Source organism: Numida meleagris, chromosome 17 (assembly GCF_002078875.1).
Source record: "Numida meleagris isolate 19003 breed g44 Domestic line chromosome 17, NumMel1.0, whole genome shotgun sequence".
Taxonomy (NCBI): domain Eukaryota; kingdom Metazoa; phylum Chordata; class Aves; order Galliformes; family Numididae; genus Numida; species Numida meleagris.
In genome coordinates, this window is record NC_034425.1 from 2,315,398 (window position 1) to 2,459,576 (window position 144,179).

Consider the following 144,179-nt stretch of genomic DNA (forward strand, 5'->3'; position numbering starts at 1 on the left):
CCGAAACGCATTGCTGGGGTGAGAAGGTTGCCCAAACCAACTCAACAAGGGTTAACATCAGAGTACTGCAAAAAATACACTGTCAATTTAACCTGTTTTTCACAAAGCCGATTTGTCTGCCTTTTCAAGATATTCACCACCGGGGTCTTGAGCATGAGTTGAAGGAGAGGGTGGAGAGAGGCAGAGTGTGCGAGCAGGGTTTAACAGGGCATAGTGAAGGGCCATGAACAGGCAGCTCTCCCCTGTTAACCCTGGAGACAAATTCTGGGTTCAAATGCCTAAAGCAGGCTTCAGTGGGATGGAAATGTTTCTGCTCTGGTTATTGTCATCCTGGGTTTGGGTCCCAAACGCTTACCTCTCTGTTCGGAGCTCGAGGTTCAGACTCCCTGACAGTGCAGGTGCTGATGGACACATGGAGAATTTCCATATGGTGCTGGAATCCCAAGATAGCACAGCCCTCCCTGACCTGCTGAGCTGGGCAGCGGGCACAGACAGCCCAGTCCTCTCTCCACTGCCCCTCCCTGCCCTCCATCACACCTCCTTGGCTTCCAGCACTGCTGGGTCTCGCACAGAGGCACTGCCTCCAAACGCAGGGAGGAAACCCAAACCAGCAGCACTGCCCTCAAGGTATCCAGCTGCAATATCCAGTTGCAGCTCCCTGCCTCCTCACGCTCTCCATTCACCGCTGCAGGGTGAGGTCTGTCAGTGGTATCTCCCATTGCCACACAAGGTATCCCTTGGTGGACATTTGCAGACACTCTCATGTCCTTCAAGCTCTTCTGAAGCTCTCTCCCATCACCCCTGCTCTCAGGCAAGCTTGTGCTCCGGGTCACAGTGGTTTGTACCCAGAAGCAACACTATAACCAAGATTTTGGGGCTGCCCCATCACGTGGGCTAGAACCAGGCAAGCCACCAGTGCAGGAACTTGCACATGAGCTGCGCAGTGGAAAATGAGTAACCAGAGCTAACACCGTGATAGTATCTCTGAGAATAATCATGCACTGAGCTCCTACCATGCTGTTTATATAGGCAGAGCAGGCAGCAATCCAGACAGAGCCACGTGGGAACAGCGCAGGAATGAGCGCACGAGGCCCCTCACTAGCACAGACAAGACATAAAACAGAGACAGGGAATTTATTCCACCCTATACTGGGCTGGACTGGGGCTTCTCCACTCCCTGCTCAGTGGATTAGCAGCCACTAACAATGCCTGTCACGACAACTCTCCGTTTCATTTCCAAAACCTTGATTCTGTTTGTAATTTCTCATACCTGCTAATCTCTCCTGGATGTCCTCTGGAGCACGGGCCGTGCTGAGCCACGCGCCGCAGGCTCACGCAGCCGGCTCCCTGGCTACCTGCCACGGCCAGACCAAGGCACCGAGCGGGCTTCGGGTGTCTCAGCTGCAGGGCTTCTGCCTGTGGGAACAAAAAGCAGCATTTTGGCATTTTGGGGGCATGCTGAACGCAAGCTGAGCTGGTAAGTCAGCGTGGCACTTCCAAGGGCACCGACTGCTTGTCTGTGCTGCTATGAAAACCTTTCAAGGTCACTTCTGCCGTCTTACACCAGAGTCCCTATGCCCTCCTCCCTCTCAACACAAAACTCCAATGATCCTTTTAAGCAGCAAGGTAGTGCACAGAAGCAACCCTACAGAAATAAACCCTTGCACTCCAGCAACCATGGGCCGCTTTGAGTGAACAACGCAGGCTGCCAACACAAGGGAAGGGATTACAAAGCAGCTGCTGCAAAGAAAGAGACTTCTGTTTCCAGCAGCAAAAGGTTTCCTTGGCACAAAAATCATCCCTGAGGCCATGTCTGATAAGAATTTCCTTCGCTCCAGAGCCCTCCCTCTGTTGATGCATCACCATTTTCATACTCTATCCATTAGAAGCTGTTCCTCGGCCACTGACACCAGGTGATAGGAAGGCGACAGCAGCGATGACACCGTTTGGCTGTGTGCTTTCCAACAGCACAAACCCACGCTGTGATGCAGGGCATGGACCTCAACTTCTTATGCCAGCCTAGAGCGTCGCAGCCTCCACGTGCTACTCATAAAAGGAATGTGAAGAACTGCTTTTCAACACATTTGTCCTATTTTTCCCCTCTTTCTCTTCTCATGCTCCAAATGAATGTATTTGGCTGGGGTGAAAAAAGGGGGAGAAGGACACCCAGAGTTACTCACTTATTGCTGCCCTTTTTACATCACATTTTCCTCCCCTTAAAACCCAGCCCTGGCTGGTTTCCCAAGCAAGAACGGAGAGCCAGAGGTCCATCCATCTCTATTTAAATGCCTTTTGTACTGAATTGAATAATTGTACCTCTATTTTATTCCGGGGCTAAAGGTGACTAACTTAAAGGTGATTATCTTTTGTTAATAGCCTGCATTAGTGAGAGAGATCTCGGAATTACCTTTGTAATCCTTCCCCACACTTTAATGTTGCTATTATTATTAATATTGCTCTTTAAAACATACTTCTCTCCTGCCACGTAGAGGCAGTGGTTGCTGGTTCTCACAGAGATGGTGGAAATGTTCCTTCCGTGACCACTGGGGAAGAACCTGGAGCATCGTGCACAGCTCTCCGTGCGGGCACTGCCGTGAAGGAGGCATTTGTTTAACTCAATTCAGGATGGCTGGAGACTCAACAGGGACAGCACAGATTTGGCAATGACCTTCACCACTTTTCACAATTTAAATTAAGTGTTCTACCTTTGAAACAAACCCATCCTCAGCCCCCTGTCCCACTTTGGGCCCTGAGGCTCGGTGGCAGGGCTCCTGAAATATCCCATCAGGAAATCCCTGCAAACCATAAATAATTGGCATTAGGCTTATATTTTTCATGGCCTCGATTCTCTGCTGTTCCTGCTCTAACAAATGACGTCTGTCAAGCTTTCCTTGCATTGTCTGCTCAGCACCGCCCTATCGAGGTCTCTATGCCAGGGAGACCACCCCTACCCACAGAGCTCCTCTTCCCCACAAGGACACCTTCTCGTACTCACATTTCCATAAGCAAAACAAGACTGATTTGATTAATGCTAACAAGTTACTGCGATAACGCAGCAACTGAATTGACACGCATTCATCTGCTCTAGCTGAAATATACAGCGCTTCACACAAACTTACATACCGCACGTTGCTTCCAGCGTCTCTATCTGTTCTTTCTTCTCTTTCTCCTGTGTTTATATTACTTTTTGCCATCTCTGATGCAGAGGAAACCAACTGAAGGTTTGGATAGAAGTGTATAATTTCGTTCAAGACAGGCTAGCATTTTCTAACATCATCAGCATTGCATTCGGATATGAAATGTGCAATTTTGCAAGCATATTCAACGTAAAAGGTAAAAGTCTTGCTATTAAAGATGAAAATGTTACGAACTTTTAATGCTAACTATTATTACTGAGCAGCTAAATGTCCAGAGGTAGAGAGAAGAAACACATTTCCCATATTGAATTTTAAGCTGTGAGGTGGATACGCAAATGACATATTTTTTCCACATAAAACGTACATTAGAATACTATTATTAAGCTTAAAACCTCAGGCATTGAGATGTAAGGAACCAGCTGTGCCACCTCATCACCTATCACGCACTACTTTCCTGCTGTGTTTGGCACCTTTTGTGACCCCAGAAGTTAACAGAAGGGCAATGGAGCCGTGCAGGGTCTGGAGTCTAATGGGCAAGCTTATGGTCAGCATAAAAGTCTTATGGGCAGCAGCTGAGGGAATGGGATGGCTACTCAGAAGAGGAGGCTCAGGGCAGAACTCATCGTTCTCTACATCTCCTTGACAGGAGGCTGTGGCGAGGTGGGGGTCAGCCTCTGCTCCCAGGTTAACAGCAATAGATGAGAGGTGATGGCCTCAAGTTGCATCAGGGAAGGGTCAGGCTGGAGATTAGGAACAATTTCTTCTCAGAAAGAGTGGTGATGCACTAGCACAGCCCGCCCAGGGAATGGTGGAGTCACTGAGCCTGGAGGTGTTCAAGAAAAGGGTAAATGTTGCATTGAGTGATATGGTTTAGTGGCATGGTGGTGATGGGTTGACTGTTGGACCAGATGAACTTAGAGGTCTTTCCAACCTTAACAACTGTATGATTCTATGATTCCAGAGCCCATTCTCCACTTGCAGGCAGCCAGCTTGCACCAGCCACCTCTTCTTCACTGGAATTAGTCTAAATTGCTGTGGTGTGCAAGGTGAGCAATATCTGTTGTGTCAAAGACATCAAAATAACATGTTTGAAGCCACGGCTTCATACGTGCATCAGACTGAGCGCAATACCACTACAGTTAAGAAACGTGAGCCAGGAAGCATCACCAACCAAACCCAATGGCAAACCCCTCCGACCAATCCCTTCCCCACACAGAGCAGTTTAATTAAACTCATTAAACCACAGTGAGAGCTGGCCCTGCTCCCACCAGGCCTAGCAGCGCAGCGCAGGCCCAGAACCGGAAACGTGGAGATGTGGTACCAAGGGACATGGTTACTGTGCGGTACTGGTGGTACTTATAGACAGGTGAGTGGTTGGACTAGATGATCCTAGAGGTCTTTTCCAACCTTAATAATTCTATGATTCTAAATAGCTTTCACAGTGGTACATGCGTTTTTGAGGCTGCCATCAGCCCCGAGTGCCAGCCTGGCTGATTGCTTAGCAGGCCCAACACGGCGAGCCAGGTGACAAGCTTGCAGCACAACATTCATATCTCACATTTGGTTTTCAAGCAGAGTTCAGCAAGTTGAGGGAAATGCTCGGAGCAGCAAAAGGAAGGAAAAAATATATGAAAAACGTGGAAATGTCTGTTTCAGAAAATAGTACTTGGCTTCTGAGAATAAAAAGCTTACCAGTCAGAAATTTTCCAGTGTTCCCATAAAAATGAAAGCCATAAAAAAGGATTTTCAATTCCAAAACATACATCTTTTCAACCGAAAAGCTTTCAAATGTAAATAGTTTTGTTCAGCCATGATGTTCTGGCTTTCAGTTACTGATAGAGCATGGATGGTTTTAGAAAATAGCAGAAACATTCCAGAGAAATTTGTATCTCATTAATTTTTTTATTATTATTATTATTACTTTTGTTTTAAATGAAAGAAAAGTTTTGGAAGAAAAGTTTCAACAGGTTTAGCTGTGGTTAGGAGTTTTGAACGTGCCCAGGACTGACTTAACCTCACCTCAGAATGACATCTGGCCTCTGCCTTCAATGGGACTCAGCTTTCCCCTGGGGATGAGACAAAAGGCTCCACATGCTTGCTAATACCATGCTCACACCGTGTGGTTTTAAAAACACCTGAAACAGAAAAATAACCATTAAAAAGAGGAAGAGCAATCCCAAGCTTGATGCCCAAATGTATTATTTGTGAAAGGAAACTTCCAGAAGTTGGCTAATTTCAGCATCTACATTTTGATAATTTGGCTAAAGCTGCAAGATCTGGAGAACAAGACTGAAAATCCCCCCAGAAGCCAGGTCCTCAAGAAATATTCCATACTTCTTTCTCTCAGGCATGTAGAAAAACCACAAGACAAGACTTTCCTCAAGGTCTTATGAAATTCCAGCTCCTGGCTGGATTGGAGAAGAGCAGAGGCAAGTGGAAATGAAAATGTTCTGGAAGAACGTTCACAAGGCTGCTTAAGATCTTGAAGAAGTTTTTGTCCGGATTTGGATGAAAGATGGAGATTAAGGCAAATTCATGTGGTGAAGGAGATCAGAGGGAAAGGGGCAGTTTGCATTTTAGCAGGAAGCTTCAGCAACCTTGAATTTTGTAAGGGCTGAAAAGGGTAGAATTAGATCAGACATTGTCCCACCAGCAGCAGTGACAGTTTGAACTGGAAAAAGCTCAAACTACCTACACTTAGAGATAGATGAAGAATGAGACCCAGCTGAGCAATCAAACCCACACCCAGCACCAAACATTGTCCACCTACCTTCAAACTGAACAGTATTCACTCTAAATGGGGTAAAAATCCCTTTGAACCATTAGAGGCACGTATATGGCACATAAAGGGAGCCTGACTCATCTAACCTGCCTTCCTGGGCAGGAGGAAGCTGGGTGCCCAACATCCACGTGGAGTTTCTCCTCTCCCTGCTGCAGATGGGTACCACACTGCTCCCCACTCTCACAGGGACTCCAATCTCAGCTCTTTTCATTTCCCCAACCAAAATGGCCCCATCAAGACCAAGAGGATGGTGAGCCCTTGTGCATGGTTCACCAGCAGGACATTGGAGTTTGGCTGAGCAAGAAGGTAAAGTGAACCACGGGCCAAACTTGCAGTAAGTGTTTTGATTTTAAAGAGCTGTGCTGTGGTGAGAATGCATGTGCAGGCTGGAAGGAAGCAGCCTGAAAGGGGGGGGGGGGGTTCCTTCCTCAGCTCCTGCCATCTGGCAAAAGGCTGTGGAAGTCATTTGATGCCACACGGAGCAGTTGGGGAGGACCCCATGGCACAGGGAACAGCCAGGGCTTTGTGAGGCTCCACGTGTTTTCCTCCTGAGCCAAAGTGTCAACTCACCAGAGGAACCTCACTGACTTCAGTCCCTTGTTCATGGGCAGCCAACAGTGAGAGGAGCGGAGAGGGAGAGGACAGCAGGAATAGTTCAGTTGTAAGAGTCCTACAAAGCTCATCTAGTCCAACTGCCTGACCACTTCAACATGAATCAAAATGTAAAGTACATTACCAAGGGTATTATCCAAATGCCTCCTGAACACGGACAGGATTAGGGAATCAATCACCTCCCTAGGAAGCCTGTTTCAGTGACTGACCATCCAAAAGGTAAAGAACTTTTTCCCAGTGTCCAGCCTAAACCTCTCCTGGTGCAGCATTGCACACAGCTCCTTTTCCTGCAGTCCAGCACGGAGATAAAATGCACTGAACTACATCCGAAGTTCTCGTAAAGCAATCACCAGGAGACTGGAAAACAGATGCAATTGCATCCCAGTAAGTCTGAGAGCACCTGGACCAGTTTAAGTCCAGGTGTGCACAACAAAGATTCCTGACAGAAACTATGGGGTGGATTTAAATTGATGTGGTTAACTCAGCACTACCCTTCTTTGTAAGCGAATGTGACATTTTCCAACGTGTCCAACCCTTAGCCAGTATCACGCTGCAATAAGACATACACAGAGAATATCCTCACGCCCCAGCACTGTGGGTGTGATTCCCTGGTATCACCTGTTTGGAGCAGCTATCCAGTGAGGATCTTTTTATTCCCCTATTTCTATGCTCCATTTTGAAAGGCCATGGGATGGAACCACACAAGAGCATTCAAAATAAGGCATGCACACACCAAATTTGTTGGCTGCCGCAGCTCCTCCCTGCAGATCCTTAAGATATATTCCTCACGAATTACCAGCAAACAAAGAACTCTTGGGAGCAACTTGCTGTGCACAAAGGCACCCGGAGCTGGATGAAGACACCCGCGGGGGTCTTGTCCCGACTCCATGTCCCATAGCTGGTGCCAGCAGATCAGGTGCTGTCTTCCCACACCCCATGCTAGCTTAACAAAAGCAGCAGCTCCTATCTGGAAGATCTGCATGGGGTGGCAGGGCACCAGAGCCTGGAGCCCATGTGTAACGGTGGCTGCAATGGATCTAAATGCTCACTGAGTGAGCACTGAGGAGCGTACACTTCATTCAGATTCTGAACTTTTCAGGACAGATGTCTCTTGTTACCTGAACATACATTAAACACAACGGGTCCCACGTCCTGCTTGGAAACATTACACATGTGATGCCATAGCAGAATTCATTACCAGCATCGCTCAAACTTTCCCATTCTCAGATGTCATTGCCTTTTCTACAATTTCAGCCTTTCCTGAGACAGGAGGTGGCAGCAGGTCAGCGCCATTCAGCACTCTCCTTCACTGTCGACCTCTCCATCCACTGTGAACACAAAACCTCACTTCCTCCCACCTCCAATCTCACGCTCTGCAACCCGAGCCCTTTCTGCAGCCCAGCAGCTCAGCCTTTGCAGCTCTCAGTAGGAACCACACTGGCTCCATTAATCATCTTTTCCCCTGCCCAGGCATCCCACCCCGCACGCTGCTGCTGGCATCCCCACTTCTGCACCGCGCGCATCTGACGCCGTTTGTTCAGCCTCACCATTTATAAGCCGTAACACGCTGGGCTGCACAGTATCTCTTTTCCTATTCAGATATAGTTCTAGCAACAATCTGGATGAGATCATAGAGAGAGGAAATGACACTTTCTGCCGGTTGTGAGGACCACATGGCAGCATTATGCTGTGAAGTGCCACAGACATTTGATAAAGCTGTATTTGTAGCCATTCCCTCCCTTCCCAAAGCAAAACAAGAGGAGGGGGTTTTCTCCCTGATGTCTGCAATACAACGAGGAGGAAGCTGTGGCAGGGCAGGAGTCAGTCACTTCTCCCAAGGTAACAGCGACAGGACGAGAGGAAATGGCCTCGAGATGCACCAGGGGAGGTTCAGGTTGGGTATTAGGGAAAACTTCTCCCAAAGAGTGGTGATGCATTGGCACAGGCTGCCCAGGGAGGTGGTAGAGTCACTGTCCCTGGAGTTGTCCAAGAACCATGGAGATGTGGTACTCAGGGACATGTTTTATAGGCCAATACTGGTGGCAGGCGTATGGCCGGACTAGATGACCTTAGAGGTCTTTTCCAACCTTAATGATCCTATGAATCTATGAATGTCCAGACGTAGAAGCATCTTCTCATGAAATAAACAGCTGGGAAAGCTCAGGTACAGACCAACTGATTGGTTCCTATCAGCCACACATTGCTCACTTCCCTCCTAGCAAGCAGAGCAGACACAAATGACTTCCCTACACCTGGAAACATAAATCCAGTTTCTGTAATGCCCAGCATTTGAGAACGGCGCTTCTCAGCTCCCCTGCCTCTTTCACAGCCATGTACAACTGGGGCAGATAGAAGACCAAGCCCAAAGCCCAACAGAAAATGTGATCCTCTCCAGGGGGAAATTTCAACTTTTCAGCCAAAAAGTGCAAACGGTGTCCCAGAGTGCTTTGAACTTAATGAGGCATGTTATTTTTAACTTTTATAGATGAAAATGTCATTAAAAGCAAACATATTTCTAGAAGGGGGGGGGGGGAAGCTGAATTCCCTGCAGTTTGGGCTCTTTTGAGACCACCTCTACTTTCAACAGAAGACGATGGGTTATAAAAAGAAGACAAACACACCAGGCATCTTTTTCCTTTCCACATAGGGCACCACAGCGTTGCTTCCAAATAGATTACAGTACTGTTTCCTCTCATTTAAAAAATCATTTGGTACTCCTGTGTAACCGAGAGCCAGGTCTCCCCCTGCCAGCACGGCCATCTGAAGGCTGTCAGAGGAGGCAGCGAGTGGGAACCCAGCCCAGGGCAGATGGCTCCGTACCCAGTCAGGCACAATAACAATCACTCAAAATCCGTAATCATAAATTGAACTGAATTGAAAGCTCTGTGCAGGCAAGGAATTTACTTCATTTTGGGGTTTGTTTTATTTGTCCTAAGGGCTACTGGCACAGATGAGAAGTAGGAGGGGAGCTTGAAATCAATCTTGCTAGAACGGCTTCATCCCAGCAAAAACATCCACGCACAAAGTAGCTTGCAGCAAACGATCATCTGGTGGCTGCTTCTGAGTTATAGCAGCACAAAGTTGGGCTCTGACTCCATCTCTGGGCATTCAAGCACTCTGCACCAGCAGCACTTGCAATTCAAAGATGCAGTTTTCAGTGCCAATAGAAATCAGGTTTCTTTCAAACAGGATCTAAAGGTGGATTTAGGAACCATTGCGGAACCACACTGAGAGCAGTTTTGCTCAAATCCTCCGTCCATCTGCTAATCTTCCACCTCTCTCCAGGAAGCACGTGTCAATGGAACGATGCAATGACTTTATCCACACAGATCTCACTGCTCCTCGCTCTCCCCAGGCTCTCACACTGGTAAGTGTGGCTCCTCAGAACTCACAACGTGAGGAATGCTGAATTTTCTCCAGGAAAAACAAACTCATCTCCCAGGTCAGGGAAATGTGACTCAGTTGTAACATTAGCAAAGCCTCTTTTGGACAGAGGTGAAGAAGGCGGACATAATCACCATGCTTCCCCTGGTCTAATCTGCTGAGGCTCTGGTGCAGATCCCAGAATCCATCCCAGCAGCACCATTACAGCATCTCCAAAGAGGCGTAGGAAGGATGGAGGCTCCAGCTCTGCTTTACTTAGAGGCAAACGCCCATTCCTAAGCTCTACAGCTCCCAAAGTTGCCAGATATTGCTTCCCCGCAACAGCACTGGGGACGCAGGGGTATCCTTCATGATTTGATTTACTGAAGGATTACAAACACCACTGGGAAGCTTTCAAGCCAAGCACACATTGCATTCCCAGTTGTTCTGCAGGGAACAGCACGATCTGCTCTGTTTGCACCCTTTCCCTAAGAGCAATCTGCAGCCACATCAGTGCCATCACCCTGGCAACAGGAGGAAACAGCAGGAGCCAGAGCACAGCTGAGAAAAGAGCAAAGGACTCAACCAAAAGAGTAGCTGGTGTTGGCAGCATCCCTCGCCTGCACGTTGGGCAGTGAGGACCATCCTGCAGCAAGGAGCTCTCTGCAGGACACTTGGCCATCGGGCAACCAATAACGAGAACGAGATCTCCAGTTCCTGGTCAGCCCAGAATCCAGGATGGGAAAAATGGGAGGGATCTGCAGTCCCAAAACTGACTGTGACAGAGAGCAGTTCTGCTTGTGCATGGACGAAGGCCTCAGATGACTTTGCCTTTCTTCTGAAAAAGACACACAATGAAGGCTTACTCCATGGCAGCACAATGTTTAGCTTCAGCGGGGACATACACAATTTCTGACAGGGGTGAGCTCCAAACCAGCTCTTTAATGCTGCTGGCTCTAAATCTCTACCTCTCTGGAGTAAGTCCTTATGGATTTATTCCAAGCACCAGGTTGGGTTCCCAAACGGTGCCAACCAGATTGGAGGCCAGTGGAGCTTTGCCAATCTATACTAACTTTGTATTTACAAGTATTTACATCTACTTTCAATGGGCAGAATTTAGAGATTTGGAGAGGTCAAAGTGTTTAATGCGCACTAAATCTCTCCAGATTATAAAAAGCAGCACTAAATCAGCAGAGTGAATAAAGGGGGTAACGGGCTGACATTTCACAGGCCTCGGCTTTTGGACATGGGCCACAGCCAGGACAAAACCCCCAGGCACGGCCCTGCAGCCTAATTCCAGGAAACCATACAGTGAGGTGATATCTGCTTCAGAACTTAGAGTCCTGGGGTGAGTAAGGAGCATGGTGGCTGTCAGCTCGGGCAGCTTCGTGTCTCTGGGTTGGTGGGCAGCCATGAGAACCCCTTCCTTCCACGTTGTGCCCCTCTGCTTAACTCACAAACCACGTCTGTTAGCATCCCCATGCGCACCAAGCTTTACCCCAGGCAGAAGGGAGATCAGTGCGCTTTTCCAGAAGCAGACAAAAAAAATCATTGGAAGGGTGGCATTCCTTTTCAAAAGGGGTCAACAGCAGGCCATCGATACAAGAAAATAGGTCATGGCATCTTAATTGGGAAATCGTGAATTTGGGGCTGTCCTCGTGCTGGTAACACAGCGAAGACCTTTGTTCCAAGCACTAGGCAAAAGCCAGCCCTGTTAGCCAAAATAATTTTTCAAGCAAATTCTCATTGAATAAATCTTTTACGCTGAAGGGAACATTTTTCGGTACTCTGTTTTTTAACACCATTAACTTTAACTGTCAAGCCTGACAAGTATGGAAAAGTGTTTTCTTACAAAAGTTAATAGAAAAAAACTAAAAGGAGTTTTTTCTCACTACAAATTAACTCCCCGTTTTGCCATTTAGCTCTAATTGCTATTTTTCTCCGTCCCAAATCGTTTTTCCTCTCCAAGATCTGGACTTTAAAGAGTCTGAGTAGACAGGCTTTAATACTTGTTTATAGAAGTCCTGCACCATGGATGTATTGTAATGAACTAATTATATTTAAGAGAAGGATCTGTGAACAACCATGACCTGTTAATCCCATTCACTCACACACTCCTGGTTTTCTCCCTACTGTTTCCAAGTGTCTCCATGAATCCTTCAACATATTCAGGAGTCTGAAAACACAGTGGGACTTGCAGATCCAAATCAAGACCTAAATTAACAGCCATGTAGGGGTGGCACACAGCACACATCTCAGCAGGGCTTCATCCCTCCTGGCTTTACCTTCTGAGCAGTGTGCCTGGGTTCAGGTGTCCCCTTGGCTGGTGGGGAGCATCCCTATCACCAGATAGCATTGTGAGTGGACAGGGGACAAATCTATTTACACAATAAAGGAAAAATCTCCATGTATAATAAACATATAAACTCCACGTATAATAAATATATAATCCAGCTTAGCTGTGCAGCCGGATGTGCTGCAGGAGTCCTGCTGCCCCAGCACGCTGCTGCAACCAGCTGGACCGCGAAAGGTTAAAGCCCCAAGTGATTTAAAACATGTAACTTGATTTGGAAACGTCTACACTGGTGGGATTTGTGTCAATTTACCTCCGTAACTCTCCAAACTGAGTTAAGCGGCTTCCCAAACCATTGGGGATCACTTCTCCAGGGCTCCCAGGAGAGGCAGCCACCAGCGCGCAGCTGTGTTTGCACTTCTCATTTCCAAGCAGGTGAAGGCATCAATACGAAGCTAAGTGAATTAATCTGGATCTAGAACGCTTTAAGAAATAACAAGGCTTGCAGAAAACTCAGTCCTCGGTTCATCGTTTCTTTCAGAAACCTTCACCCAAGCTGGTAAGAAATGATTCAATCTCCTAACGCGCTTCTGGATCAGCCTGGATTTGTGGAACAGCCTCTGGTGCTGGGGCTCCTTGGACGAATCCATTACAAACCCAGAAGAGACCGCTATGATTTCCACTTCAGATCTCCAGGATAAGCCAAACCTTAAAGACTTCCCAGAAACGATTCCTCCTAAAATGAGAGCGGATATTTTTAGGAAAAGAAACCATGTACAAATTTTCCAGCGAAACGGGAAGCTTCACATTTCTTGGTGTGCTGTTGTGAGTGGCCTGCTGCTCCCACTGTTGAAAACATGTTTTATTTCTAGTCTGAACTCACCTACCTTCAGCACCTCTCTGCTGGATCCTGTTACGTTTGTCTGCTGGACTGAAGTCAGCCTTCGGTCGTTTTCATGCCTCCCTCCAGCCGTGTTCAAGTCTCGCCACCACTTTCCCTCATTAGGCAATGCAATCCTTCAGCCTCCAGGGGAAGATGTGCTTTCTGTAACTTAATAATTCCTAAAACCTTTCTCTCGGTTCTCTCCAATTTATCAACATCTTCCTCAAACCACCAAAGTCCCAACTGGAAACTGCAGGAGAAGCACCTTCCTTCCTTGTCTCAAATATTCCTCCCTTTTATGCAGCCAAAGAAAACATTTCTCTTTTTTGCCACTCTCCCATGCAGGGTTGGTCCTCGGCTGAGGCTTCTCACAAATCTCGAGTCATTGATCCCCTTGATACAGCCCAGCTCTACGTGGGCTCTATTAGAACACACTGCTTGTTTCCATCCAGGTTACTAATGGAATGTAAATCATCCTGCACTGGTGATCCGTCCTTTAATTTATTTATCTCTTCTTCATATGTTGACCTCACCTCAAAGACAGACCAGCAATAACTCTTGGGCTCAATTAGAAACACGTCTACCCACTGATGAATTCCCATTTAAAATTGGAGATGACAGCAGTTTTTTTACCCATTCCACAAGTGCCTAATTGGTTTTCTATCATTTGGGTTTTACATAAAAAGTTACTCGGAGCCAAGACAACACTTTCACAGGAGCTCAGAGTAATTTGGGCTGCGAGGAGGTCACCCAGCCCGCCCTGCTGCTCAGAGCAGGCTCAGCCCCAGGCTGCTCCACGATACCCAGGGCTCCACGGAAGCCTATGACCTCACTACTCATTTATCAACGCAACTTGTAATCTTCCTGGAAAAAAAAAAAAATCTAATTAGACAAGCACCATATTCTGTAAGCCCATGTTGACTGACACTACTTACATTAATCCCTCTAATTCTTCACTAATTACATGTACTATCAGCAATTCCATTATTTTGTCTAGGATTAATGTCAGACAGAAGAATCTGTAGTTATGTGAGCCACCTTGTTTATCCCTTAAAAAATAATAGCACAAAAGTAAACTTCTTCCACACAGGCATAACCTGCTGGTATTCATTATCTCTAATTAAGAGCTACTATATAATATTCTTTCGGTATAAAAGGTCCTTTCTTGTTATAAGACATGATCACACAACCTTGCCTCTCCCCCTAAGAAACAGAAATATTTGTTGAACTCTTCAGAATTCTGTACAATATTACTAGCACTATCGTTTTCATGTAGCACTGATCTATTGTAAACTTAATTATATCATTCAAGAAAGAGAACTGCATTTCTATGGGGATTTCACTTTGAAAGCCATATGTTGAAGCCTTGTACTGCAAATACTAAAAATGTGCTCGGAATTCCTAAAATTACACTTGAAAATATCCAGACACAGAAACAATCGCATCTAACATAGAAGAAACTCTATACTGGGCCTCATTTTTACAGATCAAGGGGAACTGATGACAGGATGTAAAAATATAGTAGCAGCTTAGGTACAAGAGACTGATTTGATTACATTTGTTATGTGCAAATAGAATAAAATCCAAGCGAGTAATGTATCTACTTGATGATTTAAAGCGCCAGCTTAACAAAGCTGAAAATAATTACAAAGCAAAACAATTGGGGGAAAGAATTTGAGCAGGAATTCGTGAATGATAATTGGGAACTGCTCAAGACCATTTTTACTGGCTCGCGGAAGAACCACAATCCCGCAGGCTGTGCCGGCTGAAGGCTGCCACGTGTGCAAGGCAGAGAGATGGGAAGCTCTTCCCCATGGAAGACACGAAACGTGAATGGAAGTGAGTATAAAAGAGCAGCGAGGAATCGTACTGGAGCGGTAAGGGATGGCATGCATGGATTGATGGAGAATAAATACACTGGGGACTAATGATGGATGGACTGGTGGTTGGGCTAGATGATCTCGGTGGTCTTTCCAACCTTAATGATTTTATGATTCTATGAAAATAGAAACGGAAGGCTCTTCATCTCCGTGCAGGTCAAAGACTGAGATCCGTAAGCAGAAAACACCCTGCAATGGACAATGCCAGCAGGACCTGTGCTGGAGCCATCCCTGGGTCTGCACTCAAACCAGAACACCCAGAGGTCAAACGCCAAGCACCACCACGTCTGCATTCAGTGCATCCCCAGCACTGCACCCATGGGGTCTGGAGGAGAGATTTTGGGGTGGCTGCTCCACAGCCCCATCTGCCCGGCTCACAGCAGCGCAGACAGTGCCTCAACCAAACCTAAAGGCTTGTCCAACAGGGTTAGCATCCAAAAAAATGAGGACCTGCGGGCCGAGGGAAGCAGCCCAAATGCAAAGTGAAGCTTCTGCCAGATGCACCCCAAAGGTAAGGGGACCTCTGCGTGCTGCAGTAGGCAGATGGCACACAGTAAGCTGTCAGGCTGCACCGTATGGCTGAACCAGAGAGGTCATGCCAAGACCTCCTTGTATGTACTCCCTCCAACCCACAATACACAGGATGCTCTGCTCTAATGGGGTGAAACAGAAAGACAAACAGCCCTCTGCAAAGGCACAGATGCAGCACTTGAAGAGCAGCTCCTCTGGTCAGGACTGCTCTGCAAAGCGGAGCGTTCGAGGGAAGGTCCTTAAGGGTTAATGCCCTCCCCATCTCCTCCTCTTCTCCTCCCTCCTCCCCACTCCAGCGAAGGATCCTTGTGAAAGAATCTGCACTCAATATGCACCAAGAGAGGCTCTGGTCCGGGCTTTTTAATAAAGAGCAATTCCTTTGCATTCTCAGGTGTCCCTTAAAATCAAGCCCTGATATTTCTACTGCGTTATTACCACGGTCTGTAGATGTCTTCAGACTCAGAAAAGCCATTTGCTCTGCAGGTATGCTTTGCCCCTGCAGTGCTGAACAGTTCCTCTCTGTTAAGAAAAGCCCCTCTAGAGGAACTGGTACTTGGAGCCAATTAATGGACCTCTCCCACCTCCTCTCTTGCCAGTTTTTCTTGGCAACAGCATCCAGTCCCCACAGCTGAGACACCGGTCCCTACAGCGTGCCAATAAGCAGTGAAACGGGGAAATAGCACGTGTGACCTCAGCAAGGAGGAGATGCCGTACTTTTTTCTAACCTTCTTAATGATGCACTTCATGTTTCAGCCCTTGTGACGCCGCTAATTAACTCCGGGGAGCGTAGGGGCTGCATGGCACAGATAAATTTACCTCTAAGGATAAGGAAAGCCTCATAATTGCAAACAGGGGAGAACAGTGTTCCTGGAGCCAGGAGGACATGGAGTGGACCATGGAAGGGAGCACCTCCAGCACTGGGGCAGCTGCAGAGAGCTCCATACATGGGGCCCAGCTCCTGAGGTCTGGGCTGAGGAAGAGTCACTCTGTGCAGCCTGATGTTGTTCAGGCTCTGACCTGTCTCCATTACCATGCCCATAGACAGCCCTGGGCTGAGAAGAAAGGATTGCATTCAACTCTCCAAATTGCTACTTAGAAAAAACAACTCACTCCATTCTGGGAGCAGATGGAATGAAGAGGGGGGAATTTAGGTCCAGATTAAGTTTAAAGGCAAGATTTGGAATCGAGGGATCGTGTTTGGCTTCAGATTCACAGATTCTTATCTCTTCAGATGTGATACTCTGACCTCCTGCATAGCACAGGTCACACAACTGCAATCAGAAAAGTCTGTTTCGAGGCCCTTAACTTCTGTTTGAGCTACAGAGTATTCCAAGGAGGACACGCATTCTTGATTTGGAGAGATCAAACCATGGAGAATCCATCACATAGCCCAGTAAACTGTTCCAGAGGTTAATTACTCTCCCTGTTAAAAATTTGTACCTTATTTCCAATTTGAATTTTTCTGGCTTCAGTTTCCAGCCATTGGACCTTGTCATGCCTTTGAGTGCTCAATTAAAGAACGCTAAAGCATCAGATCCCATTTCCATCTGTCAGTGCTTAAACACAGAAAGCTCAGTAGCTGGTTCTCATGAGGTTTTCAGCAGGATCTGAGCGACCAACAGTAACGGCTCTGTCTGCTTTCAGGTCTGACTTAGGAACCAAGCCAAAGGGGTGAATTAGTTTTTAGTAATTAGTGATTCTCTTGAAAGAGCTGGGCAAGAAAGGGATCTGGATGGAAACATTCTGACAAGTCTGTTTCCTTATCTGAACGCACCACTTTCTCCACGGTGAAACATTTCATTGGGAACCTTCAGCACCAAAGCACAGCAGTGAGTTCCTTGCATCCCGCTGTGCAGGCTGGGTCACAACACACACAAGCACCCAACTGGGATGGATGTACTGCTCCCTAAACCACTATGAAAACGAAACTCTCCTCTCAGTTTGGGCTGGGAGAGCCTCTCTCCTACCATCTCCTTTCTTCTTCTTCCATCAAGAAGAAATCAATTTGCTGACAAGCAAAACAAAAGTCTCCACGTTCAACTAAGTAGCAAGAGATGCCACACACAATGCTATGGGACAAGCTCCCTGCCCAGTCACTGTCCCACCTGCTCAGTATCTGCTCAAGTGCAGACACCTCCACTAACAGGACTTTTTCTCTCTCTAAAGAACAACAGACAGCTTCTAGAAAACAAAACTGAAGTCTGACTTGGACAAGACTCATGAATCCAAACTGCCTGAGTGAATGGTGGGGCAGCCACCGACCGCTTTCAAGTGAACCTCAGAGGGATGCGCAGGGAAATGGAGACTTTGGATGGGAGCAGACTTGGGATCTCCCACATGCAGGATGTCACTGCGCTGCTGCAAGCTCCAAGGACAGCCAACGCTTCCCTCCTTGAGGCACCGGTGCCACATTCTGCCATTTAATTCGTTTGCCGTATGACAGGCAGAAGAGCTACCTGAATATGCCTGGAGCCCAGCAGTTTTGTCTTGCTTTCACTGTTTCCTCTATGCATGCAACCTCCATTATGCTTATGGAAGAAGGGAATCGAGTTTACCTCCCAGACAAATACTTATTTGCAGGCCTATCAGCAAAGAGTCACTTTGGGTTTTCATTACTTCAACTCCAACTGCTACTTCTCCCATTGCTTTCCTATAGAGCCCAAAAGACACAACCACAACGATCTGGAGTCACAGATGACACCACATGCAAAGCCCTGATGCCAAGAGCCATGCAAATTTGGGAAAATAATGCAGCAAATCCTGAAGGTCTGTCCAATTCATCAACAAACACTTTTTGTCACCAGAAGTGAAAAGAAGCACCAAAGGTCTGTTCTGTCCTAGAGAGCACTCAAATCTGAGGGAGTCCGATTCACCCTCATGATGTCTGCTTCCAAAAAGCCAGGTCCAAAAGGCCACAGGGAATAGGCTTGGCCAGGAGCTGACAGCTTTTCCATGGATGATCCATCTTCACTAAGATGATACAAACTCAGAGATACCTGTCAATGGCAAAGACCTCCCAGGTCCCCTCACCTTTCCTCTGGCCATCACAGGATTGTTCCCAAACCTGTGGCTGCCCACAGCTGCTTAAAATGCCATTGAGTAGGAAAACCCTTTGAAAGGCAGCCCTGTGACCCAAGGGATCCTGGCTGATTTGTGCCCAATGCAAAGCCCTCCTCCAACACAAAAGCAGCCCTAGGCAAGAAACGAGGCTCCAGCAGGTCAGCTTCATTCCTCGTGTTCCTCAGGTCATCCTTCCCCGAGAGTTCTGTTACTGAGCCTATTTCTGACCCCATAACCTTGGCCGACTTAGTCTTCCTATATCAGAAGGAAATGGAGATCGCTTTTATTGTATCTACTTGTCTCAGATTTATTGTACCCAGATGGATGATTCTGGGCTGCGCTTTCTATTAAAAGGTATCTTTATTTTATCACATCAATAAGAGAAAGGTATGCGGGTCCTGAAGTCTGTTCAGCCCAACCATCAGACACACAGTATTTTGCTTTCCAGAAGAGAACTGCTGGAGTTACTAAGGCCCTAAATTAGCAAAACTCACAAGTGTAAATGAAGCTTGAGAGTACATGCTTAAGTCCCATGAAGACTATGGTAAATTACAGTCCAATTCCAGCAGGCACTTACAGTCTTTTATACCTACATTTGTAACTATATGATTACAGGTTATCTGAACACGCACACCTCAAAGCACGTGCTTGAATATATTGCTGAATCAAAACTCCAACACCTTCCGTGCCTGCCCTGCAGCAAAACACAGCAGAGTTATCAGCATTCCTATTAGCCGTGACCACATCTTAATAAAATGCAGTTTTAATGCTGGGCAAAGCCCCGTGCTATCCGACCTGATCAAAGCACCAGAGGCTGCTAAATGACAGCACCTGCATCTGATCTTGCCTTTACACAGTAAGTGCAGGGACACGAGCTCATAAACAAGTGAGGAAACACATTTAACCAGCAACCCACAACTTACTCTCAACAAGCTTACCGATGTCAGCACATGTGATAAAATTAGCCTGTTGGAGTCTGTGATTTTGGTATGATTATCTGCTAATTGCATGCTGTAAGCTGAGAGGGGTGGGCTTAGCAGCTCGCCGGGGGCTGCTGGCTGCTTGTCTTCCCACAGAACTTGCTCACAAGGCATCTAAAAATAACTTTATAGGCAATTCTCCCTCTGAAGGGAGAGGCAGGGCAGAACAAGAGCAGGCAGGTTAACCTCTTCATGCCTGAACATCCACGTTTGTGCACAGGTATCCGATCTCCACGTCAGCAGAATCCAGCCCTTGGGCTCCTTTTCACCAAACACAGCCTATGGGCAAGGCCTTAACACTTGTTTTTCTCATTTCCTCCAAATTCAGCTTGCTACATCATCACATCTACCCTTCTCCTCCAGCACCTACGCAAACGACTTTACCTGCTCCACAAGCTGGATGCTCTCAGTGCTCTGCAGGGCACTTGGGCTCTGCTGTAAAGTACCCACTAATGGAGAACAGCCTGGTGTCATGCAGGGCTGCCCTGCCCATCACACACCACAGCAGCACAGTTTGGGTCTCATGCAGACACCGTGAGCAGAGGTTACCCAGCAGCTGCCCTGCACCCCTGCTCCTCTGCCTGCCCCCACGGCCCCAGCAGCAGCTGCTGGCTTCCACCCGACTCTGCCTTTATGCACAGGGCATGTTTATCCCGTATTTCTCCCAGTTCAGGTCATAATAAAGGACAGAAACACCCTAAAATGTCAGGGAAAATACGACGATGTGCATTGTCAGAGGTAGATGACAAGTGCATGAAAGTAGTTATTTCAACGGAGGAAATCTATCACAAGAGCAGGAAAAAAAAAACCAAATTGGATGAAACACAAACAAAATTTCATCCATTAAGCAATTCTATTAGGCTGCAGACCAAAGGAGGGTATTGATTCAAGGAACACAGTGTGAGTGACTAAATGCTTACGAGCATCAGAGACCCACTGCAATCAATTACTGCTCACAGCCAGTTACTGGAGCTGCTCTTAGGATGTGTTTTCCAACATCAGTGATTTGCTGAAAAACTCTACTGCTGGTGCTAAATACAACAGAATGCATATAAGGACTATGGGCAGGGATCACACAGGGAAAATTTAAGCCTCTGAGCAAGCTAATTATATTGTTAATGACAGGCAAAGCAGGAGAGAGCACACAGACCTTATGGGAAGTTTGAACTCGTACATTTTAATACAACATTCAGAAGAGACCAAGCTTTTCTATTTCTTGGACAATCGGTCACTTTTTTCATTACAAATTCATCCCTATATTCAACATGATGAACTTTTATGTTAGACGAAAAGCAATCAATGTTGGTAGCTGTGAAGGCTGACGTCTCCCTTAGCACTGGTACAGGCTGCCCAGGGAGGTGGGGGAGCCCCATCCCTGGAGGTGCTCCAGGACCGTGGGGCTGTGGCACAGAGGGACATGGTCAGTGGACATGGTGGGGGTGGGTTGGGGTTGGACTTGGGGATCTGAGAGGTCTTTCCCAACCTCAGTGATCTGTTGACTCTTAGACAGCACACGGGCAGGTGGGTTGGCACCTCCAGTAAAGACAGAGGTAAAAGCCTAACTAAAACCAGTAACAAAATGACAGCTTGAAAAAATAAGGGCAAACTCATAGGAGCAGCAGCAGAGAAGCAGTGCCGGAAAACTCACTGACGAATCTAAAGTTTCCAAATAACTTCATACTGCCATGCAGACAAGATGCATTTGTTAAAGGCTTGGCTTTTACAGATTGCTGAAAAGTAGGTGAAGTCACCTGCATGTCTTGTAGAGCTCTTCTGCCTTTCATCCCAAATGAAGACATGAGCCAGCCCTGGTACATATTGAACAGGAACACCACCACATTTTCAAGTCTCCTGGTGCTGGCCCATCTCTATGCTTCCACTTGAGAAGAGGCTAAGCCTTTTTCCCCAGACAAAACTCAGCAAGTGCTGAGGGAATGCAGAATCCTGCTGGGCAGAAGAGAGGCGTTTTGCATGACCATTTCCCTTCTTCTGCATTAATCCCCCTTCTGCATTTCTCCTATGTGGGTAACATAACATTACTTTCACAACCCCCCCCTTCCCTGATCCCATTGCTCCTTGGGGCTGGCTTCTGTCAGCCCTTCCCCAGGCACAGTAAGGTGCTCCCCCCACGGGGTGGGATTCACTGAGAGCTCTGCCTTCCAAGAGTGCCTTTTGCATTTTGCTAATTCTCAGCGTAAATAAAATAAAATAAAATTAAGGAACGAGGACAGCTGCTGGAGGCTGTTGTGAAGCTGTAATTTAGCAGGGTTTATGAAGCCAGACACCCTGCCTCTTACAGAAAGCACTGTATTCCCAAGAGATGCTTTAGAAGAATGGGATAGGATATAGTTCCAGTATTTGCTCATGTAAATTGTTTTTCTTCCCCCTTTTTTTATTCTGTTAGCTGACGCAAAGGATTAAAAATATCAACGTGTGGAACTCATGCAGACAGTCCCTCAATAATCCATTTTTACCCACCAGCCCTCCAGTCTGAGAGCTCAGAGACCAAAACCAATAGGTGTTATGAGACCTGAACTGATTGCAATGTAAAATGCCAAGAAAGAAAGGAGGCAGTTTCTTAACTTTGGACTGAAACCAAACATGTCAAGAAACTCCATCAACACTCCTCCCACAGAAGCTGGCTGTACAAGAAAGGCATGGAGCTGCTGGAGGGGATCCAGAGGAGGACACGAGGAGCTGGAGCACCTCTGCTATGAAAAATGGTTGAGGAATCGGGGTGTTCAGCCTGATTCTGTGGCCATCCAGGAGACACGTGCTGCAGTGCCTCATTAACCTCCTAACATAGGTTTGATATCCCCTCTTTTCCCTGAAGGCACATCCTTACCTGCCACAGCCTGACCACATAGAACGTCCACGATGCAGCATTCCTCATCTCCGTGGTGTTTCAGAGGTCCAAAACATGCCAAACCAACTGTCCATCTGTTGACAATTTCACAACACGTGAACACACTTGATTTTGCTCAGTACCTCACTCACCTATCAATACCCACAGGCCCTCTTCCCTCAAACAAGTGTTTTATTTTGCTGAAGAAGGCCAAGCCAACCTGCTGACGGTTTGGTACCAATTCAACAGAACAATTCAATACACGTACAAATTTCTACTTCCATTCATCAATACTTATTCATAGATGAAATGAAGGAGCTGCCTTCCAGGCACATATGTTTAGCGTCAGCTCATGACTGGAAGCTAAATGCACCTCCCTGGTTCCAAAAACCTCAAACAAAGGGCTCCTGTTCACTCGAGATGCACAGCCAGGGTCGGGCAGAGGTGAGGAGTTATCCCTATCTCAAGGTTACTCACACAGCGCGTGAACTCCGGGATCGAGTTGCAGGCTGTGCAGCAATTGCTCACTCAAAGTCAATCACTTCCAGTGGAGGCCAAGAAAAAGCAGAGGCCTCTGGGTCCCGCTCAACCTCCAGGAGGGAATGGGGCTGTCTGAGCAGCATTCTGTCTCCAAAGAGCCTCCTGGATGGCAGGGCTTCTCCTGCCAGCCCCCTCACCAGACTGCAGCAACATGACTTACAACTTCTTGAAGTATTTTGGAATTAATTCCAATTCAACAGGGCAGGAGAAGCACGATCAGGTCAGGAAGAGGCATGAGAGGTCCTGGGAAGGTCTGCTTGCCCAGGCACACCACGCACTGAAACATCCCTGCCCAAAGGACCTCTGCCATGGGCTATGGTCTCCTTCCACCATTAGCAAGCCAAAGATCTGCTCCACTTGCCCCTCACCCAAAAGGCTCAGTGGGTGAAAAGTGTCTTACAGAAGAGCAGTCAGGAAAACCATGAAGAAGTCAAATTCACTGTAATTTTCACCTATATTAAAGAAAGTATTTTCCCTAAACAATGCATAGTCAAGAAGGATGAAAGGATGAGAGACAGGAACCGCTATTATGCCTAAAATCTCTGCACTCAGTGAGCCAATTACCGTCACCAAGTTACAAGTACATTCTGCAAACACAAGGTTTCAGTCTTGGGACCATCCACCAATATCTCATTTGCTTTAAAGCAATGCCTTTAATTGCACTGCCCAGATGTGTGATCTGAGCATCTGACAGGGCAATTAATACTTAGTGGTGAAGATCAGCCTCTATATTCAGAAGCGTAACTGCTCTCTGCCTCACTGGAGAGCAGAGCCTGCATTGGGAAAAGGGGAACACGGCTCCATCCCCATCCTGCTGCAGGCTGCTCGCAGCAGCACTAAGTCCTGATGAATTTCTGTCTCATCCCACAAGGAATTGCAAGGCTCAGGGCAGTACTGTTTGCAAAGTGCTTTGAAACCATCCTATGGAGACTATAGAAATGCAAAGTAGTGTTATTTTATTACCTTTCCTAAGCTTTCAGCATTTCCAGCCAAACTTGGGCTGCCGACTCCTCACACGCACGCGTCAGAGGGGGAATTCTTGTCTCCCTAACCAAACTGCTGTAAGTTTTTTTGCTGAAACAGCTTTCCTGTGGATGCAGGCAATGCCCAGCAACGCAACCTAGGCAACTGGTACACACTTCCTGCAGCCCCTGGCCATCCCTAGCTCCTGATGCTGGGGCGCAGACAATTCCCACTAATTCAGCGTTGCATTGCACAGTAGCAAACAAAGCACCAAACCCAAAGCGCTGCACCACTGAACCCCAAGTGCTGCACCTGCTGAACACGGTGTCCCACTGGGAGCAGCATGTCCCCAAAGGAACCAGCACAGAGCGGGATCAGCTGGTGCTTTCGCCCACCCCGCACAATGTATTTCCCTTCTATTCTTTCCCTCCTCTTTTACACCGGTAGATAGGAACACAGAAGAGCAATCTTTCATCGACATCAGAAGCCATCAATCATCCTCTAAAAACAGCTGAATAATAGAACAAAAAGAGAAAGAGAGAGAGAGAAAAGGGTCGGGGCGGGTCCTTGGGTATGGAAATGCCTGGCCTGGTGAAATATACTGTAAATTAGTCTGAGGCAGGGGAATTCGGAGCCAGCAGGGGCCCCAAAGCTCACTTAATATCAACTCCAGAAATATTACACTAATGTATTTTTAAATATGATTTACAGGATGCTCTACCTAAGAGCATCAAGTGGATGGAGGAAAATGAAGAGCGGGGCTGGCACTAATGATGCGGCTGGGGAGGAAGCCACTGCCTCCCTGCTGCAGGACCCAAGGCTGAAAGGGAGAGGAAGAGCACGTGAAGGGCAGCAGGGCTGCCTCGCCAGGTCCGCAGATTCTCTCAGAAATAAGAGCAGTGGGGATTTAGGCACGTGGTTCCCATCATCAATAAGGCACTTGAGCAGCTGGAAACCTTCACCCTACAGAGTTTGGATGGGGTGTATCCCCACACAGCCCAACCCCAAGGGACAACGTCCCAGGCTACTTTTAGGGTACACAAGGCCAAGCCAAAGCCACCTGCAGGTAGGGATGCAGGTACAGCTTCTCCGCAGAATAAGCCCTCCTATACACGTAGGTTGCTCTGAATATAATGCCTCTTATTTATTTCCATGGAAAATAAGACAGATACAAAGAGCACGATAACACTACTGAATAGAGCAAATTCTCAGCTACAAAACAGTCTTTTTCAACAGTCACCACCATTAGCTATGCCTTTTTGTCAGTGATGAACAAGAGCCTGCATGCCATGCTTGTAAATGTCTGCACCAGCGGAGGTGACCACTGCTTCACAGCTGCTACGATGGTGTCATCACTAGGAACATGTTACCCACACAGTCCAACTTTCACTGTGCTCACATCCAATGTTTGGTCTCCACAAACATTCACAAGTGTTGATGAACGTCAGTGGGTGCCCTTTTTTCCACCTGGAGGAATTCAATTCCACCCCTTTGCTTCATCTGCATTTCCATGCCAGACGCCATTTGTCAGATTGCCCCGCTGCTGCCCTCTGTCACATGGCAACAACACATATTAGGATATTGCTGGGAAGGTTCAACCTCTAACTGCCACCCCACCAACATCCGCCTCTGGCATTGAGGGCCAACAGAATTAAAAGAGGAGGCATTACTTTGGGAGCAGCTCCAGGAGGATGAGCTCCAAGTGGAACAAAGCAGAGATGAAGCTGCTCCACAGCTTGTTGCACTGATTCCCTTGCAAACGCCCCTGCGATGGGCTCAGCTCCACTCATCCCACTGCAGAATTCCCCTCCAGCAGCAGCAGATGCCCCTTCCAGCAGTATTAGCTCCCTGCCACAGGAGTGCAGCCAGCAGTGATACAGGAGCACAGGTCCCAGCCTGCTGTCCCCACACTAAGGACAACCAGATGGCCCTGGCTGCACAGGGACAGCTTCAGCAAAGCACTTCAGCATACGTTAAGTTTCAGCATGCTCAGAACTGTCCCCAGCCAGCACAGCACTTCAGCATGGGAAGAGGAGTCTCTGGTAAGGGACTGAAATTAAGCACAGTTTGGTGAACTTAGCCACAATGCTGTCATCCCAGTAATTTTCACCTGCCTGGGCTTCTTTCGTAATAGCTTATTTTTAATTAAAATGTCCTTCAAGAAAGAAAATAAAGACTCGCTCAGTTTAATGCTCTGTTTCCAATCTCGGCCGATTAGAGGGTAACTGAATAAAACAAAAAACAAATAACTCCACTGTAACAAGCTCCCACCGCATCACCGTGTGATTCCGACAACGTATTTCAAGTTATTAACACTCTTTGTAGTTCTATTCATCATCATCTCCAGAGTCACGATACTTCAAGAGGCAAGTGAGCTTTTAATGAGCTCTCAGACCAAAACAGGAAAGAAAAAATACACCCCGTGCACAGCACTCTAATGATCACCTAATTCATTTCATCGTATCCGCTGTTGTGATTTATGAATTAGGCAGAAAGATCGGAGATGTGAAGTAAACCTCATGTAAGCAATGCTCAAAATAAGATGCCTGTTGCAGGCTGTAAGAAGTGATGGGTGGTTCCCCAGTGTCCTTCTGGAAGCCTTGCACAGAGCCCCGGGCTGCAGCACAGCACATCGGGCCGGGTTCTTTGGCACTTTCTTCCATAAATGACTTTCTGTGACTTTACCTCAGATCCGTAAGACTCCTGAAGCCTAAAGGCAGATGGATCAGACCCCACAAAGTCATGGAATCACTCAGGTTGGAAAAGACCTCTCAGATCATCTAGTCCAACTGCCCACCTACCACCAATACTGCCCACTGACCATGTCCCTAGAAACCCAGGCTCCCTGCCCCTGCCCCATACCCATGGGGCATCATAGGAGTAACAAGCAGCTCCCCCCAAAGCTCTTCCATCTGCATGCAGGGCTCAGAGCTCCCACCACAATGGGAAGCGATGGCACAGGGAGCAGCATCGCCTTCCTCTTCACTGCCCCAGTGCCAGCTCCTACACCTCCTCACAAAGCTTCGCATCCTATTTGCCTTTCCCACCACACACTGTAATCCCTCCAAAATTCAATGCAGCACCACTAAAACACGGCTGTGCTCTTCTTACCAGGCATCACCTGCCCACCGCTGCACTTTGTTGCCCAAAAGCCCACTGCAAAGTGCTTCACGTGGGTTGTTTCCACCTGTGCTCTGCTGTGGTCCTCCTCAATGGGGGGAACGTTGGGGGTTTCCCACTGCTGCCCCTCTGCTCGGTTTTAGCAGAGGTTTTCACACCTACCACACTTCTGACTGTGAATATTCTCCTCCAGCTGAACATGGTGAAAGATCCTAAAAACAGGAACCTCACCAAGGATGCAGGAATCCACCACCATCCGAAATGCCCTGAATTCATTAGCAGGTACACCCAAATAGCAGCCACCACCCGAACTGCAGAGCTCAGAGCTCCAGCTGTGCAGAGGAATGGGTACATCCTGATATAGGATGCCCTGGGAAAGCACCACGCACACAGAACTGTCTGAAGAGATCCATGATCACGGTATTTTCTCAATGAAACATCTGTGAAGATGTATAGGGACACCTGGACACCGGGCAGGCAATCCCACAAAGCAATCTGTCCGAGCAGGGCACGGGAAGCAGCGCAGCCTCAAAGGTCAAGCGAGAAAATGAGAGGAGCAGAACTAATGCCACCATCAGCCGGTCTCTGAGATGGGAACGGCACCTATGGGGAAATGAAACACATCCTTCACTGGATGTGTTTCACGTCACTGGAAAGATCTCAGCAGCCACTGGTTGTGCGTTTCGGAGGCTGCTGAAAATACCTGGCATGGCACATCCCTGTCTGCCGGCAGATAAAGGGATTCCAGTGCCTCTCGCCAAACTCACTGGGATTTTTATTCGCAGCAGCGGGGTTGAACGAGTGGCTGTGCAGTGGGGAGAAGTGACACGTGCCCGGCCACCAGGCAGCACTGTCCTCCAAAACCCAGCTGGAGGGGAAGCAGCTGGCAACCGCACTGATGGACCCTCAGAACCTCCATCAGACCTGGCTGGGAGACACACAGCTCAGCGCTACAACCTCCAGAAAGGTCACTATTAAAAAATAAACACAAGGCTTTCGGTGAGTCCGGGCTGCCTTTAAGCATGGTGAAAACAAACTGCGGATGCGAGCTGTCAAGAGATTGAAGGATCCGATGATGGGAAGACAGAATGCAGACAAAGAGGCGCTGCCCAGGACACCCAGGGATCACCGGGAATGGGCTCCGTGGCTGCATCCCTCCTCCTGGAAGAGCAGAAGAACTGCAGCGTCTCCGAATGTTTAAGGGTTTGATGAAAAGCTTAATTTTTCCCCATAGCAACTTATGGATATGAATCACGGGGAAAGAATGCTGCTGACAGGGAGAAAAAACTGAAGCCTCAGTGATGTGGTACTGACATATCTTTTAGATGGAAAGGAAGATGAATGCTGATGCTGGAAATATTAGTGGAGAACAAGCAGACTCTGCTGTCAGAAATCAATAGCTACAGACTTATGTACGTTGGTCACATCCCGCACCGAGATGAAAATAAAGCTCAGGAAAGTAATTTGCAGGAGGGAAGCAGAGGGGCTGTGCATAAGCAGGAGGGCAGCACCGCAGCTCACAGCCACTGCTTGTCACCAGTACTGCACAACAGGAGGGACTGGGCTTCGTACCACAGTGCTTTTGAGAGATGCCACAAGCATGGAGTGAAGGACAGATGGACTGCAGGACGCACAGACCAGGGCTGGCCTTGCACCCTGCTGGGTAGGGCAGCAACAACACCCTCACCCGTCCCACCCGAGGTTTGAACTCCAAAGGCTGAAAAGCAAACGCTGACACAAGTCTCCCTGGGAAACAGCACTGCTGGAGGCAACAAGTTTTATATACATGCTTGTGTTTACGTGCACATGTCCATGCTTACATAGGCAGACACCCAAGCAGCACGCATGCCGTGACACTGGCACCCAAAGGTGTCATCACCCCAAGGTAATGCCACCTGTGTCCCTCCGCTGCCTGTAGCCCCCAGCATAAGCACAGCTCACAGAATCATAGGATATCCCGAGTTGGAAGGGACTCGTAAGGATCCTGCTGAAGCTGTCCCCACCACCAGGCCGAGCTCCACCCTAGGGACCCGAGAGCCCCTCACAGCTGTTTGGGGATGACATCTCCAACACAAGCTCCCGAGCTGTGATTAAAAAGCACAGATGGGGCTTGATTCATCCCAGCAGAACACTGCGAGGGGTGGGAGCTGCTGCTGGGAAAGGAACAAGAGTCCACGAACCTGCGCCTCTCTGAGTGTCACATCCAAGAAGCAACATGAACCTGCTTTCCTGAAATCCACCCTCCCTGAGAGCTCTGAAGCACCAAAAATCACCACTTTCCCGTTGAAACTGCAGGGCAGCAGCCCGTGGCTGCCCACCAGGCACAGGACTGCCCATGGGGACGCGGGCACCGCTTTCCCTTGGCAATCCAACAGAGCTGCTGCAGGAAGAATCACAGAATCACAAAAGGGCTGAGGTTGGAAGGGACCTTGAAGTCCATCTGATTCCAACACAACGCAGCGCTGAACACTTTCCATCCACCTTAGCCAGAGCCTTGCTAATAAACTCCTGAACAGCCCGTGCGTCTGAGCATCGACGAACTGCAAAGAGAGTTTGACAAGAATCCCAACTCACTTCATGACAAAGAAAATTAAGGAGCAATTGAAGGCCGAGAGTGCCTCGTTAGGTGCACAGTGTAGCCCGCTAGAGCCCAGAGCCAGCACTGAGCCCGCACAGCCCCGCTCATCGCTGGGGCTCTCGCAATCCGTTGCTGGGAAGCAGAAGATGGCAGATAACAGCTGTCTGACAGCACGATTCTTACATCAGCTCCTCGCACCAGGCAGGTCTGGCGAAGCTGACAGTTAAATTCATGTAGTCGAGGTCTGTTTTGCTCTCTCCAAACACCTAAGGATTAGCTTTCCGCACACCAACAGAAGAGCTTTAAGCACTGCTGCCTTCTCAGACCTCCGAGGCTGAGCTGTAACGTTCCCATCCCGCACCGAAATCCAAACAATGCTGTGCCTCCCAGGCTGACACTCGCCTCTGTGCTGCTTTTCCCCATGCACATCGCCCCAAAACACAACGCAAAACCCAAACAGCTGGGACACAATGCATCAGATTTCACTGGGATTAATCCTGATTTCCTCTGCCTGAAGTGTGTGCAAATAACACCAGCTTCCTAAATGAAGACAATAATTTGGGGTAAGGCTGATCCCTCTCCCCAGCCAGCAGGTCAAGGAGGGGATGCTCCCTCCATGGGGCCTTTGATCCTTGCTGCTTGACCTTGCTTTTGGGAACTCAGGAGGGTCAGGGAAATTGTTTTCGGAGCCCCGCAGCCTATTGATCCCCCATTGTCATGGTAATGGCAGACCCAAGAGCCCACAGCTTGTGGCCATGCCACCCCTTGGCACCACGCGTCCCGCAGAGACCAACAAGTGCCCATCAGTTCCACCCCATGAAAGCGAAGGTGAACGCAGGGAGACCTTGCCACCTGTATTATAACACGCAGCTGTATTGAAATTTTCCTGGCAGAGCTGAAATTTGGATGTTTAATTTACTTGAACTAATGGGTCACAGAATTCCCATCTACGCTGAAACTACTAATGAACCTTTGGATGGACAGAGAGACCTCCAAGCTTTGATCCCTTTCATTGCTGTATTTTAAAGCAAGCAGTTCCTTAAGAAGGTTAAGGAAGCAATAATAAAGAATTTTTAGTGTGTGTACATGATCATTCCATACTGATGCACTTCAGCTTTAATAATATTGTATTAAATTTTATTGTAACCTTGCTGACATTTACTGCAAGGGAAAGTGTGTAAGCTTAACAGCCTTATAAAATACAGCCCAGTAATGTACCTATAAAGCATAATATTTCTATACCAATGATGAGCTATTGCAATTGCATCCAATTTAGTGGCTCATTATTAACGAGCGCAATCACCTTCTCAGTCACATGCTCCGAAACGCAGCGTACTATATTGATGCCATTTCACATTTTACAAGGCAGCTGCTCCAATTTTGCTCAGCGGTACAATGATGTGACAGTGGAAATTCTCTTCTCATTATGAATTAGCTGTAAAACGCACCTGATGATAAAGAGGTAAGTCCTCGTGCACATCACTGGGGCTCTAGTATATTCAAAGGAGGGAAATTAGTTTACACTAGCTGAGATCAGGTCCATTAAAGCTGACTTGCCTCCTTCAACTCCTATAGACAGTCTTTTGCAGAGAAATTATACTATTTAATAAAACTTTGATATAAGAGACTATTACTGAAGTCCTTTTACAGGCTCAAAGTTAGGTCTCCAAGCGCCCACAGGCTGCTCCAAGATCCCCTGGCCACCTTTGGAGTTCAGCTACCCGAGATGCTCTCAGGAACCCCTCCTTGTGCCCATCGAGGCCCTTTAGAGCCTAAATGTCTTGGTAAATCTGAGCCCAGTGCTGTATGCTGGAAAAACTCATCTAGCATCAAAAAATTAGACTTTGGTGGAATGTAAGCACCTGCTTTCATGAAAGCACGCCTGAAAGTCCCTGCATTCACAAGCACTTATTCCTAGAATCCCTTAAGGCTCCCAAGTGAGCCCTCTTTGGCCTGCTCATTTCCAGGCTCTCCCAGACCTACCCCATCCTGGAAAGCCAAAGACCTGCTGAGTCCGAGACCTGGCTAAGAAAGAGCTGTACTGCCCTTATAATCCCAAAAGTGGCCTCACAAGCAAGTCCTCTAAGTCCTTCCCAAAGGCACCAAGGTGCTTGACTAAAGAACAGTCTTTTTGCCCTTTTTTGTTGTAGAGGAAAGGACAAGGATACAAACTCCAGCACAGCAACAGGAGCAACAGGCTCCACTGCCCCCTCCAATCAACACAACTTGTCTTCTCCCCAACCCTTTCCCAACGCTGCTTTCAATGCTCAGCTCAACAGAATGCTTCCACCGTCACTCCAAGATCAAATCCTGGGGTTTTTTGAAGGGTGAAACTTCCCAGTGGGCAAAAGGGGAGCAGAGCTACGCTTCAAATACCTAAAAGCTTTATGAGCGTGGTTCCACATCTCCTCCAGCTGCACTGGGGTGCGGCAGGAGGAGGTGATGGGGCAAGACCTACAAGATGTGACGGGTACCCCTAGCGTGAACCCAAGTTCAGGATGTCTAAGAACCTCCATCGCATGACAGAAACACGGCGCGATGAAGTCCTCAAGAGCAGCTGGGGATTTTCTGAGCTGTCAAGGTGACACAGCCTCAAAGCAGTCGGTGTTGCTCAGCAGGACGAGACAAACACAGCTGGTACCTGGAGGAGATTAATTCCGAGAGTCATCTTGGCTGGGAGACAGGGAGAGATTTCGAGACACCGTGTATGTGGGGTAAAGAAAATAAGTAGTTCATTTTCTTAGAGCATTAAGCTGTAATGGCTGTCAAGGGGGATTACTGATATTGTTATGCCAGTGTCAGCACATGCTGTAGAACAGCTAAATTTTGAATTTCCATACTTGCTTAATTTAATGTTCGGATAATCTGACAAATGAAATAGGAGCCTCAAAGACATTTCTTTTCCCCTCTTCCTTTAAAAAAAATCATTCTATTAAGAATGTTAAATTCTTGGGAGCAAGAGCTGGCGTACACGGAGGGCACATACTAATCTCATTTATGCTGAGATTTGCTTTCTGTTAAGCAACAGAAAAACAGCTAATCAAGCATAATTCAATAATACATCATCTGCAGATGCGAAGACTCAGAAGATTGGTATGGAGCTTTGCCTACTAAACACGAACTGATGATCTAGGCCAGGTGCATTTAATTGCACATGGGGTGTGGGAGCACACCTAAATAACTCTGGGGGCTCCTCCCCAGCTCTGGGCCAGCTGCAGCATGGGGGGGCTTCCAGCACATGGCGAGCAGGCTCCATGCTCCAGCACCATCCATTGCCACTGGGCAGCCAAGGCAGGAGCCAGCCCTGCTCCAGATGCCAGCACATCCAGCTCCTCCAACCCCTCTGCCGGAGGCACAGCCAATTGCTTGAGGGTGAAGTCAGCTGGTGGTGCTGCCTTGCCCTCTGCATCACACCATGGGATGCACTGAAGATCTGTACCACTGGGCAGAGCTTTTCCAGACAGCCCCAAAATGACCTTGCAGAAAGCTACAAATGGAAACATATGGCTTGCTCCAGTATTTCCGTGGCTGGATCTTCGCTATTCTGTGCTCAACACCGCCATGCGTCATGAAGAACCCATGAAAGGGTCAAGAGCTGACCCATTTGTTCTAGAGCTATCTGGAAGAAAGCATCTCTGTTTTGGGGGGTGGGTTCTGTGTGATACTTTTCCTTGTTTCAGTCAGATTCAAGGCAAAACGTCAGGTGCTTGAAATCCGCTGCCTAAGAGGACAGGGATGCAGCCAGGGAGAGCTGCCATGGGCTGTAGCCACAGTCCTCATGGCCCCAACTCCTCAGCAGAGACACTGTGCCAAGGACCTACAGGAGGGTCCTCCAGACCTTTAAAATCAGAAACATCCTCACTGCACAGACTCTTTGGCAAACCTGCAAATTCCATCCCCTAAACGTTTTTTAAGCGCTGCTACTAAGCAGCTTCATAGATCAACGTCAACAGCAGGGTAAAAAACCTCATGTTTCGGACTAACTAAAAAGAAACCAGGTACAACCTCTTTGCCAATGCTGCTTCTGGCCAATATCTGATACATAAGAAAAAGCCATCTGGGGAGGCTGGGATGGAAAAACCACTGATAACGGATGGACTCGCAGAAGGATTGTGCTGCGCACGAGGACACGATGGCACACGGACCCACACGCACACAAACAGAAGACAGAGAGGTTTCCCTTTGTTCTCCATCCCGTTTTGTTTTTAACGCTCTATGCTAATTTCTACGGAATTACTACGGCGCATTTGTAAACACACATGAAATGCAGACAGCTCTGCAATCACGGCTGTCTTGGGCTATTAAGTATAATATTTAGCTCAGCCAGATGCCGCCAGAAGTTCGCCAAGCCCATAAAACAAGCTCAAATCACATATTTCTGAAAACAAGAACATGAAGCCATTTTGGAGGAGTTTACATCTATGTTCGAGCATTTGTTTCCTCCCATCTGGCAAACTCCCTCCCAGGGCAGAGAGTTGAAGCCCAAGGGAAGAAGTTTGCGCATTCAGTCGCCTCTCAGCAACACCCTCTCAGAACAGGGCTGCTGGCAGTCCCCTTGGAGCTCGTTCATGCACCACTTTTAACTGCAGAGGCAATTAGAGGAGATGTTATTGCTTTTGATGGCACTGGGAGGAAAGCAGGACCCCGAGCTCCCTGCTGAGTGCAAGCCAGCTTTGGAGGTTTTCATGGTGCTAAAACCCAGCACCCAACCCCCCCTTAAGGCTGCGAGAAAGAACTCTGCAGAGGGAAGGTAACCCCACAGGCTCCAGCCCCACGGATACAGCTGCACATAGGAACCCTTCCACACCGAGCACCTCAGTCAGGTGCCCCATGGGTTTTGGGTTCTGTAGAAAAGCCTGAGGCCAGCTGTGCCAGGGAGGCACCCAGGGGGTGCTCCTACCTGCAGGTGTTCTGAGCTCAGGACATTCCCAGCACTGAGCTTCATGTGTCAAACTGCACCATGAGCTTCAGTTATCCCACAGCAAAACATAGTAGGAACAGGAAAGCAAAGGCCTCCAGATGATGACATCTCTCAAACCAAAATCCTAAAGAGTCTTAAATTATGTCCTGACACAAAGACCAGAAACCTGGAAAGCCACAGGAGGCACCCAGGGACGGCTGCAGCAGGAGCTGCCAGACAGACAGCCGGGGCTCCATCCAGCCCACGTGCCAGTTCCAGTGACAGGCACCAACAGCAAGGAGCCCCAAGAGAAGGTGGGAAGAGCTCATCCTTGCTGGGAACGATGCTCCCTGCCCAAGCCCGTCACTTGCTCTGACATCTCCCACTCCGCCGCACTGAGCACAGCGATGCTCACCCCTACACAATCCCAGACGAGGATGTTCACTTTTATATCATCCATAGGAAGCTCTGGCTGGTTTGACAAACATTTTCATGCATATTATTATTTTATTTTTGAACAATTCCACCAAAGTTGAACAGCACAAGCCATGCTGCAGTTCTGCCTTCGGTGTGCACAGAAGCACACACACCCTGTCCAGCTTTGCACCCCATAGGAGACACCACCTCTCAGCATCTGGATCACACTGTGGTACAATGAGAAGCACCCAAGCTAAACCAGCAGCTCAAAGCACAAAACCAACCGAGGAGGAATCACTCCAAGCTCCTGGCAGAGGGGCTGGCACCACAGACAGCAGCAGGGACAGCAGCTCCTTGTCCCTTCCCTAGGAAACATGCAGGATAGGACACTGGGTTCCAAGGTCTTGAGTTTATCCATGAGGCCGAGCTGCTTGGCCCTGCCCGGAGCCAGAGCACATGTTTGTGGGATACACAGACTGCTTGAAATAGAGGCCACAGAGGACCCATTAGAAATTCAATATTAGCTTTGTAAAATTGCTAATAATTAGCTACAGCTCTTTTCTCCATCACAGCAGCTGGTGACATGAAAGTGATTAAGTTTCTAATGAATAGATTAGGGTTACTGAATATATTAAATAACAAGGTTTTTAATCAACTGTTTATTGATTCCAGCAAGACAGTTCTGACGGCAAAAAAACCACTGGGTAGCAGTGGAATTTATTTATGGGCTAGTGTTCTACATCAGAAATAATTAAAAATAGATTATTTTTCACCAAATCTAGAGCTTTTTTCTCTTTGAGGCAGCTCAATATGGATTAAATTAACCACAAATAATAAATTAAAGGCGAACAGAAAGCTAAATTCAGAACGGAGAGGTGCTCAGAGCCGGGCCGTCAATCTTGGCTTTCACTTCTTGGGACAAAAGCAGCCCCGTGTTTGCTGTCAGGATTCAGCCAGCAGAGACAAAAGCTTGGAGGAGTCGGGCAGACCTCTGCCACCCCCACAGACCCTAAAGGGCCCCATCCCCAACACCATCTGAGGACAGGATGGCGTCACTTAACCACATGGCAAAGCTCGATCCTTGCAGGTCCATTCACATGGGTAGGACTAAACCCTCCTCCCAGTGCGGTGTGACACTGAGCCACGAGCGCTGCTCCGGGGGTCGATCTCACCGCTGGAACGACATCTCCAACCACAACAACAGCTTAACGCTGCAAAGTGTGAAACCACCGGGGACACCCCGCGTCCCAGCCCCGGCACGCCAAGCTAAGAACCAACTCCTCTCCGCTCATCGGTCTCCAGGTCCAGCCAGGAGACGAGCAAGCCCATTTCATCCTCTTTAAGCAGTTGCCATTTCTGCCACAAAGTGCTTCCATCAGGTTCAGGACCACGATGCATCACTGCTTGCAACGAGATCCAGGATGTCCCGAGGTTTTAATTACCCGCGCTGGAAACCCGCCGGAGGAAAAGAAGAAATGTTGAGGAGCACTAACATTTTCCACGGCTCCAAAGGGCCCAACAACTTTCTGCCAGTATATACAGCTACCTAGGGGTCTATTATTTTATTAAGGGATATTTGAAGTGCTCCATGACATAAGCAGATCCATAATATATATACAGTGTGTACGCATACGGAGCCATTTATAGAGCAAATCTTTCTAGCCCTGATAGTTTATAACGTAGAGGACCTTTAGTCTGCCATTGAACCAAAGCCAAATATTGCATGTGCTGTTTAAATCAATGTAATGCAGAGAAGACATTTTTCTTTGGAGCCACGGTGGAAGCAGGATTCCCCAGGCAGTTCGGCTCTCGAAATGGCAGCTGGCTGAAGCTGTGGGCAGGCCTGGGTCAGCGCAAGCAGTGCCTGTAGGAAGGTCTTGGCGAGCACAGGGCCGGGGAGGGGATCAAAGGGATGTGATAAATCAGCTTACAGACTGCTGGGTTGTCTGTGGGGTGCTGCGCGGTGACTGCTCCTGCATACACAGCATGGGGTGGCAGATGGAAATACAGCAGCAATGTCACTGTTTTAAGATCAGACGCCTGAGATGTGTCTTCTAGACCTATAGCCCCGGGTCTGCAACATCGATACCGACATATAATACCAACACAGCAGTTACACACCATGCCACACAACATGTACTTAATACCAGGCAGGTACATGCAAGATTATCTACATTTCAAAGCCCAAACGCAATTTGATCTATTTTTCCTTTTTTTCATTCTGCTGAATCTCTGCATCTTGGCTCTTAAATACAGGAGTGACACCACCCAACAATCACCATTTCACAGCTTGAGCCCCCTGGATTTCAGCACGGGAGTTGCTGATTGTTGGGAAACAACCTCCCAGATATGTCCACTGGACATCCGCTCTCCCTATAAGCATAACCCCACAGGTTATGTTGTGTATATGAGGCTTCAGTGGGAATTATACATGCCTAAGCTCTCGTAATAGGACGTTAAATTTCAGCTTCAAGATCTGTCTGAACGCACTCACCATGCCTGCACACTTGGGACAGCACAGCACCTTCAGCTTTCCTTGCTCAGCTCTTCATTTCACTCCTTCCAGGGCTGCTCCGTGCACATGTAAAGATTCTCATGTCCCTTGGAGCTGCCCTAAGGTTCTGCTGATTGCCCTCTTCTGAGCAGGGAAAGGAACAGCTCCATCCTCTGCCACAACCCCAGCCAACTGCCGCTGTAAGAATCATAGAATACCCTGAGTTGGAAGGGACCTACAAGGATCATCAAGTCATCAAAGGCAGCTTTTAGTTGGATTTTCCAGACAATTCACACTGGGACTTCTGACCCCTGGGATGGAGGAGATGCCCCACAGAGATGTGATGGGGTCTGGCACATCCACAGCCACGTGTAAAACCAGAATCAGATCTGTAGAGCTTTCTGCACTTACCTCTGCCAAATGGTAAACACTTCTCATTTAAAGGGATGGACGCTCAGTTGTATGGTCCCATTTTCCTTAATTTACTTCTTTATTTCTTTAACTTGTGTTAACTGTGGTTCAGCACTCAGAGACAGGATCCCTGTTACCTCTCACAGGTAGAGAGACATCTCATCCTGGTCAATCTTCAAATATATTTTTAATTTGCCCTCATAATGTATTGGCCAGAGGAAAGCTGGGCTCACAGGCATTACTCAACGTGCTGGAGAAACTCCGCAAGCATGGAAAACACAGAACATTTTATGGGAAGGGGAACACGGTCAAAGGGAGTGGAAAAAGAGCCTGGGCTCTTCTACAATCGCATCCCTGCTCTGAGCCTCACAAGACTGGTTAGTACAACCTACGATGCCCTGAAGAGTTGTCTAATACAAACAGTGCATAATTAATGCCCAGGCTTCGCGAGTAAAGCACCCTGGGTGGGGCAGGTCTTCGCCCTCGAATCGTATCGATCATCTTGAAAACACCCACACACCCTGCCCACTCCCCACTGCTGTTTTTTAGGGCTGAGGAAAGCTGCAAGCCCCGGGGCAGCCTGCTTACCAGCCGTTCCTGCAGAAATCCTCCGTGCCCGTTCTTATCTACAAACCCCCACCCCGAGCTTGCTTCAACTCCTGCTCGAGGCACTGGTATCTAGAGTGCACTGACTGGAGCTCAGCAGCCATCTGGAAGAGCCTTGCTTCCAAGAGGCAGCTGGAAAACCAGTGCTGAGCACCCAAAGAGCTACGCAGAGTGTGCCCGGCTTGTTCCTGCAGGACCCAAACACACCAGTGGGCAACACACCTCCCTGTAGTGTTCTTGTATTGCTAGGTTACAGGGGCCATACTGCAGGAGATGGTGTGCATCCTGACACCAGGGCATGCAAGCTATGAAATCAGCCTCTGAGGTTGTGGGGTCATTCCAGGAAGACACCGAGCATCCTGTTGAGCTCAGCAGGACAAGGCTAGATGGCAAAAGAGCACCACAGGAGTCATCACAAAAGCTTTCTCCAGCTCATTAGCCCCCCTTCCTTTCTTTCACCATTCCAATTTGATGAGTCCCTCGAAAGGGCAAGGTCAAAGATGAAGAAAGCAGTAAATATTTGCATTGAGGGAGACACTGTGAAAGGTCTGCATGGCAGAAAGACCACTAAAAATCAAATCCATCCTGGGCGTTTTCACCATCTGGAGCAGCATTTACTCAAACAAGGTCCATGCAGGGATTACCCAGTTACCTGCAAGCTCAAGTTACAATATATAATGCTGAAACTACAGGAAAACATGGTGCCAAGGCTCTTCAGGGATGGCAAGCATCGCTGGATTGCCCTAAGATAACCTCCTGATCCGCCCTGTCCTCCTGTTCCACATCAGCTGCAGGATACCAGGTTTACCTCAACAGCCATGGCACAGCCACAGGCACAGCTTGCCACTCCTGGCTCCAAAGAGATGCAACTGCACAGAGCCAGGGTGAGATGCTTGGGGCTGCCCTTACTGCACTTCATCTGCATGAATTCCAGAGAGCCTCTGGGAATTGGAGATTTGTCAGCATTTCCCATCTCACATTTCCTACTGGAAATCCCTGCAGCTGGTGAGATTCTGTAATAGGTACCATTTAGCTAGCTAATGAAATCCACATGTAATCGTCAGAAAGATAATTGACACATCAGGACTCCGAGATTTGCACTCGGCCTTTTGCAGTCTCCATCTCGCAGCATGGCGGCTGCGGGGATGGCCAATGGGCAGCACTTAGCAGCGCTCCACCTCGTGATCCTTCCTCCCCAAGATTCAAAGTCCTACCCGCACAAAGGGCACTTTAATGGTTTATGGTTTAATGCAACACGGAGAAGGCTTCTCACCTCTCCTGATGATAGCACGCCGCTGTGTGTCTCATCTTTTAGGGTGGAGGCAGGCACTCTTCTTCCTTATCATCGTATCCTCCTACAACTTGTTCCAAGGGACATAAATGCTGACTGCCCTCACAGTTCTATCATCTGCAAAATACGCCACTTCATCTGCTTTGTCCACGGGGGATTCTGCTACAAACCTTTTCCCACCAGGAGAGCTTACCACGTATTCCCTATCCTATGACTCTGTCATTCCTACCCCTCAGCCAGCTACAAGGACCGGCCTTCACCTCCTGCCGTAACTTACAGCGAGGGCCTTTGATGTGAAAACTCGACAAAAGCTTTCTGGAAATCCACGTACACTCCACAGTTTGGATAGAGCTGCTGGTGGAAAAGGGCCAAAAATGCAAATTCTGTGCAATCATCTAAAGTACATTTTTCCGTAGGTTGAGCACTAATGTCTCTCGGTGGAGGGAAAGCCAAACCTACCACATGGATCTGTACATCCAAGGCTCTTGGTTCAGGCCAAGGTACGACTTTAAAGGAGATCCTCTGATTTTCTGTGGAAGCCTTGCAACGTGTGAACGTGGATCCAGACAACCACAACACTTCTGGGCTGGGATGCCATCTGGAAATCATTAGCAAGCACAGACTCGCTCATGGGATTTCATGCACTTCCCGTCCGACATGGGAACAGTCTGTTCCTCATTGCTCGGCTGCTTCTGTTCCTCAACACATCAACTACAGACAGGAGAGACAGAGCAAGTGTCTCCATGCTGTGAGGTGCCTTTTTCTTCCTGTCCTTTTAATTCACTCCTTTGTCCCCTGTTTCAGGGCAGTAATTCTCCCCTCTGGCATTTTGTGAGTTCCATCCATCCCTCCCGCACTCGAGCACACACGGCTCGGGGACCAGGGCAGTCTGTAACTTCTTTGCTGAGGCCTGAAGCCAACTGGAATGGGGAATTTTGGCTTTTCAGGTCTTTTCTTTGTGTGTTTGTGTTTGATTTTTTTTTTTTAATTTCTTCCTAAGTACAGAACAACATGGCGACAGCACAGAATAAACTTTGTTCCTCTTCTAATTCATTTCACAAACTAAACAGGATCTGCAGCTTTCCTGAGCTACCCTGGGGACCCTCTGGAGCGTCTCACATGTTCGTATTTCAGCCTCCTTTCTGTCTGCATTTTATGCATTCTTCCTCCAAAACTTCTCAACTTCCTCTCCCAATTCTTCCCTGCGTTTAGGGGGATTGTTTTTTATAGGCACATTGAGCCTGCAGATAAAACACGAAGAGCCCAATTCCCCATGGCTACGCGGTTTTTGCAGTCACTTCCACTACTGAAAAGCAAACTAAAATGTCACTAGGAGTATTTTTTATTTATACTCACTTTCTGCTAAGTGAAGGAGACCAAAAATGCTGCTCTGCAGCACATTCTGACCAGTTGTCCTGATGTGATTGTACATCTCAAGGGTGGAGAAGCAGCAGGTAACACACGTCCAGGTGCAATAACTTGCAGAGACCTCCCAGCTCTGTATTGCAGAAGAGACAAAGCCAGAACACCTGGATGTAGCCAGACCAGTTTGTGCATATTTACTGAACAAGCTTATTTACAATCTATTTGTTTCCAACGCAGTTTCATCACATTCTTAATGCTGTGTCAAGAGCAAAGGCAGAGCTCTCAACATGTTTAATGACCGACGAGGGCCCCAGGAGGAGTCACGCGATGGTGTGAGAAAGAATGCTGCTCTTCAGAACTTCAGCCAAGCAGAAACACCTCCGAAGGACTCTCTGCAAAGGAGTGGAGAGGGAAGAAGCTTGGAAACGAAAGCAGCAAACGCCAGGAAAACTGAGGGCAAATGAAAGGAAAGCAAAATATTTTAACAACTCATTACTCAACTAAACTCATGGTTATGTTCTCATGACCAACTCACGCCCTCTGAGTCTGCCATAAGCAATGCTGCTTAGCTGCATACGCTGTGCAGTTGTGGCCAACCTGAGGGCAGGATGTGCTGCTGGGCCATCTGATGGATGGATGTGGGGCTGCCAAGCTATTTTTCCACGAGGAAACATCCCCAATCTGCTATAAACAGCAACAGCTGAATGTTTTGAACCACTGAACCTCAGCGACAGTCTATTTGTTGCAAAGGAAGCAGGAAAAATTTCACTGTTTTTATTGCCTCTTGAACGTCAGCTGGCATCCTCTGCTTTGGGATAACGTCCTCTAATTATACAGCCAGCCTTCCAAACACACTCTGCAGGCCTGCCGCATGTGGCACTTCCAGTTGTGGTAATAACACAACAGCCAGCCAAGAAGCACAGCACAAGCACACCTCTGACCTGCAAGTGACCCACTAATTAGTGGCTGCCCAAGGTTAACGAACGGAGTGCTTCGTTTGGGGAGGTGTATTAGCAGCGTGAACTCCAACCTCGGTAAGCTGGAAAATCTATGCCAGGAGGTGTTTACACATTCATTAGCGATGTTGGCGAGACAAAACACAACAGAAAATCCCCTTCCCGTTAATAGTATGTTCAGAATAAAATGAGAGGTCTCTTTTTCCTGCACGTAACAATTACCCCAAAGGTTGAATTGTAACTACAGAATTAGGCCCTGCATTTGGGAACTGCCAGCAATCAGCTCACAGAGGCTCAGGATGCTTTGCCAGGAGCTGTCTGCCATGGCTATGGAGCCAAGCATCTCATTTCATCCCATGACCAGTAGGAAAATGGTGCTGGACACCCCAGATTATGGCTGGACTGGCACTTCCAGAGAGCTGGAAGCATTCGGCCCCACCGCAGGGTGCAGGGTTTGGACAGCCCTGAGCTGCGCACTGGGACAGACAGAGCTTTTGCTCTCCATGGGTTTGACAGGAACATCACCCAGATCCCAGAGGTCGCATTTCTACCCTCGCTCCTCCTCTCCTCCCAGGAGGAGGATTACACTGCAATAATCCAGGAGAGGGCAGATCTCACCCTGGTGCTGCACCCCCAATGGGCAGAGATAGCCATGATTTAGGGTCAATCCCACTTAACCAGCCCTAGCCAAGCCACCAAGCCAGGAGCTTTGGTGTAAGTGTGGCCATTTGTCTGTTAGGTGCTCGCGTAAAGACACAAATAAGTCCCTTTTGCCTCCAGTCAGATCTATCAAAGCAGGTCCCAGATCTGTAGTTGCAGCAGCAAATCAACAGCAGAGTTCCTACTACAAACTGCTGATCCTGATCTCCCATCACACATTGGCATGTACATGTCCCAAAATGTACCCAATCCTCAGCAAAATCTCCTAAGGCATCATCTAAACCTGAGAAGAAATATAACAGGAGAACACTGCAGAGAGACCAACAGGAGCACGAATATCCCCAGCAGGAGCAAGGGCTCTGCACATGGGTGATGGATGGAACACGAGCGGGGATCACTAGTAAGAAAATGAAAACAGCTATTTTTTATGTCAAAAGATTAATTTTGGTGGGAAAGCCCTTTTTTGACACCACCACCAAGAAGAAAAAACAGAAGCTATTTTTGTATTTCCTTTTTACAGAAGAAGAATCTGCACACTTCCAACTCAAGCAGAGCAACCCTGACGGCCTTCTGAGGATCTCCCATTTGGGAAAGGGAGTGCCAGCTCCGCTGACAAAACTGATCACCTCTAAGTTCCACTAACACTTTTTAGGCAGCTCCCCATGCCCAAGATTCTCTCATCACATCTGATCCAAGAAGGAGAGCTTTTCTGCACAACACAGACTGGAGAGCTTTGGGGAGAGAGAAAGAAGAGTCCCATTTCCTTGGCAAACTCATGGGCTCTATCCACTAAGTTGACCTCTCTCTGTTGCTGCCAAAGTAAGGAAAATCTTCCCATATTTGCACCCTGCTTTAAAGGCAGGTTAAACCCTGCTGGAAGACACAAAGCAGAGCACTGCACTTCAGATAGGTACTTTTCAGCTATGTTTGGGAGCAAAGATCTCCTTAGATCCAAGCAGGGATTCTCAGCAGAGCTGCTCCAAGTCACCGGTGGTGAACACAATTCCCCTTGGGCCCACTCTTGGAGGACCAGCCCACGAGGGAGCTTCCCCATCACCCCCAGCCCAACGGAGCAACATGAAAAGCTGGGAATAAAGCATCAGTGGGAACTGGCTCAGCAGCAAACAACACAGGTGGGCAACGGCTGAGAGAAGAGCAATCAGTGCCCTGGAAAAGGAGGGGTTTCTGCCAGCACCGGGGGGCGGAGCAGAGGATATCCAAGCATGGTTTGCTGCATCCTGAGCTGGAACAAGGATAACGCAGCACGCTGGTTTTCCCTGGAGAGGTGGAGTTCAGCTGTCGGTAACTGTGGCTTATTCACTCTGCTGCAGCCCACCAGGCACAAAGCAATCTCTGAAAGAAAAAAAAAAAAAAAAGAGAGAGAGAGAGCTCTTTTCCCCCCTATTGGAAGATGAGGGGATTTTTGCTCTAATCCCTAAACAAACACATTTAATGCCATTAAACACTCACTGGCATTATCGAGACGTATCACTCTCATGCTGCTGCATGCAGAGCATGGGCTGGGTTTCAGAGAGATGAGCTCCTGTGATCACTTTGCACTCACAATCTGCCCTCAGTGGAGGGGAAAAAAAAAAACCTCTCCTTTATCACTGCTCCCTGGGAACAGGAGGAAAGTGGTGAGTTAACTTCAGGGGAATAAATAGTTTGGAAGACTTTATGGGCCAACATCTGCAATTAGTTTTGAAGAATCAGTGCAAATAATCTCAAAGCAAGTCAGTTCTCTCTCCTTTATCTTCCCCCTCGGCAGCATTTCTCTCCTTTATCCCAGTTTGCCCATCCTGCTCTTCTCACTAAGAGCTGGAACACATCGGAGAGAAGCATCCCTTCACTTACAGAGCAAGAGGATAAGGAACCAAAGGAAGAGAGTGACAGCTGGGTAGGACATTCCCCGGCTCCTGACGCTCTTCAACACAAAATATTTTCCCTCCTATCTTAAAACTGAAAAAACGAAATCAGCAATATTGCATGAGCCAACACTGAAGGAATTGAGCAGATGTCAGTATTCGGTTCATGTAAAATCAAACCATTTTCTGTTAAACAGGGAGTCAGACTAACTCACTTTATGTTTTAATGTGAATAACTGATAATTCCAAAGCAATGCAGCATCTCTTTGAAAAAAGTCATTCCTGGAACTGAGATTATAATGATCTCTCTCTCACTAACAGCTATGTAAAAACCTGGATTTCTTGAGACCTGCATTTCCCAGACATTCCTGACCAGCTCTTTTCTGGGTTACAAGGATCAGATAATGCTGTGGGTAGGAGCTCAGCTCACTGACACGAGGCGCTGGACGGGTGGCCCAGCTCCAGCACGCACCCAGAGCCTGCTACCACCTGACTGCTGCTCCACACCCTTAGGGCAAGATGAGCTCTGCAGATGCTCATCCTTTGCCCATCACTGTGGTAGGTCTTCTCCAGGCTCCAGGTGAACCAGATAATATTCACAGCAATAAATAGTTGCAAGAAAAAAAAAAAAAACTTTTTGGAAAGGATCTAAAATCACATTTTTCTAGGCTTCATGCAATGCTTCTGCACAAAGGGCATCCGCCACTCTGTCTCTTCACAGCATCCTCTGAAGCATGCAGCTGTACCTACAGATACAGATTCAGCTGGGCAATTCCTGTCACCCTATGGAGCCCTATAGGACAAACCAGAGTGCACCTCCACGGAAGCAGCAACAAGGACAGGACCACCCTGGCTGGTGACTGCACCCATCTCTCTCCTCCTGCTGCATCCTCACTTCCTCACCACCTCCAGCTGCCCATCAGCACTCTGCCTTCCCAACTGAACCATACCACCAGCACAAACTACAACTCCTGCCTGCACTGGGACAGGTCAGAGCAGCTTTGCTAGGGGACCTGGGAAGGGTGGACAAAGAGCTGGAAGAAGTAATCTCTACAGCCACAACAGCTCCAGCCTGAGGACAAGTTTCCAGCTTTACAGATGCCCTCTGGTTTGGGTTAGGGACAGTTTCTTAAGGTAAGGGCCATTACGACAGCATCGTGTCAGCCTGCAACAACGCTGCCCTGCCAGAGGCACAGGGACTGGCAGTGACTGTGCCATCACAGCTCCACTTCTACCTTGTGCAAAATAAAGCTGCCACCATCCCTTCAGAGAAGAAAGGCATTGGCTTCCCAGGACCCTAACGATGATGAGGAGTTTAAACATAACCACAAATATAAAACTTTAAAACTCTCATAAACAGATTTGAAAATGAGCCAGAGGAACTGGTGTGAATGTGAGCTACTCCAGTACAAAGCAATAAGAAAGACACAGCCATAAACCTGGGCAAGAGGGAAGGGGGGAAATCAGCAAAGACTTGTGGGGTTTTTTTTTATGTGTGCAGGAATTAGCTTGAAAATAGGACATTTTTATAAGCGGTGCAAGATTTATTTCACTTTTTTTTCCCTTTTTTTTTTTTTTTTTGCATAGATTAATTGGTGAGCAAAGCCAGAATGCAGACACATGCCAAACACAGATGTGTCGGCCCAAAGTTCTTCAGATGGCCCCCGGCCAGGTAAACATTTGACCCAAAAGCCCACCTAATTTCAGCGGGCTGAAGTCTGGAAAAGTGATTAACTAGAGAAAGGCCAGTGTATGGCTTCGTACCTGGGGAATGCTGGAGCAAAGCAAAGGCTCTCAGGCCCTAATTAAAAACCTACCTCTCACCCGACGGAAAGCCGGAGCGCCGAGGAACGAAGGAAGCTGGGGCTTTTCCAACAGTGCTCATAAAGCTGTCAATAAGCTGAGAAAGTGGCCTTGATGGTGTGAAAAGTCATCTCTGAGAAAAAAAAAAAAAAAGAAAAAAAAAAAGAAAACGTTGCTGTTCAATAAGGCCTAACAAATCATCCACGATCGTATAAATGGCTAATTTAACAGCAAATTAGTAGTGTTTATGAAATCTGGACAGCTAGCTAGCAAAGACGAGTCAAGAGCGGGTCACAGTGAAGCAAGGTTCTGATTTTAACCCATCTCGGGCCTTTCTGGTGCTGCTCATGGCAGCGGGGATGGAGGGTTGCATTGCATTGGGGAGCGCGGCCTATGGGATGGCAGCCCCACAGCCCCCGTGTGCTGCAGGCCCATTTTCCAGACGGAGCTCCTGCCGCTGGGAGAAGTCCATCGTCTTATCTTTACAGACTCCAGAGCTTCCAGAGGACTAGAATGGCTACTTCTCTTCATAAAATTAATGGCATGCTTTTTTATGGCTTCCAGCTACAGCTGGGAGCCTGATTCTGCTTAGAAGGGACTGTTAATACAATTACTGGGCTGGTTTTACACTGTAAATTCTCCATTGTTTTCTTTTCGCTGTTTGGGAGTTTCTCGTTTAGACGTGTCCTGGAAATCAGGTAGGGCTGTTACTGCAGCTGGACCCGAAGTTCTGGGGCACTTGCTTCATAAAAAACATATTTTCTGGGTTTATAATGGTAATAAAAGCGTTCCCTTCTTGCCAAAACTTGGCACTGATATTTCAGAGGAGCTCTGGAAAACAGTTTGGGGAAAATTTTGAACAAAATACGTGCAAACCCCGTGCATTTCAGGCCCAGAGCCTTCAGGGAGACCTGAGCTCAAAAGGGACTTCCAGCCCCTGTCCTCCATTAGGAAGCGGTACCACATTAACTTAATTGCATGCCCATGAACCTCCTGAAGTGAATTTGGTTATAAATGTTTATTGTTTGGTGTTTTATACCAGAAGAATTATCCCCGTATGGGGAATATAAGCTGTACCAGTGCAAACCTTCATGCTATTATAGTCATGCCAAGACCATTCTGAATGGGCACCCAGTCACATCGGTTTAAAACAAACTCAGTTTTATCCAGTGTGGCCATATCAAGTATTGGTCACACATAACCCAACAAGCAATGGAAAGCAAGAGAGGAAGCACAGCTCAATTTGAGCACATTTATTCACCAGTAGAAGAGCGGTCAGGAAACAATTTTCCCTTCCCAGAAGAGTTTTTGACATTCCCCACATAGAATCAAATGTATTTACTCTCAAAATCCTTCAGGTGGTGAAATACGGGAAGGAGAGGGGAAATCTGATTGGATGAATAAAAAGTAGGAATTTGTGTTTTCATCTTCTTTCCATCTTGTTTTCAGGAAAGATGCAAATTTCAGCCAACAGCGGCTTTTTGAAATCTATTTCTGAAAGCATTGACTCAGGCCATTTAGGAAAGTCAGGAAATACAGGAGAAGCAAAGTCCTTGCAAGGATATATCCCAGTTAAGAGCTAGGAAACTGGGAATAAGTGGTCAGATCCTGCAAGAGAGCAAGGTCAGCACGGGAGCCCTGGAGAGATCTGTGCCATTAAAAATGGATGCTCACAAATGACCTGGAAAAGGGCACAAGCAGCGAGGTGAGGAAGTTTGCCGACGACGCTAATTTTGAGAGCATCAGGATGAACTGCAAAACAACTTTATGACACAGTGACAGGTCATCAAATAGCAGATGAAATTTGATGTAGATAAATGTAAAGGGCCTCACAAAGGGGGAAAAAATCCAAACTTCCTATAGAAAATGATGGGCTCCGAGCTGACCATTACCACACAGAAGCAATACCTTGGGGTTGTGACAGATGGATCTGTGAAACATGAGCTCATTACACAGTAGCAATTAAAAAAATCCATCATTGGAAATTATTACGAGGAAAGAACAAACTAGAGAACATCACTACATTGCAGTAAGTCTTCTGTGCTTCCCCTACATCCTGATTGCTGCAAGCAGTTGCTCCTTTACCTTAAAGAGGATATGGTGCAATTGCAAGAGGTGCAGTGAAAGGCAACAAGGCTGATCCTGCAGTCCCATATGTGGAGGGTTAAATAACTACAACTCTCCAGTCTAGAAAAGAGTTAACTATAGAAGGAAAGGACTAAAATCCATGAAACCACAGCAACAAGCAGCAGCCACCTCTGGTCCTTCTTTCCTTCCTTTTTCCCCCGACATGTTTTTTCCTTACAGAATGATTTTTTCCTTGTCATTTATCTTCTCCCTCACAGTCAATTTCTTCTCATTTCCAGACCAGAGCCAATTCTGTAGGGATCCATCACACTTGTTGCCATTTTCACGGGACAACAGCCGTGCTGAGTGCTAAGTTAATTAGCCATCAGTTCCCACTTCCTCCACTTCCAGCAGGTTGGAACAATTGCTCCTTTCTAAGCCCATCCTCACTCTCACCACCACCAAGGCACTCAGGGAGACCCAGGCAGCCCAGCAGGGAGAAGAAGGAGCCCTCCAAGTCCTTGCAGCAGGTCAAGGCCTCCACAACAAGGGCATGCTGCCACCATGTGTGTCCATTCATAAGCTTTGTGGTGTAAGGCAGATGGGTAGAGCAGACTTTGACAGTATGGATACAGAACAAGAAACAAGGTGGATACAATCCCCAAGGCTTATGAAGATGTTTTTTTTCCCCATAGCTTATATTCTAAAACTGTCTACCTGGTAGAACAGGAGATTGAGACCTTCTTGTCTTTCTTTTGGTTTATTTTGACCATTAGAAATGAGCAAGTGTCTGGCTCGCACAGGCAGCTGTAAGACAGAAAGGAGGGTGCTTATAGGGCAGCCCCAGGCCAGACTGCAATAGGACCTCTGATCATGCACTGAATTAAGTTTTCTCCTGCATCAAACCCTGGCACAATCCGTTTCTGTATGCTAAAGCTCCTTCTCTGATGCTTTTTCTATTCTACTGTTCTAGCTTCCTGCGCTGAGTTTAGCCCTGGGCCAAGTTCACATACTGCTCACATCCCATCACCCCAATGACATGGCTTCGTGCATCCCATCAGCCACATCTCTCGCAATAAGAGTACTTCTGACCACTGCAGTTAGCCTCTATTTGCAGCCAGGAAAATGCCTCCAGCAACATCTCCAGCAAAAAAGTCTGGACCACAGTCTTTTTGTATTGACTGATACCAAAACAGGGGACAGTTTGGGGCTGGAAGCAACCAGAGTGCCATCGCAGAACTTGTCTTCAGAGTATTAGAGCAATCATCTCGGCCATACTTACCAATATTGTCAAATACCGCACGTCCGTAGCTTTCCAACGCTGACGAGCATCTATGCTACCCTCCCATCACCCCTGACAACAGCTCTGCGTTCCCACAAGAGATGCTGAAGATGCATTTATGTGTCTCCAGAGGCAGCAGCAGCCGAGTTCCCCCGTCCCCGTGGGAGATGAGTGTGAGGCAGTCTCATACTCCAACGTAGCAGCTCCTGCTGCCTCACAGAGAACGTTTAGGGCACATTGGGGCATTCCCCTGCAGATCTGAAAGCAGATCTTCCAGGGCTGCTGGCTCTCCCAGGAATAGATTCCTGACCTGACCTTACCTTACAGCGGAGACCACCGCTGTGAAATAAAATATGGCTTTGGAAGTTGTGTTTTTATGATCTATGAAATCACCCAGACCTCTTGGGTAAATAAATTCTGAATATGAAGCTGACCTCTTAGCTTTTAGCGTATCAGTAAAGCCTTGAGGTTTTTCATTAAGCTTAAATAACATCTATGAAGGCCCTGTTTTCTACCCTTTCTTAAAAATCTCAAGGAGGTGAAGCCTCATGGTAAATGTTGCTTCAAATATCAGCTGGAGATACAGCTTCAATAAGGGAAATATCTTAACTGCAGAGTACCAGAGGTGAGCAGGGCTATGCACACAAGACTTTTGTACCATGTATTCCTCTGTGCCTCTCAAATACGTAATCTCAGTGACTGGTTTCACAGCTCCAGCTGATTTCAGTCTCCTGGCAGCCAAGGGACAAGACCCAGACAGGGGAGCACCAAATTCCATTCTGTAGAGTCTTATATCCATCACCAAAACCCTACCAGTGCAATCCCAGCCCAACCTGCCATCACACAACCCAGGGCCATGGAGACTCAAGTGGATCAACAAGAGAAGACCAAGGGTGAAAAGGGACAAAGCTTCACATACACCCCACACGGCCTTCCAGCACCTCTCCCCTATCTCCAGAAAGCGGATAACATTACTTGGAAGGGAAAAATCCAGATGCTTCCAGCAGCTGTATCCATTCCAAAGAAATGTGGTTAAATACCTCGCTGGTACAAATCACTGTAATTTCCCTGAAGTCAAAGACAACTTGCCACTGCCCAGAAGCGGGTGCATAGGGCGTAGTTCACAGAGGTTGGATTACAGGAGGTGGTGCCCCTGAGTTCCTCAGGCACTTGGCAATTTGAGGCCATTGACATGAACAGAAAGCCTGGCTTCCCTCATGCCTGAATCAGCCTCTACATCTCCACCTCTGATGGAAGCAGGGGGTTGGCAAATCCTTTCCCCTTCTACATGAGCCACTTGGTTCACATTAACTATAAAAACCACGTAAGACTACAAAAGAGTGATTCATAGGGAGAGGCAGAAAAGGAGAAACAGCAGCTCTCAAGTCTTTATTAGGATGCTGGAGGCCTCGACACGGGCTGGAGCACACCCAGACATTGCAGGCTCCAGCTATCTTTCAGAATGATGTCACTGAGCGCACCCATGTGCCAGCTGGGTTGTGTAACGTCTCTCCTCTCACCCTCCACCCGCTCCCCCAGCCCTGGTACAACACTCTCCCAGCTTGCTGAGCTCACTTCCCCTCGTAAGACAGATTTCTGATGAAGTGGAGCAATGGTAACCACATGGGCTCATTCACCTTCATCCAAGGCATCTGCTCCAGCAGGCATGGCTCAGCGGATGCAGGATTTTACACATTGGCTCATAAGGAGAAAGAGCACACAGTCTGGATGGAGCACACCTTGTCACCTGCATCGTTTTGTTTTCATTTTGTTTTCTCATCGTTGATTTTCCTTCTGTTTTCATTTGTTGGCTCAGCTCCACTCTCAGCCTTCTCAGCCCCATAACGCTGCCATGTTTGGGATCTGCACATTTCCACTCCCCCCCTTCCAACCTTTAGTCTGCCAAAGGAGGGCAGGGAAGAGGTTGGTAACATGGCCAGAGCTAGTAACACAAGACTAGGGTTCAGTTTTTAGGGTTAAATAATGTGTTATTAGCTAATAGATACCCTGCTGTCATCTGCCTGACTGGTAAGTATCCCAAACAGAATTCTAACCATAACTTCACTGTTGTCTTCTATTTTAGAGACCCTCTATAATAAAACATACCTGTTCATTGGAGTCTTCATTTGCACTGCAACATCCTGGGCACTTCTACAGGATGGACCACTAGTGTAGGTTACATTTAGCGAAGACATTGTCATGGCCATAATTTAAGAAGGGTTGCAAATTCCTAGCACATTTTCTGCACAAAGATGTCCCTACTCATCACCTCAAAGAAGCAGTTCAGCTGCTCCTCAGTAACCAGAAATGGCAGGCTGAGAGTGAGAACAGCCATTCTGGAAGACAGCTGAAATCCCCTCACTGAGGATCTTCTCAGGGCCTCATGAAGTCCTTGATGTCCATAAAAAAATGTGGAGAACTGTAGTTTCTCACGTGCAATCCATTAATATACGGCTGGAGCAACCCTCCCAGAGCCATTTCTGCTCAGGCACCTTCCATCTCGTTTAAAGAGCTCTGCAAGCATGAAATAAATAGTTCCTGGTACAGAATAATTATTTATCAGTTAATATGCTCAGAAGACTTCAGGGAGTTATTTACTGCTAGATTTAGTATTAGTACACCCAGTGAGACAGCCAGTGAGTCTCTGCTCACCACAGACCATCAGCCACATTGGGATATGGTGGCCTTCTTGCAACAGGCAGCTTCTCATTCTTGATGCTGCCTCTTTTATTTTTTTATATTTTTTTTTCTTTGCAGCTTCATACCTTTTAATGCCAGCAGTTTCCCCCTTGGATCCTCCAGCCCTTATCCCAACAATCACCCTTTGTTTTTCCTTTTCCTATCTTGCACGCAGTTATTCGATGGACTTTCTCACAGCTCAGAAGCAACGTTCTCAGCAAAACCGAGCCAAGGTCACGCAGCTGTGCTGCACCAAACCTGGGTCTGAGACAGCTGAGGTCCTGGGCTGTGGGTTACACTGGGTCATCTTGGCAACTCTAGGCTTGTTTTTCCGCCTTAAAGATCCTAACCGACTCCCTAGGCAGAAATGCACTGCTTAGGAAAGGCAAAATAAAAGAGGGGCTGAGCTCTCAGTGCTCCGTCCTCCAAAACAACAGCTGGGATCCAGCCCCAGGGAGAGCTCCGAGCCTCCTACACCACTAAGGCCATCTGCATGAGAAATGACTTCTCTAGCTTGAGGGCTGGGGGATACCCACCTGAAAACAGGATGGGGCTGAGCCAGGAAGGAGCATCATTTTCACATCTAGCTCATTGGAAGAGCTTAGAGGCAGGATGGGGAGAAGGGATTCCTGGGAAAACATGGATGAAAGTGAAATGAGATTGGACAAAGCTAAGAACTTAACTCATCCCGTCAAAAAGGAACTGCTTTATTTTATTTTTTTTTGCCAAAAAGTATGTTTATCCTTTCCAGGAAAAAAAAAAAAAAAACAACAGTTTTGCGATAGCAAACTGACATGTCTCAGCAATATTTTAGTCCAGCACAACCAACCTTCTACTGAGAAGCAGTTTTAATGGACAGCTCTCCGTTCGCCCTATCCAACCATTTGCAACATCTGACAGAACATACTTTAAGAGCAGCAGCTGAATGAAACTGACTTTCCTCCTTTTCATCAGAACCAACAGAAAAGCACAAGAATCCCCATCACCATCTCTCACTTTTTCCCCTGGATTCATCAAGCAATTAACTGCAAGTAGCAGCCTGAGGCTTCAATCTTCATTATCTGTGAACCACTCCATGAGTTTCTGAGAGGCACTCCACAGCTTCATTACTCAAAGCTGCTCACCCCAGCACTGGCATGAATCATTGTCACCCAACAGGCTGGTGACCGCCTTAGGAATGCCTCACAAAAGCAGCTTACAGCACCATTAGGATCAGGTTATCATCCAAGATTCAACCATAAGACCTTATGGTTAACCAAACCTACACAGGGTTAGCTTTTTTTATCTCCCTGCTGCCACCCAAAAAGCATCCTTTGGGCTCATCCCATTGCAAGGATTCCTGCAGCTCCTGGCACTCATTTGTCACCAATGGCATTTTCTGTCCTTGGAAGTTTTGCCTTTATTAGCTTTTAGGTAGAAAAGGCTGCACTGCCCATCTCCACCTTGAAGCACTCATGATTTGAAACTTGACATTAAAATACCAACTCAAGGGACCTACAGCAGAGCTGGAAGGAACCTGGGCCGGGAACTGGACTGTAACTCATGGGAATGATGAGTCATTTGAGATGAAACCAGGAGTCAATATTTGACAAATTAACCTTCTCAGAGAAAAGCAGGTCTCTAATACACCTGCTCCAGATGAAAGAGTCAAGATTTAAATAGGCACCAGATTTGCATAATACCCTTACGATAAGCAGCACTACAGCAAAGCCCCGCAATGCATGAAGGATTTATTTCATGTCTCGTACATTTCTGTATCCCAGAAGAGGCCATTCATCACTGTGCCAATACTTCAGAGATTTCACTGAAAGCTCCAACAGCTCTAGATTATCAAGGAATTATATATTTTTCCCCACTGAATAATCATTCCCAGAAGCCTGCTAGAAAAAAAATTCCAACTTTCATCATGTAGGTTAATGATACTGCAAGAGATGACATTCACTTTTAATGACTACACAGTCAAAGACATTGAAACCCTGCTTTTTGACCAGCTGAATTGATCTGTTCATTACCCTGTAATTTCCAGCTGTATTTAGATATGCACTCAACATCTTACTGACGGATCTTCCTCAATACCCTGACTACATACACCCGCTAAGAAAGAAAAAGATTTCAAAAGTTATTCCACTGTATCACTAATTAGAGATTCCTCCTGCTTTAGGGTCTGCAACAGTGGATACCCCGTTCCTCTGGCCCAAGTTTGACTATTTAATGCTGTCAGTGCAACGTCAGAGGAGAGCCAACACCAGCTCAAAGCTAGCGTTAGCCACAAGCAGTGTATTAAGAGTCAGGAGCTGGTCTGGAGGGCTTAACTCTCTTAAGCACCTCTTGAGAGCGCCAGGCTTGGATACGATAGTGATGAGGATATAAAGCCTTCCTGTAGCAACCGACAGATCGATCGATCCAGGAGCTACACCAGATTTCTCCCACCTGGAAAGAGCTCGGCATGCAGCACCTCACATTTGGTACTCCATGAATAATCCTTAAGCCCCCAGCCTCTGCTCTGACATACACGCAGTTTAATTCAATCAGATTTCCTCCAACGGGGAAGTGATTTTCAGGGCGCAAGGATCGTGTCAGACAGTGATGTTCAGAGTGGGAAAACCTTTTGATAAGGGGAAGGAGGTTACTGTAAATCAGAAAAAAAAAAAATCTGTAAAACTGCTGCTGGAATCGCTGGAAATTATTGCTGTGCTATTGGTTTCCTCCAAAGTTTTTGCTGCCTCTGCAGAGGCCATTGGAAAAAAGAACTATTACCGAAAGTATGCTTATATTTTAAAGGGACACTGTCAAGGATTGTGAACAGAAAACATGCACAAATCTCAGTGCTATGCTCACTCTTACTTGCAGTATCTCTTAACACTTGAAAACACTTCTGAACAGTATTAACATGCACAGTCACTAAAAGGAGAATGCCAGTGCATGAAGTGGAACCAGTACAGGGCTTCCTTGGCCTGTATTCATCTGAGCACCACAAATAACCTTGCTCATACAGCTCAGAGGACCTTGCTGCAGGATTGAGGTCTGCCTGTGCCACACAGCCCTGCAGCTCGGAGCCCAGCAGCCTGCTGCACCCAGATCCAACACGGCACAGAGCTTCCAAGAAGCACCCGAAACATGAAGATAGGTGCTGAGATCCCTCAACAGAAGGGCTGTAGTATCAGCCTAACCTTTAACAGGCACCCAGGAATCCAAATAAAACAAAAACACCGGGAAAACTCCCAACTATGGCTGTGCATAAAAGGAGCGTTCTGCTGCTCACAGGCAGATTCACTCCTTTTCCCCTTACTGCTTTTGTGACACGGCCAAACAGCTCCATCCCGAACAGGGACAGAGGGGCAGAAGGACTTTCTGCCCAGAGCTGTCTGTTCAGCTCCCTCTATCCCCAGCCCTGCAGAGCCCCATCCCTCCCACAGCCGCTGAGCACCTCCTGCCCCACAGCACTGATGGGGAGAGATGCAAAAATGGTCCACGTTTGTTTGCTTAAAAAACAGACAGAGCAAGTGCACCCAAACCATAGAGCAGCCCAGAGGCGGCCACAGGGATGGCTGCAGCCCCGCAGACCCCAGCCCTGTGCCCCACTCCAGATGACTTCATCACCCCTCGCTGCTGTGAGATCCCAGCAGGGCTGGTCGGCAGGACAGCTGTGCAGTGATCTACAGTAGGAAGCCTCTTTGGTAGAGGAACAATTAGGAGCGTAATCATTTTTTAAATGAAAACTGATCCAAACCTGACAGGGATGCCAGCACAGACAGAATCCCAGAGGACGGGGCTTGCTTGGGAGACTGCTGGAATTTCCTGCTTCTGCACCAATTAGAAATAGCACGAGATCATAATGATATATTCTGATGACAATGGACCGTGTCACTCATCATTTCACTTTTGGCCTGGAACTTGAAATTAAAGAAGAAATAATGGGAAGAAGGAACTTTTTTTTTTGCACTTAGGTTTCCTCAAAGACTCTTCAGGGAGGTGGAAGTGTTGCTCTTCCATCTGTATCCTTTCACCCATCCCATCTTTATAGACCCTCACCTGGCAAATTACATGTGTTTCTGGAATACGTTCTCAGGAATTCGAGTAAGGGATATTATAGTTATAAACAAGAACATCCGCACTGCCTGGCAGACAGTGTGCTCTCTGTGTTCGAGGAAGAATAAATCAGACATTTCAGAAAGCCTCAAAAAGGAAAAAAAAAGGGGGGGGGGGGGGGATATGAAAAAGCAAAGAAAATGAATTAGAAAAAATTTCTGACGGAGCTGGGAAATGGGGGGGGGAGGGAACTCATGAGGACATGGATCCATATGGATTTGGTGGTTCTCACTCCGAATTTCTGGGCAGCTTGTAACCTTTCATATATCAACACCATCAACAACCCCTGGAGACAGGCAAGAGCCGTTATCCCCACTGCTCTGCTGAGGGAACTGGGACAAGAGGAATGTGCACTCAACACAACCCAACATCTTGAATGCTGACCTTCTAACCCTCGATGGATACCTTCACGCTGGGCAAGGCTTCCTCTCCCTAAGTCGCATGGAAGTGTAACGAGCAGTAAATCTGTCACTGCCTCAGCTCCATGCTGACTAACCCGTCCGTCCCCCCACCCATTCCACAGCAAGCACTGCACAATGTTTCCAACTCTGATGACATCGTGGTTCCCACTGCTGGGAACCTAAGCCAGAACTCAGGTCCCATGTGTTTGGTACTGCGCATCTACCTACAATAAATAAGCCAGTTCTTGCAATTAGTGAAGCAAAGAGTAATGTAAGGTGGATGAGACCCCTGGAGGTACCCAGTCCAAGCCCAAGCATGGCCTTAGAGCCTTTGAAGATAGAAATGAGCTAGAGACCCTGTTGCTTTACTGTACCACCTTCCTTGAGCTCAAGCTATTATCTCTGCCGCTATTTTTACACCTCCATGACCCCGGCCAGCTGCCCAGCCTTCCTCCCACCCACAGCAGCCACCCCCCTACCCACAGGACTGTACATCTGCCAGGAGCCTTCCCTTCAGGGGTAAGCAGCTCTCCCTTCCCCACCAACTCCATTCTATACAACCAGCCACCATCTAGCCTGATGATGGGAAGAAGGGACGATGCCCTGGAACTGGTAGGGGGCAGCCAACTCCACCCATACAGCCCACTCCTTGCCTGTCTGGACATGGCTGGGGATGGGCTCAGGGCCAGACGCCCTGTCCTGGCAGACCAGATGCACCCATGAGCCTGTTAAACAGGGAAATCTCACCACTGTTTATGGCCCAACCCAGGCTCCCATGCAAGCCGTGAATCCCAAACTCCTGACCCAAAATGAAGGCAGAAGGTTTTCAAAATCTGGACCTCAGCCCAGAGCTGAATTTTCCAGCTCTGGCCACTTTATTTCACTGGTGCTTTTGCATTGCTGATGTCAATGTCATTTTAGGTAATAATACGTTTCAAGTCAAGTCATTGTCTGGCCTTCATGCACATACAAACTCTGACAGGCAAATAAAGAGAAAGAACATATATTTGATAGATTTAAAAGCTGTTTCCATTTGGATTTGCTTTTAATGGAAACATTCTGTGGGTCTTTGGTTTTGTAGAAGCTAGGGGGTGGATTTTGTGTGTGTGTGTGTGTGTGTGTGTGTGTGTGTGTGTGTAATAGAAGATTACTTAGGAGCCAAATTTGAATTAATGGGGTCCTGCCAGCCCCTTGAAACACTGCCTTCAAAAACTACAATCAAAGTGTTTCAAAACAATAGGACAGACACTGACGTGGGTACTGGAGATTGCTGAAGGGGTCTCCAGTTCATTGCCTGTTTTGTTGTTGTTGTGTCTTATAGGCTCGCTTTTAAAACATGATATAAAGTAAATGAAAATAGAAGTTTCACATGCAGATGTCATCTCGTGACTAACCCATACGTATTGCCATCAGGACTCAAGAACAGCACCATCCACTTGGAGTGGGACGTTCAAACCCATAAGCACACGTAGCACAGCACCAATAAGCAAGGACAAAGATATTCACATGCACATTTTGCACACACAGTTCAACACTTCAGTGCAATCTACGACAGCAGAGCAGCACGCTCATCATGTCAACACCAATGCAGCAACTCACCAAAGAAAATAATCCCCCAAAGAACCGAATATCATTCAGTGTCCAAGGGCTTTAAAAAGCATCAGCAGTGGAGGAGAAATAGACTTGCACGATTCATTCCTCTGCAAGCATTCACCGTGATTCTTACTGCAAATATTCATTTTGATAGATCCATATTATTACAAGTATTTGGCAGAGAACAAAATGGCAATGGAGTTGTTTCCCTCCCCCCCATATGACTGAGCAGAAGCTGTGCTGCTCTGTGGAGCTCCAAACCCCAAAGCAGCAGTCTGTCATGGAGAAACCTCCAGCAAGGTCTGGTGCCACTCAGCTGCAAACGTCCAACCTTCATGTAGGCATCACGTTGGCCAAACACATAAATCGGAACAAGCAGCTTCCAGGGGAACAAAGTCCAACACCTCTGCGTGAGGGATGCTACCCAAATTCCGCCATGCAGGAAGACTTCCAAATCTGCCCCACGCTTTCTGTTATTCTTGATTATACTGACATCTAAAGGTCATCACATTAACTGTACTGATCTTCCTGGCCTGATATTTTCCTCTTCTTTCCCCCCCGATCTAACCTCATCTCAAATCAGTGAACATTTGTTACACTGCTAAGAGAAAGGGAAAACTGGTAACATAGTAAAGACCTTCCTTGGGTTTGTTTAAGTGACTTAAGACTTCTTAGTATTCTTTTCCCTAAATTCTGTTGTTACAAATGCATTTGAAGGCTCAAAAAGACACAACATATTGCCTATCATATCCAAGGTAGTGAGCGTGATCTTCTTTATTACACCACTGAAGAAGAAGCTCCAGGGTTCCAGCAATATATGGAGGAATAAATATGACCCATAAATCATAACTTTCAACAGTAAATCTTCCTGTTATAACAATTCCTGCATTCTACACTCATCCAAACAGCTGGGCAGGGATACCTCACCCTGTCCCAAAACAATATCTGTGCATTATGTCCCAGGGGACAAACTGTGACTGAGATCTGTCCCCATGCCAGGTAGTTTACAAAACATTTGCAGAAAGCTCCTGGAGTGCCAGGTGAGGGGCAGAGCCAGGGATCCCATCCCCAGTGGGAAAATAGATGCCTGTGAGAGCTAACACCAGACGCAGCCCAATGGAAGTGATGAGAGGAAACAGTGCAAACTGGAATCAACACAGCATTTCAGAGGGGTAAAGCATGCATGGTGCCCTGCCCTCGCTGGCGTTTGCATGCCTTTGCTGCCAGACGTGAACAGCTACCTTTCTTAGCAAGATTCAAGCTCTACCTGTAGTACTCTGCAGTCTTTCCCCAGTGCCCTACTTAAAAAGAAGGGAAGAAAAGAGAAGGTCAGTGCCAAAGCCTCTGCCCCAGCCAGGGCAGCCCAGAATCCTCCCTGCAAGCAAACAACCTGGAAAACCAAGCAAATCCCCAAAGCCATTTTAAAAAGAAAGCCAGGTCTCAAACAGGGGTTAAAGAGAGGGCAAAATTATTCACATAAACTGTCTCCAAAGGGGAACATCCAAACGAAACAAGACATCCACTCAGCCACAACCCACCCCCAGACAAAGGAAAGCAGTCCCTGAGTTTGCCTTCTGTGTCAAAGAGGAGCTGAGAGCTCAAAGCCCCCACCACCATCCCCAAGTGCTCTGAGCCTTATTATTGCTATTTCTAATCCCGCACACACGGGCACAAAGCCGCTGCTGGCTCCCTGCAGCCAGCCCCCTCCAGAGGACAAGGACCCCAAGCTTGAAGGGTAAGCGCCAGCCCTTCCAAACCAGGCCACATTAATGCAGACTGGCACTGAATTAGCCACTAATCGGATTAGGAGAAATGGCTTTAAACTGACATCCAAGAGTGAAAAGCCCCCATCATCCCCACCCAGGCACAGGGCTTCAATCGAACCTGACCACAACAACCCCAAACCCGAAGCATTAAGTATTTGCCTTATTGCTGGCAGTTTTATCTTAATCACAGATGAACCAACTATACTTTGGGGGTAGGGAAGGGGAGAAATTGGGGGTTAATTAGCCAGATCAGAGGATCATAGAATCACAGAATCATTAAGGTTAGAAAAGACCTTTAAGATCCACTAGTTCAACCATCATCACATCACCACTATGCCCAATAAAACACGTCCCCAAGTGCCACATCTCCACGGTTCTTGAACACCTCCAGGGATGGTGACCCCACCATGACCCTGGGCAGCCTGTGCCAATGCAGCACCACTCTTAGAGAAAAAAAAATTCCTAATATCCAACCTGAACTTCCCATTTTGCAACTTAAGGCCATCAGCGCTCATCCCTTCCACTGCTACCTGGGAGCAGAGGCCAACCCCCACCTCACCACAACCTCCTGTCAGGGAGATGTAGAGAGCAGTAAGGTCTTCCCTGAGCCTCCTCTTCTCCAGACTGAGCCATCCCAGTTCCCTCAGCCACTACCCATATGACTTGTGCTCCACACCCTTCACAACTCCATTGCCTTTCTTCAGACATGACCCAGGGCCTCCATGTCTTTTCTGAAGTGAGGGGCCCAACACTGAACACAGCACTCGAGGTGCGGCCTCACCAGTGTTGGTACAGAGGGACAATCAGCTCCAGATCTGCTGGCTGCACTACTGCTGATACAAGCCAGGATGCTGTTGGCCTTCTTGGACACCCAAGCACACCACAGGCTCATGTTCATCCAGGCATTAACCAACACCCACACACACTTTTCCTCCATGCAGCTTTCCAGTCACTCTGCCCCAAGCCTGTAGCGATGCATGGGGTTATTGTGATCAAAGTGCAGGACCCAGCCCTTGTCCCACTGAACCTCATCCCATTGGTCTCAGCCCATCGATCCAGTCTATCCAGATTCCTATGTAGGGCTGGGGAATATGTCATAGCATTGGGGTGGTAGAAGCTGGCAGGGGTCTGGGAACAGCCAGGGCAAGTAGCAGTGAGGATGCCCTCAGCCCTAAAGAGCACATGTCAGAAGGACAGAGGAAAACAGGATGGCAGCATACATGGCTGCACCGCAGAGACACCAGCCCCTGCCCCCTGAACAGAGATGTCCTAAGGCACAATGCTGTGCATCTTGCTGCCAGGTGTGCCTGAACAGCTGCTTCAGACCCAGTCCTAGCCTCCTACAGACCCGTTTGCCCCTGTACATTCTCAGATGCCTACTGAAGCCTGAACACACATCACATCTCTTTCCTGTGGTCACCTCTTCCTGTTGCCCCATCACCTGCTTTGGTCAAAGTGCCATGAGCCAAGCAGCTCTGGGACCTCCCCCCCTCCATCAGATCTCATTGCAATCAGCCTGCAGTTTAAAGCCCATTTTACAGAGCTGTGAGTAAATAGCAGGAGGCTTGCAGACACACAACTACATCACTTTCATTTCCTTTGAGTAAAAAAAAAAAAAAAAAATAGAAAAGCAGAAGATGATAGCAAAGATGACTGCTGTGCCCCCAGCACACCCAAAGCAGCTGAGCACCAAGCTCAGGGACTTGAACTCAACACTACACAGAGCTGGGAACTGCACTTCCACAGGTGCTGCCACCAGACAGGAGGAGGGCCAGCACCCCCCAGACCATCACCCACATCACAAGCAAAAGCAACGCATCCTTTTTTCTTTCTAAATGCTGATCCTTTGCGAGGTCCTTTGCAAAATGCAGAAGCCTAATCCTGGAGCAAACCCACCCGTGGTTTTCAGGCACAGCACCCCAGGATGACGTGGATTTTTGCCTGAGTAACAGCCCCAGAGTTGGGCTCCAGTTGTTTTGACTTCCCTGGCAGACTGATATCATTGGCACGCTAAAACAAGGGGTTGGGTTGCTTTCCTCGCCACGACCTCCCTTCACCGAATTAGAAGGTTTATTTGTTCTAAGATAAAGTACGGTGACACATTAAAGATGCCCACATTTTCCTTCTTAGATCAGCTTGACATCTGTTTCAAAAACGTTATGAAACACTCTCTGAACCTGCTGTGGAATTGGATATTATGGTATTTCACCAAGCCGTGGTTCGGGCGAACTTTCACCTCCAAGTGAAAGTTTGAGTGTTGAAAGTGAAAACAGAGCACTCAGAGCCTTTCCCTGGGACAGACCTTTCAGTGACACTGGATGTAGGGAAATAATTGCAGATGGTATTGTTGTGGGGGAAATATCACCTGCCATGAAATTTCACCCTGAGCGAACATTCAGTTGTTATAAGATCATATCGTTGCGCTGCTTCGTTGTAACACATTCAAGGCTGCAGACTTGAGCAAGGTCATTCCACAGGAAACCTGCGCACAACAACAGGGTTTTGTTCCTCGTGGCTAATGATACTGTAACAGGAGGGAGGGGAGAAGCCTATCACAATATTTTTGGAACAGATAAAACAGCCTTCAATGAAAGCGGGTGCTTGTTTCATACCCATTCACGTGAAGAAATGTCATGTTTCCATGTTTCCAGTGGAGGAACACAAGCAGCAGAACTGCAGTATAAGTAGGAAAGAGTGATTTTTAACAGTCAATGGAAAAAATTGTATGTACATTATATATTAATATGTAAAAATGATAAAGCTTGTCTTCACTGATTTGTTTACACGCAACCCAACAAAAAGCAGGGAACATAGCTCAAGGCTGACAGAAGACTTCTGCCTGGAGAAAGGAATCCAGAAAGCGTATTTTATCTGTGTAGATGTTACAACAGAGCAGTGATGCTTACAAAACCACTGAGCTCTGCAGCCTGCTGCCTTTGCAGACCTCGGGGCACTGAGAAGATCTCTTTGCATAACGTCTACATGCCAAAGCCTCCTTGCCCCACAGGTAAGGAATTGACTTGACACGGGAAAATCAATACGGGGGAAAATGAGAACCAGGCCATCCCATAAGCAGACATTCTGCTATGTGTGCATTTACAAGTCCTACTTTCATAACCCTAAAAGATTGCAGCCATCTGCTTTGCAGGTGCCGGAGGTGGAACCCTGAACAGCAGCCACTGTGAACAGCACCGTGAGTGGCATCCCATCCCAGGGCTGAGCAGCATCTCCCCTCCTCCGGCAGCATGCCCAGGGCTGGAAGAGCAGGGAAAGCAGCAGGCATCTGTCCCACACCCTCAGTAGGACCCAGACACATGCATGTAGTGCAGGAAGATGCTGGGGTATGCTGGCAGGGGCCTGCAGAAAGAGCAGTCCAGGGCAGGTGCAGAATCCAGGGCACCATGAGCCCCACCAGTGGTCAGAGCTGCTGCATGCAAACTCCACTTTGTTCTCTTCTCCAGTCTCACTCCAGTCAGTTCAAGCCCTTGCAACTGCAACCACTAAATCTCAATTGCTTTTTTTCTTGATAAAGCCCTTTCTTTTTTTCTAACTAATAACCTCCCCCCCCCCCCCCCGAAAACACTCTTAAAAGCGTTTTACAACCTGCTAACAGCTAAGGAAACAGCCTGAAACAATGTCACCCTAAATGCAGACAATTGTGCTTTTAATTAAGATTCACAACTTTTTTTTTTTTCTTTTTTTTTTTGATTGAAGGCAGTGAAACTACAATGAGTGCATTCAATCACAGGATTCTCCATCACCTCTAAGCTGAGCCTCCCCAGGGCACCAATGCCCCCTGGCACCCTTCACTGTGTCCTGCAGCCCTGTACAGCCTCAGACAAGCCAGGAATGGCACGAAGTGACACCAAAAAGCACTTTGCAACTTCAGCACTGCCCCTTCATTCAAGTCTATGGCAAACCGTGCTCAGCGTGGAAGTGTGAGAAACACACAGCTGCCCCCAAAGGGGCTGTAACGTGGGACTCTTCCAACAGTCCCGTTTGCATCTTTGAAATGCAGGCACCCAGGGCACGTCTCCTGGGGACAGTAGCACACATGAAAATGATGGTGAAAGCTGAGAAAGTGCCCCATCCTTCAAACACCCTTGCTGGGGAGCCACTAAATACCTCCTGCTGTTACTATTTTAATTGGTGGGTGAATTTAATGGCCACGAGAGGAGCTGGCTGCTGGTCCCCACTGCAGAGCCTCAGCTCACCCACACGAGCACCATGCCTCACACTCCCCAGGAGATAAACCACCCCTGAGGAGACCCCAAGCAGACTGCCAACACAGTACCAATGCTAAACAAGAAGCTGGAGAACAATGAGCTAGCAGGACGTACACACAGACCTCCTAACCTGAGGATGGCCTCAGCCGCTCTGATTGCTGCCCGCAGGCTCAGCCTACCAGTCAATGAGGCCAGACCCTCCTTGGCCCCTCCGTGCTCTCCCCAGGACTAAACTTAATGCAACAGCTTGATGCAGTGACCTCTGCAGCCACGTGTCGCTGGCTTTATGAGGATGGAATGCAGTGAGGCTGCAGACATGGGGCCTAGCAACAGAAGCAAGGCAAGCAGTAGCTCTGCAGGAGGGCTTGCATGCATGAGAGTTGGGTTGCATTCTGCATGCACAAGAGCTTGGTTGCATTCTCCATCAATGTCAACTCAACAAATGAAGTATTACCTGCATTTCCTGCCTGAGCCTAGCCTGACCAGCAAGCCGGGAGGCTTCTTCCTGCCAACCTCCACCTCCATCCTCTTCTTCTAGTGGCTGGAGAAGCATATTAGTATATGGTGATGCTCATACAGAAGGAAGAGGTTTCAAAGAGAAGAGATGCAAGACTTGGTGAGGCATTGCAACAGGCTGCCGAGGTGGAGTCACCATCCCTGGAGGTTTTCAAGAAAAGGGGAGATGTCGTACTGAGCGATGTGGTTTAGTGGTATGGTGGTGATGGGTTAATGGTTGGACTAGATGGTCTTAGTGGTCTTTTCCAACCTTAATGATTCTACGATTCTACAGCCAAAACCCCCAAACAAGGCTGCACATGACATGCATCCCAGCAAGACTTGAAAAACCAGCACCTACAAGAGCACTCTTCTCAGACAGTGACCTGATTAAAACAAAAGCTTCAAGAGTTTAAACACACGAGCAATAGCGTTTAGACGGTAACTTCTCACGAAGACTGTAATGGACCAAACAATTCCCCTGAGCTCAGGAGAATGGGATATGTAGTACTAAACAGATTAGAAATGCATTTTGGTCTCAGAGGAACAGTCAGTGTGGGGGTAGCCTGCCACTCCACCTCCTGCATTCACCAAGGTCAAACACGTGAAAGCAGCATTTTGGCCACAGCAATCTGCACACCTCTCAATTTCCAACCAGAGCAAAGGAAAGTGCCAACCATGGAAGATACTCAGAACACAGGCACACCCTAAGGGAAAGAGCTGCTCGAATGGCAGCCACAGAGCCTTCTTCCTCATAAACGCCAACACTATGCCATCAGGTTTATACTGCACTTTGTCAGAACTAAACAACTTGGATAGAGAGGAGGAGAAAGGAAAAGCAAGACTTGGTGTATGAGCCTCCTGCAGGTGTGAGCTGTGCCTGGGACGCCAAGCAAGAGGCACATGGGTTTGCTGTGTTACGTAGCCAAGGCAAACAAGACACCAAGCAAGATCCAATTCTGGCCCCCTCAGGATCCATAAAAGCAGCCTCTGGGAGCTGTGGGGGGCACGTTAGGCCTAATTGTGTCTTGTTTAACTTGGCTCTTCAAACAGCAAGGCTTTCGCTGCCTTGGCTAGAGTCAACGCTCTCACACCTTGGTGGGACTTACCTCCTCTCTTGGCTTGGCAATTAAAATCCCTAATGTTGAAACATGTTAAATGTTTTTGATCAAAACCCACTTATTTTTACAAGAAATAGTCAGGATGACGTGCTGAGAACTCTCCAGTGCCTCAGGGAGAAGCAGACACAACTCACAGAAGAAGGGATCCTCCCCTTCATACTCTTTAGATATTCTCTGGTTGCCATCACCTCTCTCTGGATTTTCGCCTCCTAACTGCAGCAGAACAGACCCACATCAAGCAGACGATCAGTGGTGATGTACCTGTGTCTGCAGAGCAGTGTCCAAATCCCAGTTGCCTAATTGCTCACTGCAGCCACTGCCACACATGCAAAGCAAGCTGAAGAGAGCCTTTAAGCCTCAAAATCCACCTGAGGGTAATCTGGTGACTTCCAAGAGCTGTAGGAAGTGAACAATTGGCCCTACACGGCATTTTTTCCACATAGGCATAGCCTTTGCACCACAGAGCCCACTCCATGAGCTCATCTTGAGCCCAAGACAAGCCCCATAGAACTCCACTACATTTCCTTGCCACCAAGCACATCACTATGCTCACAGACACTGAAGCTCAGATCAGACAGCCCGCAGCACAGCCTGGGAGCTGTGCAAGAGCGTGTGAAACTCCCAAGGATCTTGCAGAACGGACTTGCTCCCTGATTTCCTTCCACATTTATTTTGGCCCAGTGTGGAACACAACCGTTTGCTCATACAGAACGGGTCCAAGCTGGAGGAATGGAGGATGAGGTGCAATATTGTCACCCTTCCAAAAAAACTAGGAGGGATTCGTTAGTCTGGTACAAAGATGAAGAAAACTGAGGTGGAAGAGACACCAGGAGCTCAGCGCTTCCTCGCACATATTCAGCAGCAAAACCACTACGTTCAAAGAATTGTACTTAATGGCAACCTCTGGGGCAGGACAGGACAGCTCTTGCAGGCCGCTCCAGCTTTGCTTGCCCTGTGAAAGCCTCAGCTGTTACTGCTGGGCAGCACCCCTGAGCAGGCAGGAGATAGGCATCTTTCCCCAGCACAGCATCTCATCTACACCTTATATTGTTCATTAACAGTAGGTTTAAAGCTGATCTGATGGCTTTGAGGCCTACTTGTGCCCTCCTCCCCAACTCGGTGGTGTAACCCTATGCCCCCCTTACACACAGGGTACCCAACCAAATCATTTTTCTCCTGCCTCAGGGAACTCTTTTGGTCATCGCCCTCCTTCTTCTGCAAGACCAGCCCTCCCGGCCATCACAATTTCACCCTTGCTGCTGTACCCAACAACTGCATGTTTCAGAAGCAAGGAAATGCCAAGAAATGTTCCCTTACACTCCTACACTGAAAAAAATTGTCACTTGCTTGGTCTGTGGCATGCTGCATGAAGAGGCAATCCAAGAATGTATTGTTTTCCTCCTAAAATAAAAAATATTTTTAAAAAAATCACAAAGCCCACCAGCTGCTTAGTGCTTTGCAGGTTCCTATCCTACTTGCCTGAAACTTTCCTTCTCATCCTTGCCAACTCAAGCACATTCATCTGGCATACATCTCTAGGATTATCGTTTTGCAAGGGTGTTTGGTGCCTTTTTCTAGTTTCCACCTCCTTTTCTTATTTCTGCTCTGTTATTTCCAACACCTTTTGATCAGTTAATGCATTGAACACAAGGAGAGGCAACCAGATAAATCAGCAGCCCACCGTGTCCCGTCACCCCCACTATAACCACGTCCAGATGCTTCAGTGGAAGCTGCAAGAAGTCTGCTGGAGACAGTTAGCAAGTTTAAAATGCATCCACCCTTCTCCGTCTGTTATCGTGTTGTAATATTTCCCCTTTCAGCCTCAAATACAAATGTAATTTGCAATACACATAGCCCTCATCCCAAAACAGCACGGAAGAGGTAGAGCTGGACATTTACCCTATCTGCCAACTAGCCCAGGCGCGACACAAACTTGGAGTCAAAACACAAGAAAACCTGTGGCATGAAAGCATGCAGCTCCTTGCCATGCACGTACAACAATCCTGCTTCTAACCTTACCCACCATCCCTGCACCTGCCCCACCGTGCATTTTTATTTTGGGCAAGTTTGCGAGGAGGACTGCAATGGGATTCCCAGATTGCTTGGCCACGGCACACTGTGCCCTTAGTGCCTCCTTCCATCTGCTGGTGACAGCCTGCACAATACCTTTCAGATTATATTTGTGTCTTGAAGGCACCCGATTGATTTTCATGGGCAGTTTGTTCACTTACGTACTGACAGGTAGTGAGCCTCCAATTTATAGCAAAAATACCTCATCTGAACCCATAAATTCATCACCTTGCATTGAAACGTCAGCTCACTCCTTTTGTTCCACTTCTCCTGCTGAGGCTGCCCAGCAGCACAACATCAGCATGGGCCTACTCTGCACAGATAGGAATATTCACTGATGGGGAATACTTGATAACAGTAGCCACAAGGTGATTTCATAGGACTCCAGTATCTCATGAGCTGAGGGCTCTTCTATCAAGAAAACCAGCCACATGGTATGGAAGCAGTTTCATTAGACCAACCTAAAAATCTTGTCTTAATTCCTACTGTCTACAGCTAAATTAATAATTTCCTGTGGTGCATTAACACTACATTCCTTGTCTCAAACACGCGAAGCTTAAAAAAAAATCATTTGTAACCAATCCAATACACCTAAATCAAAGCCACATCCCATCCCACCTTCCCTACTCCTATGTCATTAATGATGTTTCCTCCGAGATTCATTGCAAAGCTTTTCCTGCTATTCAGGTCACACTGAAAGGTCTGTAGTTACCCATTACCACTAAGTCTTTTGTTACAGTCACTATAAAAACACAATTAAAGCTGGATTATGGTACACTTATGTGGAACAATATCTTAATCTGCAAATGGTCCTGTGGAAGCCACATTTGGAGTCAGATCCTTGCTGGTGCAAATAAGAGAACTGGAACGGAGCCCAGAGGAGATTAATACAACAGAACCTCACTAATTCACGCTAAGGGCGAGGAAACCACATCGACTCTTTCAGACTGAAATGAGCAGGAACTACAAATAAATGCATCACAAAATACTCTCCTTTTGAATTTCAAATCGCTCTCTCTGAGCAAGCATCATGGTGCGCCGAAATGAGAGGAGCATGCTATATATAGCTAATGAAATCTTGCTAACATTAGACAAGGCTATAGCATCTGTTACTAAATCTTTGCTGAGGAGTGTAGATAGACCACCAGGTTTCCAGAGAGCTTATAAGAAAAGCAATTTATTGAAGTGAAGCTTTGTCAGCTTCTATTGTGCATAAATACAACATTAAATTGAGGCTTAATATTTACTGCCGTGTCATCCCAGCAGGCAATTATCATCAGTGCCTGAGGCCAGATCCTCAAGTGATGTAAAATACCAGAGCACCAGCGATTTCACCGACTGTTTTTATCGCTCTTTTATCGCCAGTTTTCAATCCACACAAAGGAAATTACGCCCAAGGCATGGCTGCAGGGCTCTGACCTGCTCTCACAAACTCAATCTGCATCTCCAGGATGGCCTGTTCTGGGAGATTTTCACCTTAAAAACACTTCAGCACCCGAGCGCAATGCCAGAGGCAGCGTGCTGGAGCATCTCGCTGCGTGTGATGTAAGGCAGAACCCTGCGGGTGCAGCAGCAAACCCCCTGCAGCAGGGCTGGAACTCTCCCAGAGTAAAACTGACAGCTTCCCGTGGGCTCTGGGCTCCTCCAGACCCCATACACAGGGAAAACAGAGGCCCATTGTGTTCCCTACAACCAGGGGGGATTTGCTGATTCAGTGCTATTGTCACTTTGTGCTCCACGCTCCGCTGAGGACCTCACTCAAATATTAGTCTTGAACAGAGGCCAAGGTTAAAGCCCTGCCCTCTGCAGCCCTGCCTGCCGCCTTGGCTGCGGCCATTACCCACAGGTGCCTTTCTCCCTGTAGGCAGGGAGAGGAGGAGGGTTTTTGCCTTGGGAAGGACCTTTGCCAGCTCTGCACCAACAGCCAATGCTGCAAACAGCAGGACAGCAGCACTCAGACACCCCAGCACCCACACACCTGGCTGCACACCTGAACCCCCTCCAAATCTTTAAGTCCTTTGCATGGCATCAGGAGAGAGTGAAGGAAGAGGAAAGCAAGGTGAACAAAGAGAGAAGTCACCAAAGATGGATGCTCTCAACCACAGCAATGCTGGCCAGGCAGCCTTGACAGGAGACCTCACTGCATCACAGGGCAGCATTACTTCCAGCACCTCCAGTATCCATGCACAGCCTCAGCACTAGGACAAACACTGCCTTATCCCAGGACACGAGGAAGGCTGTGCGACAAAACAGAGCAGAGCTGAAGGCCTGGGGATTTAGCACAACCATAGCACAAAGCAGCACGGGTAAGTTCCCAGCCTGGAGCAGCCAGTCCGTCCTAGCACAAAAGGATTGTCTCTGTACAGCTAAGAGCACTCCATCAAACCAAGCACTGCATTCATTCTTGCCTTGTGAAGCCTCATATACAAGGGAAACAAGAAAGCTGAGGCCACAGGTAGGTGGCTGCGTCTGCCCAGGCATGAAGCCATCAGCGGCATTCACTTATATGCACGAGTCCCATAGCAAAATTTCTAGTGCCTGACAACGTTGTCTAGGTACCTAACTATCTTTCATCATCATGGTGCTGAGCAATAACAGTCAATAACTTCCTGGCATCTTGGAGAATATCCATCTGCACTTTGCTTTCCAGTGACTTATAAAATTTCTGCCTCGGAGGACCCCGTCCATTTCTTGTGCCGATTCTCCCTTCAATTTCACACTTAATTAAGTCCCTGGATCAAGTCTCACGATGGATTGCTCACTAGACCAGCAGCCAGAATTGATGTTGTATCTAGATGATGGGGCCTGAGGAAAAAAAAAAAAAAAAAAGGGAGAGCAGGAGCGATAACGAGAGAGAGGGAGGGAGAGGAGGGAAAGCTGCTTTTATTTCAGGGTTAAAAGCTTAATCTTCTACTAAAACGGTATCACATGAGGGGGAAAGAGTCTCTTATCCATGTGATACTTCTGACTCAGGTCTGGTTTAGGAGCTGTGATATCATTCCAAGAGAAAATTATGTCGGCAGGTAAGTTTTCTTCAGAGGCAATTAGAAGGAAAGAGGGCTCAGAGAAGACAGCATGGGACAGAGGAGGAGGGCTGAGCACTGCTCATTTGTGGAGCAGCCACAGCCCGACGCCAGTCATGGCAGAACCCACCGGGCTCCGTGTGATGAAGTGCTCAAAACCTGGGGCGTTTTCTCTGAACTTTCCCCAAACTCCTCCATTCAGGCCGAACAGGACCGCAGACCTCAGGAGTTAAACCCTCCTCGGGAGATTTCTGGAAGTTCCTGTTCTGCTTGGAAGTATCACAGGAGGGCTTAGTTTTATTGCTGCTATTCGGCATTTCAATTTCCAGCATGGTCAAAGCCAGGAAGGCCAAAGGCAATGAAAGAGTAGAGCTAACAGCATTTTTCGAACATCGTAAAAGGCTGAATTCAAGTTCACACTCACCATGTTTCAGGTCTTTCTCCAGACTCGAACAAGTCAGCTTTCACGGTAAGAAAAATAAGTCCTCTCTTAAGTGCAATTCCACCTAACAGCAAACCTGGTAAATCCCAATATCTTGTTACTGTGTGGAGAAGCAAGAGAACATCCTATGGGTTCTCAAAGTCCCTTCTTCAGGGTGTACACAGCATTCAAGTTAACTGGAACAATGTACCCAACTGAAGAATTTCTACCACTAACCACTCACAACCACCCCCTGCATTTCATTTATTTACTCAACTCCCCTTTAACATGCTAGATAGCACAAATACGATAACTCATGTTTGATGTATCGTGCATCTAATTACTTAATTACTACCTGTTACGATGCTAAATACTGTCACACGGAACCCACTTTCTCATCATCTGTGACTTTGTTTTCTTCACCCATGGAAATGTCACAACAGTGACTTTAGAGTCCTTTGGCATACAAGGGCTGCTGGTTTGACATGTGGCCAGAGCACATTCCTGGCCTTGAAGCAAGGCTGCAGAGCCCTGTACTAGCCACCTGTCCAGAGAAGTGAAAAAATCCTACTCATTAAAAGTAATGAGGTAGAGTTAAGCTAGCCACCTGCCCTCAAGTTATAAAGGGGCTTTCAGTTTGGTATTTCTGAATTAACAAGCAGAGAAAGAGGAGATAGATTAGAAGCAGTTAGTGATACATGTGGCCCTTCAAACGGGTTTTGGCATAAAGCCTCTGCAGTGGCCCCATTTCTGTCTGCTCCTGTTGTTATCCACCACATTGGTCATCTCAGCTGACATGCAGGGTTACTCATGACCATCTCCATTTGGCCACAATGAGGTGCACCATCCATCCCACCAGCACCCAGGTACCCACAAATCCAACACAGCACAGGGCGTTTCCAATGCAAGAACACTGTGAAGTATTGGCAGCAAAGCATCCACCCAAACCCCAAAACTCACGGTATCTGGGAGGGCTGGAAAAGGCTACGAAAATTAACAATTACTTGAAGAATCAGTTTCATTTTCTTGGTTTTAAAGAAAACACAAATGACTTGGCATCTACAACACACTTATCAAAATTCGTTATCTTAATGCAAATTCGATTGATCCCGAGAATCTCAGCTTGCTCTTGGTGACAAAGGGAACTGACCGAGGTGGCCAGGGTGACATCAGCGATCAGTGCAAACATAGCAGAGATGACTTGCTCCTTCCTTGTCCAGCTGCCATCAGCCAGGCAGCTCCAACCTCCCGAGGACAGGCAGAATCACATCTACACGATGAGGAGAAGGCAAAGCCGTTTGTTTTCACTGGTACTGGCAGCAGCTGCACACTGGGGCTGTGTGGACACACATGGTGAAAACCACGGCACCGAGTGCATCTAAACCTTTGTCATGAAAACAGGAGAGCCCAGAAATACCCCAGCCAAAATAAATCTGTCCCCAGACTGCAGAGGATTAAAATTCCTCACCGTTCCCATCAGATGACAGCCAGGAGGAGTCCCCAGCACAGATTACACCCAGGGCACGATTCCAGCACTGAGCAAACCCCATCACAGCTATTACCCAGCAACACAAATTATTTACACAACAGCTGAAGAGCACTGCAGGAATCATACACAGCCCAAGTTAACACCACATCATTTTGACCAGAAACCGGGTAAACCTAGGTAATAACTCCCCACAAAGCCACTAATTCTTTGCAGGAGGCCTGAGCAGCAGCCTCACATCACCACTGCCCAGGGCAAATGGGCACTGATCAGTGCAGCACAGGCCAGATGCCCTAAAGCTGCAGCACAAATACAATGCTGCATGAGGCTTTGTAACTGCACTCACACGTACAAGAAGCTGTGTGCTTATTATTTTGTTTGCTCGCCTGTTTCTAGGGGAAGGAGGAGGCTTCCCGGCAAGCCATCCTGACATTTGGCTTTTGTGAAAGCAATTTTGGATTGAGCCTCCAACAACGCTTCTCGCCGTTCCGCTTGCTCTTTTGTCTCCTTGGACACACTGGCAAATGTGCTTGAAGCTGAGGCGTGAATTTAGTGGGGTACGAAAGGAGCAGTTAGTGCAGTGAGACAGCTGGAGATGGAAAGCGTGCAGTGTGTCCCAGCTTTTAATTGTTTCTGCTGTCAGAATACAGCCCAAGTACAGTTGCTCATAATATGTTCTGCATATGAAATCCTAACCACTGCCTACATGGGATCCATCCACTGGCAAAAAGCAAAGACTTTCCCAATTCTATATTTGATTTCTAGTAAGCATTCATAGGATTTTGCCTCTTCCCACCTGCCTACATGGACACCTTTCACTTTGCCACTCTGTCCTTGGTTCCTATGAAGGATTCATACCTCATACCCATCTGCCTTTAAGAGAGAAACACTTCTAAGATCCCAAGTAAGCTTTTCTTTGTTTTTAGACTTGGCACTGCCACAGCAATTCTAACCAGGAGATATGAACATCTACTTAGCACTTGCAGAGCACTGCACAGTTTTGGTGCAAATTACTGCGAGGACACCTGCCTACATTCCTGGATACGTACCTCTCTTTCTTCAGCACAGATCTAAATTTAAGAAAATGCAAATAAGACTTCCCAAGTTTTCTGAAGAACCTGGATCCAATGCAGTCACTAAAACACTGCAGTACCAGGGCTCGCCCCGGCTGTGGGAGAGGTGGACTCGGGTTCCCTCGGGTGGAGGAATGGATAGAACAAACCTCTGCAGACTGCAGATGCTGGGTGTAAAGGGAAACATACTCCAACATGGCAGAAAGGCAAAGGTGAATCCATGGGGAGGCAGAGAGCAAATCAGGAGCAGCCATTTGCGAAAGGCAGCTCTGGGCTGGAAACACTACACAAGATCCATTAACCACAGGATTCTCCATCCCAGCCTGGGGACCAGAAGCACTGACCCTATTTGATATTAATTCCTCCTGTTCCAGGCAGCAGTCAAAGGAAAACACAAGCAGTCCCAGCATGCAGCCCTTTGAATAAAAAGAAGAAACCCATCCACAGCCCAGCACAGCTTATTGTCTTATACACTCTGATTTCAGCCCTCAGGCTGCACCGGAGGCTGCTGCGCAACCAATGCACATAATCAAGGCCCCCAAGGTCCAGCAGTGCCAGCCTAACCCTAACGCCAGCAAAGCTCAGGCTGGAGGTGAGAGCTGGACCACAGAATTAAAAGCACAGGGCAGAGCCACTGCCTTCCTGCTCCCAGCACACCGCCAGGCAGTAGCATCGATACATTCAGCAGAGATTTCTGCCTATAAACACAAATGGAAGATTACAGGAACCACGCTGGGGATATTATTCCAGTCGGTGTTTTGCGAGCCAAAAAATCTAAGAAGAGCAACGTACGCATACCAGAATTAATTGCAGCCACAAATCCGAGCATTTGAATTTCTAAGTGGCTCTTTTTGCGTTCATAGATCAAGCAGGGAAAAATAAAATCTTTGAAGACTTCCATAGAAAATTTTACTATGGAGTTCAAAAAAATACAGAGCGAGTTTTGTGGCGAGAATTAAACTTTCTGTGTACGTGCTGATTCAAAGAACAGCGGGGATCTTTCAGTTTTCATTATTTCACCCAGCTAGCCATCTTGCAAAGGTTGTGGGGGAAGCACTGAAGGAGGCCCATGAACCCAGAGGCTTGAAGACCTACAGAAGGGTTTCAAGGACTCTTCTTTGTGCAGAGAGCAGGAAAATCTCCTTTTTTTCCCCACGAGAAGAACATCCTTCAGCTTCACAATTTAAAAAGTAAGATCTCGCAGTAAGACTCATGGACATTTGCCTTGGTGATGCCCCCTCCATAAACGTGTCTACCTGATGCTAATGTTTGAATACAAAGAGATGAAGCCCTCGGCCACCACATTGCAGGGGAGGATGGTGCCACTGAGCTGAAGGAGGGATGTGTCAGGACCACAGGTGCCCGAGGACCAACAGGCAGCAGGATGAACAGTGCTGTGCAGGGAGATGAACATCTGGCACAGAGACTGCAGCACTGCTTCCTGCTCAAGCTCCTTCTCTTCTCCTCTACAAGCCCCCTTCTCTGTGGATGGGAACAAAGCTAACAAAGAAACATTCCATATTTCAAAATACATCCACATGGGTGAAGTTTTTTCCCCCCCAGCAAGTAAATTCAACATTCTGGGGTTTGCTCCACCACCTTGGGAGGAGTGCTTCAACCTCCCATATCTTCACACTAATAGACCTTTTGCTTCAATAAATGTTAATCTATTTAAAAGGTCAATTTATTTTTAAAAAAATTCTTCATGAAAGGTTTCAGAGCGCCTTTGACACTGGATTACATCACGTTTCCTCTGACATCTGAGTCATAAAATGCTCAGAGCAGGATTTCCAAGCCTTCCCTTTATTTTCCCTTCCCACGAATTCCACTCCCACTGCGATCAATGGGATTATTGCCACAGGCTTCAACAGAAGGGCTGGCAAATGCTGAACACATTTGAAGACCCTAACCTCAAAGTCAATATTTTCCAGCCAAGAAAACAGCACTTTGGTTATCAATGAATATGTCAAACAAGAGACCCATTATGAGCAGAGAGGGCTGGTAAATGATCCCAAAAGGAAAAAAGAAAAAAATAATGTAATGTTCCCAGCAGCCTGCGGCAACTTGTTATGATGGGTTTGGGATGGTTTAAGGTAACCACTAAAATAATAAAGAATTAAAGCAATATTTCTGAATATCTGCAGAAGAATGGGGATGAACAGGACACCATAAGGCTATCCCAATGCAGGATCAACCCTCCTTGCCAAATGTGCCCCAAGTGACTGGTAAATGCCTTCCAGTATTCCACGCCTCATCCAGTCCAACCTCTGCAGAGCTTTGCTCCATCAGATGGACACCCCTCTGCTAACAGGTATGGCTGCCCATTACACAACTCTAGGATGACAACTGAGAAGCATCCCAATCCTCTTCACAGTAACTTCTGCACTAAATCTGTTCTACCTCCTCTCCATCTTCTCATCTCTACATTATGAGAATTTCTTTTCTAAGTCATGTTCTCTCAGTTCTAAGAGCCCACCTGCAGACTCTACCATAGGACCAGACCTGAAGCCTGGATCACCAACCCTTGCTTGGATACTTCTGTGTTCCAAACCAGGTGATTTCAGCTAACTCCCTCCACCAGCATTGCTCTCATTTCCAGGGTTCGGATCAATATTTGAGCTAAAGTCTCTGCATGACCCCTCTCAGAAGAATCTCAGCCTCTTCTCCTCCAGTTTTGGCTGTGCCAAGGACATCCACTCTTTGAACTGTCTCAGAGAAGATGGTTCTGTTAGCAGGGACGTTTCCGATGCGACTCAAACATCTCACTATTGCATAAAACTTTGGTCAGCAAAAAGCCAGCCAGGCCTGGGACTCTATGCAGTGGCAGCAGGATCAGCATTCCTGCAGCTTAAACACAGAGCCGTGAGCTGTTACTTAAATGGAAGTTCCTTTCAGAGCAGTATTAAGGTTTAGGACTTAGAGCTGAGGAGCTCTAATCCTTACCACTAGAGGCCAATGGTGCATGTAAGAGCATTAAACTCAGTATACATTAAATCCTAAACATCTCCAAGTTGCAAGCAAAAATAGATCACAATCAAAGCCTCCAATTCAAATATGCTTACTTAAATCAGCTCAAAATCCAGGGTCTGATTCCAGCACGGTTTCTCTGCACAGATCACGAGCTCCAGATCTGGACTGTAGATGTGAAGTAACAACCTCAGACCTTATCTTTAGTCTATCTGAAGATCAAAGAGAACTGGAGACAAAAGCATTCCAAGGCATTGAAGTGATACATTCATAATGAGTTTTTCCCTATTATTCCACACAATCGGGATTTTTCAGAGGGAGGGAGGGAGATTTTGGCAGCCACTTAAGAAGTGAGGATGGAAACAAATTTTAATACTAATTTCCTCCTCTCCCCAGCTGCTCAACAGAACCACTGAACAGGTCCATGAAATTACACAAGATGCAAATCCTTTATCCACAGTTTCCAGTTGTTGACACGCGAGACCTTTAATATGTAAATAAATTGGGGTGGGCATCTTTTTCCTGCCAAAGCAGCACTGCTCAATAGAAACAGCAACAATGCAGCCTGTGAGATGGCCCAATAATTCCTGCAACCAGGGCATCCTTTTGAGGCACCTCTTGAAGTCTAACTTGAATGGTAAGCAAGGGAGAAGCTGTAGGCATGCAGCGACATGGCTGAGAACAAAACTTGATTTGAAGTCGTCTGCCGTTTTGAAAGTGATGTCCCTTGATCATGAATTAACGTCAAGGCAAACGATGAGGGATGAAGCAAAGAATGAATGAGTGAAAGAGCAGAGAGGGAGGGAGAGAGAGAGAAGGAAGGAGAGAGAGAGGAAAAGAGGAGATTCTCCGGAGGCTTACGAGAATCACGCCAGCGAAGGGACTGTACACACATGCCATCTCCTTCTCAATGTCTGTGTTTTGCCAAAAAAATAAAAAGCCCCTGATCCCTAGAAATGTTCCTGTCTGCTGGCTCCCAGAGATAAGGAAGTGATATTTCACAGTCTGACACTAATCATATTTGGGCATATTAAGTAAGGACGGTCCAGGGGCTTTCTTTGCAGCACACATATTCCAAGTTCAAAGCGAGAGCTCGTTACTGTGCCTAAAAAATCCTCTTAACTCAGAAACATGAGACAAAGAGGGAAGAGAAAAGAGAAAAGGAGGGAGGTGCCGATGGGGGAGAGAAGTGTCATTATCTTCACACCGTTCTCCCTACCCAGCTTGCCAGCGACATGTGTTGCAATACCTTATGATGAGGAGGGGGAATGCATTCCCTTCTTTCCCCCCATCCATGAAAACAGAGCAGGGGACTGGTTAAAACAATATTCCATGGCTGTGATTTACACTTCCCAGATTCCATCTAAAGGTACAACAGCCACTGCAGAACCAGATCCCAGGGTGAAATCAGTAGGATTATCCCCATCGGAGATCCAACTCCATTTGCTTCTCCAAGAGGAAATTGCTCACCTGGCTCTGCTGCTCCCCCCAAGCAGAGGTCACTGTCTGCTCCTCCAGCCTCTGCTCTTTGTTCCAATCTGCTGCCCAAGGCAAAAAACCGAAACACACTACCTTCACTAAAGCTGGAAACAGGTGGTCTCTTTTACAGAGACCTGCAGACCAAAGCACAGCTAAAGCTAGACTGGGACAGAGCCAGAAGACTCCTGCCAATGGCTGCAGCCCCCCCATAGCACAGCACAGCTCACACCTGATCAAACCCTCAGCATCTGCCCCTTGGGACAGAACAAGATGAAGTTTTAGCAAACAGTTATCACAACTGCTATCTGTGAAGCATTCACACATCTGGATGGAGGCACCAGTTTGCTTCAACACGCCTCACCTCGACAGGTCTTATTCAAAGCATCCCTTGGAAGCTGGTTCTGCCCACAGATTTGCAATGCAGCCTCAAGCACACCTCCTAACTGAAAACAAACCTGGATGTTAATGGTGATGCAGAAGGATTTAACCTATTCCCCAGTCAAGTCCAGGCTAACCCAGCAACACAACAGTCTTCCCAGCACAGCCCACACTGCTCATTCCCATCAATTTGGGCATGCAGGATGTACTTTCAGAGTCCTTTACTAATTTTTCTTCCCTTACCCCCCCCCCCCCCCCAGTTGGCCCTCTCAATCAAAAGACCAACATTTCCCACAGCTGCTCCCCCCTCCCTCGCAAAGATCTCAAAAACAGAACGTTTTCAGGTTAGGGAAGATTTCATGTTTTCAGTTCCCAGAGAAAAAGCCTTATGCCTTAACACACTGAAACACAATTCTCATACAAGCCCTATACCTCTGTATCACACATGCTTCCAGTAGACCACTGCCCAGTCCGAAAGCTACAGGAACAACAGGGAGTATTTGTAAACCCGTTGGAGGACTTTAAGAAATCTGAGGGGGGTGTGGAGGGAGCACACAGCCTGAAGTTACACAAACACCACCTGGACACATACCACAACTGGCTCCTTGGTCTTATTTCACGTGGCAAAGACAACATTCATTTCTTCTCTATTTCAAAACCTATAGCTCCAAATCCAGTTATTTAACAAGGGAAGGCTGGACAGAACCATTCCAGCCCATTCTGAAGCTACATCAGCAGGTTGGCCATGGGCAGCAGCCCTGCTCTCCTCTCTTCCCCATTCACTTCGCAGCCACTGCAACAACAAAGCTGCTGAGCCCTACAGCAAGCTGCGAGCATCTTCAGAGCTCCTTTACAATTCTGCTCATCAACTCAAAAATCATTTTTACTGAAACCCAGCCTTACAGCTACATGGAATGCAAGGAATGAGATTAAAAGGGATTATATGTTTCTCACAAGCAATGAGGCTTGATAGCTCTGACAGGCAGCGCCTTAACATGTTCCCCACTTTGTTTGAATAGTTATGACCCCCAGCGCTTTGAGTGCACAGGTTTGTAGGGATGAGCCATACGCCACGCAACCAGGATTTCATTTCTGCTTATTGTTCACACAATTTGGAATGGTCCTTTAGATATTTGCAAGTTGCTGACATTTTTCTGTATCTTCAGGCAAGACTACACGATTAGGAGTAAACACCCTGGAGGGGGAAGGAAAGCCTTAGATCTGAGTGGGACATGGATGCTGAATCCAGACTTCCCCTGGTTTAAGCAGGGGGAAAAAAAAAAAATCAGAATGAAGTTTTCCATTACTATAACACGGTTCCAGGCAAAGCCCATTCACAGAGTCCAGATGCCCTCAAAACTGGGATGCAGGGTTTTGGTTCAGGTGCTCTCTCGTTGCTTCTGATTGAGTGTTCATCTGCACTGCAACAGGATCTGCACGGTTAATAAATATAACCAGCTGTACCAAATGAAATGCATATATTTGATGAGATGTTAGAAGAATGGGTCTTTTTCAGGGGGCTGTGACTCCTACATGCGCAGACTTGAGCAACCCACAGCCATTTCTTGACACCCAAAGCATCCACATGACTCAGGCTTCCCCACGTCAACACAAAGGCATGGAAGAGCATACAAATTCAGAGGCCTTGAGCAGACCTGAGCCCAGCACAGTTACTCCATTGGCTTACATCTTATTCCAGAGACTGCTCCCAGCCAGGGGACACAGCATTATCCACCTCATTGCTGGAGGCATTTCCCACCTTTACGCATCCCAGAGACACAGTGCCAGAACAGATACCCTGGGATCTGAGAGCAGCAATGTCACACTGAAAGGCAGCATTTGCAGGGCAGCAGCAGATCACCTCCAACCCTGGGCTTTCACCACACACTGCAGGATCCCTGTGCACCCAACAGACACCCCTCGCCCCACCTTCTCACATCACCTCCACCACAGCAAGGCATCAAACCCAGCCAAAGTTTCCTCTTCATCCCTTCAACAGAGGAATGCTGGAAAGGCACAGCCCTCACGATGACACAATCAGAAATCATTTAACTCATGATTAATCTGCAGCTAATGACTGCAGGTTCCCTCCAACTCTCAGTCCCCTTCTGATTTTTCACTTGTAAACTGCTACAGTTTGCAGCCAAAGCTCTTCACAGTAGATTAGTTAACATTATGCTTTTATTAAAGCCAAAGTTAATATCCTTATTCACTGACGGAGGCCACTGGTGGCACTGGAATTACTTTTTTCCCCCTTCAGTTTTTTTGTTTTTTTAACGGAGAGCCTTCTCTGCCGGCTCAGAAACACAGACCCCCAGCTGAAAGCTTAAGGGAACCCCAAACAGTTAACTCTTAAACGATTATTTACTTTGGAATATGAAAATTACTCTGCTGGATCAGAGGAGAGGCCTGTCTGCTCAGTATCCTGCCTCTGATGGTGGCCAGCTGCTTTGGAGTAGGGCTGCTCACAAGTTTTCTGTCAAAACTTCACTGATAGATTTTATGTTTTTTTTCAGTACATAACATTCTTCGCAGAAAAAGAAGCCGGCTTCCTACAGAAAACGATGATTTCACAGCAAAAAAAAAAAAAAAAGAGCTCTGAATGATTTCGTATTTGGGAGACAAAGCTTTCCGCTTCCTGATCACAGATAAGTGGTATCAGGGAGACATCAGAACCAGGGAGGGGATCATCTGAAATTATGCTCTTATTCATTAGCATTTTTCATTACAATAATCCCAGTTTATAAAACAATCCAGAAATATCTTCAGCTTTTTCTGATCTGGAGAAATCTTCAAGAAAAGCCAAAAGGAAAGTTATGGTACAATTTTCTCCACAAAAGTTTCTTCAAAACCCCACAATAAACCCATGGTTATAATATACCAAAGAATCAGACTTTGGGTGTTATCGGTCTTTTCTTAAGTGACTCAAAGTCTCTCAAAGACACAATCCTATGACCAGCACTGCTGAGTGCTCAAGTGCCACGGCCTCTTCGGCAGCTTCCTTCCTTTCCTTCCCTCTCTTCACATGCAACTATTGTCACATCAGATTTAGGCTTAAACCAGAGGCCTTTATACTGCTGTGATGGTATCAGGTTGGATATTAGGAAAAATTTCTCCTCAGGAGGACTGGTGATGCAGTGGCACAGGCTGCCTAGGGAGGTGGTGAGGTCACAACCCTTGGAGGTGGTCAAGGAAAGGGCAGATGTGGCACTGAGAGACATGGCCTGGTGGTACAGTGATGACGGGCTGACTGTCGCACGAGATCGCCTCGGTGGTCTTTCCAACCTTAACGATTCCGGGATTCTAAATCACAAGCAGCTCCTATAGCATTAACCATATCACTGACACCAACCTCAAACCAACACGCTAACCCCCAACCAACGCTAGCCCACCCAATCCACCCATCCCTCACCCCTGCTCCTTTGGCTGCAGAAGTCTCTTTCCCACTGCTAAAGCACAACATAGATAAATGAACTGCCTTTGGCAGCTGGCTGCGTGGATTTACGGCCCGGCCCATCACTGCTAAAGAGGAGCAAGGGTCAGGGCTGTCCTTCGTGCCCTGTGCAGGGAAACACAAATGAACCATCTGAATCCATCCAGGAGAGGCAGCAACTGGAAACACGGACAGGAAAAAAAGGAATCCCTGAGAGCAAAGAGAGCGCAGCCATCATTATCATCCGGGGAGATTTAGGAGACAGCTCTAAATCCCAAAGGGCTCATATATTCAAGTTCATCTCTTCAATCACGAGGGCTAGAAATTGCCTTCTTTTAAAAAAAATTAATGCTGAACTGTCAAATAAACACACGAGGAGGTCTGAAGAGAAAGCCTGGTGCCTCTGGCTCTCCCAGCAATGATTAGGAACTGCCACAGTGCCCCAGCACAGCTCCTGTCTTGCACCCCAAGGAGACACGGGGCCGAGCTGTGGTGTGCTGTGGTGGCAAATCCCTCACCGGGATGGATTCTGACAGAGGAAATAGCTTTCCGAACCAAAGCGTTCAAACCCTGGAGTTCATTTTCACAGATTTTATTATTTTTTCCCCAGTTTAATCAAAACCACCGAATCGGTTGTAGCAGCAACAAGTTCTGAAGTGGTTTTCTTTCCAGCTGGTCCGAAACTCAAACTCGGCGAGATGCGAACATCAGAGAACGTTTGTTCACCAGTGGAAAGCGCAGAACTTACTCAGAAAAGAGCTGTGCGACAGGCTGAGACCCCCTCCCAGCCCCAAACACTGGGCCCAGCCGTGGGGCTGGCACAGGGACTGCTCGGAGTAGCGAGCAGGGCCGCAGGACAGAGCTTTGCTTTTGCAAACCACAGCGCCAACCAGACCCCAGGACCTGATTCCCTCCAGATAATTTGACACTCTTGTGCACTGTGTTTTTTAATTAACCTTGGAACAGCAAAGGGGGCTTTTCCCCCCCCTCTTTTTGCTGAACACGGCCATATTTTACAGGGACGGTGACAAGCTAATTAACTTAATTCTTATGACACCTCTCAGTGAGATGAGGCTAGGGTTGGCTAGCTCGGCAATGCAGTGTTGGGCTAATTAAAAAATAATTACTACTTCACCAAGGACAAGAACAAGAAGTTAATTAAAAGAATGAGGTGTAGCCTTAATGAAACTCCTCAGATTGTATTCATTCAGATGTCCCACAGCCAAACTTCCCCCATTAGAATATAAATCCATGTTGTTTCCATCTTCACAACTGTTTGCAAATGGACTCCCCCCCCCACCCCCCTCCTCCCTTCGGCCTTTCCAAGACTGCAATGATTACAAATTCTTTCAGGAGCAAAAGAGTAAATTCGGGCTGAGATTTAACACCCCCTCGGGAGCTGAAGGGTAAGATACAGATCTCCAGTGCTATCTGGGATTATCTGCAGTTCCTCAAAAGCCATGCTCTGCGCAGAGGCTGTGCCACTCATTTTTTACCAGCGTCTCTGGGTAAGTTGGGAGCACAGCGACCACAGCATAGAAGGGCTGGGCAGGCACGACATGCCTCCTTCCAGACAGCATCCTGAAGGACTGGGAGAATGATATGGAATAGGAGATCTCCCTGGGGGAAAAAAATCAAGTTTTTACCTGAAAAAAACTGACTTGTGGCCCAGATTTGGACCTTTTGCTACACCACTGGACAAGATGCTACAGCAACCAAGCAAGCAATCAAGCATCAGCTAGGGATGAAATCCTGCTTACGAACAGCTTGGTGTTTCTGGTTGATTTAAACCCTTCACAAGCTCAGGTCAAATGTTTCTAATGCTTTCATCAAGGGAAAAACCTGAAGTTAAAATTTGAGCAGTTCAATTCTAGATGAGGAGCAGGTGCCCCAGAGTCGAGCTATGCTGAATTTTCAGGAGAGCTCTTTCCTTTTAACGTATTTTTAAACTCTGGTTTAAACACTGTTGTTTAAGCATTTATGCAAGAATATTTACTCATATTTTTTTTTTAAATAAGGATAGAACAGCACTAGGGTTTGCACCAAATTAAAGCAGGTTTTCCCCACGTTCTGATGTCATGACCAGCGTGAAAAAGAAAAAATCAATTTTCACCTGTCAAACCACATCCATATCCATCCACTTATAAAGGCATTGTCCCTGTTTGTGTGGCTTGCCTTGACATACACGAGCTCACCTCCCTTATGGCACACAAGAAAAGCAATGTGCTTTTCTCCAGGAAGGGTTGCACTCCTCTGGATGCTTCCAAGAACCCTAACATCCTTTCCACATTGAGAAGCCCAGAACTGCACACAATAACCAAGGTGAGGCCACACCACTGCTAAATACAGCAGGAGAATGACCTTTATTAACCAGCTGGCTAATATACCCCAAAACACATTTTGCTCACTTGGGTGAGGCTTTCTGAGGGTCTGTCAGCTACAAAACATCCCAGCTACAGCTCCCAGCTGGGCAGAGGAAAGTGAACAGAGCCCCAGCACCACACCTGGTCAGACACTGCTGCTGCTCGGGACCCCCAGCAGACGCTGCTCGCATCGAGCTAGGGAGACAGCAGTGCTAAACGCATCTGGCTTGCAGGGTGGTCCTGCAGACCTTGAGGAACATGCTGTACGAGATGGACACTGTGGTCAGTGGCTCCTGAGCCAGCTGACTTCAAAAGGATCTGCACTGGAAGCATTCCCAATGGCAAGCCTGCTTCACATCTGTCCAGGGCTCTCCTGAAGGGTGAAATTTCCTATTCAGCCCACTTGCCTCTCATACACATTCTGCCTCTTACCACTTCTACATTCCTCAGCGTGTTTCTTCTCTCCTGTCTAACACTATTTGTTCCTTGGAAAAAAAAAAACAACTATAAAGAACCAGTTTTGCAGCTACATGCCTGGGTGTGCATCCATGCGCTCTGACATAGGTGTGTGTGGACACACGGTCAGACAAGCAGGTATCCATGCAGCTAGACCATAAAGGTGTTCCAGGCCCAGCTCCTGCTTCCAGCATACAGCCTGCCCAAAAAAGGAGATCAGCTGAGCTGACCCTTTTCTTCGAGCCCCCCTCAGAGAAGGCTTTTTGGCATTTTCTCCAACAATCTCTAACACGTAACATTCACTTTGAGCACTTGCCCATCATTCCTATTTCTTCAAACAGGTTTTCACTTCAATACCTCCAGAAACCAAGGAAGATCAAACAAGTTTCCCAAGGTCATTCAGCCAGCATCCTCCCAGCTGCAGGGCTGCTGAAGCCCAGTTTAGGATGCTATCAAAGAGTTCAGACCCACGGGGGTCCTAGACTTTTTGAAAGGTTTATCCACAGATCTTTCCTCACTTCAGGATGTTTCAATCCAGCAGAGATTTACTGGCTTCAGCATGTTTACCAGAGGCACATTAGGACAAGCATGATCAAAATAGCTCGCAGCCCCCGACACACCGGGATTGCAGGACGCTGAGCACCTGTGATCTGAGCAGCACAGCTCGGTGGGTAGAGAATTAGGACTTGCAAAACCTATTGGCTGTTATGGGACTCGCACTCTGGCCTCACAATGCTTTGCACAGTACCCCTCGGCACCCCAGAACAGTGTCTGTGAAATGGATCCTTCAACATTTGCTTTGTTTTTGACAACTCCAAGGAAAGGCTGCCTTGGTACCACTACCATAACAAACAAGAGAACGCTGAAGGTAAAGCTTTGAATTTCTAACACCTTTGGTGAGAAGTTAAGAGCTGCTCAAGCCTACAAATACCAAAGGTCAACAAAGGGGCCCACGTGACACCAGGGCTTCAGCCACAGAATAAGAAACTCAAGCGGACACCTCACTGTGGTTCAAGAAATTAATATTTTCTTACACTTCCAATGAGATGATGATGCAAGGAGAAGGCAGCCAAAACACCCTGGAAAAATCCCAATGGTGATTATGCAAGAGGAAAAGGTTGTACAACTTTCACTGTGCTTCATCACTGAGTGGGAAAATCCCCAATTAAGCCAGAAACACAGTATATGTAACCATCAAGGGAGAGAAAAATGGCCAGGAATGCAAGTAGAGGAAATACATTCTTGTTGCAATCAAGCATCTCCCACTTCTCTCCTCAAACATGGATCTTTATTCAGTTTGAGTTCACCACAGCTTGAAAACTAAAAGCTCATGGCAGACCTGGCTCATTCCGTTCCATTTGGATTAAGCCTGCAAGCAAGGAAAGTCATCTCAGAGATGGCAAAGAAATAACTGGTTTGAAACCAAACCCTTCATCCTAAAAGAGAGCTTCAAAGCAATTCAACATCAAAACACTGGAGCCTAAGCATCAGCTGCTATATAAAGATTTCTATCCTATTTTGCTCCGTGACAATACAAAGAAGGAAAGCGGCTGTTGCTTTGGTTTGGCAGAGGATTTTGTGGTCAGCTGGGTCATGCCGTGGCAGGACAGGCTGTTTTTCTCCTGGAGCAAAGCAAATCTGAGAGCTCCTCCTGATCTGGCAGACAGGTAAAGGCAGAGCAGCAGGTTGAGCCTCTGCTTTTTCAGGGAGCAGGAGCGTTTCTGCCACCAGGAGCAGGTCCTTGCAGGTCCCCTGCCCAGCTGCAGCTTGTCCACTGACTCTAGTGCTCCGTTTTGTTCTTCCTGAGCAGCAGCATCTACTTCTGGAAAGGTTACAAGAAGGCCTGCACTATGCTGTTTTTCAGTCCCTATGAACTAGTGGCTGCTCCATGCTCTGAATAAAGAGGACCTGAGCCATTTGTTACTGCTGTAGCTGACAGTGTGCATTACGCACCCAGTTGTGAGCACTTCTGAACCAGCCCTCAGCCAGCCCATTAGCTGTGGAGTCACCTGGGAACAGGCAGGTCTAAATGAGCACAACTTTGAGGGGTTAATACCCAAGGCAATGTCAAAGTAAAATACACAGGTATAAAGCGAGGAGGGGGTCAGCTAAAATTATAAATAAAAAATGATCATCCTCAAATAAGCTGTTGCCAAAGAGGCTAAGCTTCTGCATCCAATTTGTCTCACATTCAGACAAGTGATGTTACAAAGCTCTGCCCATACATTACACAATTACAGGAACGTGGCTTTCATTACGTGATTAAAGCGCTCCTTGTTACAACACAGCCCATGCAACCGGCAGATGTCGGCCAGCGCGTTCCACGGCCCCAAGCCACGGGTGCCACATTGCTCCTGCTAAATAGAGGCCATGCAAGGTTAGTGGGAAGTGCCACCAGCACGTTGCTGAATGGGTTTTGCTTCCAGAAGGAGCAGGGCTCCTGCAACACCCTGCCAGCTCCGCTGCCCTTCTGAAGCATTCTCGTTGCCGGCAGGAGGAAAGCAAACGTAAACCAGATGGTCAAGTAGGTATCCCAGCAAGGAAGAGAACACATCTACATGTGCTGTGAATGAAAAGGAGCCCATATCGCACAGGCTTGTGACTGTGTCTTCTGCATTCAGAGAGAAGCCACGGAGATGTGTGGTTGTATTAACAGTTACCCAGGGGAATAAAAGATTGGGTTTGAAGGGTGAGAAATACAACCAAGCTTTGGAGCCCTGCATCTCACATTGACTTCTTCTTCCAAGGATGGAAGGACCAGCAGCAGTCAAGCCTGAAATCCAAATTCCCCCCAAAATGTTTTTTTGTGGCAGTACACCATAATTTATGCCATTTCACATCTGTCCTCAGAAGTTCTTAACTTCCAGAGTTGGTTTTTTTTTGTTTTTTTTTTTTTAAGACATGACAAATGTTAATTAATGACAAATATTATCTGGTCTACAGGGAGGTATCCCTGCCTATAGCAGGGGGTTGGAACTCGATGATCTTAAAGGTCCCTTCCAACCCAAACCATTCTACGCTTCTACGATTAGAAGGATCGTTAACAACTAATGCATTGGTTACAACAGGTAGAATAGTCACTTCAGTACTGGTTACGTGGTTCAGATGCAGCTTTTTTTAAACTTTAAATCCACATTTAAGATGAAAATGCATTTGCCAACAGATTTCCATCTTTGTAAAAAGCTATTTTTCTACAGCTTGAAAGCTCCACCCCAAATTCAGAGCATTTACCTGCTGCAGGGTTTCTGCTTTAGCAGGGAGTTGGACTCGATGACCTCTAGATGCCAATTCCAACACAATTCTGTGAATTGGGTACTACAGATGAAAGCAAGGCTCAGGGCCGAGCAGAGGCAGAGGTCAAGGCCAAAGAAACCTGGAAACCGCCTGTGCTTCCCAAGATTCCAGAACGATGCCACAGAAGTTTTTGCTGTGGAAGGAAGCCAAATGGTTCCCATTGCATGATGCAGTGAAGGACATGGTTGGATATAAACATATGCTGGATGGGGCCCTAACAGATGCCATGACCTAGAGACATAGCCATGCACCAACAGCTGCATCTCTGAATATCACATTCAATTATACACACAGTCCCCCTTCCTCTCCTCAGCATGCTTCAGCACTCCCCCACCTCTGGCTTCTCCTCACTGACATTCCCTTCACATCTCCCTGGCCCATGCTATTCCTTCCCCAGTCCTTCGCATAGTGTCTCTGTGGGGTTTTCTCCCCATTACTCCACACCCCCAAAGGCATCCCTGCAGGCTCCCATTAAACACCAAGGCTTCTGTAAAATGAAGACAAGTTTTTAGCAATCAGAGGAGCCAATTTACAAGTCATCACATCCTTCAGTTGTCATTTATGCCCCTTCCCAGCTGCTCCAGCAAACACCCCTTGTTGGTTTTGTTTTATTTTCATGGTGCTCATTTAGCAGCCGCATTCAGTATCTCTCCGCAAAATTACACTCATTTAATTTCCCATGTGAATCTGTTGACTATTTGCAGGGGTTCAAGACAGCAGCACTCCAATGTATTTCACAAGCACTTCAAAACACATCTGTTGGGCACTGATGGGAAAGTTGCATCTGAACCGCAGGCCCTTAGCTCTTCCAGAGAGAACAGCTAACACAAAGAATTTACTTTTTGTTGAGACCTGCCTTAAAGAAAGGGACAGGAGAAAAACTGAATTCCCCTTTGCCGAAATACCTCGCATGTGAACTGCCAGCCAAAGTTAATCCAGAATCAAACAGAGCCCTTTGCATTTCTAATAGAGCTCCCTGATGGGCTCCCTCCACTTGGGCTACACGACAGCCCCAGCTCCTAGCCACAGCTCAGGATTCCAGCTCCCACCAAAATACCTGCACGATGCCAGGCTGTATTTCAGCTTAAGTTGCAAAGACTGTGCAATCAACTGTACGAGCCACATTTTCAAATCCTGTTCACCAGCACCTGAAATTGGCTCTTGATCAAAACACAGCTCAAGCCCAGGTCCTGCTTTTACACTGCCTTTCCCAGCAGACAGCCAACACTCCCATCTTCAAAAGCCATTTCATTCTCCAACACTAAGCTTAACCCAAGGCTGCAGTTAAAAAAAATAAAGAAATAAGTATAAAACTCATACTAACTGAACAAGTATCTGTCTATTTCAGAACCATTCAGGCACCTTGCCCTGAACATGATCTTAGGCAAGCCTGGCAATGCCATCATAAAAATTCCTCTGCTAAGACGTATCTGCAGGATATACACTGAAAGTAAAGGTATTTTATCCATTTGTCTAGTAGTTCTCCCCAGGCCAACGAGCAAGCAGCGTTCTGTGAGGTTAGATTAGGTGGCACTTTTATGCTATAACCGAAAAGAATAAACTCCATACTCGATTTCCACATGACTGCTCTTAAAATACATATTCTTTTAAATAGGGATAGATATCCTACAGACATGTATTGTATAGACAGAAATAGGTTAGCACAGCACAACATATGCTAAACGAGAACTATTTCCCACGGCAGCAAATGTGATCACAGAACAGATCTGCGACAGGACAGAGAAGAGCTGAGGATGCGTACAGTAAGCACATAGTAATTCATTTGGCATTCAACCCATCTAAGGCATCTGACAAGCTGCCTGCCAGAGCTCTTAATCCAAGAACTGACTGACCAGCAAATCCCTCCTGTTCTGATTGGCCGGCCAGACACCTGAAAGGGGCCCAATATTCAGAGGGCAAGAGCTCAGCGCTTTGCAATAAACAGCCCCCTCTAAAATGTGTTGAATGAGGCATCAAAGCTGCGGCACACAACACTACTAATTGCTTGCGAAAATCTAAGCTTCAGTGCCTGCAAATGCTTAAGCACATGTATAATGGAGTCCTCCTGTTGACTCTGCGGTTGGCCTTGCTCACATACACTGGGAAGTTCCTGTAAATGAACATGCTCGGGATGGGGGAGTGCTATTAATAACAATAATACAGGGATCTGACATAGCCTGGGGCATAGATAATTGTACAGGAAGGTGAGTTAGGAGAAAACTACCTCCTTCTTTCACAAAGAACAAATTTCACCCTGACAAACGCATCTCAGTGAAAAAACTGGGCAGGTAGACAAGTCCTGATTGAATTACATGTGACAGAAAACCTTGCAGTCATTGTAAGAAGCTCTAAAGAAATCACTGCCCAGAGGTAAGAAATAAATAAAATCAGCAAACTGAACATGAATACCATGAAATCCAAGGGAGAGCAGCACAAAGCCGTAAGATGTGCTCTGTACACCCTGACCTGCTGCAGTATTTCAGCCAATGCAAAAAGGGGACAAAATTCAGAAATTATTCTAGTCTAACAGTACGAATGACTCGAGTTCCGGTTGGATCATCGCACACAGGGAGATCAGATGAAGAATGATTTTCTTCATTTCAAGATCCGACAGTTATAAAAAAGGGTAAAGGCAGCACACAGAGCAATGCATGGCAAAGGTAAATCCCACCACCCTATTCGAACATGCTAAAAAATGGGCCTTCTAGAGGAACTGAAGCACAGCACACCTGAAAGAACAGCTCCGAAACCAAATTCACCAGCAATCTGCCCATCCTCAAAAGCGCAGCCAGGATCGGAGGATCCCACGTAAAGCATGAGGAAAAGAACCCTGAGAACATCCTGTTGTTGGCAGGCGGATGGAACAAAGGAAAAGGGTATTTCCCACCTGGCAGAATCTTCCTGACAAATAATTGTCTCATTTGTAACTACTTTCATCACCTCCTTGCAAGAAACGGGAGGCAAGTTCCCAGCTGCCTTGAACATCTGAGCTGCCAGACTTGCCCCAAGATATAGAAGAAATCTGTTGCATAAGAACTAGAGCACAAACGTTGGCAGTCCTGGGCAGCACACACTGATCACCTCCTTCCGAGCCTTGAAGCCATCACAGAAAGATGAAATCATGTGGAGGTGAATGTCCCAGCACAGCCAAGACCTCCGAAGGACGTTGTGACAGAAGAGGCCACATCATGACAGCTCCTCTCAGCTGATTTTGCCTCAGCTTAGGCACATAGTCTTGATGCTGCCTAAAGGCTCTCCATCAAAACAGTAACAGGTCATAATATATCTTAATGGAGTGAATCACCTCATAGTGACTCCTGCGTCTCTCTCCACTAGCATCTACAGGACCTATAGTAATTTCTACATGGCTAAGATTAGGCGCACTGAAATCTTTCCTAAGTGAAAGAAGCTAGCGAAATTTAGTGTTCTCTGCTGACACGCACTGCAAACACTCCCCCACTAACAAGTCTTTTTGGTCTTTTTCCCCAAAGCATCTGGTTCTGGCCACTGCTAGCAACAAAGCGCTAGGCTCTGTGGAAATCAGGTTTGACCAAGCATGGGAATTCCTGTGTACCAATAAGTTAGCCTTTGATTCATGGCATATTTCAGATTAAAGTTCCAAGGATCTACAAGGGGAGAGGGAATTCTCTATTTCAGTCTTGAGGGCTGCGCTGATTTATTATTTCTGGCACTATATAGTGCATTGTTTAGTTGATACTGGCTGTTAAAATCCATACTTACGAAATGTAATATTCCTCTGGAAATGTACTATTCTGTTTCGGGGTGTTGAGGTTTCTTTTGTTTGTTTGCTTTTTATAAAGTATTTTTATTCAGAGGAAGGGGCAGGAATGGTGGAATTAGCCTTGTAATGACGTTCTAAACCATTTCAGCTGGTAAACACAGATAGGCTGATGTTTTATTTCCATTTGGCCACTCACTCCTTCAAACAAAGCTGAGACGAGATCCTTGTGAGAATTCTGGCAAAATAATTACGGAGGGATGGCTGCACCTCTTCCGCAAAGAATTAAAGGCAAAAATGCCAAAGGACTGGCGCTTGTCTGGCCCTCAGTGTCTTCTCACTTTAGCAGTGCTCAATAGTTAAAAACAGGTAGCTAAACAAGAGAGAATCTGAACTCCAGAATGAGAATAAGCTAGAAAGAGATTCACAGCCACAGCTCCTCCATTTCTGGATGACTGGAAAGACTGCTGCATAGAGACCTCAGCAGCTTACATAGGCATGCAGTCACCAAAAATTAACTCCAGGGGTTATCAGACAGCAGAATGGTGGATAACTGAAGTTTTTAAGCTGCACGTGGTACCACTGGTTGATCACCTGCAAATCACACTCATTGCTATTAATAACTGCTTGTATTAATTCAGAGTACAGACTGAAGATGCGGGCTGACTGGTGCACTCAGTGCAGCCAGCAGATGGGCTCAAGCAAGTCACAGGTGAGGTGCAAGCCACCACTCATTGACAGCAACGACTGTCTGGGAGATGTGGTCAGGACTCTGCAGTACAGCTAAAAGGCCAACGTTAGGCACTGGCATCCTATGCCTTCAAGTTGAGTTTACCCACTGTATTCCCAGAGAGACCAGGGCCTCCATCCACCCACTGCAACAGAGAAAATCAGGCTTCAGCACAAGTGTGAGCCTCTTCTGACACCTAGTGCCCAGAGAGCTCAGAGCTGGGCAGCACCAGCCTCAAACCACATTTGTCTGGGGCATCTCCATCCCCACGTCCCCTGCACAGCACCCTGGCAGCCACAGGCACCCAGTGACACAGGCAAACATGTCACCTTCATTCACTGCGTTTTAGAGCTGTGTCAGTCTTCCAGGGTCACCTGATGTGAGATGCATGCTTCAGGCGACCCAAAATGGGGTCTGCATAGAACGCAGGCAAAAAATCATAGCACTACAGAAGTGAGCTTTGCTTTTAACAGGACACAGAACACACCTTTTCCTCGTCACTCCTACAGGATTCTCTGGGTGTAAACACTTAATGGAAACGTTCCTGGAATCACATTTCCATGTGAACGTGTGATCCCAGAAACATTTGCACGAGACAATGGGCTGTAGCTTTGCTGCATCCAAATCCAGATGTTTCTGGTGAGAAAGAAATAGATGACCTGAGAATTAAACCCAGGCCCCTTGGCTCCCCTCCAGATGCTCTACCAGCTGCTCACACCAAGTCCCCTCTGGTCAATTACTTTACTTGATGCTTCTAATCAACAATATTATATATGCGATGCTATAAACTTTTGTATTTAATATTAGCTCATAACTCAGCATCCAAAACCAGATGTTTTTGGTGAGAAAGAAATTGATGACTTATCAGAGGACTGAACCCAGGCCCCCTGGCTCACGTCCAGACAGTCTACCAGCTGAGCTGCAAAGCTAACCAGTCACCTCCTGCTCCCCCTGCACCGCTTCTTTTCACGAAAGGAAAAGGATTTCACATCTCCCAGCACAGCATGCAGGAATATGTGAAAGATGTTTTCATAAACACTTTTAAAACAGTATAGCCCAACGTGGCTTTGAGGCAGGAGAACACGTTTTTCCCAGAGAAGGGCTTCGCAGACGAGCTCCTTTCTTCTCTAAGAGTCAGTGCTCACTGAGAACTCGCATACAACTGCATGCAGAAGCAGCAGAATAGATGACTGATTTCAATCTGAACTTCTTCAGCATCCCCACGCTCTGTTGAGGCTGCTTATGAGACACCCTCTGCACGCCTGCCTCCAGGACAGCTCAGTGGCACAAATGATGTAGGAGAATGCACACGCTAGAGGACTTAAAATGGATTTCTGCAGGGCCAAAAGGTGGAATGCAATCATTTCTGATTTATGGAAATCTTCTAAGCTCCATCCCGCAAAGCACTTAAGTAAGTGCTTTACTTCAAGCTCATGGTAGAAGCATTTAATTCGGTGTAACTACTCATGTGTTTAAAGTTAAGCACGTGCTTAAGAGCTCTGCCTTACAAGGTTATACCTGGGGAACGCAGAGCATAGCACAGCTCTGCTGCTGGCGCTTAATTACACACAGGATGCTCAGTCACAGCAATCATGTATTTACTTGTTAAAGGATAGAGCATCAACTTCCTAAGCACGGATTCACAGGGTTTGCTCTTAAATTAGAGCTAAATAAAACACAGTGAAAAGTAACTTCCATGAAAATCCAAAGCCCAGAGTCTTAAGAGCTTTGTTTAGGATTAGAGACACCATAGACCACAGCCAGCATGCACATCTACAAATATTTGCCCACAATTGTCAGAGACAACTGTTAAAATATTATTGCAACTGAAAGGAATCAGAAATAAAGAACAGCACGCCGTGATAATCTATTAGAGAATGCTTTCCGAAGAGGGAATTCCAGCTTCCCTAACCAATAAAGACCGTATACTCCTTCCAAGGAGAAAAATATTTAAGAAATCATGACTACAAACATGCAGGGAATTGGCAATGGTATTCAGAGAATGAATACCACTTCAAGTCTTTTTTCTTTTTCCTCCAAAATTTGCCTGTAGTTTAAGACCTCACCTTAAATTAACTGTAACCATGCTTGTGATTTTGAATACTATATCCTACAGAAGTTTGCATTTACTCACTTCATCCAGAAAATGAAATTCGGCAAAAGCTTGAATAGATCATACAGCTGATGGAAAAATAAAAATCAGCTACAGTGAAACAGATTTCTAAACTTGGCTCTGTTCTACTTTGAATAGGCAGAATTATCTCGCCAACATTTTCACCATCAAAGCAGCTGAAATCAACGCTTAAATACAGTATTCTGACAAAACTGCATTTGCGTAGGTAACTTTTCATTAACAAATTCAGCTAATTGATGCCTGAAACAGTCCAATTCTGTTGAGTCATCTTATATCAAAAGTTTTGCAATTTCTACTCAAATTCCCCTGATAGCTGCAAGCCACTGGGGAGGTTATATCATACAGAGGATGTTTAACATGAAGAGAGTGGAGAATCTGCATGGTGGGAAGTGACAAGGAAAAGGAGAAACAAAGGAGACGGAGGGGGGAGCATGCTCAACACACTTCAATGACGAGGAGGGTGGAGATGGAGGCAGAGTGCTAGGACCAGCAGGTCATGGAGAAGTCCAGGAGACCTTATATCTGCAGCCAATACACTCAACCAGCACCTGGGGCTGAGCAGACCACACCACAAGCATCATCACATGTTTCATTTTCAATAGCTAGTGCTAATCACTGTGGGCTTAGCCCTAGTGAGATGCCAAGACCTGCCAAAGCTGATGAGAAACAATGGTTTGCAGCATCTCTCTGGCATCTCTGCATTCCTCAGGACTGGGCCCCCTTAAAGGCATCGTCCAAACAACTAAAAGCTCACAACAAAAGCACTGTATAGGTATTTACAAAGTCCAGTATGTCATTGCCCTAAGCAACACTCTAGGACAAAAGCACTAACTGCAGCACTGTGGAAAGAGAAGAAGGATGCACAGCGTGGACACAGCAACACAGCAAACAACCAGCAAATGGAAGCCTGAAGCCACAGCCAGGACCATGGCACAAAGGCACACGGTGGTAACGTTTCAAGATGCAGCACGCTAACCCAGTCTTCTACAGAGAAAATAACATTTCAAAGCTCCCAGTGGCTCCGTGCTCCTTGCACTTACTCACCAATGTTAGCTATCCAGTACATCTTCTCACTGGCACAGAACTGATCGTAGGTCAGCAGCCTTTGGCTGAGCTTTACAATGCCTCATTATTCTCTTGCACCTTTTAAGCCTGCACACAGCTGTTTCAAAAGCTGGGTGCAGCTGATACCTGACAGACTCAGCCTGTCCCATTTTAAGCAACACCCAGAAAAAAAAAAAAAATACAACACAACTTCTCCAGAGCTTCCAGCATCTTGTTTTAACGTAGATATTTAGGTACAAACATAAATGTTCAAGAGGAGAATTACATCAGTGGAATATCAGTGTCTGTCCGTCCTCGTGGAAGGGCTACTGCAAGGGAGAACAGATCCAGACACCTGGCCCTCATTTTGTGGCCTGTGTTGCAATACCCATCACCTGTGGGAATGAGACCATAGGTAACTTCAAGAAGCTCTCTAGGGGCCATGAAACACCCAAGCACATCTACATATGGAACAAGCAGACTGCTGCACTGTAAATGCTGACATCCACTGGGCACTCCTACAAGTCTTCAGCTCGCTCGGTTGGTGCAGCAGTGCACCACCCTGTACTCCTCTCTTCACCCTTATGCCAAAAGGTGAGAGCCAGCAGGTGGGAGCCTGCATCCCCTGACAGCCCAAAGACACTTGTATCGTGTATCACTATATCCAGACTACGCTGTCTACTTTCAAGTCTAAAGATCTGAGTCAAAACTGCACGAAACACTGCTCTTTCTTAACATAAAAGATTGAGGTGGAGGGAGGAAGTGCAAAACAGAAACAAGTAAAGTAACCCCTAAGTTGTTAAACAATAGTTTTTCCTATTTCCTCATTAGATGACTGCATTTTCAATACCAGCACAGGCTGCCTTTAATTAACCACAAATGCACTGAGTCATTATTTGCAAGTTGTCAGCACAAGAACAAGTTGAGAGAAAAATCTAACCCCTTCACAAGCCCGCCTGGACTCTCAGAGCTTCAGAGAGGAAAGTCCAAGCCTTGAACCAGATCTGGGAGTAAAATGGCAATGTCTCGTCATAAAAAAAAAAAAACAAAAAAACACTGAAACATTCTGAGGGTTCATTTGTTTGTTTGGTTTTGCATATTAAACTAATACACATTTTATGGCACGGCATGAACATAATTCACTTTCATCTTTCCCACAGATCCACAAAACATGCTCTGAAATACTGCCCTTAAAGCCTCCTCTCCTCCTCCCAATCTGTCAGACGTGGATAGACATCCGACCAAGTCAGTAAATATGCTTGATGCTCCATGTATTTTTTAATCACTCGCACACAGGACACTGTCCAGGAAAGAGCAGCTGGAGTCACAGCTGCAAAACTCTCACTGATGTGACACCACATCGTCATACTTGAGAGCAGAAGAGTTCTCTGGAGGAGGAAATCACTTTAGGAGATGTGTGATAATTGAGCAGGGCTCCAGCAGACTTCTGGCACCTGAGGATTTTTGTGCTTGGCAAGTTAAGAAGAAAAAAAGCAAAGACTCTTACCAAGAAGTAACGGGGAGATTTTCAACAGAAAATAAAACAAAATACATAAAGGTATAAAGCTGAAAGGTACATAGCAAGTCTTGAAAGGTCCAATTTGCTGCTAGTCTAAGGGGAGTTACTGGACAGTCTCTTAAGGAGTTTTATACCTCTTTCACCACAGGAGCCAGGTTAGCCCACACTTACATATAGGTATCAGCTAATTAGAACAAACAAACAAACAAAAAACCACCTGAAATTGGGATTTTTCAACTTTGCAGCCTGCACTGACAGCTCCCCTGGGTCCTCCAGCAAAACATGCAATTTGCACACAGTATACATAAGCATATTTATCCCAGACAAAATCGCTGTATTTACTTGGAACCAGCCTCTCAGGGACAGACAGTGCAACTGAGAAAACCGGGCTTCCTGCAAGCATGGTCTTTCACAAAAGGAGAAAAGGAGGACAGCAGTACCTGAGGCTCACAGCAATCTTGCCAGCAAGTTGCTGGAACTTGTGCATGGAAAAAGCCATAGCTGACCTCAAGCTCTGCAGATCCACAGGCACCTCCCGCTCTTCCCTCCATTATGAGAGAGAGCAACCACTCCCGCCCCTTCCTTTCAACCCTGCCGACCCCCGGGTCAAGTTGCCCCTTAACCCCTTCCTGGCTGCTTGGCAGCCCTGCCATCTCAGGGAGGCTCCCAAGGCATGTAAAGGTGGATTCTCCATTACTGCACTCTTTGGCTGGTATAACCAAAATTCAGAGGTTCTATCTGCTTCAAGTTGAGGGTTTGAGCTGAATTCTCTCAAGAACTGAGGCTTGTAGCGGCTATATGTGATCCTGTCTCAGCATGGGAGAGGAGGAAGACTGCTGCTCTCTCCCTGCAAGATAAGCCCAGGCGTGGTCAGACAGTCTGGAATTTCATTGCAGCACAGACAGGAGCAGGAGTTGCAGCTGCAGCCACCTCGCTCACCTAATCCACATTCACAGCCATGCTGCAGCGTAATACCTGACAACTAGGGCAAAAGATAGCAGCAGATTAATTACAAGATAAGAGGGATCTACACCAACTCACCATTTCCAATTCAAAAGAGCAAACTCTGCTGAGATTACTTAGCTTTGCTTATCTGGAGAACAAGGGAAACCAAGTTAAAGTTAACCTATGTGGAATGAAAGCACCTCCAGGGACCCTGACTTGAAGACAGTATGTGACATAGGAATGGAAGGGGTACAGGGCAAGGAAGATGGAAGCCCTAAAGGGTGTGTTGACCCTTTTGTTTCAAGGGACTCTGGCTGGCTAGAAGTGCCTACAAGCAATCAGAGAAGATGCCTATGAGATGCTAGTGAAATACTGCTCCTTTCAACCACGATTGAGAAACTGAATTAGAGATGGAAAGCACCAAGGGGTAGAAGAGCAGAAGAAAGTACGCAGAAGCCTGTTTAGCAAGCACAGCATCATGCTAATGCCTCTTTCTCCATGATCCCTTACCCCATCACACCACCCACAGGTACCTGGCCGCAAACTACAGCTGATACACATGGGACACTTACACAGCAGGGCTGGCTCCTCAGCCAAAGGAGGCAATTGAGCCTGGTGAGCTGTGCTCACCACATGTCCCTTGTCAGCCTGCACATTGGTGAGACAGCTCCCTGTGCTCTGCCACCACCATTTTTTTTTCCACTTGTTTAAAAGCATATTTATTTCTTGGAAACCTCTGAACATCAGATGGAGCTAATTAAAACCAGGAGGGCTCAGGGGAGCTGGAGGGAAGAGGGAGACGTGCAATTTGATTTCCACTTCAAAGTGGTTTAGCAAAATAAAAGCACTCAGGCCCTCCAACCCAAGTACGTGCCCATGGGGAGGGGAAAGAAGGGGGCATTCAGTACTCTCAAGTGCCCATTCCCCCCCACTTTTGCTCACCAGGCTCAGAGGAGCTGTGTCTGGATGCTGTGCCAGCTGATTAGTCAGTGCATCAGAGGTTAATTGCAGCAATTTCTCCTGTGCGTTCCCATCAATTTTGCAAAGAGGGTGGCACTGCACAGGGAGGAGGTGGCATGAGTTGTCCCAGGCACCAGCCTCCCCTTGTCAGCAGGGTCTGGGAACACCTTCAGACAAGACAGCAGCTGCTGTTGTGGGGTTTCTGAGTGAGTGTGAGGAAACAGAGCTGCTGAGCCGCCAGCTACAGCCATGGCCCAAGTGTTTGAGGGCAGGGCTCTGTGGGATAGGCCTTTGTCCCAGCATGGAGGGACGCCTTGCAGGTAACCCTGCTGCCCCACAAACACAACAGCTTGGCTCTGCCATAGCCCTCCAATAGGCCCTGTGGCACTCAGGCCCACGGTGCAGTGTCCCCGCTTGTCCCCACCCAGGGGAACTGAAGCCCCCCAGGCCTTGCCCTCTGTACAGCCCCAGCCCTCACATCATCGACCCCCAACACAGTCCCACCATGGCTCCCAAACCCCACAGCACTCTCTCCCTTCATGACAGCTTGCTCCCCCAGCCCCTTAGGGCTGCCCTGACTGCCCACCTGTGGCCCTGCAGCACCTTCTCCTCTCGGAGCTGCAGGCCACCATATCCCTTCACCCCGTCAGGACAGGAAGGCACATCAGAACACTCTTCCCCCATCTTATTTATTCAGACTTATTCAGTGTTATTCTCACTGATAAGCTTCCCAGCCTGGCTGACAGACCCACCCCCAGCCAGAGCCCAAGGGGAAGGAGGCCCAAGTCCCATCCATCCCCACCACCTGCACCCGCTTCTATTTGTTCTTCCCCAGTTCAGCTGGGGAAATGGAAAGGGAAGGAGTCAATAAATATTAATTCTGAAAATAAATAAGGAAGGAATTGGCAGCTTGCAAGTGGCAATGGATAAAGCACCCTGTGATGGCCCCATAAAATGTCTCTCCACACACCATTTATCACCGAGCTAGTCTGCGTTAGCATCAAGCCTAATTTACTTAATATTAAAAGACATAAACAAGAGTATGCAAATTTGGGAAGAAGAGTTTCAATTGCAATTAAGATTTTAATGGGCTAACATGCCTATGCTTGCTGTTTTCTCTCGTTTAGTGGGCTTTTGGCTGGGCTGAACTGCTGAAGCTGAATGGGATGGGTCACTTCTATCCCTGGCTCCTGATACGTGGCTACAAAACCCAAAGAACCCTGGAGATCTAAGTGCTAGGATATGTTCTCCTGCCCAGAGGTGGCTGCAGTCCCCTGGATGTGCTTGTCTGCACCCCCAGCGCTGTGGCCGTGGCACTGCTGGATGAAGAGAAGCTTTCTCCGTCTCTGTCAGCCACAGAGAGCCATTGTGAGCAACAAATTGCAGCCCTGTCAGAGCCTCCTTGGCCACAGCACAAGAAGCGAGGATGCTGGCCCTGGAGTAAAGCTGACTGGTTTTTATTCAGTCGCTTTTCTTTTTAAAAGTTTGTAATGCACTGCCCAAGACATAGTGCAAGCTCTGTATGAGACATGAATAACATTCACTCATGTGACTGTTTGTACAACCAAGGGCATTACAGGTCAGGCTGAGAAGTGTTGTAAGAATGATGCAAGGCCCCCAGCCTAGACAAGCAGGGCGCATGGCACAGGGAGATAAAGAGGCATTCAGAGGCTGTGTGGGGTCCAGTACACAGTAGCCAAAGGCCCAGCAGGTCACAATTTCTGTGCATATTCTTGGGGCTGCCTGTGGGGAAACACAGCTCTTCTAGCTGCACAGAATGTCACCAACAAACTCACCTTTGGGAGCAGGAGGCAGACCCCCATCAGCCTCACAGAGACAATGAGCACATCTTACAGAGATGCAACCAAAAGAAACTACATGATGCACACGGCAGGGAAAACAGCTAAGCCTTCTCTCAAGCCTTAGCTAGCCACAGAATGTCTTGTGCTTCAGCATCTCTGCTATATCCCCTTGCATCTGCTGCTTCACAATGCACCATGCAGAGCCCAGGCTGCACCACTCATGTCCATCTCCACAGCTTCCTCCGGGCTGGCAATCCACATCCTCAGCAGCTCCTATTTTACCTCCTCTTTCCTTATTATCAAGCACCATGTAGAGAGAAGGCCGATGAAGATAGAAATGAGGGTAGGTTTATTCCAGCTTTTGACAAAGAGCCTACATCAGATCGCAGTTGTTCTGATTGTAACTCACGTTAAGCAGAGGAGCTGGAAGTTGCTTTTCCCTTCTTCTACTGACACATTTCAGTGCACACATTCTAGAGGTCAACATTTTGCTTAACACGCTGGCAAATAAAAACCCAGCCACAGTACACACAGTGCAGTGCAGGGGCTGTTTTCCCTTCGTCCAAGTCTCTGAGAGCTGCCACTGCTGTTTGGCAATTGCATGGGCTCCCACCCTTTTTTACTTTCCTCCCCATCCCAGTCCATCAGCTCCTTCTGCCACCCCCTCACCCCTAGCCTGCCCCTTGACATCCAGCCCCCATTTCCCTTCCCTTTGCATTTCTACATACAGCAGTGTTGTTCTGGTAACCTAATCCATCCCAGCAAAAATGACTTGGCTTTTTTTTGGGGGGGGAGTTCTCTTTAATTTATGTGGGGTCAACCTCATAATTTTGTCCCTCTTTTCATCCCTTCCTTCATATAAATCATGTATGTGACATTTTAGCGGAACACCAGCAAATTGAGCATGATGTTCTTATCACCAGCTTAATAATTTAATTCAGAGGAGCCTTGCACCACTGCACTCCGGGATCAAGAGGAAGCAAAATAAGGCCATCCCTATGCAGCAGAGCTCCTCTGAGCATGGCTGGCGTGCCATGCAGCATTGCATTCAAGAGCTGTTCTTCTTTCATTTATTTTTTTTTTTATTTTGAGCTGCTGAAATGCCCAGGGCAGGCAGGGCAGATGCTGCAGCTTGGAGAAACCTTTGCACACAGTGCCCAAGCTTTGCCCATTGCCTGACCATTGCCACAGGTGTTGTTCCTGGTACCTGCACACCCCAGCCTGCATCCCTGTGCAGGGCTGTGCCAATCCCTCGCTGACTGGCACACTCCAGCCACTTGTTTCCAGCCAGAACAGCCAAACAAGGTGGTCTCAGTCTGTCATTATCAGGGAATGGGCATGAGAGCAGTTTGCCAGCAGCAAAAAGGGAATGAGAAAGAGGCGCAACTCATCCCAGCAGAGCTACAGCTGGAGAAGGACAGCGTGTGTGTCTGTGCACACTCCAAAGGATGCTGCGTGCCTCCTGCTTTCCTTAGGCATTGTTGCTGGAGGTGAAGTGACCTATTGATGGAAATGAGACAGATTTGATTGATTGTTTGGTGGGAGCTGGGCTATGAAAGTCGAATCCCCACCAGAGCGGCAGTCAGCAAAGCTGGAGCTGCGCATCGGCTGGGTGAAATGGTCTAATCAGTACAGTAAGGTCATTTCAAACAGCCTCTGCAGCATTTAAAGCACATCAAGAGCAGAGGGAAAGCACCCAGCTCTCCAACTATCAGCCTTCACTCAACCCAGGCTCTGTTTGGGGGCTCCTAATTCCCCCTCTGTCTGCAACACGAGGGGCCAATGCCCTCTGCCTAGAGCCCACAGCCTCTGGGAGGATTTTCCAGTCTTCTCTAAAGGCACACACACACTCTGGTGCATCCTATCTCCTACAGGAGCTGAGAGCAGGCAGGGAAGACAACTCCTTGCAGATCCAATATTCCCTAGGTCACTTTTGATGAGCCAGCTGGACTCCTGGACAGCAGCAGGAGTTACCCCCAGCACGCGGGCTCATGGCACTGCTCAGCTGTGCTCTGCACACACTGGTGGCCCATGAACTTCAGATTGCCCATGAGCAGACAGTCACCAAACCACACACTTCCTCTTCTGTGCTGCAGAAAGGAAGGGCCTGCTCCTAGTTGCCTTCTGTTCCCAATTAAAGAGTTTGACATTATAAAGAGTAAATTATGGTTTAATAGAACAATGGGAACATATTTACTAAAGTGTTAAGTACTTTATCGCCCTGCCTCCAAGCATCAGAGTTATGTTTTTGGTTTTTTTTTTACTTTTATTTCTTCAGGGTTATGCGATCCTTTAAAAAACTGAGAATTTCTGGGGCACTGCCTGGAGCACAGACATGAGCAAAAGAGGAATAAAGCCACGCCATGGAAAACAAAACAAAAGAAATTCCTCTTCCCTGCTTTGGCATTTCCAACCTCGCGCCTGGAGAGCTTGCATTGCCAAAGACTTCACCATTGGTACGAGACTTCACCTTTACACACACTGCTGCTGTCTGCCATTTTAACTATGTCATCACTCAACCGTTTCAGAATCATTTGTTCGAAAAGCTGCTTTTTGTTTGTTTGCTTTTCTGGAAGATGGCATTGCTTCAATGTGCTCCTCTTCCATCCACACTTCTGCGCAAAGAGGAAAAAAAAGAAAGAGGAATAGAGTCAGGGTTTACATCTGAATGAGTGTTTTAACTTGAAATGACCAAGAAGAAAAAAATCCATTTAGCCTTTTTTCCCCTCCTTTTGTCTTATATTTTGCTTATCTAAGCTGCAAGTGTTTCCCACCGCATCTGCACAAAACTATCTTACCCATAGCAAGCTCCTCATATAGATGCAAACTAAACGGAGCCAGGGCACAGGCCTGAGTGTGAGCTCACAGTCTATACAGTTGGATTGCTTATGACATTCCTGACCACAGGTATGCCTGTGCCAACCAGCACCCTCTTTATCTGTGCCTGGGCATGGATCAGAGCACAGCACGGGCCAGGAGCAGCATGGGCACGGCCTTATCAGCAGCCCAGCATAGCCCTGGGGTGAAGAGTCCTAAAGCAGAGAGCTCACAGTGGACTTCATATCTCTGGCAGCCCTTGGACAGGTTTTGCAATTGAGTTGAAAGGGGGGATCAAGGCCAGCACCTTCTTGGGTGGCTGCAGGAGCTTGTTCTTGGCCTCTGAGCTGCTGATGCGTCTGAGCGCTGCCAGTCCCCGGGCGTAACCGCACACCTTGCCCATATGTTACTGCTGACATGTACCAGTGTGCAAACTGCATGGCAAGGGAGAGAGCCGCGTGCATTACAAATGAGGTGGAAAAGAAACCAGAACCCACCACTGGATTCTTGTAGCCTTCTGCTAATTAGGTGAGACATGGTAAGACGAACCCCTGCTATCAGGCAAGCCAAGGGAATGTAAATATTTTCAGGTCTAGGTCACCAGATCCATTATTTACTGCTCTGCCATATGACTTATGGTTTGACAGAAGACTGGAGGGGTAGGATTTTTTTTATTTTATTTTGCTCTGAGCGTCCCTTGATTTCTTGCCAGTTAGGTAACTGCAAGAAGGGAGGGCTGCCTTCAATATCCCACACATGCAAAACAATGATGCTACTGTGAACTTTGCCCATTAACTCCAGCTCGCTGGGTGACACAAGGTGTGGGTGCTATGAGCCAGAAAGGAGCAGGAGGCAGCACTCCCAGCCCCCTGTCCTGCAGCCCCTGGTGCCATGCCAACACTGCACGGCTGTGCACAGCAAGAGCTCTTTCCAACAGGGGAAAATAGGTACACAGTGACAGGGACGTCTGCTACCAAACCAGGCAGCTGCCACCAAAACTTGGCCATGGGAAACAAATTTGCTATTTGCATGTTCAGCAATAACTCTTCAGTTTTCACAGCTACATTGGATCCTATCCACAGGTTCCCACTCACAATTCCTTTGCCTGCAGGTGGGGATGGGAAACAATTTTTTGTAGTTGAAGAAATATTTCACACTCAAGGAGAAAAGCTAAATTCATCTGCCCATGTTCTCCAGCTGAGGTTTCAAAGCCTCCTGTCACACAGCATCAAGCTGCCACGGTGATATCTTTTCAAAGTTACTGGTGAGATACAAGTGCTTAAAAGGTTTGTTTTCCCTTTCCCCAGTAATCTGGTTCTGCCCATTCAGGGGGATTACGTCCATCTCAGTGCAGGCATTTTCCACCAAGCATCTGAGCAACCTGATCTAGCTGTAGATGCCTCCTGCAGGGGAGCTGGACTAGGTGACTGTCTTAGTTTCAGTAGGGACTGAATTGTTTTGCTTTAAGGATCTTTTCCAACTCAAATGATGCTATGATTCTATGATCCCCATCTCCCTTTGCTGCCCTGAATTGCAAAGGAGCTCTGTGTCACTGCAACCCCACTCTCTGCCATTCCCTTCTGCTTCAGACCAACACTGGGGACCTAAAGTCAGCCCAGGACCAGACCGAGAAGAAACAAAACATCCACAGCTGGCATTTCATAGAGGTAAATGGGTATTTCCAACCCAATGACTGCAGACTTCCAGCAGCTCTGGGTAATCGTGCAGCCTGGCCTGAGAGATCATAGGTAAAGAAAAATGGGGAACATCTCCCACCTTTGGGGCAAGTTCTAAAACATTAACTATTTTCCATCTAAACTGGAAGTTTTTCACTTTTCTTCTTGAGTGCAAAAACATATAATTCAGTTTTTGATGGAGAAAAAAAAAAAGGAAAGCAGATGTTTCCTGCAAGACTTGTGTTTACAGAAGCATGCTTTACCCCCCAAAAAGAGCTTCAATTCTGTACTGCCCAGTGATGCTACCCCTACCACCCTCTGCTCCCCACCTGCAGGAGCCAGAGGTGATGTGGGGAGTGGGCTGAGCTCCTCTGCCCCAGGGACAAGATGCGAGGGGAGAAGGAGCTGGCAGCTGCCAGCTGGAAGGGCTGGAGCAGGAGCTCAAAATGGGTCTTCTCCAAAGCAATCTGTGCTCTGCTGTTAATGGTTTCTTCTGAACTTTTCCAGCACAGAACGTTTGTTTGGCTGCATTTGGTTCTTCTGTCTTGTAGCTGCAACACTGCACGATGCTGGGTACCCTTGCAGTGTCCCCAGTGCTCAGAGCAGCTCACGCCCCAAAGCTCAGAGTAGATCCTCCCCACATTTCCCCACTTCTGGTGGCTCTTTTCAGTTATCTTAGCACTGCTCATGCCAAACAACATAGACCTGCTGCTGAAACCACAGTGGGCTGCAGCAAAGCTCTCCTGGCCTAAGAAAATGTCGACAGATGCTCTGAACTATATGGGGTCTTTTGCAACCCTCTGCAAGGGACCGTGCAATGCCTGTGTCCCTGCCCTGAGGCAGCATCATGGTCCAGAGGGGTCCCTCCAGATGGAGAGAGCTCGGAGCAAGCTGCCACAAACACACAAAGCAAAGGAGGGGAGATGTGCGAGTGTAATTTTCTACAGCCTGTAAGAAAGGAGATTAAATGAGAAGCATGATAATGCTATAAATACCTTAGGGGAAATACCATCAAAGGAGAAAAGGGGATTATTTAAATGATCTGGAAACAGTAAAACAAGGAGTGCTGCGGCCTGAAGCTACAAATGGAAATATTTCAGGCAAGACATGAAGAAAAACTGTCCTGGAAGTGAGAGTGATTAGGTGCAGAAATGGGCCATCCCAGCAACGAGGCAGGGCCTTATCAGAGGTATTTAAAGATGCTACAGGCAGAAGCCAGGAAGAGAGAGGGATGAGACCAGGTGGAGAAGAGAGGCCAGACCTGGTGACCATAAAGGGCACTGGGAGCCAACGTGCACAGGATGCGTTAGAGCATCCCGAGGCACACACCTTCCTCTCTCCATCCCATCGTCCAGCTGTTCCCCATTTTTTTGCACCCATTTCCCTACCCTCCAACCAAGAGAGCAGAGGCTGATGAGGCCATATTCTGGCTTTTCTGATCCAGGGTAAAATGCCATATAAAATATTCCAGCCAGCTCACCACTGTGTAACTTGGCAGAGCAGCACAAGTAGCTAATGAGTAAAGCTGAAGTTGGCTGTGTAATTAAAAGTGATATATTTTTATATATAAATGATGAGTTTTCCATCCCCAAAGCTGATAAATTTCTCAAGCAAAATTTCTCAAGCTAAGAGCCTTTTGTGGCCACTTTTTTTTTTTCTAAAACAGCTTTTTTTTCCTCTCTGCTCTCCTCCAAAAAAAAAAAAAAACCGACCAGTTTTCCCATCTACTTAATGGCCTGTAAATACTTCTCTGCTAAGATGAAAAATCCATTTGATTTGCATTAAATCTTCATCATTACGAGCTTTCGGCTGTAGCAAGGCCCAGATCCTGACACAGAATACCACATTTTTTCTGGAAACTTCCCCTTAAAAAATCCCAAGGAGGAATTTAAAAAAGCACACAAAAAGGGGGCAAAGGAGAAATACCTCTGCATCAAATACCAGTTCTTGGTATTAGAACCAAAGATGTCCAATACCACTTCTTGGCCTTGGATAAAAATACTTGCGAACAAAGATACTGATGCCTCCTTCACAGCATTAGTGCTCATCCCCACCATGCTGCTGCTCTTGCTAGGTGGGTGTCACATCCACCCCAACAAGAGTATAAAGGAAGAGGAACTCACCATCTTCAGGGCAGCGTTTCCCATGAAAGAGGTGAGAGGGATGTGGACAGAGTGGGGGGTTTTATATGCACCTTTGCCTTGTTCACCCATCCCTACTTGGCCTCAAATATGCTCAGTAAGCCATAGAATCATTAAGGTTGGAAAAGACTTCTAAGAGCATCAAGTCCGACCATCAACCCACCTCCACCATGCCCACTGACAACGTCTCTCAGTGCCACTTCTCCATGGCTCTTGAACACTTCCAGGGACAGTGACCCCACCACCTCCCTGGGCAGCCTGGGCCAACACTCTACCAGCCTTTCAGAGAATAAGTTTTTCCAAGTATCCAACCAGACCCTCCCCTCATGCAACTTGAGGCCGTCACCTCTCGCCCTATTGCTGTTATCTGGGAACAGAGGTCTACCCTCACCTCGCCACAACCTCCTGTCAGGGAGCTGTATGTAGTGATAAGGCCACCCCTGAGCCTCCTGTTCTCCAGACTGACCCATCCCAGCTTCCTCAGCTGCTCCCCATAAGATTTGTGCTCCAGATGCTGTGCAGCTCCTTCTTGTGTGCCCTTCTGCAGACATGAAACTAGGACCAGGTGAAGCCAGAATCCCTGCTCCAGCCCCACCCCCTGGGTATCCTGCTCACCTCCAGGAAGGAGGGCAGCCCTGTGGTTCTAGAGCATCCCACAGCCACAACCCAGTGCTTGCTTTGCTCTAAAAACTCAACATACAAATCAGGAGTGTGGCACTGTCAGCAGCAGGAACATCTTCATTAAGTGACAACAAGCCCATTCCCTTCCAGCTCCACTTTGACTCCTTTCTTGCATCTATTTTTTAATTTCATTACCCTTCTTATTTCTCCTTTCAGCCTTCTCCCTCTTTAACCCCACGGTGCAGTGAAATGGTAACAAGAAGCCAGATGAGGATGACCCAAAAAGCCACCAGGTCCCTGCCCGGGAGCAGACAACCATACAGTAAGGTTTGAGATCCTCTCTCTGCCATACTCTCAGCCCAGTATATTCCCTGGGTTCTGGGGCTCTGTCTGTGTGCATCACCCTAGCACGATCCTCATCACTAGCACTTGGAGGTGTCCTGGGACACGCCCCTGGGTGTCAGTGCCCTTCTCAGCTCACTGATGGACATGGAACCCAGCACTGGGGCAAAAACATCCCCAGGCACAGGACAGCCCCTAGTGCAAACAGCAGCTTTCAGTGGGGTTAGAGAAGAGGAAAAAAATGCATCTGCTGGAGAAATCCATCCACAGTGCAAGACTCCACAGCTACATGTCATCAGCATGGGCATCTGTCCGAGACAAGCTAGAAGCTCAGTTCCCTGCTCTTTCAGCCCATAGACACAATCAGTAACAGCACTGCTGTCCTTTTGACCTGTACATGCCATGCTGAGCAGCGCTGTCTCCTTCGAACAACATTCCCACCTTAAACTCCCCTGCAACATAGAAGAGGACAGAAGAAAGTTCACTGCCAGCAGCTACCCACAGGTCTAAGGCATCGGCCTGAGCGTTTTGATCTGCCCTGCACCGCAGCAACACGTACACAGGCTCCCGAGCTGCCCGCACCGCTTCCTCCTGTCATCCTGCCAGGTCTCACTAGCTGTGAGCTGACCTGTATCACTGCTTAAAAGCCGCCCTCTCTGCCTTTCTTCTCATCAAATTACAGATGATGTAGTACGTTCCGCTGAATATTTGACAGTGATGAAGAGCAAGGTCTCGAACCAGAGAGCTGCCCATGAGCACAGCGCTGAGCTCAGCACGGGGCTGCGCTCCAGCCAGAAACCCGCTCCCCTTCTCAGCTCTTCCCCTGCACTTGTGCTCAGTCTGTTCTTTGCCTCTTCTCCTGCACAGGCAAGGTGCAAAGGCTCCTACAAGCTGTTAAGCTCCTGGCATGCTGCAAAGCAGGAAAGGACTCCGAGTCCCGTGCTGCAGGCGCACATCCCTCCCCGCTGTGTGCGTAGCTCCCACGGGGCTGTTTGTTGTCTCTGCCATAAAAGAGGTTCAATCAAGCTGGGACAGTAATTCCAGCCTAAATTAAACATCCCCATTTACTCACAGTGAAGGCTGTTCACCACCGAAATCCTGACTCGGACAAGTAGTGCTTCAGAGCGCAGATTTGGCTTATAGCGTTTAAAGCAGCTGTCTTCATAAAAGCTAATAAAATACAGTTGGATAATTAAAAGCTTTAATTAAAAATGCAAAGTCCAAAGAGTTTCGTATTAACAAGGAAACTTGTTTTGACATCTGAAATTGCTGCACAAGCTAAATTCCCATATATTCTCTCCAGGCTATTTAGAGTTTGCTGCGTAGCTGGAAATGCCTCTAACTCAGTCCAATCACCATGTGTTGCTGGGGATGTGCACCAGAATTGATGCTGCTTGTTTTACAACTTCACTTTTAATTATCACAGTCTGAGGCAGCAACAGGCTTATTTGCATGCCAATGCCTGAACACAGCCCGTGGATGGAACAGCTTGGCACTGGGGGATGAAATATATACCTCCCAGGCATGGGTTGCCAAGCTGAGCTGGGAGCTGAGCAGAGCAGCAGAGCTGGCTTTGGGGTGAGGTTTCGGACCTCAGGTGCAGGGACACAGAGCTGCGTGAAGACACATCTCTCTCTGCACCACATGGTGTTGGGAGATGGATTTTGGAGGGTCCATGCCCAGGATGAAGGGGGAAACAGGATTGAGCCTGGATACAGGAGCTGGGCTCAGGGCCAGTCCCACCTCTGTGACAGCTCCAGATGAGCTGTTCTGTGGCTGTTCCTTCTCCTTGCCCACATCAGGGTGAGCTTGGAGCCCACATCCTCATTTCAAGGTCCTCTAAGGTCAAACAGCAATGGAAAGCCTCTGCTTCGACCACGCTGTCCCCTTCAGACCCTCTTCAGCATTGGATCATCCCCTGCCAGGCTGATGTATGGCTGTGATTTACAGCCCCTTTGCTCTAGTTAGTGTCTTGGAGCAAAATGCTCTTGTAACAAGTACCAGTGAAATGGCAGTAAATCTGTCAGTGCACCCCCAGGGCTACAGATCCATAAGGCTTAAAACCAACAGGGACTGATTTAATTGTCTAATTTGATATTTCTCATAACACAGACCAAAGAGCCTCTCTGAGCACCAGCTGTTACATACCCATCACCAGAGCAACGCTTCAGACACACAGCCACCTACTTGCAGCCCTTTAGATTTGTGAAAGGGACATGGCTGTTTGCATCCTGACTGTGGAAATGGGAATCTTCTGCCCAGCAGCATATCCAAGATACTGGATCTTCTTCGATCATTTTAGGAGATGTAGTACTTAGAGACATGGTTAGTGTGCAATGGTGGCAATAGGTGCACAGCTGGACTAGATCGTCTTAGAAGTCTCATCCAGTCTTAATGATTCTACGATTGTGTGGTGAGCAGCAGAAGAGCCACACACAGATTCCCATGCCCTGATGTCTTTCCTTCCATCCCACCTTTCCACTTCTGCTTCTGTTCCGTACAGACAGCGCAATAAACGCACGTACCCATCCCACCCCCAAGGCTGAAAGCACTTGGCATACAGATTGGCCACCTAACACCACTCCTGGCCCCGTGCTCGCCAGGCACCCTGAGAGCTACTTGCACATCTCTGCCAGGTGAGCACTGGGGATCACACACAGGGCACTGGGGCAGGTAAGGCATCACCTAAAGAGAGCACCCCCCCAGTCACCCATTGCGGGCATGGAGCTGGCAAGCAAGGGGACACCACTGCAGGGCTGGGGGACAGGGAAAGGGCACCAGGGCGTGCACTGCTTAAGTAATGTCTCTGCTCGCGGAGGATGAAGAGAAAGGCGAGGAGCAGCCCCTTCCCAGTCTCCTTCCTTCCCCTGGAGGTGAACCGCGGGCCGAGAGCACCCTCGTGTGGGTGCGGGCTCCGCTGCTGCTCTCCTCTCTCTCTCCCAGCACAGCGCTGCTACCCTATTTCCAGCTCGGCAGCTGGTCTCTGCTCACCCCCAGCGCTTCCCTCCCCCTCTACACTCCCTTCTGCGGAAGGAAGGTAGGCTTGGGCTGTTCTCGGGGTCATGCTAAACAGAATATTAAGGGATATACTGCTGGGAGCTATCTGCTCTGACCCCTGGACAAGCAACTGTGTGTACTCTCAAGCGTTGCCCACCTCTAAAACAGGAGATGCTCAGAACCAAATTTGCTTACAAGGCTTTTTATTGAAACTTCTCTCCCTTCTTTCCTCAGCTGCAATAACAGCATTAGCATCACACCATAACCTAAGCTCTGGCCGGTCCTTCTGGCTCAGATTCTTTCCAGGGAGCACAAAGGCAGGGAGATGGGAGCTTTCTCTATGAAACCCCGCAGATGGGTTAGAGGGACTCAGCCAATTCACACTCAAGCTGGTATACCTAGGTGTACCAAGGTAACGCAATGGAAGAGTGACAGCAGAGCAGCAAGGTCCCAGGCTGTACCAAGTGAGGACTTGCTCAAATGCAACAGCTGTGGGCACAGAAACAAAGGAAAGAAGCTGCTTACCTTCAGAAAGCCTCAGGTATGTAGTGATCTCCAGCAAGATCCCCTTGCCTCCACTGCCAACCCTTAAACAAGGTCAGGTGCATTGCATGCACCTGAGCTCCCCTGGGTTGGCCCTGCCTTCCCACCAGGTGCTCAATCACTGCTTCAAGCTGTGACTTAGCATTTCTGCTGCACGAGGTCATGTCATCACAGGTGAGCCCATAAAAAGACAAGGTCCTACTGGAGTAGTTTGGGTAGAACCCTGTCCTACCAAACATGTATTGAGGGGCATCTCCACATCTCTGTGCCATGCATGAGGTTGCTTTGGGAGAAGTAATTCCACAAGACGCGGCAGTTGCTTTCTGAACCCATCCAGTCAATGCTTTTGTACATAATCCAAGGTAAACACCAGACCTGGATATCTCAACTTAAAACAGTAGCAGCCAATATACAGCAGTGAGCACTGGTGTTCACATCTTCCAGGATGCTTTGGTTCCCAGGGAGCAGTGCTGGTCACTTTGTTATTGTCTGGCTCTTGGTCAATCACTGAGCAACACATCTACAGAAGAATATAAGAGGTGTTCAGACACTGGAAGAGGTTTCATGGAGAGGCTTCAGAGTCCCCATCCTCAGAGATATTCAAACCCCAGTGGCCCTGCCCCAGCTGACCTCCAGAGGTCCCTGCTCACTGCAGTGGCTCTGTGAAATGGCCAACAGGAGCATCCCCCCATCCTCATTACACATGAGCTCTGTATTTAAAGTCTGTGCATAACCACACATCTGTGACTGATGGAAACTATGGTCATGCTAGGTTTCAGCCATGCACAATAAAACTAATTAACACGTGAAAAATCAAAGACAAGCTATGCAAGACACTCAAGCAAATTAGTCTGAATTGATTTTTCAAGTGGATTAAGATAAGCCACGTTAAACTTCTTTGTACCATTTTTAGCAGAATTTAAATGACCATGACTGAGCCTAGTTCTCCTTAAATGAACGAAAGTAAACTGAATTCCTTGTAAGAGTCTCCTATCGGGGGTTTAATCCATAAACCCTTATTTAATTTGGATTTTCTTTCCTAGGTTCCTTATAAGTCTAAACCATAGGCTCTCCATGGTGTCAAAGGAGGAGGACAGACTCCTTGCAGCAGGGGAGATGGATTCCACTCCATCTCTGAAATCTCTTACCAACCTCCTTCTCCTTCAGGGCATGGCAGCAGTGAACCCACCAGGCCCAGGACCTACATTTGAGGAAAGCGGCAGGGCTCATGGCAGGGCTTGGAACTTGAAAATCTTTAAGGACCCTTCCAACCTAAGCCATTCTATGATTCTATAGCCCCAAACCAGCCAGTGCTGCAGCTGCACCCCAGCACATTTCACAGGCAGTGCCCAATTCTAGGTTCACATTTGGCAACATTGCATCACCCTCTCCATGCTTTGGGGCACAGTGTGAACAGGGGGTGCCCTGCACAGCACCCATGCTGTCAGTGACCCCATAGAGTGATGGGGACCAGAAAGGAGCCCCTGGCCAAGCTCTGGCTGTGGTTCATGTGGAGCCAGACAAGCAGTGGGGCTGCGTGCTGGGCTGTGGTCCCATATGCACACGTGCTGCCTACAGACATGTGGGATTTCTTGCTGGGCCACTTCTTGTGTTTCTCAGAGAAATTATTCCTGCCTGAAAACAGGAGAGAGGCTCAGCATCCTGAACATGCTGCAGGGCTGGTGCTTGAGCCCACATCTCTGCTGGCATTTGAGCTGTGAAGGGCTGTGGGGTTGACCACAGCTGCACGAGCCCTTCCCTTCACCACAGTGGGATGGTGGCACAGGTTAGTTTTTCCTGGGCTGATATCTGTGAGACAGAGGGATTTATGAGGCTCAGCCACATCACCTCATGCAGCTACAAAGTCAGCTGGTTTGTATCTAACTGCTTGTGAGATTCCTACCCTGGACTTAAAAGGAGCTGGGACAGGGACACTGATAACACTCAGGCTTCCCACGTGCTCCATCATTATCTGCTGACTGCAGCCGTTCATCATCCTGAAGGCAGAGCAAGACAAAGCTCAGGGGATGGCTGGGGGCAGCAGCAGGTCTTTCCTGCCCTCTGCTCCATGGTGGCATCATGGTGTAAGCCAGCATCCCTCCTGCCCCAGAAAAGCCCTCCCTCTGCTTTTGATCACCCCACAACCTGCAGACACCTCATCACTACAGCCAGGCAGAAGCAGCTCAGAAAACACCTCGTGCTCACCGACATTTTCCCCCTCCCTGTCAGGATGAGACCTGACATTTTTCACCCAAGATAAACCAGAGGGCAGCTCCCGGCCGGGGTGAGCCTGGTGGCTGCTGAGTAGGGGATCGGGGACAGGGGGCTCGGCTGCTGAACGATGAGTTCATGCCCTGCTATCTGCCTGCTTCTCATCCTCTCCAGCTCTGACAGCAAAGCATTTACAATATTTGAAACATGTTCTTCAGGGAGGTTTTATCAGCACCAGGACATACCTCCGTCAAATTCCAGTCTCAGCAGATCAGAAATAATTTAAGAAGCTCCTTGGCTTGCTGTGGTGGGCTCCATCCTCATGTTTGGAGGCCCTGGTACCTATAAGCCACAGATTTGCTACGATATGTTGCTAAGATAGAAGACAGTCTCACCTTCCTTTGCAAATCCCATAGTTTTTCATTACAAAAAGAAGCTGCAGTAAGAGAGCTGCTGAAGATGTGGTGACTCCAGAGAGGTCAGCCTTCAGCCTGGATATGAAGAAATACTTCTCAGAAAGAGAGGTGATGCAGTGGCACAGGCTTCCAGGGGTGGTGGTGGAGTCACCATCCCTGGAGGTGTTCAAGAACCATGGAGATGTGGCACTGAGGGACATGGTCAGGGTGAGGGTGGGCTGGGGTTGGACTTGGGGACCCTAGAGGTCTTTTCCTACCTTAATGGTTCTGCAAGTCTATGATTCAATGCAAATGGTGGGAGAAGTGTCTGCTCTGGAGCTCTTCCTGAATTCCTAGCCACAAAATAATCTCCTGTTAGCACCCGTCTGCGTTCATTAACTTAGCGGGGCTACACGCAAAATCCCAGTGGAGTTTGAAAGCAGAGAGAAAACAACATCCTGGCTTCTTCTTTCTGATACTTCCGGGGAGCAGGCAGGTTAGTGGCAGACTCACCCATTTTAGGCTCTGCCCTTGGGGCACCCTACTTTCCAGAAGAGGCATCTGCAGGTGAGAGCTGCCATTTCTCCAGCTTGAGCTCATTCCCCTCAACGCGGGCTCTGGGAGGACCTCTGTCCCATTAAGGTCATCCATGGCCGTGGGCTCCTTCCCATCCCACAGGCTGCTCCCAGCCCTCCTGCCCAAAGTGCCCATGTGTTACAGGGCATGGGTCCGAGGAAGAGCAAGCTTTGCCCAACAACCACGGTGAGTGCTCGCGTCTTACTTTGGAAACCTGGGCTGGTGGTAGCTGAGATCCAGAGGCTCTGATCTCAGCCACGGGAGGAAACCACCCCCCGCTCAGAGAGTTTTTCTGCACAAATGGATGGAGGAAAAGAAATCTCTGCTTTTTTTTAAAGCCAAGTTCTCCCATTGCCCAGGGCAGTGATCCCACGCAGTGGTGTGTTTCGTTTCCTACTCCGTGCCCAGCACAGCAGCCCCATGCAGCAGCCTGCTGCCAGCTGAGCTTCTCCAGCAATCGTTTCTTCTCTTCAAAAGCCAAAGCTGAGCAGAACTGGTTCTTCTACAAGCTCACGCAGCTGGGGAAGAAAGCAAAGAGGCTGATAAGTATCTCTGATGGCTGCGGGATAAAGTTTCATCTGATCTTTTCCCCGGGACAAAATGTTTCAGTTATTTTCTCTCCTTGGCAATTGTACATTAAAATGAAAGTTAATGAGACCAGGATTGAATGCCCTCGGGAAGGGGAAATAAACCTTGACTTCTGGCAAGATTTGAGAGGGCTTTCACAAAACGGAGTCGTGTGAACAGAGGTGCAAATGGTTCAGCACGAAATTTCCCACAGCACTTTTTTTTACCTTAAAGCACGTTTTGCACATGGGGACACGGAGGCACTTGGCCATCTCTGCTGAGGCCAGCGGCCATCCCATGGGCAGGGTATACTGTGACATTAATAAGCATCGCTCACCAGCAGGCATTAAAACCAGGTTATTTTAAGAAGAGTGGAGCTCCAGAGGTGGGAACACATCTCTATGATGGCACAGCAGCTCCATGTTGTCACTGGCACAGCCATCCCCCATCAAAACAGGGGTGCCATAGGCTTGAAGCAGCCTAATACCCCACTTCAAATTCATTCTCCCGCACCAGTTCAGATTCATTTCCAGCAGCTCTGCCTGAAAATATCCATCACAGCATCCTGCAAGGCTCTTCATGCTGGTGGTCACCTCCCAGCAACCAGGTCACGCTGCCCACAGCAGCTTTGCCTTCATGCTGTGCTTGTGGTGGGAATGCCGCTTCTCCAAACCCAACCCTAATGTTATTTTTCTGTTCTGATAAACCTGAAGGAACTGTGCTTTTCCAGACTCACTGCTGCAGAGATGAAAGCCCATGGGTCCTCACACCCTGGCAAACCCAAGGTGTTCCATCATGACCAGGAGGGGACAGCTCCCCCACTCTGAGTGCAGGATGGTGCTCCAGCCCTAGGGCTCTTTGGGAAGATGCTGATGCCAGTTGGGACATAAACTGGGTAAGAAGCATTGTCATATCCAAATCTTCCAACCCACCCTGTGTTGTAGGTCTTCGTACACTAGATGTCAGTAGAAGAATAAAAATGGTGCAAAGAGGCACCTTGTGCACCAGCGTGAACCTGACTGCAATTTCTACTGTGCCACTAAAACTCACACTTGTACAAACTGGGACCAATAAACCCATTTGCTGCAACAATAACCAGATGGGCAGAGTCCTGTGTCTGGGGTGTTAGGAAACGTTCCCCAGAGCAGAGCAGGGGGAAAACCCTCAGACGCTTACAGCCCAGCAAAATGGCATTCATTTTGCACATGCATTGGTGGGGTTATTTTGGGGCAGGGGGATGTGCTACTGGCCTAGCTCCTCTGGTAGCACTGATGAAAGGTGCCAGGCTGCTCCTGCTGGCACATGAAACCCGGAGCTTATGCAATGTTCACCTGGCCTGTGGGTACAGCCTGCCCTGCTCCACCTGCAGAACAAACTCTGCAGCATAACGCACCTTTCTGTGCTATGGGAGAAACAAGCCTGTGCTATCAGCTTTCTATCTTTACTGCTGTAGCAATAAAACCAGGCTGCAGCCCGTGCAGCAGAGGGCACTGATCTGCAGGACAAGTGGCCCCGGGCTGTGTTTTCCCTCCAGGCTGATACCACCCTGCAGCTATTTCCAACTTCTTGAACTGAGGTTTGGGCCCCATGCCCACTTCTTTGTACGAAAGCAGGAGAACGGATCACTGAGCCCTGGGAAAACACCTGCACCCAAATCTGCCCTTACACCCTCCAGATTCAGAGCAATGTTCATTGCTCTTCGATCCAGGCAGCAAACATCCTACAGCATATCCTGCAGCATCATCGTGGGGCTTCTAAACCCAGGGGTGGGGTGCAGCCAACAGGCCCCTTTGCAGTTGCACTGGTGCTTTTGGGTCCCTTCGTGGTTTTCTTTCAAGACCACATTTCCAACTAAACTGGGCTTGCATTTTGGCTGGAATTAACTTTTCAAAGACAGAGCAGCCCAACACCAACCTTGCCCTCCTCCTTCAACCACTCCAGAAGACACTGGCGACTGCTCAGCCCCAAATCTCTCCTCCTCCCACCTAATCCCCCAGGGACGGATGGGCTCTCCCATCGATTCCCCTCCAGGCGCCCCATCTCCCCTTTCCCAGGCTCTAGGGTTTCAGACCCTCCCCATCCGAGCCCAAGGTGTCTCCCTGCACGCTGACCTGGCAGGACACAGTTCAAAGACTTCAACAGGAAAAACAGGAAAAGCCGCCCCTCTCTCCCGTTGACATAGTTTCGGTCTGGTTCTTGGTGTCAAAGGAGGCATTCACCTCCCCGCACCCAGCAGATGCTGGGAGGCCCCACAGGAGGACAGCCACCAGAGCCAAGTGGGGTTAGGCTGGGACGTGCCACCTGGGCTGCAAACCTTTCCATTGGGACCCTAGAATCACTGAATACCACAAGTTGGAAGGGACCCACAAAGATCACTGGGTCCGACCGTGGCCCCACACAGGACCACTCAAATGCAAACTCTACGTCTAAGTGCATTGACCAAACGCTCTTTGGGGCCATGACCAACTGCCTTGGGCAGCTTGTTCCTCACCAAACACCCTCTGGTGCAGAACCTTTTCCTCTGATGCCCAGCCTGCAATGACTGCCTCATCCCTCCTCGTGCCATCTATGCCAGTGTGTCAATCTCCTCCAGCCCACCCCAGCTCCAAGCCAAGGGGTGGGAGCAGATTTCTGAGATAGAGGCAGATGCTTTTCCTGTTCAGCAGGTTCATGGCCATGCTCACCTGTGTGGCATTAATTAGCCGGGTGTGGGACCAAGCCAGGCAGCACCCAGAGGTGGGACAGGCCGGTCTCTCGTTGCTGGGTCACACGGCAGTGACACATAGGGTGCCTGCAGGAAGGCCCAGAGGGTGTGGGGCTGAGCATCCCAGCCCACACCATGCCTCCAGCAATGGCATCCCATTAGGAGGGGTCCCAGTGATGAACCACTCATTCCCCAAAGACCAAGAGATGTGTCACCTCCACCACCCCATGTAGGGGACACAAAGCCTTCCCCAGCATCCTACTAGGTCCTGGGCACTGCAAACCAATGCTCCAGCTTCCACAGCTGCGCTAATTGCCTCATTAAATCCCCTTGCCAACAGACCCCAACCTCACTTCTAGTCCCTCACCTACTGATCGCCTCCAGCTGCTTTGCATGTGATCTACATGAAGCACTGAGGATCTGAGCAGTACAGGCCTAGTTTGCTCTAATGAAAGCGAGATGGATGGGAGCTGGTGCCATGCAACCCATCTGTGGAGCAGGGCCATCAGGGCTGCCTTTGAAGAAGCTCACTCTGACGTTTGGCTTCCCAAATATGTAACCGCAAAAAAGAATTTTGTTCTCCAGGCCTCATCTGGCGGGGTCCTTGCTCAGAGGCCTCAGCTTCCAACATAAAAGCAAGGAGTTCTTCCAGATCCAGCTCCTGGGGGCAGATGTCCCCTCCAGCTCCATCTCTTCACATGGCACCACTCCCACCTCCTGAACACTCCAGACATTTTCTTGGCTGCAGTCGCATGCAGGAGATGCTCCACATCTCTCTTTTGCATCCATCGGCTCTTTGTCACTTCTTCCCCTTTGCTGGATTTGGCACTAAATTCTTCCCTGTCCTACATGGGTGAATGTTTCTTTTGGGTCCCTGTCCCAGCACCCCACAACCCCCGCCCTTCAGCAGAGCGTATCCAACCAGGGCCTTGTGGCTTTCCAGTGATGTCCTCAGTGTTGGCAGACTGACTGACCTGCCATGTTCATCAGCAGGTGCCAAAGTCACACCCGGACCAACCAGACTTCTGCCCAAGGATGCCATCACCACAGCTATTTCCCTCCCAGATGAGGACTATCCAAAGCACTGAGGATGTTTCTGATGGGACACAGAGCCACAGCACACCTCCTAAGCCAAAGTCATAGAACCATAGAATCATAGAACTGTTGGAGTTGGAAGGGACCTGTAAAGGCCACATGGTCCAACTCCCTGCAGTGAACAGGGGCACCCACAGCTCAGCCAGGTACTCAGAGCCCCATCCAGCCTGACCTTGGGTGTCTGCAGGGATAGGGCTCCCCAGCTTAGCATGAACGAGCTTTGGTAAATACAATGAAATCATAAAAAGAGGGGGAATCTCACACCAAAAGCTTTGTGGATTCGCACGTGACTGTACTTTCCCCTCAGCTAAACCAACATGAGCGGTGCATGGACTGTGATTCCCATGGGAACTCAACTGTTTATCTTGAATGCAATAAAAAAATGATATTAAAAATAGATTGTGGAGTGGAAGTGGCAGAAAATATTTGACACCTGATGCTGTTCCTCTCCATTGTCTGAAATCTACCAGCCAAGTTCTGGGAACAGGCATGTCGGTGCGATTACAGCTCAGACACTCCCAAACCTTGTCTTGAACAAATCTGAAACCCAATTACACCTCCAAAGGCTGAGCGGTTTCTGTTGGTCTGTTGGAGCTGCAGTGCCACAAGGAGAGTGCAGTCCCACTCTCCGACCACGCACCCAAGCTGCAAAGCATGGACGTGTTCCCAGGCTCCCTGAAGAAGTCCAAAGTGAACACTGGGGTGATAGAAAGCTGTAGGTGTGAAAACTGCAGCAAAACAAAGGGGAGAGAGCAAGGTGCCAGACCAGCATGCACTCAGGTCTGGACTGAGCCCCTTCTCAGCACTTTGCTGCCCCAGCCGTGGGCTTTCCGCAGCCATCATTCACTTCTGCTCCTTTTTTGCAAGTTTCAGTAACGCTCCCATAAACAGGTTTTTAATGCAATCCTTTTCCCCTCACATGCTGCATGTTAAAGATTAGCAGAGGCATTTTATGGCAGGTAATAAAGAACACCGATGTCAAATATTTTAACAAGTGCTCCATGGGAAAAGCCCAACGGGCTCCAAATGCATATCTGCTCTGTGGTCTCTGTCAGGGAGATAGGGAGATTGCTGGGAAAACTTCTCCGATTGTATCTGGGGTTTGGAAAAGAGCAGAACCACGGTGACCTCTCCACCCACGTTGGCTGAATGGGACAGCAGCTCTCTGCATTTCCCCAGCTCCAAACTGAGAGCTGCTGTCCCCGTACCTCCATGGGTGCGAGGAAGACACCAGCTTTTAGGAAAGGAATGAATTCAGGTTTATTTGGGAGCTGCAGTCTATCCTCCCCAGCCCCTCCTGGCTGAGGCATGATGATGAAAGCAAACAGCCCCTGTAAAACACCGCGGGGAAGTGCCACCCTCCGGGGGACCTCAGCCTCAGGACAGCCATGGAGCAGAGCCTCCATTCAGAGCACACTGGGGTCCTGATGGGGACACCTGCAGAAGTGGGTTTTGGCACTGCCCTGCCCTCAGCTTTGTACCATTTTCTCCACTCATTTGCACACCAGAGTCCCCAGCAGGTACCAGTGTGCAGCACAGCACTTGCATGGCAGTCCCCACCCACCCCAGCACAGGAGGAACGTGCTGCCCACGTCACCCTGGGTGGCAGAGGACAGTGGGCAGCCACCCCCAGAATGCACACAGGGGGATGCACCATCCCTGGGCAGGGCTCGGCTTAGAAACCAGGAGAGAACACATGCACGTGAGAGCAGCCCACACTGCCAACTATTTCTGCCCACGGACCGAATCTGAAGAGCCTGGGATGCCCCCCAGGAAGCCTTTATCCAACTCCTTTTCCCCCTCTTGGAGGGAAAAGTCTTTGGATTTGCCAGTCGTGAAGGTCTTTCCCAATGCAGATGACACTACCACTCTGCACCCATCCCTCCCGTTGCATGCCCTGCGCTGTGTCGGCACCGCCACCCAGAGCTGCATCCCCACACAGGGGAAGGAGCCCATGGAGCAGAGCAATGCTCCCACAGATATCACAGCACCAGGGCAGCAGGACGGGCCCGCAGAGCCCCGCAGAGGGACTGCTGAAAGATGCAGAGCGCTGCCTTCACTTTCCCATGACCGCTTCCCCTGCAAGCAGCAGAAAACACATTTTCTGACGGTAATTAATCTGACAAGAAGTCAGGAGGCACTGATTAAGTGTCTCATATCACTGAGGATCACAGATAATTGGCAAGATAGGCTCCTTTGCAGAGTTGGCAGAGTGCATTTGGAAGAGATGAAGCGGAGATAGCAGCGGCCGTGCCGGGATTCACAGCATCGCGCAGCTCAGGGCTGGTTCTGGTGGTTCCCCAGCACTGCTGAGAGCACACGGGCACAGGACAGCCTGGTGTGTCACTGCAGTGCTCTCCTGGTGCCAGGCTCTGTGGTTTAGGTACATTTTGTTGGCTTCTGCAGGAAGAAGTCAGTACCCATTCCTCTGCCATCCGCGTCCTGCAGCCCAGATCTCCACAGCTGGCTCTGATTAAGCCGATTTCTCCCGGCACTTTCATGGCAGTGAAAATGCTTGGAAGTTGTATTAGGTGACACCTTTCATTAAGGCCTCAGCACCTGCTTCAGGCCAATCTGGGGGAGCTCATAAAAATCCCCATGTTGTGATGGCGGAGCGAGGCTGCTCTTTCCCAGCTGATGCTCTGAATGCAGATTTGGAAAACTTGGGCTCTTGGACACCTTGGGAGAGCAGCACAGAGTTGGAAATGGAAGAAAGAGTGTCCTCGAAGGAAAGCAGCCCATAGGTGGGACAACTGATGGGCTCAGAACAGACTCGCACTGCTCTGCTCCTCGCCCACCTTTCTCATGTTTCCTTCCCCCGGTACAAAGGATTTCCACACTCCATCCAAACCTGCTAAAATAAGCACCAGATGCATCATCCGGCTCCCACCACCCCCGCTGAAACAGATCTCGCTGCTTGTTGGTAAACTCTTGCTAAACTTGTCAGAGGAAAAAATGCCTTCCAGATGGGCCTGGGAGGTGAGGGCTTGGGAATTTGAGCACATCTTTACATACAAAAAACTCTGCAGAAAATATTTGCTCTGCCCTATTTGCACAGCCTCTGCCGCCTGGAGCTCTGGCACTGGGTTTGGGCAATTTTCATTAACAAACGTGGTTTCAAGGATCCCGTATCCCTCAGTCTCCCAGTGGTGCTAGAAGGGGTGTGTTTGTTTCCTTGCAAGAAAGCCAGTGTCCACATTTTTAATTGGCAGCAGATGGCAAGAGAAGCAGCGTGAGCTTCCCACGCCACGGCCCTCCTTGCACCAAAGGAGCTGGACCCAGTGAGCTGTGTTAGTGATGCCTTCCCCCACTGCCCCCAACTGTGGGGTCTGTCTGCACCCAGCACACAGCCAAGCGAGGTGCATCCATCCCATAGACAAGCTGTGGTGGCCATCACCACTACAACATGAGCACGTTCTCTCCAAGACTCAGGCTTGAAGGAGCTGCTGGGGGTCAGACCCAGACCCACCCCACCTCAGCAAAACCACTGGAACATGTAGCAAATCTCAGATGTGTTCCCAGCGCTTTGCTAAGCACATTGTCAGACCTGCTGCTGGATTTGCAGTCTGCTTTTCACTGCCTGAGATGGCTTCGTGTGTGCTCCATGTTCAGGAGGGCGTGTGATGCTTGAGCCATGGCCATCAGCTATCAAACAAAGCCCAGGCTCAGCTGCCCACCTGAGAAGCAGCAGACACTCTGCTTTTAGCTGCCAGCATGACATTTCTGGGAGCGGCAGGTGTATGCATGACATAGACAGCATGCCCTGCAGCTGGATGTCACCCTGTAAGGACAGCTCACGAACCCATGAAGCCCTGCAGCATCCATTGCTCCACCATCCATCCCCAGGGCCTACAGCATCCCAGCGCTGGCTGCAGCTTTAGGAGGGCTCTGCTACTGGTTCCTGCTCATCAGCAGGGGACAAGCTGACATCCCATTGAGCGCATCCCGCCCCCTGCATGCAGGGAAATCCATCTGCATCCAAATCCCCATTTCTCTCACCAGCACCCCAAGGACAGGATGAGGGCTTGAGCAAGAAACCGCAGCATCTGCGTGGGGGTGAGGATGTGAGCAATTGCCCCTGGGAGGAGAGGGGCAATGGCACCCAGCTCTGGGGGTGGCAACTGCTGCCCCCATTGAAATCTCAGGGTGGTTTTTGTGAGCTGCAGGCTGAGCAGGCAGCACAACTGCAAAGCTGCTGAGAAGGCAGAGCAAACCTTCCTGCCGGGCTTTCCAAGCCCTTATTGTCTTCTCCGTTTTATTCTCTCCTCGTGCTTGATTGCTTTGGGCACGGGCCAGGCCTCCTGTCTGCACAGGGCTTCCCCCCTTGTGGTTTTCTCTCCCTAGGAGTTGAGATGGAGAGATCAACAAAATTGAAAAATCAATTACAACCAGAGGTCAGCACCCTGCTGCAGGGAGCTGAGTCCTCCACCTCCAGGAACCTGCAACACCTGATGAGTGCAGTCCCCAAAAGCAGCATCAGTGCCAGGAAGGAGCAGGGGGGCAGGGGAGCTGCTGCCCCATTCCCAGCCCCACTTTCTGTTCCCAGAGCCAGCACAGGAAGGAGCAAGGAGAACTAACCAAGGCCTGGCACCAATGTGAGCTGAGCGCAAAGCAGTTTTCCTCTCTGTGCGTGGGTTCATTGATGTTTTGCAGAAGTCCCCCCAAAAATGAGAGCAGAGCACTGCAGACCCAAGGATCGCAGAGTCTATGGGACCATTCAATTCCCAACGAAGCTTCATCGGATTTCCTCAAAAAGCTCTTTTCCAGGCTGGCCAGTAGATGGGGATGGAAGAGCACCCAAGGTCTGACCCGGGGGCACCGGGGGGCCTCCAGCCTGGCAGCTCCAATGGCTCCAGGACTCAGGTGGCAACGCCTGGGCATGCAGCTCACTGGTCGGGCTGTCCCCAGGGCAGCAGGTGTGGGTGATAAATCCTGAGTTAACTCTAGCTGGGCTCTGTCTGCCCCCCATTTCTCTGTTTGTCCAGGGTAGAAGATCCATCCTCACTCTGCATGCACCCTATGGGGGGCCAGGGGACCCAGAGGGCAGATCTGAGACCTCATCCTGCCAAAACACCCCTACCCAGCAAAAGGAACATGGCCAAGTCTGGTCTCTTTGTGCACAATGAGCCCCCAAAGTGCACTGTGTGCCTCTATTGCCTGTGCATGTGTGCTGTAACCTCCCAGGCACACACAAGCTGCCCCTCCAAATCTGCTCATGTCCAGCCAAGGGGCTGAGTGAAGGAGAGGCCATTTGGAAAACCCAAGAACAGCTCGGAGGTGCAGTTCTAACAGCTTTGCTGGGCTCTTCTCCCATCACAGGACACCACTGGGTGGATTCCCAGCAGAACATTCCCTTTGAGACTTACTGGATGGAAGGGGAGGGCTCCCCACAGAGTGTGGGCACTGTTACTGTCAATGGGGCACTGGTGCCTCCCGACCCAGCACACGGAGCCAGCCAGCCAGCCCTGAGCAACCCTGGGCCTATTTGCCTTCATCCTTCAAAGGAACGCAATGGAACGAAGAAGGAGCAACACCCTGCCCCGAGGGAGGAGCCTTCATTGTGTCCGTGTGTAATTATACCATTAATTACTGACCATAAAGCTCTAAAGCAAACAGACCCAAAATGAATATAGCACTGGTGCAAAGCCCGAAGAGATAGCTCCGTGGCTGCTAATCGAATGTGGGTTTCCTAAACCCAAATTGAATTTGCAATTAGGTCTCCTTGTCCCTACGTCTGACAAAGGGCCTTCCTGTGTTTCATACCGAGCAGGGATGTCTCCGAGCTGCCATCAGCCGACAAAGAGCTGAGTGGAGCGGAGGGACCAGAATCCCAAACACCTCCTTGGGCTGAGCGGGCTCTTGTTTGAGCTGGGATTTGCTGCACGCTCAATGTACATCGCCGAGCAAGGCGCTCAGCCTGACCCTGGCCCGGAGTTTAGCTGTCTGTCAAATGTTAGAAAAGGGCTTTGTCTGCCTCGCGAGGACTTGGAGGTTTAATTACCGCCTGTGCCAAGATGCCCTTAGGTGGAAGCTGCAATGCAAATGCAAAGTATCATTATTAGAGCTTAGCAAATAACTGAAATGTTTTTCTGCAGCAACTCCCTCGAAAAGAAATTAGATTCTTTTCTGGTGTGCTCGGGCGTCCTTCCAGGCTCTGTTGTTGTGACACCAGCGGTGAGCGGGGAATTAGCAATATGAAGGTAATTCACCAAAAGTCAGTGCCCAGCTCCCAGCCCGGCCCGGAGAGAGCTCCCAGCTGGGATCAGGGTGCAGGCAGAGCCCCACAGACATTGGCCATGGCCACCCCATGATGGACCCAGCGAGGGCATCATGGGGACACCTCCGCCTTAGGCACTCACGGGGCTTGGCCAAGCAAGGTGTGCGTGGAGGAGACGGAGATGAGAGATACGGAGCTTGCATACATCCCAAGCATCTCACGTTGTGCAAATCCCAATGATTTGCACCACTGCACACTCAACCTCTGCAGAGTCTGGAGTGTATGTCTGCACCATAAATCCTTGGGGATGGCTGGTCCCTGGGGCTCAGTGCTTGCCAGAAAGCATCGGGAGCTCACACGGATCTGACAGCAGCTCCCAGCTCCCCCCACCCCTTGCTGTTCCCTATGGCTGTGGGCTGTACGGGGGCGGCTGATCCCATCCCATGATGCGCGGGAACGTGCGGAGCCCCAAGCCCGTAACACTTCGTGCGAGTGGAAGCAGCGCCGGGGAACAGTTGCAATTAGCTTTACAAAAAACATTTGCCTGAAACTGGATGCTGTGTGAAACTCCTGAACTCTCCTGTTGCTTTCGGAGCTGGGGGCGAGGGAAACGGGGGGGGGAGGGGGGAGTGGAAGAGCTTTTTGTTTTTCAGCCCTGAGCGCGTGGTTTGGCTGCAGCCAGCCTGTGATTCAGGGGCCGGCAGCTGCCTGCACCCCACCCAGGACATGGGGCTGGGTGCAAGCACACAGCAAAATGCAGAGGGAGGGACTTGCACCCACCCTGGGGGCCTTCTTGTCCCAAAGCTGAGACGAATGGAGTGCCAATGGCACCGTGCTGTGCCCAGCCACCAGCATGCCCCATAGCATAGTTTATCCCATCTGGTGGATTCATCTCCCCTCTGTGGCTCCTTCCTGCATTAAGGCATGGCCCAGCACAAGCCTGGTCCTTCAGTGCTTGCATGGTCCCTGGCAAAGCACACCCTGATTTGCTTCAATTGCCCCCACAAAGGCAGCAGCACCATTACCACCAGCCCAAACTACGATGCACAGCACAGCAAAGCGGAGCTCCTGTCCCACCGCAAACTCCTTTGAGGTTTTTTTTGTTTGTGTGTTTTTTCAAAACACCGCCAATTAGGAACACAGAAGGAGCTCCTGTTTAATTTGCTTTTCCTCCCCTGGCTGGGCGCTCCCTCCCGCACCACTGCCCCGGGACATCTGCAGCCCCATCCTGCAGCACAAACTGCTGTGGAGACCACCAGGCATTTTCCACCTGCAGCCAATGGCTCTGGCTGCACTACTTTGCACCACCTCCACTTTGAGAGCCCCGTGTGCCACTCTGCCCTCTACCATCCCCACGCTGCGCTCTGCCCTCAGATGCCCAACGCTGTGGCCATGCCCGTGCCCCCAGCCCAGCGTCAGCCTTGCAACACCTCGTGGCCAATGTGCGTGGTTTCTGGAGGTGGATCTGCAGTGCAGACCGTGGCGATGAGGAAAGCAAGACCATATGTAATTAAAGAAACCCTTTGCAAATTAGTTAACAGCACAAGCTCACACCGAGGCCAATGCTATTACGAGCGTGGAGCCATCCAGCCAAGCCACACTCAAGCTACAACAAGTCGGAAAAACTAAAGTTAATAAAATATCCTTGAAATGAAATGTGGGTCGTGTACCCCATCTGCATATTTATAAAAGCCTTGCCTAATCTAGCCAAATCTGCTAGCAAAAAGATCCTGCTGGTCTTTGATCCTGCCCAGGACTCCTCAGGGAATATCAGTTTGCCTTCAGCAAAAGTCAGATGGGATGAAAATCCACTTTAGGGGGCAAAATCAGCACTGAGAGGGGACCAAGAGCCACAAACATGAAGCTCAAGGGAATGTCTGCAAGCACACTGAGTGCAGCACTGAGGGCAGCCAACCCATGTGCTCCAGACCTCTGGGTATGGCAGCACTTGAGCCCTCAGGGCTTGGAATGGAGCGATGCTCAGAGCTTTGTGTGCTCGCAGATAGAAATGCCTGGGCAAAGGAAAATGCAAATATCATCCACCCAAAATATCACCCAGGAAGAGGCCCCAGATATTGTTGTCTTGGCTACAGGGAACACTCGATTTCATGCCAAGAGGACCAGTGGTCCCTTAATGCCTCTGTGGAAGTCAAGCGGGGTGAGTAGAGATGGAAGAGCCATTGAGACAAAAATATTTACGATATTTATGATAGAATCTCATCTACATTAAAGTCCTGCGTGGGGTTGCTTAAACCTCTCCTTTCTAACCAGGGTCAAACACCATTCATGCAGTGCTCAATGAGAACCAAAGTAGCAGGACCAAGTCCAGCTCTCCCACCTGACCAGGGCACATCCCAGTCTGACCAGCTTCCAGACATCACAAGGGACACCCTGCTCTAGCAAACACAGCCTGAAAGTCTTTGCAGCCCTGCAGGTAGGGCAGGACTCAGGCTTGGGCTCTCCTTTCACTGTGCAATCCCTCCCCCACCACCCAGCACCTCTCTGTGAGTCAGTACCCGCACGTACAATGATGAAAACAATCCTTCATCTCTCTGGCGATCGCCTTTGTGCTCCAGAGACAGCAGGCTGCATGCTGTCACCCTGCAAATATGCGAGTTTCTCACTCTTGGCTGCAGAGAGAGCGTGCAGTGAGCAAGCACCCGGGCGGCTCAGAGATTGGGCAGTAATGCAAGGCGACGAGCACACTTGCAGCCACACTCTGTGCTTGCAGCCACACTTTGTGCTTGCAGCCACACTTGCTAGCACCCACACCCTGTGCCTGCAGGCACTAGGAGATCTGGGCTCTCTGAGTTTGCATGGTGGAACAATTCAGTCTGATCCCATGCTCTGCTCTCCTCTCCTTCCCATTCCCTCCTTTGCTCTTTCCTTCCCAATGTCAATAGCCCAGGATGATGATGTTAGCCACAAAGCCAAGCAGGATCTCCAAGACCCCAGGTGCCAGCTAGCCCAGCCCCATCCCTTTGGTCCCTGCCCCAGCTGAGCAAAACATCAGCTCTGGGGAGAGGAGCAATGGGGCACTGCAAGGAGACCAGATGTTTCAGACCGGATCTATGGGGTGGTGGCACAGGGCCATCAGGATGGGGAGGTGGCAGCACCCACACCAGTGCCTGCTAGCAGAGCTGGACCCAGCTCTGGCAGAACCTTGGCCAACAGGGGGACACAGGGACACCGCAGCACTCCTGCGCCCCATTAACAGTGGGGTGGTGGCAGGGGCACTCAGAGGACAATGTAGGGGTAGGGGAGTGCTGAAGGGCTGCACCCAGCCCTGCTGCCTGAACCACTGCACACGTGGAGACCTCTACCCCCAAAAACTTTGGGCACCAGGTTCACAGCCACAGAGGGAAGCTGGGGATCTGGCTGTAGGATCAGGCTGTAGCCCATGGAGAGGAAGTGAGCCTGTTATCCAAGTCCTCGGTTAGCCTCCCAGCAACGGGATGGACAACGCTTCCCTCATGAGCCATGGGGATGCTCAGAGTGCCAGGAGCCCAAACAGACCGAGCTGGGCCCCAGCTCCCCCCAGGGTCGGGCAGTGCTGGAGGACCACTGCCTCCCCCTGCTTTCCCACCTCTCCTCTGGGCTGTGGGCGGGGGGCTGCCCCACCGAGCCCCATCCCACGTCATGCAGCGCCCCGGCCCCGGCGCATTATATGGGGATGAATCACTTGCTGACCTCTGCCTTCTGCAGTGTTCGGTTTCTAATTTTATGGGCTGTATCAGCGGGGTTATTGAATCCAGATGTCCACAAAATGCAACTGCAGCACTCAGAAAGCCGCAAGGAACAGGGCTAGTGGAGAGGACCAGGGTTTGCTGTAAACACTGGCCCAGGAGGGAGAGAAAAGTACCTCCTCCTCTGCCTGCCTGGGGCTCTGCAGGGGCGAGTGTGAGGCTGTGCTCTCCACAGCCAGCTCCCACTTCTCCTGATAACTGCTCCTCATGTTCTCTTTTCCTGGGAGCATCCTCCCCATGCAGCCAATGCATTAGGCTCAGATGGGTCTCATACTGGGGAGCTCTGGGGATGTTTCAGGGATGTAGGTCCCACATTATCTCCACCAGCACTCCTGTGGAAAGAGCAGGGGACCAAAGCAGAGGCTCAGCTGCCCACACCATGTCACCTCTCACACCTCATGGCCGTGGCATGAGCAGCCAGCAGCACCTGACAGCCTTCATGCTGGCATCTGGTTTGCATAAAGCACAGCTGGCTCTGAAACAACAGGAGTGCATTTGTCCCGGCAAGGCAAGAAGTCAAGAAAGAAGAAAAGGGGGATGAATAAAAGCATGCAGCCTTTGCCTTAACTTCAAACAGCAACCTGCTGTGCGAGCTGCCTGTGGCAGGGCCATCGCCCTGTGACCAGCACCCACAGCATCAGCCTCGTGGCATGGCTCTGCCCATAGCTGAGGTTCAGTCTGGGTGATCGAGAGAGGCTTTACTGGCTGTGCCTGCTCTGAATGGCTGCACCTACAGCACCATGGCCTTGTCCCCTCCATCACCCGCAGCACAGACCCTGGCACTGGGTGTAAGACAAGCCCAGATACACACGGAACAAACACTAACAGCAAGGGCGGTGACGCACACAACTGCACTGCCAGCTCAGCTCTGGTCATGCTGACCCCAAACACCACATCCACCTCCAGGTCCGGTCTGCCTAACACCTCACAGTGACAGCTCCACCCCTACAGGATGCACCAAGCTCCAGGTGGGATATTTCCAGCACTGGCTTGCTTTATGCTGACTGGAAGAAAAAATGACTTGCTTCTAGCTAACAAGAAATGACTGCAAACCGTTTTCAGGAAATGAAAGACTTGGCCACCTTGTCCACACCTCAGCCTCCAGTCCTCCTGGAGAATGAGCCCCAGGAGAATGTGCGCCTTCTGCAGGAGGCGGTGGAAGATACGGCAGCGCTCCATGCTCAGCGATGGTGAAGTGATGGTGAAGTAGCAGGGGGGGATTTCTCTTCATCCCCCTCTTTCCTGCTGCCATGCCCCGCACAGCCCAAGCGGAGAGCTGCCTGGTGAAGGCACTCCTTTCCCGTCTCACTGCTCGAGACAGAGGGAAGTCGTGCAGACACATGCAGATCCAGGAACACATATGGGTTTTCTCATTTTCTACCTTGTCACCTTGGCAGGAGAGAAATATAATACGCAGAGCAGAGGGGGAAGGTAACGATGCAGCTGACCTTCATGGGGCTATTACAGCTTATATGGCTGCCCCTGCGCTGACTCCCTCCTGCCCCTGTATGCTCCAGGTCTGCTCCTGCCTTGCGGCAAGGTTTTGCCATCCATAACCCCAAAAGGAGCCTTTCAGAGCAGCCAGTGCATCTGGGCTGATGTTCCTCTTGTGCACAAGCCAGGCACACGTGCTTCTAGAAAGCTCAGAAGACCTGAAGGGGATGAGTTTAACGTACGGCGCCTGGATGCCAAGTTTCAGCCTGATGTGAATCACAACAGCTGATGTGCAACATGCTCTTAGCAGTCAGGGTTTACTCGGAGGGAAGCGCTGCCAGAACCAGAAACTATAGCAACCCCTGCAATAAAAGAGCATTTCAATGTAAAGCTATTTTTACAGCATACTACCACGTTCATGGCATGACAGTTTCCAGCAGTTTTCAGATGTCTGCTGCCAGCAGATTGAGTTGGATTAGTTTCTTAGCAGTTCAAAGAAGGAAGGATCATATCGGGTTGTCAAATACACCCCTTTCCCTGCAATGGGAAAAATTACGTCCCAGGAGATGATTCATCAGGTATTGAATTCATGCAACACTTGATCTCAGCTAGCTAAAAGACCAGGGTTGCCTCAGGGCTCAAACCTGGTCTCACTGCAGTCAGAAAGACTTTTGCAATTGACTTCAGTAAGACAACTATGAACCGTCCCATGATCAGACTTGCCTGAAGCCTAGAAACCCATATTCATCCTACTCACAATATAAGCAGCAAAGAGGAATGATCTGTGATAGATTATGGTTTATCTCAGCCCAGCTGAAGCCAATGCAAATTTTGCAACTCGTTTGAATGGGGTCAAAGTTGCCACCAAAGCTGTCAGACTTAATTTCTGGGTGGCACCATTTCTTCCCGCCCTTCCAGTCCAGTGTTTACCTCTTACACAGCTCTTAGGTCTCTTCTACCATAGGAAATTTCATTTCAGTATTAACAGGGTGGAAAGTATGATTCTATGAGCAGAGCTCAAGTTTTACTTCTATCTCAGAATCTCTTAAGAGTGGGCAGAAAAATTGGTCGAGTGAGTTTCAGGACTGAGAGCAGAAGGAAGAAATAATAAAGCAATCACATTCTATTTCAAAGAGATGCTGGTATCAGATCTAATGCTGAGCAAGTATTTAACTGCTGCTCAGAAAACTGCTATTTCCTGCTAACTCCATATGAGCAATTCTGGCATCTCCATGAACACAAAAGACTGACAGCTCTAACGTGAAATCTCCCATGTGCCAAGTCCCATGTCCTATACTTCATCCATGTCTTGAACAACCAAAGGCCCATCTGATTTCCCCTCTTCCTGAGCCCAACATCTCTTTGCCAAGATATCTTTTAGTAACCCGCATCCTCTTCCCACAGCTAGCTTTGATTTTTGTCATTTTGACATAAAGTTTGTACTCCCACCACGGTTTGCTGACGCAGCCCAGGTCCCCAAAGCCCTATCTCCTCTTCCATCAGCATGGATTTCCCCACACGCTTCCCTCTGCCTGCTGGAAAACGTACTCCAGACCTCAGCCACTAACCTCCGTGGCACCACGCAGTGCCAAGAGGGCTCAGCGCGTTTCGGTTTTGCGCAGAAGTCTCTCTTCAAAACCCTTCTGAAGCTGCAGCCCAGTGAAACCATAGCTGCTCCTGTTTCAGCTTCTATGAGCACAACATGGGGCAAAGCCAAACCAAACCAGAAGTGACTTTCCAAAGCAGCCAGACTTGGTACAAACTTTGTTTTCCAAGAAACCTCACCAACTCGTGAGGCTTTGAGGGAGGGACGGGTTACACCGAGTACACCACAAAACAAAGGATGTTGGGGTCCTACTTGCTTTGGATGGGCTCATACCTGCCAATGTGCACACCTTGGGCAGCCTGAAGCCAACAAACCTCATAGACACCCTCACAAACATTTATGTAAAATACAGCCACACAAACCAATCCTGCCTCACTGGGCTGTCGGGACAGCAAGGGAGAGCTACTATTTGCCAGGTGTTTGCTGGGGTCTTTTCTGCTTGGCTCGAGCACATTGCTCACACCCATGGGTGTTGGGGCAGGAAGACACAAAGCACAAGGGATTGGTAAAAGCTGTTCAGAAATATATGCTCACCTCTGCTCTCCGGGTCAGACCTCCCCAGCCCTCACCTTGTTTACCTGCCTGGTGCACGCGTGAAATGTGAGTGGGAACTGCCCCACACCCATTGGGACAGGCAGGAATGACAACACCAGGTGCAGAGCAGTGGAGAAATAGGCTGGTGAACATTGGGCCTCCTTCCCTTGGGCAACGGTTGCTCATCCAATACTGGGAATTACACTGAGCACCCTAAAGGGCAATGTCCAGTGTGGAAAAAATGAATATCTCCCAGCTGGGTTCTCCAGGCTTAGAGACAGCTTTCCAAAATCCCATCCTTAGCCCCAGCACTGGTTTTGCTGCTATGCAAAATGAGGGTAATAAGAGTTGCTTGCTGCCCAGAGGGGCATTTTGAGGCCTTATGTGGCAGTCTTTGGAGATCGCTTTGAAGGTGAGAAGTTTTATTATGTGTTAAACTGAAATATGACGTATCCATTGATCTGAAAGCTTCCTACACAAAGTGATTAAATTTGTCTGAAAATTGTATTCAGTTGTATTCATACTTCACAAAATGACCTGCCCAAACATAAAGCTGCAATATGAGTTGGTACAAAACAGCTCTGGGATAAAACCAACCTGATTTACACCAGCCAGCAATCCGGTTGTTTCATTAAATGGGGCTCCTTCCTCTGAAATACTTCATAGGGCTGATCACTCCTGTTGACCTCCATCACAAGGGAAGAATTATTTTATTTTCGTTATTTAGCAGATTTGAAAGTGAGACGAGGAAAGAAGTGAACTACCAAAGGTTACGCTAAATGCTGATGTGAAACCAGAGCTCTTTGCTGAAGTCTCCAGCAGCACCATCCAGCTCAGCTGTTACCTTCCCTTCAGGCTGCCCTGTTGACTGATGCCCAAACCAACCCCAGGGGTCAGTTCTTAGTTGGGTGGTTGGGTGAGCGCAGAACACAGCCCAATTTTTACCCAAGGAATACAGCCAGCACTGGGGAAGCTGAAGGGGAAATAAATAAATCACGTAGAAAAGATGGCCAGTAACACCTTCCATATTGACATACAAATAATAGAAGAGTGAGCCTAGATCCTGCGGAACCGCAGATATGCATGGCCCGCACCCAGCTCATCTCCTTGCTGCTCTGCCATGGATTGTTTCACAACCACGTAAGAGGCCAAAGCAGCAGAGGGCTGCAATGAGCGTGTCCCACACCTGGGATCAACAGAGGAGGGAGACCCTGCCAAGAATTATTTTAACCTTCAATACTTCTGGCAGTGGACTATCAGTCAAATGGCTCCTACTGGTTTTTTGGGTCATGTCACAACGACACAAGCTGATCCAGAGCAAAATAATCCATATGCTCAGAGAGCAGGGCTTGCTTTCTGTGTTAATAAGCTTTCAGTAGCAGAGGGAAAGGATGCCTGAAATAATAATCCTTAGTAAATCCAACAGCCTTGAGAAGGAAAATCATCCTGGATATGACTAATAATGCACTGGACAGATGCAGCGTGCACTTTTCTCCTCCAAACCACACACTGGAGACTTTCCTCCTGTACCTCAAGTCCTCTCTCTGGAGCCGGGCAGAATGGCTTGTTCAGGTGCTCACCTCAAAAGCTGCAGAGGATGCAGGAGGGGCTGAGAGCCCCATGCATGGCACAGCAGCACTGCAACCAACAAGGGAGCTCCAGCTGTTCCTCTTCAAACCCTGGGAAGGAATTTTGGCATTCCTGGATTTTCTCACTCACCATTTTTTAAAGCTGAAATTGCCATTTTTAGTTCAAGTCACTTGCTAAGAGAATCTCATTCTGAAAAGGTAGGAACGTAAGTGAAAGATTTCAACTGATGTGAACTATGTTTTTTCCAGTTCATCACATAAAAAACCATTCCTGATGAGCTGGGAGCAGATTTTGAGCTCTCCCATGGGTAGGTGCAAGTCATGCAATGGCAGAATCTAGGGCGCGCATGATGGCAGTTTGCAAACCATTCCTCATTTTCTCTCTTCCCCCTTTCTATTGCTGCAACTTGGAGCCAAGGTGAAAAACTAGCAAGTGTTGCAAAACATCCATTCTGGCAATGGCATGGCTAGTATTGACAAACGTGCTGACCTTTTGTCTCAATATAACCTTATTTATGACTAATTCAACTCAGGTTTTCCAAAGGTTAGTTCATGAAGTTGGAGAAGAAGGTGGGGATGGTTTTCCAGGCTGTTACACAAGTCACCGTTGGGGAGAAACTCATCCTTTGAGCAAACCACTGACCTGTTGGATACCGGGAGCCCTACCTGGGTTAAGGGAAGCTGGCTGGGCTGCCATGGGAGCAAGGGGCAGATGTTAATGCACTGAAAATGACTTTTAAAAAAAAAAAAAGTCATGTGAAAAGTAACAAGAGTGTTTTTTTTCAATCCCATTATTTAACTCCAGCTGCTGACCTTGGCTCTGGGAAAATAATTATTCTTGACTTCGAAGTGGGGAGTTCTTTGCGCCAAAGGCAAATGTCTATAGATTTATACTATTTGGAAAAATCAAACGGCTGTGAGCCAAGCCATCCAGCTTATAAAACACAACCAGCCCTCCAGGGATAATTTAAAGCTGACCCTGCAGCACAGGAATTCCAACCATACATGACACAAAACGTAATTTGCGCCATTTTCTTATCTGCTGGATGCTCCCACCAGTGTGGGCCTAGGGGACGAAGACTAGCCAAAAGGAAACTGGAAAAAAAAGTCTTCAAAATAAGCTTGTGCTAATGAGGGTGAAAAGGCCTGGCAGGCCAGGAGCAAACTTTGTCATCCACACAGCCAAGAGTTGCAAAGGCAGCCACAGTCCATGCTTTTTCCGTTGTGTTCCGCCAAAATAACCCCCCATGTCCCCCAGGATGAAACACAACCCATTCTCCCCTGCTCTGGCAACCCAGGCTTGGATCCTCCTTCTGCCTAACAAAAACTATGAGCTGCGATGGCTCTTTCCTCTGTCATTAGGTTTCACCTGCTGGTGATGGGCTTAGCCCCCAGTTCTCCAGCCATCAAGCTCAGCTGCCTGGCTAAGGTGCCTGGTGGGACCCCTGTGGTCTGGATACCACAGAATCGCAGGGTCATAGAGTATCTCAAGTTGGAAGGGACCCAATAGGGATCACTGAACCCACCTTCTGGCTCCACATCCATGCAAAACAAGGTGCAGGAGCACCTCATCCCAGCACCAGCATCACTGGTGAGCTGGCTGGGTAGCCAGAAAAAGCCATTTGCTGAGGAAGAAGATCTCATGGAGGTTTGTTTGTTTGTGCTCCTTACAAGCAGGAGTATTATGGGGTGCACAGCCCACTGGAGTTGGTAGGGGTCAGGCTACCAAGCTGCAGCGTGCTCAGCCTCAGGACTCACTGCAGCAGAGCTCTGCACCAGGAGACAGCAGCTTCTCTCCAAAGCAATGGGTACTGAGCTCCTCCAGAGAAAATAGCTGCAATGGGCTGACAGTATAAAAATATGTATCCCAAGGCTTCAATGGAATAGAGCAAGAATTGCTCCAACACCAAGCTCTAAAGGAAGGCATGGCAATGAGCCACCCAGACCAAGCCATCTCAGCATTTGGCAAATCCCCTCTCCCAATTTGCACTGTGCATTCCTCTGCCTGTCCAGAGAACCAGACCCATCACATTAAGAGAAACTTCACAAGACCAAATCCACCAACAGGATATCCAGCTCTGGCCATCTTTATCCCTAAAATAATCGATCGGTGTTCGTAAGCCTCTGCGTGTGTATACACGGGTGAGAATTCACACTTTCGGGGACGACAAATAAATTAGACAAGGGATAAGTTTTAATTTCAATTTTCCACCCAGTTTTGGTCTCCAGGCTCCCATAAAGCAGAGCGGCGTGCTTCAGCACTTCACAGCTGTAGACACTGGGGAGGAGTCACAAGCATCACCTCGCAGCACTTCAAGCTGGGGTTGTTAAATTGCCCTGTATGCTGCATGCAAAGCGCAAGCGGCTGAGATCACCTCTTTGCTAATCCCTTCTTCTACCCATAAGTCCTTTGCAGATGTAAGAGCACGCTTCAGTTTCGCTGATCACTCACAGTGGGAAATTTTGAGAGAGTGAGCTTGTGACTCGGAGATTTTGCCAAGGAAAATACTGGCCTGCAGTGATGTCCTAACAATACAAAGTAGTCGACACCATAAAATAAACAATTGCAGAGAGAATAGCAAAAGGGTATTTGGAACCACAAAGGATCTTGTGGAGGCATTAGTAAGCCAGTCTGGAGTTAGCAAAAGCAGTTTTTATGACAAAAAACAAGTGTGAAGAGTCGGTCTTTCCAGTCCCCACATAGAAAGAGCATCTCTGCTTAAGACAGATCACACTGCTGGGCTTCTTGCTTCCAGTTTCAGAACTTCTACGGTGTGTAGAAATAATAGAAAGAGTGAAAGTATGATCGAGGAAGAGTACCCATAAAAAAGCAAGCGCATATACGGTCACACACCCCACATTTGGATATACAGCTGCAGTTAGAAATGGCAAATGGACAATTAGAGGCTGCTGCGTTCTCTTAATATATCACAAGAAAATAATTGTAATTCTAAGCAGACACTTTCTTTGCAAAAAATCAGCTGGGCTTGATTAACAGCAGCAGTATAGCTGCTTGCCTGTCATGCTGAGCACACCAGCAAACAGAGAGCAAAGAAAAAATAGAATTAAGTATATCATTATTTGTCGACATAAGCAGAAATACCCTTGCCAGTTAGCAATTCCAACATCTCCTATAATTTCTGCTCTCTGCCACCACTTTGGAGGGAGTGCTAAAATTTTCAGAGGTACCAGTTAGCCAACACCAAGCACATCTGAAAATCTCCCTTACTGAGCCAAAGGACATGAGCATCCTCAGAACATGCCCCCACCACGAGGTGCTTGCCCCAGCTCCTCTTGACAGCTACGGTTGAGTGCAATGAACCCCACCACTGATGCCATGCAAAAAATGTCACTTTTTTGGACTCTATACCCTTTCAGCCTTTGATTGCCTACAGCACAGCAGCCCCAAGGGAATGTCTGAATGCAGCACTGGGGAGAGGTACTGGGGCAGCGGGATGCTGGCGGACCACACTGACCTCCCAAATCCTCCCGCGACAGCCGCCCCGCTCTGATTTCCCACGCTGGGTTTCAGCACATCTTCAATGCCTGCTCAGCACAGCACAGCCTGGACGTGGTTTTTAAGTTCTTCCATTGCCAAGCAGGGGATATTTCCGTGACCTTTCTCACAATTTCCTATAGCAATATAATTCTAATTTGAAATGTCATGGCCCGTGGCTTCTCCATCACATAAAAAGGCAACAACAGCAAAACACAAATAAACAAACAAATAGACCAGATGAGTTTTTCTGTGAGCTGCAGAAATAACAGAGGGTAGTTTCCTGGGGATTTCTGCATTGTGGTTGGACTCTCTGGTGCACAATAAAGGATGTGCTGTGATTGAAACTCCTTCTGTGGTTGGAGCATTTACAGTATCCCCCTATGTAGATTCTCTGCTGTCTACCAAGGGTTGATGTCAGCCTTCTCCACACTGCAGCTAGCAATAAAAGCACTGTTCTCTTTTGAGCTGTTGATTTCAACAAAATTTTAGAGACTTAAAGTAGTTGAGGCCACTACTAAGATGTCAAATTTGCTGAAATTGGCCTGGGGTTCAACAACCAACGTGCAGAGGTGAATAAGGATGGATAAACAAACACAGATGCGTATACACTCACCCCCATATAAGCACGTCATCCTTTTACTCCTCAGGGAATTAGGACTAAAATAAAATTAAAGTACTATTTAGGGCTTGGAATTTTGCCAAGATCAAACTACATCATTTCCTATTTTTAGCGAAGTTTCAAGAAGAAACAAGCCTTGTGTTATCACACTGTCTGCAGTCTCCATACCCCAAAGAGGTCGGGATGCAGATGGCTGGTACCAGCCATGGGTGGAAGCCTCCCAGACAGAGTCATGGTGGGTTTTGAAAATAAGCATCTGAGCAAAGGACAGAGAGATCCTGGACCCTGGCACGGCTAGGAAGGCAGACAAGGGAGTTTCAGGGTGAATTGGACTAGATGGCCTTTAAGGGTACCTTCCATCTCAAATGATTCTATAATTCTTTGATTCTAATGCTAGCCACCTTGCCCTGCTGGTCGCCAGCAACTCCATGCCCACTTCTACAAACACTCTTCCATAGGAATACATCATAGTTGGCATTTTAGAGGCCAGGATCCACAAGAGGAGCCAGATTTCCAAAGGACACAGAACTCAACACAGGGGCTTTGGTGCAGTCCCACCGGAATTTATTCCTTCCTTTGAGGCATGCTTGCTCATAGGACAAGAGGTAAAGGCCTCAACTTGTTCCAGGGGACGTTCCAGTTGGATATTAGGATAAATTTATTCTCCAGAAGAGTGTTACCCCTTTGGCCCGGTTTTCCCGGGGGGTTGTTGGATTCTTGTTCCTTGGGGTTTTTTGGGGCCGTTGGGGTTGTGGCCTTGGGGGCGTTGTCAGTGGGCATGGTGGGGGTGGGTTGGGCTTTGTGATCTTAGTGGTCTTTTCCAACCTTAATGATTCTGTGACTCTCCAATTACAGAACATTGTGACACAGATTGCTCTGCATTTCTCTGTTGAAAGTGAAGGACCCACAACTCTATCCCAGTCTGTTCTCTCTTCAGTAAAAACATCTTGTCATTTTGCTTTCCTCACCAAAATGCATTTTGGCAGCCCTTGGGTATCTCTTTCATATTTGAAAAGCAGCCCCGCTCATTTCATAGATTGATAGTGCATTTGCTTTCTTTGCCTTGTTTGCCTAATGGTGTGCTACACAGAGAAATAGGTTGAGGTTTCAAAAAACAGAAAGTACTTCTATAAATCTCTCATCACGTTGTTGTCATCAGCCATTTTCCAGAGATCATCACATCGAACTACCTCCATTTCAGGCTTTGGATGTCAAGACAGTCCCATTTACCAGAGAGAGATGTGAAGGATTGTCAAGCACAGTATGCAAATATTAGAGAAAAGCATGATTTAACACTTCTAGTGCAATCAGTTTTCAGTAGACACGCCAGCTGTCAGCTCCTGGAGTGATATAAGAAAGAGAGAGAAAGCTTTAACTACTGCCATCTCTTGCTATTGATCATTGTCAGGGCAAGATCCCAGATACCCAAAACCTCACCATGTGGACATGTGCCAGCACTCCAACCACTGGCAGAGACCAATGCCCTCACCATGACTGTGATCCAGTTACTGAAAAATGTCTCCATCATTGGTAAAACAATGGAAGACGTCCATAGCACCAGTGTCCAGCATTCTCAACACCTTAAGAGTCAGCTCCCCAGCCTCCCAGCTGCTCCTTTCGAAGCTGTTATGGTGCAAGGTGGTAAAACCATACCAGCCCTTTTGCCTGCTCAGTGCTAAGAGCTGAGCACCACCAAGGCTGGCCTTCCTGTGCACGTAAAAAATTGATTACACTTTCAAGTCACAGAGACAGCATACACGAGGCAGGTGCTGCACTGCTTGCCTTTGCTGGCTCTGGAGTAATTGTTGTTTGTGTGTTTCAAGATGCTTGAAGTAAGCAAGAGTGTGACACATGAATCATGGTGCGTGAAAGAAATAACTGAGGCTTAAGAGGGCCGTGGTGAAAACAATTACGATCTTTCCCTTTCTGAGCTGAGCAGATGTTTAAAATTATGTCAGCGACCTCCAAACCATAAACATTTCTCGGGAAAATGTAAATGCGGTTTGCAAAAAAGGAGATGTGTCCAATGTAAAGCAGAGGTCCTTGCTAAGCAAGCCCCTTTGAGCAGCGGGAATGTCAAACATGCTTGACCCCCACATCAGCAAATAAGCACATTATAAACAACGTTATTAATGGTTCTGCTTTCACTACAACAAGGAGTCCCCCCATTTGTTTAACATACAGCAAGCTGGTTAGAGTGTACATAGTTTCATGGCCAAACCATATTAAAGCAGTATGCGGAATTTGCGATTGTTTTTTCTAGCTGTGTGACTGCATGTGGTAGGTGGCAAAGTCCTCTTCCCAAGGAGAGGAGATGCTGCTGGTCCCAGTGCCAGCAGAATCACTGCCATCATTTCATGCCATCATTTCATGCCATCATTTAATGCCATCATTTAGATATTGACACTGAGCCTTGAATCCAGTGCACACCATCAGCACCGAGTAGCCAGGAGAGATGGGAGAGGCCATCAGCTCCTCTGTGCAAGCAGACAACAGCAGTAACGCAAGCTGCTATCTCCATTCATGTTTAAAGTCTGCTTAGGACAGCCCAGAACAAGCAGCTTTTCCCTCAGGTAGAACCACAACATCATAGAATGGCTTGGGCTGGAAGTGACCAGAGAAGAGGAGGCTCAGGGGAGACCTTATTTGCTCTCTATAGCTCCCAGAGAGGAGGCTGTAGTGAGGTGGGGGTCAGCCTCTGCTCCCAGGTAACGATAGGATGAGAGGGGATGGTCTCAAGATGTGCCAGGGGAGGTTCAGGTTGGATAGTAGGAAGAATTTCATCTCAGAAAGAGTGGTGATACACTGGCACAGGCTGCCCAGGGAGGTGGTGGAGTCACCGACCCTGGAGGTGTTCAAGAACTGAGGAGATGTGGCACTGAGAGACATGATTAGTGGGTATGGTGGGGATGGTTGGACTTGGTGATCTTAGAGGTCTTTTCCAACTTTAATGCTTCTATGGCATCAGTTTCTAAGCCCATCAGCCCACACCAAGCGGTGTGGCACTCAGGGACGTGTCTCCTAGAAGCTGTCCGATGGCAGAGGAGCTATGACAGTTTTTAGGCCACCAAGGAGCTCCCCCACAGAAGCCACACAGCTTTCAGGCAGGGCAGCCCCAACCCTCGTGCTGCATTCCTGGAGCTGAGCGTGGAGCTGGCTCTGGGGGAAGCCCGGAAGGGCTGAGCCACTTCTGCCACAGTTCTTGAATCCAAATATTTCAAAGCTGACCCTCAAACCACTAAACCTTCCCAAGTGGCCATGCCGCAAAGACCAGAGCTCCCGACATCAGGAGTAAGGAATGCAGGCTTGCATTGAAAATGCATTAGATCAAGGGCTAACAAAAACCCAGAGACAAACAGTAGGATGAATGGAAAGAGAGATGTGCAACAGCCTTCCTGCCTCCACAAATGGGCAAGTGGTGTCCCAAGCACGGAGATGAAGAACAGAGACCCACCCAAAGAGCAACTCAGCACTAACAGTGGTAAAGGGAAGGAGATGAAAGCGTGGCACCCAGGAATGGAGCATCCCTGAGCTTCCAGGGAAGGAGATCATCCCGACAGCCTGGCTCCAAGTCCACCAGCACAGTGACCTACGCAGCTGAATGATTATTTTTGCCACTTAAGGCCTCATCCACTTCTAAGGACATCCCTTCATACCAGTCTGATTTTCTGCACTGATAAACCCCCTCCCTTCACTGCCATGACATCAGCTCCTCTCTCCCTTATTTTTACGAGCACAGACAAAACCTGCAGCAGACTAAACACCTCCCTGGGCTCGGAGACGGTGTGGAGCAACAGTTTGCCATCAAGAACAAAACAAGCTGATAACCCAGCGACATCTGAGGAAATGAAAAGCAGATGAAGACACAGCCCCTACAAGCTCCAAAAACACTGGGGGAGGCAGCGGGGGCATCAGCTCTGTGAAAGGGGACAGCTCTGAGACCCCCAGGGCAAAGCCCACGGCTGTAATTTATTTTGGATGGGAGCTGGGCTGGATCTCGGCCTCTCAGCCCTGTGCACAGAAAGCCCTGGCCTCAGTCAGAAGGAAGTTGCGAGGGTTGAGGAATGCACACCGGGGAGAGCAAATAAACAGAGGTGTGCAAATCTGCTAAAAATAACCCAGGAATTGTGGCTCTCCGAGGGAGAACACAGATCCTCGGTTGTTCACCTCTGTCTGCCACAATGGAGGCCTTGTCTGAACAGGTGGGTGGTTTTCCTGGCAAATCCAGGCTAAAAAAAAAGAAACAACAGAGAAAAATCCCTCCTCAGTCATTCCTGTGGCCCCTCTGTTTTCATCTAGATTCTTGCCAGAGGTTGTCAAAACAAGAAAGGAAAACAGAGCTCCAACACGATTTCTGCTGTTCCTCCCCTTGCAGGGCATTGGCGCCTTGTTCCAGCGGTGCCAGCACACGGGTGACGAGGGACACCACGCAGCAACCTGCGTAACAGGCTCCCTGCAACGAGCCTTGAAGGAAAGAGCCTCAAAGAACCCAGAGGAAGTTGAGAACAGGGCTGAACTACAGATCCCTGCGTGCAGGGGCTGGGTGCGATGCAGAGCTCAGCAGAGGCACGGGGAAGGTCGGGCTGTGTAAGACCAGTGGGACGCGGCTCCTGCCAAATCGGGGGCTGCAAACCAAACCCCAGTAAGAAACCTGAGCACGCTGCTGGTTTTTCCAATTCAGCATTAAGCACGGGTAGATCTCCCCGAGTCAGGAGCAATCGGTGCGCGTTAAGAAATCGCCTTGCGTTAAATGTGCTGGTGACGTCTTCTGTTTCTTCGACTTCTCCCTCAATTTAAATTGCTCCAAACGCAGATAACCCCAAATCTCGCAGAGCAGAAGCTCAAAGCGAGTGTTTCTCTTGCCTTTTTTTTTTTCTTTC

The 144,179-nt window shown here is 48.2% G+C and overlaps 1 long non-coding RNA gene across 3 annotated transcripts; it reads right to left on the bottom strand.

The window, feature by feature from the left end:
• Positions 20,679-98,203, bottom strand: LOC110407439. 3 transcript variants are annotated; one of them, XR_002443893.1, is made up of 7 exons: positions 98,104-98,203; positions 52,900-52,992; positions 46,350-46,468; positions 41,043-44,020; positions 37,379-37,576; positions 22,367-22,461; positions 20,679-21,465 (listed from the first exon to the last, which is right to left on the bottom strand). It is a non-coding gene; the product is annotated as an uncharacterized LOC110407439 (long non-coding RNA). The 3 variants fall into 3 exon arrangements; XR_002443892.1 differs by having other exon boundaries at positions 39,669-44,020; XR_002443894.1 differs by lacking the exon at positions 52,900-52,992 and having other exon boundaries at positions 39,669-44,020.